This window comes from Dipodomys merriami, unplaced genomic scaffold (genome assembly GCF_024711535.1).
Source record: "Dipodomys merriami isolate MVZ:Mamm:240054 unplaced genomic scaffold, mDipMer1.0.p SCAF_3, whole genome shotgun sequence".
NCBI classification, from domain to species: Eukaryota; Metazoa; Chordata; class Mammalia; order Rodentia; family Heteromyidae; genus Dipodomys; species Dipodomys merriami.
In genome coordinates this window covers 15,027,563-15,164,786 of record NW_027204492.1, presented here as the reverse complement: position 1 = coordinate 15,164,786, position 137,224 = coordinate 15,027,563, and the positions used below count along the sequence as shown (strand labels likewise).

Genomic DNA, 137,224 nt, shown 5'->3' with positions numbered 1-137,224 from the left:
AGACATGAGTTTCATGGACTTTCTTGCCTGGGCTGGCTTGGAACCATGATCCTCAGATCTCAGCCTCCTGAGTAGCTAGGATTACAGATGTGAGCCACTAGTGCCTGGCAGGAGTTTCCTTTTTTTTTCTTTTGGTCATGGGGCTTGAACTCTGGGTCTGGGTGCTGTGCCTCAGCTTTTCAGCTCAAGGCTAGCACTCTATCACTTGAGCCACAGCACCACTTCTGGTTTTCTGAGTGGTTAATTGGAGATAAGAGTCTCACACTTTCCTGCTTTGAACTGCGATTCTCAGATCTCAGCCTCCTGAGTAGCTAGGATTACAGGCATTAGCCATTGGCACCCGGCAGGAGTTTACTTTTAAGGTGAGGCAATTGTTTGGAATTGGATAGGTGTAATAGTTGCACAAAAATTTAAATATCTAAGAGTCATGAAATTGTGTCACTCAACAGAGTGCATTTTATGTTTTATCAATTATATCTTGCTGAGTGCTGGCAGCTCATACCTGTAATCCTAGCTACTCAGAAGGCTGAGATCTGAGGATTATGGTTCAAAGCTGGTCAGGGCAGAAAAGTCTTGGTGAGACTCTTATCTCCAATAAACTACTCAAAAAAAGCTGGCTCAAGTGGTAGAGTGCTAGCTTTGAGCACAAAGAGACTCAATGACAGTGCCCAGGCCCTGAGTTCAAGCTCCACAACTGACAAAAAAAATTGTATCTCCATTTTCTTATTCCTTATTTTTTCCTGCCAGACCTGGGGCTTGAATTCAGGGCCTGGCTACATTCTACCACTTGAGCCATAGTGCTACTTCTGGTTCTTGAGTGGTTAATTGGAGATAAGAGTCTCATGGGGACTTTTCTGCCCTGGCTGGTTTCAATATTTGATCCTCAGATCTCAGCCTCCTGAGTAGCTAGGATTATAGATGTGAGCCACCAGCACTTGGCTTGTGTATGTTAACTGTATGTTACCCATTGAATTATGTAACCATGCCATCATAAAACTTTTCATCTCTTACTCTAGTGAATAAGTTGATGGAAGTTTTCTCAGTCTTTAGATAAATATTAGCAATATAATTGATGCTGACTAGTGACTCTGTCCAGCAATAAGTAATATTTTTCTATGGATCTAAAGTCTGCCATATTTCATTAAGATACAGTTAAGAAAAATTTTACATTTTGCAAGTATTTTTTTAAAAAAACGTTTTAATGTAATCAATTTGCTTTACAATTTTTATTTTATTTTAAATGATTATATATTAGTAATACAAAGTAGTTATAATTTTTTTTCAGAGCTGAGGACCAAACCCAGCACCTTGTACTTGCCAGGCAAGTGCTCTTCCACTAAGCTAAAACCCCAACCCCTTTAGTTTGTTTTGAGAAAGGGTCTTGCTATGTAGCCCAGTCTGGCCTTGAACTTGAGACTTTGCTGCCTCCAGCTCTCAAGTGCTGGAATAATGATATGCCACTACCCTTGGCTAGTAATTTTTAGTATTTAGTGTTTAATTGGTATGGGAAGTAAAAATTAAATCCAGTTTATCAGCATGGTTTTTATAGAGAAATCAAATTGGGATAACTTAGAAGTCATTTATATATAAAAACATATTGCCTTAAAGGGGAAGTGGGCTAGACACAAATAATAAGATTTAAATGTTCAAAAAGATCTGGAAGGTATATGCAGATGGTATATGCCTGATAGCCTATCTACTCAGGAGGCTGACATTTGAGGATTAGTTTGAAGCCAGTCTGAGCAAGAAAGATGGTGAGACTCCTTTTTCCAATTAACTACCAAGTGGTAGAGTTCTAGCCTTGAGAGAGAAAGCTAAGGGATAGCACCCAGGCTCTGAATTCAAGTCATAGTACCAGTACACACACACACACACACACACACACACACACACACACACAGAGAGAGAGATCTTATTCATATATTTAAAAATAAAATGATGGTAGGAAAATCACTTTCATAGTCATTGAATACATTCATAACAGTAAGGTAACATTTTTATGTTAGCTATGACTGTTTACAATTGATTGGAAACAATATCTCTGCCACCATTTAAAATCATATTGATAAAAACAAGCAATTGCTAACCTGTCCAAGGAGCAGCACTGAACATTGCCTGATGTTACTTCTTCGATATTCTTGTCAAAAATGTATTAATTCCAAAATAATCCTAAATGGAGTGTCATACTATGATGTAGCAACTGGCCTAGCATCTTAAAAAGTGATTGTCTAGCTGTGTGCCAGTGGCTCACGCCTGTAATCCTAGCTACTCGGGAGGCTGAAATCTGAGGATCATGATTCAAAGCCAGCCCCGGCAGGAAAGTCAGTGAGACATTTATCTGCAATTAAATCACAGAGAAAGGAAGAAGTGGTGCTTGGCAAAAAAAAAAAAAAAAAAAAAAAGAAGAGAAGAGAAGAGGAAGAGAAGAATCTGTTTAGAAGGGAACCAGTGGGTTAGGAAAGGGAGGAAGGGATGCTGAGGTTAGGTAAGAAGGATCAAAGGATGTTCACTCTGTGTGTGTGTGTGTGTGTGTGTGTGTGTGTGTGTGTGTGTGTGTGTGTGTGTGTGTGTGTGTGTGTGTGTGTGTTTATGACAACATAATAAAACTCAGCAAACCCTGTTTGTAAAGAAGAGGAAGAGAAAGGGGTAGAATGGGAATATGGTGGAAAGAGTAAATAGGTTCAAAATATACTGTGTGCATGTATGGAAATAACACAAAGAAATACCTTTTCTTTTTTGTCGGCCGTGGGGCTTGAACTCTGGGCGTGGGTGCTGTCCCTGAGTTCTTCAGCTCAAGGTGAGCACACTACCACTTGAGCCACAGCGCCACTTCCGTTTTTCTTGTGGTTCATTGCAAGTAAGAGTCCCACGGACTTTCCTGACCACGCTGGCTTTCAACCATGATCGATCTTAGATCTCAGCCTCCCAAGTAGCTAGGATTACAGGCGTGAGCCACCAGCGCCTGACAGGAAATACCATTTTATTATAAATGTACACTAATTAAAAAACAGGTTTAAGTGTCAATGTAATGAAAAATGAAGACAGTCTTGAAGAACTGTCACAGACTGTAGGAAACTAAGAAAATATGATAACTCATTGCCATGTAGGATCCTACCGTGGATTATGAAATTTAAAAAGGACATTAGTGCAAAAACTGGCAATGTCTGAATGAACTGTGTGGCTAAGCTGATACCATTGTACCCATGTTTACTGCCTGGTTTTGATTAGGGAACTGTGCATTGGTTAAGTCAGCAAAAAGGAAGGAAAACTCAATGAAGATACTAGGGAACCTGCTTCACTACACCTTCCCCCAATTCCCATGTACATTACTTTAAAACAAAAAGTTAAAAAGTGCTGAGTGCCAGTGGCTCACATCTGTAATCTTAGCTACTTGAAATGGTAAGAGCTGGAGGATTGCAACTTCAATCCATCCCAGACAGGAAAGTCTTTGAGACTCTTATTTCCAATTAACCAGCAAAAAGCTGGAAGTGCAGGCGGTGTGGTAGAGCACTAGCCTCCAGTAAAAAAGCTAAGGGACAGAGCCCAGGCCCTGAGTTCAAGCTCCTGTATGAATACACACACACACACACACACACACACACACACACACACACACACACACACACACACACACACACACGTATAAAGAATCTCAGGACATTCTCAAGCAAAAAAAAACCTTCAAAGATCATTGAGTTAAGGAGTCACAGTATCTAACCATAAGAATCAAAATAGCACAACTCTTCCTGGTTCCTAGATATGGCTCTCATCATCCTCCTTCAGGGAGATTTTAAGGGCACATTTTTCTGTCTGGACTAGTTGCTAAGAGGATGCTTACTTCTTTCTCAAGGTCATGTGCTCAAGGTTACAATGTAGCTCAGTGGTAGACAATTTGCCTAATTTGTTCAAGGCCCTGGCTTTCAGCACTAGCATTGCAAAAAAAAGTATTTTTCTTGATAACAGATCAATATAAACTTTTATTAGAAATTTTAGAGAACTAAGATAACTACGAAAAAGAAGAATGCCTGCAATTACATCACTGTGCCAAATATGTTGAGCTATTTCCTCCTACTCTTTTTCCATGCCTATAAATATGCAAACTGTACAGGTTTTCTTTTAATGGAAATACTAATCATACCAGGTCCTAGTGGCTCACACCCAGAGTATTGTAGTTTAGAGCTACCCAGGAAGAAACCACCAAAATGTATTTTGGAGATTCCATCTTCAAAATAACCAACAAAAAGCCAGACTGGAGATGTGACTCAATTGGTACAGTGTGAGCTTTGGGCAAACAAGCTGAGCCTGAGGTCCTAAATTGAAGCTCCAGTACTCACAAAAGAAAAAAAAAGAAATAAGAAAAAAAATAAAAGAAATACTGATCATCTTATTTTAGGTATAAATGTCTTTACAATTATATATGATATCATGTCTCTATCATTCCATATTTTTTCTCCAACACCAGTTCAAACCACAATATATTATTCTTTTCTGTGTGTGGACCCAATTAGTAATTATTACCAGACCACATGTTTAAGTTTTTCACTAGCTTGTCAGTCCTCATAGGATGGCAGGAGCCATTGTTTCTCAGGGTGTCTGCATTCCAAGTAGGAACTTAAACCAGGGAATTGACCAGAAAGATGAAGCTTCTTCCTTACAAACACATGAGCGGGCCTCAAAATATTACTGTTTGAGCCAAGTGCTCGTGGGTCACGCTTGTAAAACTAACTGCTCAGGATGCTGAGCTCTGAAGATCACAGTTCAAACCCAGCTCAGGCAGGAAAGTCATGAGAGCCTTAACTACAATTAACCACCAAAAAGCCAGAAGAGCTGTGGCATGAAGTGTTACAACACCATCTGTGAGCAAATAAACAAAGGGACAGTTCCCAGGTCCCAAGTTTAAGCTCCAGTACCTGCACACACACACACACACACACACACACACACACACACACACACACACACACACACACACGCACACATACACATACAATAAATGTGTGCATATATGTGTGGGCATGTGTGTGTATGTATATTCTGCTCATGAAGAAAGAAGTTTTTGAGTACATCCCCAAATATATATATATATATATATATACATCTACAGATATGGAATTTAATATGTTTATGATTGTATTATGCAAATATTTATATGTATTTCTAATATACTAATACTAATATAGTAACCATGGACAATATATAAGCTATACAAAAAGTCAGTAGGCGAGAGGCATGGCTCAGGTGGTAGAATACATTCCTAGCAAGTTTTGAGGTTCTGAATTCAAACCTCAAAAAAGTAAAGAAAATTATTTCTGAATTATGTGTGTATTTATGATTTGTAAACTATATACAGATATTCCAAAATCTGCTTTGTTGTACATTTTACCTCATAAAATGTATACAGAAAATAGAAATTTAAAAGTGATGAACAAGTTGGACTCTAGTGGCTCACACCTATAAGCCTAGTGGAGGCTGAGATCTGAGAATAATGGCTTGAAGCCAGCCCAGGCAGGAAAGTCAGTGAGATTCTTATCTCCAATGAACCACCAGAAAACCAGAAGTGGTAGAACAGTAGTACTGAGTGCAAAACCTCAGGGACAGTGCTCAGGCCATAAGTTCAAGCCCCATGAGACAGTCACATGGACAGACAGACACACACACACACACACACACACACACACACACACACACACTGATGAACAGACAATAGAAAATGAAAATCTTTTATTTTTTTCTTCCTTTATCCCAATGTGTATACCCTATTTGAAAAAAAAAATCACTGATTTCATCTTATGGAATGAATAATTGAAATATGAAGGACTAGTAATTGTATTTCCTGAATAAATGTATATTTATGAATCTTCTAAAAAAAAAAAAGAAAAAAAATCACTGAATGGAGAAACCTTTAATGTTAGTCAGTTAATAGATTAGAAAAAGAACCAGTACGTCACTTTCTGTAACACCTTCAAATTGTTGGTAACTGAATCCTAGAGCAGGAAGTCCATCCCAAACCAGCTTAGACCCCTCTAGACATTTCAAAGGGACTCCTGCAGGGGTCTGCTGACCTCTGTACCATGTGGCTGTTCATTACATGGTTTGTATGTTGTCTATTAACGAGATTCTTGGAGCCTGCAGGCAAGAAGCAAGCCATTCATCTGTCCAACACTTAGCACACTGTTAGCCTTCATTGTTCGAGGCCACTGTGATTTGTAGACCAAATACTGGCTCTGGAGTCAGAAAATCTGGACTTTAGTCAATCCTCTGCCCCTTACTTAATTGTGTGACCTTGAACAAGCTCATTTATCTCTATGAAGGAATCCACGGTGTACTACAGGAGGCAGTATGACCTGGTAGAAGAGACATAGGCACCAGAATCAGCCAAACCTGCCTTAAATCAAAGCCTTGCCACCGAGAGCTGGGCTATTTAGGGAAACTATTTTCTCTCGGCTCTTATATCCTTAGTTTTAATTGGGGAATAATAATACCTGCCTTTGGGACTGTGATGAGGTTATCTATGAATGCTACTAGAGTAGAACTCAATGAATGCTTGCTGCATCTGACTCATCTAGAGTCAGGCAATTACTCAATGTCACAGAGTCCTCAAAAAGCATTTGTTCCAATCTCTACACTCCATGCTGAGGTGTGGGAAAGAGATCATTCCAGGCTGCACCTGGAGTTCCATCTTTCCACTAAGTGAGTGTATCTGGAGTCTTATTAGAATGCTTCCACTCTAGGTGAATTTCTCTTAAGCAACCTCCTAGCTTAAAATAAATGTATAATAGATATTTTTCAGGTGAGTGGGAAGAAGGGAAGAGCCACGCTACAAAGCCAAGGCCCACAAACCATATGCAAATGTTTGGCCATCCAGAAAATGTTTGCTGTAGTGCTGAGGATTGTTAACTTCCATTTAAAAAATTTGTTTTAGCTGGGTGTCAGTGGCTTATGCCTATAATTCTAGCTACCAGGAGGCTGAGATCCTGAAGATCATAGCTTGAAACTAGTCCAAGCAAAAAATGTTTCTGAGACTTCATTTCCAAAATAACCATGAAAAATGTCAGTCATGAAGGCATGGCTCTAGTGGTAGAGCACTAACAGAGCAATCAAGCCAAGCAAGAACACAAGGCCCTACATTCAACTTTATTACTGACTGAAATGAATTTTAAGTAAAGCACAGATACCTTCTTAACATGTGCAGGGCATTTTGTGAACTGGCCTTAGTTTTCTTATCTCATTTCCTTGAGGAATCTCCTTATACATCCTTGTTCCATTTTCCAAATCTGTTTTCAATTTTAGAAGATATAAGAATATCCTAGAAATTTACCATGGCTTTTGTCTGGTGTTTGAATGCCACATCCTCTGCCAACACTTGACAAATTCGAGTTTCAGCTCAAACAGTAATCACTGATTCTATACGGCCAGTGTCCATACCACCTGCACCCACTCCACTCTGTAGTAAGAGGTTTCCTTGGGAATCCAGCTCTCCAGTGTCGTTTTCTATATATTAGTTCCCCCTTTAACCATGAAGTTCCTGTTTCATTCATCTTGGAATTTCCAATGACTAATACCTAACAATACCTAAGTGAATATTAAGGTTGATAGTTGAGGAAATGTCAAGAACTCAAACAACAATATTAATAGCTGCCTGGTAAAAATGCAGACTCAGAAATAACAAACTGCTTGTTGCTCTAAGCCTGTCCCATTGACACATAATTTATGACCAATCTTTGACCAGTCTTTGTCTCATTCCCACATTCCCTCCTGCCTTACCTCTACACCAATTATGGTTAGAGACATTCTGACCACACTCCTCGGGCTATTTTTCAAATCTTTCTGTCCCAGTCTCTGCTTTCCTCCAGGTTGCCATTAAGGCTGGCCCCTTTGGAGAGTCCCACATAGAACCCCTGTCTGCAAACATCACAGTATTTACACAATTGACGTTTTCAGGGGCTCCCCAATCCTCTAACATAAGGTAGCTTGGGAAGAGAGGAAAGAGCTAGAGATATCTCTTCCCAGGGCGTGTGGATTTTAGTTCTCCGAAGTTTAACTTATTAGGGGAACTTTTCTAGCCGCTTAGAAGAATGGGATAAGATCTTCTTTTGTGCCATATAAGTCTCTCATTATGTTTTTCTCTTTCTGACATAGGTCAGATAATGGATGTTGACTAGCCTTGTGATTTATGAGTTATTTGAATAGGTATTGCTCAGCTAAATCTAAGGAGCATTGAGACAAGTTTGATATTTATAACTTGCTTCTCCTAATGACTGGCCTCAAGTTTCATCAAAAGTGTTGTGGGGAAGCCAAAGTAAACAATAGGGCAAGTTATACTTTGTAAAATGTAGCTATGAGATAGGACCAAGCACCACTAGTAGGAGTACAAATAGAATGTTTCTAAACAAACAAATACTACTACTAAAGCCGCAACAACAGCAAGCCATAGGGAGGAAGAAGAAGCTGAGTGCCAGGATGGTTATAGGTAATACACAAAATGTTTAGTTTTATGGTATCTGCAAAGAAATAACCCATACATAGGATGAAAACAAATGAACAGAAACTGTCCCTGATGACTCCAAGCTTGAGTAAAGGGCCTCCTTGGGGTTCCATTCATTTGACTTATAGGTGTATTTAAATCAGATATTTCAAATACATTTTAAGAATAAAGGAAATGACATCAAAGATCTTAAGAAAAGTATGAGATTTATGTCTCAGGAAAAAAAGAGAATATAATCTGGTGTAGTAATCCATACATGTAATCTCAGCACTTGAGAGGCTAAAGCAGAAGGGTTATGAGTTTGAGTCCAGGGTGAGCTACAAAGTAAATTCCAAGGCAGTTTGGGCTACATAAAAAATGTCCTGTCTCAATAAAAAACCAAAAACGGAGAAAAGAAAGGAAGGAAGGGAGGAAGGGAGGGAGGAAGGAAGGAAGGAGAAGGAAGGAAGGAAGGAAGGAAGGAAGGAAGGAAGGGCGGGAGGGAGGGAAGGAGGGAGGGAGGGAGGGAGGGAGGGAGGATGGGAGGTGGGAAAATAGGAAAAAATAGAAAGCTTGGAGTTAAAATATAACAACTGAAATGAAACATTTAGTAGAGAAGTTCAACAGTACATTGGAATTGGCAAAAAAAGAGAACCTGGAAAACTTGGAGATAGTGACAAAGGAAGAAAATGTCCAGATGCTCAGAGACCTGTGGCATACCATCTAGCATACTGACATACATGTAATGAGTATCTCAAAGAGAGGAGAAACACAGAGAGAAGTATTAAGAGTATTTCAAGAAATAAGACTGTACAAAGCCAAGGGCAAAGAGAATCTTGTAATCAGAAATAGAAACAACTCATCACACATAAGGAACCCTAAATAAGATCAACAGTTAACTTCTCAGCAGAAACCATGGAGGCCAGAAGGCAGTGGGATGATATATTCAAATTACTGAAGGAGAGTTGCTGTTAAAAAAAAAAAATTCTATCGCTGGGAAAACTATCCTTTAACTTGAAGGGGAAATGAAGACATGGTCAGATAATCAAAAACAGAGAATCTGTTGCTAAAAGATTTGCACTGTAAAAAATGGTAAATGGAGTTCCTCAAGCTGAAATAAAAGAAATCCACATGAAGAAATAAACGACACCTATAAAAGGCAAATGTTAAAGATTTAAATGCATGTTTTGCAATTCTTTTTTCCCATCTGATTTTTAAAAAGCAATAACTGTAAATCAATGTGAGGCCCAAAATACATAAAGATGTAATTGTGATGTGTGTTTTACAGATGAGGAAACCTATGCATGAAGGGGTAGTAGTATGCCTTTCCCTAGGTCATACAAGAGAGAATAAGCAAAGAAAAAAAGTGAATATAGCTGGGTACCAGTGTCTCATGCTTGTAATCCTAGCTAGTCAGGAGGCTGAGATCTGAGGATCATGGTTCAAAGCCAGCCCTTGAAGGAAAGTCCTTGAGACTTTCATCCCCACTTAACTACTAAAAAGCCAGAAGTGGAGCTATGGCTCAAGGGGGAAACTTTTAGCCTTGAGCAGAAAAGCTCAGGGACAGCACCCAGGACCTTAGTTCAAGCCATAGTACCTGCCAAGAAGAAGGGAAGGGAAGGGAAGGGAAGGGAAGGGAAGGGAAGGGAAGGGAAGGGAAGGGAAGGGAAGGGAGAGGAGGAGGAGGAGGAGGAGGAGGAGGAGGAGGAGGAGGAGGAGGAGGAGGAGGAGGAGGAGGAGGAGGAGGAGGAGGAGGAGGAGGAGGAGGAGAAGGAGAAGAAAGAAGAAGAAGAAGAAGAAGAAGAAGAAGAAGAAGAAGAAGAAGAAGAAGAAGAAGAAGAAGAAGAAGAAGAAGAAGAAGAAGAAGAAGAAGAAAGAAGAAGAAGAATTTCCCTGATTGCAGATTTTGCACATTGAAACCACTTTCTGTGCTGTGTAAAAGATTCCTCAGCCTCCTCATATGGCTGTTGGTTAGAGATCTTGGAAGGAAGTAATCAAACATCCCACCTCACCTAAGAGGCTAAGTGAGAAGAGTTCCTATTTCATAAGTACAGTTCAATGTCCCATGTTCAAAAACTAAGCTTTGAGCCAGGTAATCCTAGCTACTCAGGAGGCTGAGATCTGAATATCACAGTTTGAAGCCAGCCTGAGCAGCATAGTCTATGAGACTCTTATCTCCAATAAATACTCCATAAAAAGCCAGAAGTGGGGTTGTGGCTCAAGTGGTAGAGCACTCACCTTGAGCTGAAGAGCTCAGGGACAGCACCCAGACCCAGAGTTCAGGCCCCACGACCTACAAAACAACAACAACAACAACTGCTTCTCCAAAGTAAGTTAAGGATTTAAGGAATCTGAATGATAAAGCAAGACTAGATACCATTCATTAAGTGCCATCCATTTGACCAAGCACTGTGCTAAAGATATATATATATATATATATATATATATATATATATATATATATGTGTGTGTATATATATATACATATATATGTATATATATATATATATTCAAGTTATCTAAATTTACCCACATGAATTAGGTATAACAACTCTCCAGTTTTACAGAGTGAGGAAACAAGAGGCACCAAACAGTTAGTAATCTATAGCATGTCCCGTAGGTAGTAAGTTACAGAACTGGAATGTGACCCCAGACAGTGGCTCTAGAGCCCATGACTACTTCTTGATCATGCTGGGGTAGCTGAAACTTTCCCAGAAGCTATAGATATTAGTTCCCAAATGGTTGGGGGTGTGATCTTCACCACTACTAGTATGCTATCAGGAGTGCTAGAGAAGTACCTTCTCTCAAATAGCTCTTTATTAGCTGGGTGTGGGTGGCTCATGCCTATAATGCTAGGTACTTAGGAGACTGAGATCTGAGGATAGAAGTTTGAAGCCAACCCAGGAAGGAAAGCTTGTGAGACTCTTATCTCCAATTAACTACCAGAAAATCAGAAGCGGAGCTATAGCTCAAGTACTAGAGTACAAGCTTTGAGCTTTTGGCACCCAGGTCCTGAGTTCAAACCTAGGACACACACACACACACACACACACACACAATCTTTTTATTAATCCACCCACCCACTGGCTGATGTCTGCTGAAATTTCACAGACTGGTTCTTTTGTTCTAGATTCCTGAAACAGAAGGCTAAGGTGCACAAAGGTCACTATGATATTCTTTCCAAAGAGATGATTTTACTGTGCATATGTAGACAATCAAAGGAAGTTGTGGTGTTACCCAGAGAGCTTCATGTTCCATGGTAGAGAATGTAGAAAATTAGAAAGCTACACTAGACAAACTTTAGCATTTTGGAGATGGTTAATGTTTGGTAGTCACCGTCCTGAAAACATCCTCACAGCCACATTTTAGTTTTTGAATAGGAACAGCTTTTTGAGTGAGGGCCTTTGGAGTAATTTTTCCAGAATCAGTAGCTGCTGAAAGTCTCTGCATTGTCTGTTTGTCTCAGTATTCACTCAGTTAGCTATGAATTACCTCTCTCCAATTCCTCGGATCGTCATCCTGTTAACAGTACTTGGGAAACAACTCCTATCTGCCTGTGAGGAGAGACAAAGGGAGCATGGAAGGAGGAAGCAGCCTCTGGGTATGGACTTGCAGCTTTGCCATGCATCTAAATGGAGCAGGAAATTGAGGAAGTTCTTTGGCCTGAACTTTGCTCTGCTCTTAACGGCAGCAACATCTTGAGCAATACTTTTCTGGCTGTTCTTCCTGCTTCACTTGCCTTCTGTGTGCTGATGGCTTTCATATCTAGCTCCTTAGCTCCTTCTATTAAACCACACCTCTGAGGTATACAGTTATTGTCAGGTAAAGACAATGTTCCCTCCAGATAACACTAATAAAAAATAACATTTAATTTTTTTGTCGGTCATGGAGGCTTGAACTCTGGGCCTGGGCGCTGTTCCTCAACTCTTCAGCTCAAGGCTAGCGCTCTACCACTTGAGCCACCGCACCACTTCCAGCTTTTTTTTTGTCGGTTGTGGGGCTTGAACTCTGGGCTTGGGTGCTATCCATGTGCTCTTCAGCTTAAGGCTAGCACTCTACCACTTGAGCTACAGCGTCACTTCTGGTTTTCTAGTGGTTAATTGGAGATAAGTGTCTCACTGACTTTTCTGCCTGGACTGGCTTTGAACCATGATCCTCAGATCTCAGCCTCCTGAGTAGCTAGGATTATGGGCCTAAACCACTGGTGCCCGGCTTAATTACGGCTTTTTCTGCTCATGTGGTACTGAGGAGTCGAACCCAGAGCTTCATGCATGTAAGGCAAGCACTCTACCACTGAGCCACCTTCCCAGGCCCTAATGTTTAATTTTATGCATATGTCTCTTAAGCAAGAATGATTCCTACAGACTGCCTTCAAAATCTATGTCCTAGGCCACACCATGTTTGAATTCTAGTGTCACTGCTTCAGAGCTCTGAAACACAGAGTCTCAGTTTGCTGGTCTCTACAATGGGAATATAACTGGATTTACCTGTGATATAAAAGCTTAGCACTGCACCTGATACATAATCAATGCTCAATATAAAATGCTAAACATGTAAAAGTGAGCAAATAAATGAGCAGTTGGTCGGATTTGATCCTCAAATTTTATGGGGTGTTTTCAGTCAATAGAATATTGAGTCCTTACTTCATTTTTGAGATATTTCAATCCAATAAAATTGAATTCAACCTGTAGAAAAGCCTTCAGGCTTCTTGTGTAGACTGTTAAGGGCATATGGGCCAGTCGGGTTGTGGGGCCTGAACTCTGGGCCTGGGCACTGTCCCTCAGCTCTTCAGCTCAAGGCTAGCACTCTACCACTTGAGCCACAGTGCCATTTCCGGCTTTTTTCCTTTTGCTTATGTGGTGCTGAGGAATTGAACCCAGGGCCTCGAGCATGCAAGGCAAGCCCTCTATCACTGAGCCACCTTCCTTCTTTAGCAAGACCATAAGTTTATCACTCTGTGAGAGCCATTGGCACCATGCAATCAGAGCTACAGGTCATCTATTTGGTAAGAGTTGTGGGGCCCTGGAAACCAATCATTCCCTCCTGGTGCCTGAAATTCTCACGGTAGCTTCTGAGGAGATGCAGTCTGAAACTATATACCCTGTGAGTTCTCATTCAAGCACTGTGGTCTCTGGTCTCCATTCATCGGGGCCTTGTGCTTCCTGGAGACTGCTGTTAACATGCACAAATGCCTGCAAGTCATACCCTGGGATCTTAACAAAAACTCCCAACTTGCACTTGAGTTCTTTAGCAAGGCTCCACAGAAAGAGTGTAGCACAGAACCAGGATTAGAGTTAAGAGAACTTAGTAACTAGACAACTGACTTCCAACGGTTAGGGGAGTGCTGCCAATGAGGTGGGGGTCTGGGAAACTGGATCCGCAGACCCTACCTCACTGCATAATGGGCCTGTATCATAATAGCTTCAGACAGAAATGAAATCCAACATCTGAGCAGCCCAGTACTGGGCCATCAAGTCATATCAATTTGGGCTAATGGACACAAAGAGGGGCCGGGGCTCTATTTTTCAAAGTGATACCGATTCACGACTGCCCAACCAGTATAGTCGCATAGAACTAATAGCAAACTAGGGCTGCCAAGTCTTAGGCTTGCCAGATCTGCTTTAATGACAAGATGAGAAACATTTATAATTAGCACATTCAGCCTGTAAATGGGCTCCATTGCACTCCTAGCCAACAGTCTCTTCCCAGGATTGGGAGGAACAAGAATGTACCATGTGTACCCTATTTTAAAGCAGGATCTCAAACAAATCTCAAGCTTTATGAAGCTGGGGCCCTAGCAGAAGCTCTTCAAATGCTGAGCTAGGGCCATTGCAAACAGTGATAAGTGTAGCTGTTGCCAGATCATCAGAAAGCATGACTGAAAGGGAGGAGAAACCATGACCTTTGTTAGAATGAAACGCCATCATCATGAGTCAGGAATGGCCTTCCTTATCTGCTAAGATTATGCACACTGTCCCCAGATATCAACTGAATACCGTATTTTTGTGGGCACCACGTAGAAGGTAGTCATAAGGCAGCAATTCCACTTTGTGGTTATCTCTCTCAAACCAAACTGTTAGAAAAGGATTCTGAGCAAGCTGGGAAGAGAGAGTTAAGGGAATCCCATGGCTGCTTCCTAATTCTGCTGTAAATAGACACACATTTCAGTTTCTTCCCAAGAAAAATCAATAAACAACGGTTCTGTGTGCATTCACTAGCTATGATGTGTGTATGCTCATACACACACACCCACACATAGACATACACAGCATACACACATCCTTTCTTGAGCTTTGAAGCAGGAGGTGGGAAATTCAAAAAAGAAGAGCCTGAGAAGCCCTTTTGGTTTATTTCATGGGAGTTTTTTACCTTCTCCCTCAAAGGAACCAGCTCCAAGTGATACACACCAGAAGCCCACTCATGGAGTCTTAGCTCTCATTCTAGATATAAAGCAGAGAACTTCTAGGACAGGGCTTACAGCAGGAAAATCTCTGTCTGTTGGGGGGTGGGATTGCTATAGTCTCAAAAGTAACCAAAGGTGGGCCTTAGGGAGGGAAATGCTATGTCTTGAATACCTAAAAGAGGTGTGTGAAAAAAGAAAAGAAAAAGCTCTCCCCGCCCCCCGCCCCTCCGCCGGTTTGTGTTAAGTCAGGAAGAAAGGCCCAACAGAGACACTTACCTTTCACCTGCAGACTTCTGCTGGTCAGGTTTTCTTGGTCCTCTGGACACTAGGGGCAGATTTAGAGTTCATGAGGATGTGCATGCAGACAGTATTTGCCCAAGAGCTTCACACAAGGCAAGAATAATGAAATAGGGGGTGCAGAGGGGAGTTATCTATGGATACCTGGTGTTATTTCTTCAGAGAACTGGCCATGTGATAGGACAGGGAAGCTTTTACTTATATCACAGGGCTAGAGGATTCCAGAAGGAGCAGACGCTTACGAGCAAACATGGACCTGGTTGGGTAGCAGCGATGAGAACCAGGCCCAATTTGAATAGAGGGCCTGCAGCTGGGAGCCATGTGCTAGAAGGTGGGGAGCAGATTGTACTTGTCAGATACTCCAGGTTATTGGCATGAGAGTGTCTGTTCAGTACCCTTCTCTTGGGAAAAAAAAATGGGTGTAGACCGATGTGATTTTCTGTGCTGTGTGCTCCAGCACAAGAGCTGTGTAGTGGCCTCACCTTTAGAGAATAAATCTCTTGTCTTCAAAAACCTGTATGAGCCCTAGGGAACCTGCTTGAGGTTCTTTTCGCAGATGAAATACAGTAAGCCAGAGCAGCTGTGCCTGACATTTCCTGAGGAAAGCAAGGAAGGCTGTGCCTGGCTCTGCCTTGTCCCGGAGGGAGAACATTCCAGAGGGAGCCCCCCCCCCAGTCCCTGTTCAGTCTCCCTGTTTCCACCCAGCTTCCTCAAACCCATAGTTTGGGAACCTTCTCAAATCTGTTGGGTTGAAGGTTGAGAAAAAATCCTCGAGATGAGGTTCTCTCCACCCCCCCCACACAACTCTATCTAGGCAGCCTTCCCACACTTAGCCTATTGTGCTCTGCCTATTGGCAATGACCTAGGCCTGACCTCCATAGCAAAGCCTCGCTGGTTTCTAGATAACTGAGTCCTGGGAAAGTGTGGGACACAGACTCTTCCCAGAGCCCAGCGAGCCCAGCACGTACTTTCTCTCCTCTTTGGGGCCTGGCAGGAGTTAAAATGCAGACCAAGTTCCCCTCATGCACACCTGCAGAGGGGACAGTAAGCTTAATCTGCCCCCAATAGCTGGCATACAGGGGGCTCATTCACAATTCACTGCCTTCCATGGGGGCCACTGCCTCTCCCCGCGCTGCTGCTCCTCCACAGCCCCCCCTTTTATTCTCTAACAAGTTAGCTACTGCTAACAGTTGAGCTGCTCTAATCTTGTAAATAGACCCCAGCCTCCCTTCCTCAGCACATTTTTTTTAAAAGGAATGGTGTGGGTTTTTTCTCCTCCTCTCTCTCTCTCTCTCCCTCTCTCTCTCTCTCTCTCTCTCTCTCTCTCTCTCTCTCTCTCTCTCTCTCTCTCTCTCTCTCTCTCTCTCTCTCTCTCTGTCTCTCTCTCTCTCTCTGTCTCTCTCTCTCTCTCTCTCTCTCTCTCTTGCGCTCTCTCTCTCTGTGTCTCTCTCTCTCTTTTATCATCATCAAAATATATTCACCAAACACCCACATCTCTGTCCACACTATAAATCAGGGTGGGGAGCCTCTGGCCCACAGCCCAGATCTGGCCCTCAGCTTGATTCATCTGGCATGTGGGGGGATACTGTACTGGCTGCCACAGCTGCAACCCAGAGAATAATGCCTCCCTCCCCACTCCCTCCCACCCCCTCTCTACACTGCTGGGGCCATCCCATTCCAAATGGAGCCTCAAAAATAGCCAGACTCCACTAGTGTATGGGGGGAGGGGGGCTCCTTCAGTTACTGTTAAACAGGAAATGAGACAACAAAGCTAAGAAGGTGATTTTCATAATGAGCAAAGTCAACATTTAGTGGCCACTTTACTCATTTCCAACACGGGGCTAAGAAAGCGTATCACTGAGATTTTCTCCTTTAATCTTTCCAGGCCTTTTGCATAAGGAACTCTTGTTTCCATCCGGAGGGTGGGCGAACAAGGGTCGCCTGGCCCCACAGCTAGCAAGCACAGCACAGCTGGGAAGCAAATTCCAGCTCAGCTCACATGAGAACCTCTGTAACCACTCTGCCCCACGGTCAGCCAGATACCTCGGAGGAGCTTCACTCTCACGGGTTTTGAGTCGCATCTCTCCCTTGTCCCTGCAGTATGTGCAATAGCCACGTACTAGTTGTGTCGTGCCTATAAATCTGACTCCAGTTACTTAATTGTGACAACCTGTGCTGTAAAGAATTGTTTTAGAAAAGAAAAAGAAAAACAGAGCCAGGCGAGGTAGCACATATAATCCCAGCACTGGGGAGGCCAATGCAAGGGGTGGTGTCGGCGGCAAATTTAAGGCCAGTAGGTCAGTCTGATACACAATAACAACAGACTACTTAGAAATCTATTTTCTTTTGTGCCGGAATAGAGATGGAATGCTGTCCCTTAGCTTGTTTACTCAAAACTTGTACTTGAGCCACAGCTCCATGTCTGGCTTTTTTTTTGGTAGTTACTTGGAGATGAGAGTCTCCTACATTTGTCTGCCTAGGATGGCCATGAACTTTGATCAGCTCTCAGCCTCCCAACTAGGTAGGATCACAGCCAGACTGCTTAGAATTCTAAAAAGACAGTGACATTCAAGTCCAGAACCTAAAGAAATAGGTTCTGTAGGGGAATTTGTCACAAAGATTCCCCTTTCCTATTGGCCTAGATAGGTCATAAGCAGTAATGGAAGAGAGAAGAGACACAGAATGTCAGAACCAAAGTCTCCGAGACAGAGAGACAGAGACTAGAGACTAGTGAAGCCCTCTAATTTTATTCACCAAGAGACCCAGGTCTTGAGCCCCTTCCTCTGAACCTCAATGCCTCAAGCCACTACTAGTACAACCTCTCTAGTCCCTAAAAGACACTGCTGGTATGGTATCTCCTCAGCAATAAAGTCCCAATAAAAATAGAATATGCCACTAGCTAAGAAAGACATGAACTCAGAATTTTCCAGCAGTTGAATGGCTAAAAACAAAAGGCATTTGAAAGGGGGTCATTTATGAGCCTCCAGTTCAGATCATCTATCTTAAAAAAAATGGTGAAGGAATATAAGCTCTGCCTGTCATGACATCTATACATACCAACGGACACACAGACACTGTTTGCTGCCACACCAAGGTAGCAGACAACTGCTGGGGTTTAGGGGGAAACAAAACCAGAAGGAACTTTAGACTGATCCAGGAAAGAAGAGGCAACTGTTTAGTGACAGAGCCCTGGAGCCCCCACTTCCCCCCCCTTCCCCTGACTCCTGCTTCTTAAGGCTGAAGCGACCAAAAGTATAGAATGAAATGAAAATTTAGCTGGGCCACTAACCCCAACAGGGGTGGTCTCTGAATTCAACAGCTGGTACTAACAGCCTGAGCCATAAGTACAATACTCCAAATGGTACATCTTGTCCAAGACCCTTAGAAATGGAAGATTTGCTATGCTCATTAGGAGAAGGCTCTGGCACTTTTCAACCATTTGTATCTCTTTATTATCTCCCTCCACATTTGTTGTCTGGCAGGCACAGCTGCAAGGCTCGTACAAGCCATGGCCTCACACCTGTGGGAAACTCCACAGAAAGGGGTCAAGTGGAGGAGTAGCTTGAAGGCCATCATGTCTGATTGCTCGAAACCAGTGGGCTCTGCACGATGGACCACAGGAAATCCCTGCCTCTGTTTTCACAAGCTGCTTGTATCTTCCTCTTGTGGCACTCCAAGGAGTTTGCTGCTACTCAGAGGGAAGTGTATTAAAAACTGCAAGTTGAAGGAAGTAAATCAAAATAGCAGTGCATCTCGCAGCCTGGTGACCTATTTCCTGAATTGGATGTTGGAATTGCCTTCCCACAGAACAGCCAATTGTGATGTGTTAGTATTTTCATGCTGCGCAGCCCTCTGGCATAGAGGCGCTGCCCCATTCCTTCCCAAGGAAATTCCACTACAGGCAATGTTATGATTAGTGGACTAATAACACTTGTCGTTGGAACACTCCAGACAAAGCTGCAGTGTGGACTGGCCTCCAAGTCCCTTAATCACCTATTTCATCATCTCCACACTGGAGCCCTGGCAATGGGGATGGGCTTGTGGATCCCAATAATTAACCAAAGGGACAGCTGCTTGCTTGCATGGGGATTTCCCTTCCTTCCATTCATAATTCCAAGCCAATCTAGGGTGTTAAATGGTGTTGCTTGCCATAGCCAATACTGGATGGCAGCTCAGAGAGAGGAGAAAGAGACAGAGAGACAGAGATGCTGCAGGCGAATTCGGAAGCAAGTCACCTGCCCAGTTACTTGTGACATTCATGCATGCCCATTTTCCTTGGGATTAGCTTGTGGCTGGAGTTTTGGATAGAGCCCAAAGGAGAGGCCAGGAAGTGTGTGTGCCTGGCCACCTGGTTGGGAGCAGCACTGACTCCCAACTACAATGGTGGGTCCCTTTCCGCTTCCCCCTTAATATTGCTTGGGAAGCTATAGAGGAAAGACGTAGGCAATGCCTTTACACACCAAAGCATATGGCAAAGCCAGTTGGGTCTATGGATAATCAAGGACTGAGGGATAGTCATGTTCTTTGCTCTGGTCCCTTTTGATTGAGTTTCCAAGCAAATTGGAATTGGTCAGCTGAACACAGACACTTTGGGTAGCAGGTCCTGGAGCTTGAACTCAGAGGTCAGGCTCTGACCCTTAACCCTCTTTGATCAAGGTTGGTACTCTACCACCGGAGTCATAGCTCCAGTTCTGGCATTTGGGTGGTTAACTGGAGATAAGAGTCTCATGGACTTTTCTTGCCTGGACTGGCTTTGAACTGTGCTCCTCAGATCTCAGCCCCCAGATTAGCTAGAATTACAGGCCTGAGCCACCAGTGTCCAACTGAAGGCAGACACTTATAAGTTCAGAATGAACTAATTTAGAAATAAGCATGGCTGTAGAAAGAATGTGGTAACACCGATAAGGTGAGCAGACACAATCAAAGGAAGAACAAGCATCCTCAGGGACATATTGATTTCTCAGAATTGCTAGTTCTCATCAGACCAGCCGACTTGACCTGCTTTATAACCCTGAGAGCCAGCAGGGCTCTTTGGCCACATCTTTGAGTGAAGAAATAAACATAGAAAGAGAACATAAACGGGGGAGGGCAAGGAGTGAGAATGGAAGGAGGGGTGAGAAAAAAAGCAAACACAAAAAAACAAGCAAAGGTCAATTATGGTTGGAAAGTGGTGTGGTAACAACAATGTGTGCATGTTCTTAGCAGAAGCACTAGCACCACTAGAACTGGCTTGAGGGAGAAGCATTTTCCCAGTGCGTGGTATTTGATGATTTAAAATCCCGTTGACAATTCCCATGAACATAAGACACAGGGCAGACCATGCTTTGTCATTTTCTTCGCAGAGATAATATGCTCCTTTTTCCAAGGTTCCTGACTTAACTATAATGTTGGTGGGACTCAAGCAGGTTCATTCCCAGCCTCTGAGGGTTCTCTGCCCCTAAGCCAATTGAAAAATATCCCAGATTTCCAACTCCCCCCCCACTCTCCAGCCCCCGCTTTTCCTGGGCCCAGGTTACCAAGAGAGAAGAATTACATCCACTCTTTTCTCCACCCTCCATGTGAAGGACAAACTGTCCAGATGACCACACAGCTCATGGAGCAAAAGCTTAAGCATTCTCTGGGAAAGTCCCACCCCAGTCCCTTTCCCACTGACCTTTCCAAAATTCATTTGGCTTTGTTTGAGGCTCCACGAGTTATGAGTGTTAGCTTCCAGGGGAGTGTGAGATGAGGCATTCCCAGTGTGGGATTTAGAGTTCTTCATTTCCACCCAAGTGCCAGAGGAGAGTTTGGGGACTGTTTCCCCCTCATAGTTAGACCATGACGCAAAACCTGTTGCTTTGTTTAGACATAATTGTCCCGCAGCAAGACAGATGGTATTGCACAGAATTGAATAATTAAGAGATTGAAAAGGCCAAAAAAAAAGTGTGAGGAAATATGGTTGGAGTCAAACACACTTCACAATCTATATGAACAATTCGGGTTCAAAATGTGTCCACATTTGGTCACTAGAGATTTGGTTGCCTTTGTTATCCTGAAGTAAAATAATACTTTATTGACAAGAGATGTTTTATGTCATGCTATTAAAGACACATATGAATTTTTTGAGGTATCGTGGGAACAGTGACATGGACTGTTCAGTTTATATTCATCTCTTCATGGGGAAACTGAAGTTCCTCAGATAACAACGAAATGAAGCAGTAGCTTCATTACACTGAATAATATTTTTATTAAAAAAAAACAGAAAGGGAGAGAACAGGGTGTGGGGGTAAGTTCTCTTGTTCAATTGTTTTCTGTTTCTCCATGGTTTTGAGCAGCTTTTACTTTTCCATAGCTCAGGCTCAAAAAGGACTCAGTTAAAAAGGACACTTCTGTAAATGAAGGCTTCCAACAGCTGACACAGTATCTTAATGATGGAGTGCTTGCCTAGCATGGGGGAGGCCCTGGGTTTCATCCCCGGCACCATATAAACAAGCAAAAAAAAAAAAAACCACACAAAGTAATGTCCCATGCCCACAAAACTGAAGATGAGAAAGCCTGCCTAAGACACTTAATCCAGAACCAGCTGACTTCTTAGAGTCTAAGTACAGGGAGGGAGCCAATGAATTCCAGCTAACACGGTGGCCACACTGTTTGCTTCTTGCCTGGCCCTATGGTCAATATCAGTAAGCACTCTTTCACTTGTGTGATTTGACAAAAGCAATACAGTAGGGCTTTGGTGTGCTGCCTTGATAGCATGCTCAAAGTAGAATGACAACCTGCCCAAGTCAAAAGGTCAACGACCATGAGAAAGAGCTGGCCTTCAATGAGTGGATTTGGGATTGAGTTTTATTTAAACAAAGAATCTGATCTTGATTTCAAAGACTTATTCTGTGCTTTAAGATTTATATTGTCATTATCTAATATGATTAGATACACATCCTAGGACTCAGTAATAGCACTTCTAGGTGTACTCAACAGAAACACATGCACATGTGCTTCAAGATGTAACTACAGAAACATCGGTAACAACGGTATTCATAATGGCCAGCATTGACAATAACCCAAGGACCTATCTAGAATCGAAATGGTATTGTAATAACATCATTTAATGGAATACTCTACAGCAATGAGAATGAATGCTAGATAGCTACAGGTAACCAGGCAAATAAATCTCACAAGGATGATACTGGACATCAAGCCAGACAAAGTTCAAATATAGGCACAGCTAATCTATGCTGCTAGAAGTCAATGGTTGCCTTTGTGCCTTTGCCAGGGGTGTGGCTAGAAAAAGGAATAAAAGACACAGGAGACTGAATGGTGGCCCCAAGACAGATGAATATGTCCACATCTCAGATGTGGATGTGGCCTTGTTTGGGAAAAGGATCTTTGTAGATGTAATTAAGGCATGGATCTCAAGATGTGGCCATCTGTGACCACCTGGGTGGTGCCTAAATCCAGTGAAATTGTCCTTTTGCAAGACAGAATAGATGAAAGCACAGAAGATGGAGAAGGAGAAAATCATATGAAGGTAGAGGTAAAGTGTTTTGAGTTTTTGGTGTGTTTGTTTTTTGGGGGTGTAGCCACAAGTCAAGGAGGGCCTAGAACCACCAAAGCTAGAAAAAGCTGAAGAAAGATTCTTCTTCAGAAGCCCTAAAAGAAGCATAGTCTTGCTGGAACCTTAATTTCAGATTTTTGCCCTCTACATTCATCAGGGAATAAATTTCTGTTGCTTCACATCATTATTTTGTTTTATGGCAGCCATAGGAGACTAATTGAGGATATTCTGTTTCTTGCTCTTATTATGGTTATATGAGTATATAAATTTGCATTAAGTCGTACACTAATGATCTCTGCGTTTTTCATGTACGTTGTACTTTAACAAAATATATTTTAAAAATTGATGATTATGCTATTTTTAATGGCTCTTAAGAACATATAAAAATTCACTCCCAATATAGCAATAAAGGTACTCATTGGAATATGTAAAATCACCAACTTGCATTCATATTCTTTTCTGTGATGTATTAAAATGGCTTTTGCACCATTTTAAACCTTTTTTTTTTTTGTCAGTCGTGGGACTTGAACTCTGGGCCTAGGTACTGTTCTTGAGCTTTTCAGCTCAAGGCTAGTATTCTACCACTTTGAGTCACAGCACCACTTCTGGTTTTCTGGTGGATAATTGGAGATAAGAGTCTCATAGACTTTCCTGTTCAGGCTGGCTTTGAACTGCAATCCTCAGATTTCAGCTTACTGAGTAGCTAGGATTACAGGTATGAGCCATTTTTTCTCTGATGTTGGTACTAGCATTGCTATAAAAGACTTCTGTTTGGGGAATTAAATATGTTGTTAGTGAAGATACAACCAAACATGAAATTACTGATAAAGTTCTGCAAATACATGTCACATTTTGTTAGGCATTATTTAAAATTCTTTTTTTTTTTGTCTGTTGTGGGGCCTGAACTCTGGGCCTGGGCACTGGCCCTCAGCTCTTCAGCTCAAGGCTAGCACTCTACCACTTGAGCCACAGCACCACTTCTGGCTTTTTCTGCTTATGTAGTGCTGAGGAATTGAACCCAGGGCCTCATGCATGCAAGGCAAGCACTCTACCACTGAGCCAACCTCCCAGCCCCTCAAAATTCTTTTATTATCAAATCATGCTATTTTTTTCCTAGAAAGAAAAATTGGTTTTTCTATTGTTACATCATATTTTGTGGAGAAATCCTTGGTTAATGCTGTAATCTTCATACTACAATCTCAAGGTTAATTTGAATGTATTGTAGTAAATACATGGTTTTCAATTCAAGGCTCCTAAGGGTTTGATTTGCTCCATTTTTTTCCCTAAAAGAAATCTTCTTGCTTGACTGCTATATACTAGGTATTGTAATTCCAGTTGTTGTTGTTGTTGTTGTTGTTGTTGTTTTGTCAGTCATAGGACTTGAACTCAGGGCCTGGGCACTGTCCCTGAGCTCTTTCATTCAAAGGCTAGTGCTCTACTACTTAGAGCCACAGCTCCACTTCCAGTTTTCTAGTGGGTAGAGATAAGAGTCTCATGGACTTTCCTGCCTTCAAACCATGATCCTCAGATCTCAGCTTCTTGAATAGCTAGGATTACAAGTATGAGCCACCAGCACGTGGCTGTAATTCCAGTTTTAACTTCAGAACAAGATGTCACATGGACCATGGTGTTGAAATACATGCATTCTATAAATAATATTATTTGTTAGACTTTCACTTATTAATATATTTTTAAAGAAAACAAAACGCCTATCAATTCCACTGAAAAGCACAGAGTGCAGTAATTTAAATATCTGGCAAATGTAGCATTCTTCCCTTATTCTATTTTACTTATACTTATTGTCTCTGTAGCCTTTTTATTTGGGGGGGGGGGTCCGGTCGTGGGGACTGAACTCTGGGCCTGGGCGCGGTCCCTCAGCTCCTCAGCTCAAGGCTAGTACTCTACCACTTGAGCCACAGCACCACTTCCAGCTTTTTTCTTTCTTTTTTTCCTTTTTTTTTCTTATGTGGTGCTGAGGAATCGAACCCAGGGCTTCATGCATGCAAAGCAAGCACTCTACCACTGAGCCACCTTCCCAGCCCTCTGTAGCCTTATTACTATGAATTTAACACTCTCATGTTTGGCAAAGAAAACGAAACTAAGAGTTTTATAAGCCATTTCTAAATTGCCAAATAATTTAATTTTCAGGAGGCGAGTCCGGAGGGAGAGGGAAAGTGTGAGAAAATGAGGGGAGGGGTAACACTGGTGGAAAAGAAATATACTCATGGTGTACTATGTAACTGTAACATCTGTTTTTATATTACTTTTAAAATAAAGTAACATTTTAAAAAAGAAAAAAATTCTTTTTCTACTATGCATGCCATTCATAAATCAATATGTTATAGACAAAGCATTAAAGGATATATAGGAAAAATAATGGAAGTGGGCTGAAAAGAGAATTTTCAAAATTGTCTTCAGGGGCTGGGAAGGTGGCTCAGTGGTAGAGTGCTTGCCTTGCATTCATGAGGCCCTGGGTTCGATTCCTCAGCACCACATAAGCAGAAAAAAGCCGGAAGTGATGCTATGGCTCAAGTGGAAGAGCTCTAGCCTTGAGCTGAAGAGCTGAGGGACAGTGCCCAGGCCCAGAGTTCAAGCCCTATGACTGACCAAATAAAACAGCAACGACAACAACAAAACTGTCTTCTATTCATTCTGTCATAACTTTGCAATTGTAGTATGTGAATCCCAGTTTATTTAGCCTACTTTCTTTTATGCTATCATTAATTTAATTAATTTAGAACCATTTGCTGTTAAAATCAACCTTTGCCATTTTCTCTATTAACCACCTTACTCTTTTTTCAAAGCTTGGCTCTATTTTTCTATGCATTCTGTCATTAATTTCACATACTTTGTAGTGAGTTATTTCAATATTCTACCGTTGGTTCAATTAACCAGTAGGTTACTACCATTGAAAATTAAAGTTTGATTTAAAACTCAGACTGTTACACCCCAAGATTTGGTTATTCTACCCAAGCATTGTGGCACATGCCTATAATCCAAACTACTGGAAGAAACAGAGGTAGGATGATCATAGTCTGAGGCTGGCCTAGGCCAAAGAATGAGACTTTAGCTGAAAAATAACTCAATCAAAGATAGGGAGAGGGAGAGGGAGAATGGGGGGGGAAGAAGAAGAGGAAGAGAGAGATAAAGAGAGAGAGACAGAAGACAGAGAGGGAAAGAGAAAGAGGGAGAGGGGAAGAGAGAGACAGAGACAGAGTCAGAGACAGAGACACATGCAGACAGATGCAAAGAGAGAGAATCACACAGATGTGTAACTCAAGTAGTAGGGTACTTGCCTAGCAAGCACAGAGCACAAAGTTTAATTCCTACCAAAATCTGGTCATTCTATGTTCTTGTTTGCAGTTACTCACCACTTTGAGTAAACAGAGGCTGTCTTTATGAAGTTTTATTGTTTGTGTTTAAGCAATGATTCACAGCAGGAGGAAGCTTTTTTTTTTTATCAAATTAAAAAACAAACAACTCCCAGGCTGGGGAAATGGCTCAGTAGTAGAACATTTGCCTAGCATACATGAGGCTTTAGCATACACACACACACACACACACACACACACACACACACACACACACACACACACACACACACGCATGCACGCATGCACGCATGCATGCATGCGCGCACGCACACCCCTAATGTAAGCATTGCTGCTTAAGTCTAATTGATACTATAATGACAGGGACTTTGGAAGACAAAAAACCCCAGAGAAACAAGTAAATATTCAATTTGCATATGTTCCTTTGTGTAAGGTAGAAAATAGAGTACGTAAGAGGTACCAAATTTCCAGGCCAAGAACTACATGGAAGTTTGGGATAATGAATAGACGTAGTTCACCCCAGAAGACTACCAGAGTGGTCGGCACCTTGGTTTTGCTCAATGTGAATCAGTCGTGACTCCATTTTGATCATCAACAGTAATAATAAGATAAATGCTAACCCTGCCTTATGTGACCATTTGGAAATGAATCAGAGAAGCTCTCCATATCATTTGTGTGTCATTAAGAATGAGATTTGAAGATGGTTTCCTGTGTCTTGGAAAAATAAGAACACACTTGGCAGCCTATAAACAATAAACCAGTGGAGTTTTCATATTATTCCAAAAGACGAAAATGCGTCCAAATGGAGCATGTTTTCCATTTTCCACTCCCTCCAACCTCAGGCAGATGATTTTGAGCATGTACTCTCCTCACACTGGCTTTGAAGGAGTCAGCACTTGCCAGAATCAGGGCGAAAGCCAAGTGCAGATGGAAGTGGCTGTGGAGAACAGGCCCAAATTCCCTCAGCAGGGATTACTGAGGAACAAAGCTGGCAGGGTGCAGATTTCAAACATCCACAGGTGCAGAGAGGCCCAGGGTGGGAGCTGGAGCAGTGGGGAAAGGCCTCTTCCTACCCTCACTCAGGAAGTTCTCATGTATGTCTGTTTAAAGGGGGCCGCTGCTGCTTACATCTAACTGCTGAGTCTACAAACCCAAGGAGACCTCATCACTAAAGACAGGCACACAGACTCCATGTAGGGTCAATCGTCAAGCACTGACCCTGCAAACACAGGACTGTGGTCACATTGTCTAGGGCACTAAGAGAGATTTTGAAGGCTAAAAGAGGAATATGTAAGGTTTGGGCTATGGCATAGCTGTTGATTTCTTTAAGAGGTCATATTCAGTTATACATGATTATGGAAATCAATTCGGACTTGTCATCCAAAGCCTCAACTGTGTGTATTTTATTCTGTTCAAATTCTCTGTCTCCCTCCTCCCTTTTTGTGCTGACCCTGGGATTTGAACTGAGGGCCTGGGCACTGTTCCTCAAGGTTTTTGCACAACTCGAACCACAGCTCCATTTCTAGATTTGTTATTTTATTTTATTTTTGGTGTTTAACTGAAGGTAAGAGTCTCATGGGATGTTCCTGCCTGGGCTGGCTTGGAACTGTGATTCTCAAATTCTAACCTCCTGATTAGCTGGAATTACAGGCGTGAGCCACTAGTGTCCAGTTCCCCCTCACCCCCCCCCCAACCTTTAAGTGTAAGAGAAAGCAGCAAAGGCTGGCTCTCCTGTTTCTGTTGTCACCTTTGAGCTGTTGTCATGTGTGTACAACTGTTAATGCAAAAAGAAAGACAAACTAAAAAGGAGAGCAAAGTGAAGACAGCAATGAATGGCACACGTTCCAAGTTAGTTCACAGTGGGATGGCCCACAAGTGTGGCTTCAGCAAGATGGAAAAATCACACTGAAGGGTTTGAAAGGGAGAAAAGATAAAAATCTGGGGGCATAAAGAAGAAAAATCCCATGCAGAAGATAGGGAAAGAAAGGCAACGTTTGTGAAACCAGATAACTAACTTGAAAAGAAATCAAAACGTTAGGTAATGCAGAATGCTCAGCTTGAAACTGTATATTGCATGGTGTTTTTTTTCCTAATTCAGTTTTGTCTGTATGATATCCCAGCCAAATGTTCTAACTGAAAACCCTTGAGGAAAGCACAAACATGAGATAATCGTTCATAATTCAATTGCAGCAGCATGCACTGAATGCCTACTCTGAGCTCCATGTTCTGTTTGGTGCTGAGGGGAGCGTGGAGGAAGCACAAACCACACTCAAAGCCTGCAAGAAGCTTGCCATTTCCAAGGAGCAAAGAACACAGAAAACAATGGAAGCAATTGCATTATGAAATAAAGGACATCTCGAAGAACTGAAAGAAGCTGGGTACCAGTGACTCACACCTGTAATCCCAGCTACTCAGGAGGCTGAGAACTGAGGATTCCAGTTCCAAGCCAGGATAGCAAAGTCCATGAGACTCTTATTTCCATAGCAAAAAGCCTGAAGTGGAGCTGTGGCTCACGTGGAAGAGTGGTAGGTGTTAGTGAAAAAGTCAAGGGACAGAGTCAAGCCCTGAGTTCAAGCCCCAGTATAGGCAGGCAGGCACGCACGCACGCATGCACGCACACACGCACACACATACAGAGGAATGAAACAAACATTTGCTATAAAGACATGGTTCAGGCATGAATGGGCAATTCAATACCACAAAATTCTGAAAACAGAATGGAGAAATATGCAGAACACAAGATAGACTCCTGAGATGGAGGGACAAAGTCATTCAACATTCAACTCTAAACCTGATTGTCCAAGTCTCCAGTTTCCACTGTTGTAAAATGGGAACACCATCAATACCTTCACCGAATGAATGGTCTGTGATGAGGAATACATGTGAAGTGCTAATACAGGGCTCACCACCTATCAGGAAATCAGCAAAACTTTGCTATGGCTTCTAAAAACAATCAAAATAATCTTTCGATTGCCACTGATGTTTAGATAAATTCACAATTTAAACTTTAGACTTCAGACTCAGAACAATCTATCTGTAGCCTCAACACTCTGTTATTTACCACCCATATGACTATGCAAAGTCAGGCTGTTCATGATTTTTTGGTGCTAGTACTGAGGCTTGAACTCAGGGCCTGGTTACTGTCCTTAGGTTTTTTGCTCATGGTTGGTGCGCTACCACTTGGGCCACAGCTCCACTTTTGGTATTTTGCTTGTTCATTGGAGATAAGAATCTCGGGCTTTCCTGCTAGGGCTGGCTGTGAACCTCAATCCTCAGATCTCAGCCTCCTGAGTAGCTAGGATTACAAGCGTGAGCCACCAGAGTCCAGTTCCAAACTATACTTTTGCTAAACAATGTGAAAGAGGTAAAATGCATGGTGAGCTATCAAACGACAATGGTCACCATCTTAAACGAAGGATATCCGTGCCTCTTAATGCTAGAGATAATGAAAAATAACCTAACTACACATAATTGGCCACTCCCCGAGAGCCAGTTGAAGTGAAGGTCTACCCCAGTGACCTCTTTGGAACTATAGTCATATCCGGAGTAACAGGAATGCTACTGCCTGGAAAAACAGGGTTCTTTTCTAAAATGGGTTTTCCCTTCTGGCTAGACTCCTTGGTCCAGAGCTGCAGTTGATAGGATCTTTGGGAGAGGTTTCCTTGGCCTTTTGTTTAAATGTTGTGCCCCCTTTATGATTCCATACATGAATAGGAAACCAGCCCTTTCCAGCTATGTCAGGACCCTGATTAATGCCACAGCAGCAGCAAGCATGTCCCAAACCAAACTGAGCTTGGTTCCTTCCTTTCCCAGAAGGAAGCTTACATGTTTTCCCTTTGTTTGAAGGTGCTGGGTTAAAACAAAAAACAAAAAATGACTAGCATCACTTTCCAAGGGAGGTAAGAAGTCTCTCAAATCTGCTAACTCTCCCAAGCCTCGATTCTTTTTGTAAAATTTAAAATCAGTCAGGAACCAGTAGCGTCTGTAATCCCAGCTACTCAGGAGGCTGAGATCTGAGGATCACAGTTTGAAGCCAGCCCAGGCAGGAAAGGCCGTGAGACTCTTAGCTCCAATTCGCTGTCAAAAAAACCAGAAGTGGAACCGTGGCTCAAGTGGTAGATTTGAGGCTGGGGGGGGGGAGCTCAGAGATAGCGTCCAGTCCCTGAGTTCAAGCCCCAGAACTGGCACTCACAAAAAATTAAAATCAATCATCTCACAAATGGAAACTATTCTGCAGACAAGACTGAGGAAAACTTACGTTGACCCAGGCAAACCTAGAGTACTTGCACAGTTCAGTGTGACACCCTGTTCTGAAATATGTCCAACCAAAGACCTGAGGCTTAGGGGTCACATTCCATCACTGGGTTCCTTCTTGATCTGTTTTCCTTTTTAAGTTTTCACAACTCCCACCCCTCTTGCAGAATAGTTTAGGTTCCTTTCCTGATCTCTGCTTGTCTCCCTGGGCAGGTTTCATTGTTCTCCCTCAGCTACCCAGGTTGGCCGGCTGCCTAGTTATCCCAAGAGACAGGAAAGCACCTTTTCCATCTCTCTGGTTTGGGACCATTTTGAGTGCCTTTCTGGAGTTAACATCAGAGACTTTAAAAACATCTTGGTAAATGCAGATGTAAAAGTTAGATAGGATTGTGGTCACCTCGGCCCTCATTTTTCTTGCTGCTTAAAGTAGGAAAATTCAATGCTGTTTTTGGACTTGACCCAACACCTTTTCTGTCCAGAAAGCCAATAACTCACTCTCCAAGTGACTTGTTTGGCTCCACTGACCATATCGTGTATCATATATTATAGATGATATATCACAGTCATTGGCAAAGCTAACCAGTGCCCCAACTCCACTCGTAGGGCCCAGTGTTGATACTGCCAGAAGTAAGCATACATCAACGTGAGTGAGACATGGTGGGCTGTTAAACCCATCTCTGTTATTTAAGGTAAAAAGGGTAGAAGCCAACAGAGTTCCAAGTTTCTTGGATTCGTATCTGTACAATTTCTTTTGGACTGTCTAAATATTTCAAAAGATTGTATTTTCTATGTTCCTTGGAATTTGTTTTTCTAATCATGTGGATATTGTACACAGAACATTTTGGCTCAAAGTTCAAGGAGCTCCAAGGGTTCTCATCCGGGACGCATGTCATAGGCTTTGGAAATAGTCAAACAATTCAAGTCAATATATGCTAAGGCAGGAGGAATGGCATGGAAGACTGGGATGTATATGTGACAGAAACAGAGGACTTTATCTAACAGCTTAAACTCATTCCCTAAGCATTGCCCTAGGACCTTTTCATTCAGGACAATGACATACTCCGAGAGAGGTGGGGTGGAACACCACTGAGCATGCAGAGTTAAACAAAACCTTTTAGTAATCTATGGCTAATGTACACTGTGAGGCTCTTATGCACTTGCTGGCTTCCTGTGGCTAAAGTTGCCCTGTCCAGTAGGCCAAATACTATAGGCCCTATGGTTTATAGTGCATCGTGCAGTCTGCTGGGGAAGGGAAGATATGCACAGGGGTGGGGACATGGGTCATCTGACTACCCCGCTGTATTTTCAATTGCCTGGTCACTGAGCTTAATGAGTTTAAAAGAAGACAATTATTTTGCTCAGGGGCCTGTAATGAAGTTTGTCCTCTGCCAAGGGAGAGAAAATAAATGTCCATAGGAGTGGGGAGATAGTAGGGCCCTCCTTGGGAAATGCTATGCTGCTCACTCAGCTTATTAATTTTTAAAAGAGACATTATGGGGTCAGGATGAGAACCTTGGCCAGAAAGTTAAGGAAACTTGCTACAGGGTGGGCTCATTAGCAGATATAGTAGAAAGAATATTGGCCTTTCTAAGGATGATCATGACACAAATGTTACATGTCATATGGCTTCATCCTTTGTAAAGCACATTCACATTGCTGACATAAAATTATAGGAAATTATCCAGTATGGAGCAGGAAATGGTGGTGCATGCCTGTAAATCTATAATCCCAGTACCTGGGAGGCTGAAGACAGGAGGATTTCAAGGACAGCCTGGATTACATAGCAAGACCTTTCCTTGAAAAACAAAAAGTCAGGTGCTGGTGGCTCACGCCTCTAATCCTAGCTACTCATGAGGCTGGGATCTGAGAATTGTGTTTCAAAGTCAACCCAGACAGGAAAGTCTGTGAGACTCTTATCTCCAATAAACCAGAAGAAAACTGAAGTGGTGATGTGGCTCCAGTGGTAGAGTGCTCGCCTTGAGCTGAAGAATTCAGGGACAGCGCCCAAGCCCAGAGTTCAAGCCCCATGACTGACAACAGAGGGGGGGAGGGGAGGAAGAGAGAGAGGGAGGAAAGTATTCAGTGTGGTCTCCTATCTGACACTCCGAGGAAAGCACCTGAGCAAGTACCATCTTCTTTATTTTCTAGAAAATGAAACTAAGGCCCTAAAGAATTTAGAGTCAAGATTCTTCAGTCAATAAGTGACAAAACTGGTCTTAGATATGTTACTCAGCTTCTTTCTGTCCCATCCGGTGAGTCTTATCTTTTGAGAGATGGGGTTTAATCACCTTTCTAACCACATTCAGAGCTGATACAGCTTTTGAGTCTCCTGTCCTCACTCTACTTCAATACCAATGCCAAGGGTTCATGGGAGATATTTGACAAATGAATGAATGCATTTTTAGTCTAAACTTTCTTAAGTTTTCCTTATGCATCCATACTCCTGTCCTATTTTCTTACTCTTATATTTATTCTCTTGGGACAGACTTGTGCTATCCTCTATGCTAGTTATTAGCCATATGCAGCTACTGAAATAGAATAAAATGGAATTAATAAACAGAAAAATTCACTTTTTTAATTGTACTCACTACATCTTAAGTTTTCAGCAGCCCTAGGTGACTAGTGGCTAGTAAATTGGATATCACAAATGTATAACATTATTATCATCACAGAAATTTCTACTAGACAGCACAGCTCAATAGTGTCATCTGATTTCTTTCTTATATGATGGGCTACTCGATCTTAGGCAGATAAATGCCTCCCCATCAACAATTGTGAAAGCAACAAATACTCTACAAGGGACTGGCCTACACATCTAGATATACTTCTAGAATAGCACTAAATTTTTAGAATTAGTACTGCATTCCTTTCTGAGTTTTCTTCCATCTATACCTTCCAAAGACTTGTATATAAATGTGTGTGTGTGTGTGTGTGTGTGTGTGTGTGTGTGTGTGTGTGTGTGTGTGTGTGTGTGTGTGTGTGTGTGTGTGTGCCAGTACTGGGGTTTGAACTCAGAGCCTGGCCCCTGTCCCATAGCTGTTTTGCTCATAGCTGGTGCTCTACCATATGAGTCACAAATGTTCTTCCAGCTTTTTGCTGGTTAATTGGAGAAAAGAGTGTCATTAACTTTCCTGCCTAGGCTGGCTTCAAACTGTGATCCTCAGGTTTCAGATTCCTGAGTAGCTAAGATTATAGGCATGAGCTACCAGCACCTGGCTTTGCCCTAGACTTTTCTTATGACTATTTTCTCTGGATTGAATATACCCCTTTTGCCTAGCAGAAATTTGGCCCATATTCTCATCCAAATGGAAATGCCTGGAAGTAGCACTGTGGCTGAAGTGGTAGAATGCTAGCCTTGAGCAAAAAGAGCCCAAGGACAGAGCCCAGGCCTTGAGTTCAAGCCCCACAACAGGCAAAACAAAAACAAATTGAAATGGCTTTTAACACAAGGCCTTTTTGTTGTTGTGTTTAATAGAATGTCCTTTTCATTTTCTTTCCTTCCTTCCTTCCTTCCTTCCTTCCTTCCTTCCTTCCTTCCTTCCTTCCTCCCTCCCTCCCTCCCTCCCTCCCTCCCTCCTTCCCTCCTTTCTTTCTTTCTTTCTTTCTTTCTTTCTTTCTTTCTTTCTTTCTTTCTTTCTTTCTTTCTTTCTTTCTTTCTTTCTTTCTTTCTTTCTTTCTTTCTTTCTGGAAGGGGGAATTTGCTAGAAACCCCTGCATTACCTTTTCGCAGTGATTACACAATAGCTGTAGACCATAATAGAAAAACTCGTCACTTTCATAAAGGCAATATCACACAATAACCCTGCAGCATGTACACTTTGGTGTTACATGAAGAAAGTTAACAGGGTGACACTTCTTTGTCAAAATGAATGTAGAATGTACACTGAATGCTTTGATAGTGTGGGGTCCTAATAACTAACAGTGAGGGAAGTCTGAACATTTTTCTACCTTAGGCTTTTTTTTTTCCAGCATATATTGCTCTGCCGATTAAAAAGCTAAGAAGAGAGACAAGTCAAAATAGCTCATTCAGCTACATAGAAATCAAACGAATACTGATAACACAGTGCAGGATATTTGATTTTGTTACACTTAATTGAAGGACACTAAGCTCTGATCAATGCCCTTGAAATGTAAAATCAACACTGAAACCCACAAGTAGCCAGATGTGGTAGGGCATTGTCTGTAATTGCAGCATTTGGGAAGTTGAAACAGGAGGCTCACAAGCTCAAGGCCAGATGTACTTACAGAGAGACTCTGTCTCAAAAAGAAGGAAAAAAAAGTAACACTAACAATGCTAGCAAAATGGGATACATTTACATTGGACATTTGGTGAGATGTCCCCAAACTATAATCTCTTCCAGCTACAAGGTCAAGATAGTTTCCCACAATGATCTGCGTGAAGTTTGCTTGTGAAAGAAAAACAAATTTTAGAGGGCATTTAGTTATGTGCAAGATAATCAAAGTAGCAACTTCTAACGTGATTATTTAGTAGGCAATTTGGCTTAAGATTACATAAAAGGACCATTGTTTGGACCAGAATAGAGCCCTTTTTTTTGTATTGAAACCGTGTAGATGAAGAAACAGTTTTAAATACATAAATAAAACCAAGAGAGAAAAAGGAAAAGAAAATGGCAAAGAAAAGCATAAAACAGGCCTCCTGCACAAGCCATCCTTTCCCACAGTCTTCTGCCAAACAGATTCTGTTGCTAGGTAAACATAAGCTACCAACAATTTACGTACCAATATATATATAGCAAATTATAGTTGAGAGGAAGCTTGTGAGCTTATGAAACAGATGGCTGATGTGTGTCATGGCCCAAGAACGAATGGTGTTTAGATATAATGAGCAAATATAAGTCTCTCTGACAGTTTCCTAGCCTAATAAATGCTCTGGTTTTTTTATGTTGAAATGTTGGATGTAAGAGCAAAAATGATGTAGAAAAGAAAGGAAAAGTCACATGCAGAGGTAAAGACGATGCTCTTTTGGAGATGAAATCATCAGTTTGTACAACTTGGTGTTCAAATAGGTGATAATAGTAAAAAGTAAACTAAATCAGCTATGGAGCCCTCAAATTTTGCCATCTGTGTCGAAGTCAAATTTAAAAAATCCTAAAGGCACCAACTCTGTGTCTTTAGTACTGTAACTAATCAAAGAAAGGCTGGCCAGTCAGGGGTAGGAACAAGAGGACATAATCTTCTATGAACTGTGTAACTAGAGAGTATATCCACGCTTATTTAAATTTTGTCAAAAGAAATTGCAGACTCTTAAGACCTCGGAAGCTCATATTTCTCATCTAAATGAAAATGGCTTTTGTTTAATAAGCAACTGGGTCACAACTTGAACTATCCTGCCATATCCTGGAACGAACTTGGTAAGTCACACTCAGATCCACACTGACCTCTGCAGGTAATTGGAGTAGGGCTTCTTTGACTTGATTTCTAGACTCGGGGTTTTCAGACCATTCATAACAGTAGGTTGCTAAACTATATAAATGTTACATCGTTTATATATCAATATATTTATCTGGAAAATACTCTCGATGTTGAAGTGTGTTCATAAGCTAGAATGTTCTATAATAGAGTCTGAGGTCAATTAGGCAGAAAGAAAACCCTACAAATACATATTATTTTCACTTTAAACACTTTTCCATGACTTTTTATATATTCTACAAAGTACATACATGATTTTTACAGGAATGAATAGAAAGATTGCTATCTGCATATTAATCCCATACTTTTAAATGTCCCATTCTATTTGTATTCATATTCTCTAAAGCCTTTTAAAATCCAGCACAACACAATTTTAGTATAATAAATAAGCATGTTTATATGATTAATCAAAACTCCAAAGATAGTAACAAAAGTTACATAGTAGATTCAATCTGCTCCAGTCTAATACATGTGAGGTTTTTTTTGATAATGCCTTTCAACTGAGCAAAATTTCAAAGTAATATTTATTGGGTCAACTTATAATTACTGTGCTAGAGAAAATAAGATCTACTACCAAGAGGCAACTTTTACAATGGCTGTCTGGGGAAAAGCCTGTTTTTCTGGGCTTATGAAATCCAGTGACTCATTCACCTTCTGAGGAAAAATTCAACATATAAAGAAGGCCTTATCATACATGATGAAAACTAGTTGTAGCAGAAAAATATATCAATGATTTCTAGAAAAACAAGGACAGCTTGGTGTAGTGGTGCATGCCTCTAATGAACTATATAATATACTCTAGGCCAGCTTTGGTGACATAGAGAAACCCTGTCTCTAAAAACAAAGGAAGAAAGGAAAGAAAGGATGGAGGAAGGGAGGGAAGGAAGAAACAGAAAGAGAGAGAGAGAGAGAGAGAGAGAGAGAGAGAGAGAGAGAGAGAGAGAGAGAGAGAGAGAGAGAGAGAGAGGAAAGAGAAGGAAGGAAGGAAGGAAGGAAAGGAAAAGGAGAGAAAAAGGAAAATAAAGAAGAAAGATCAGAAAAGAAATTGTTTAAGGAATCACTAACAAATTCCATCAACAGACAGTCATAAACATACAGTCTCTGAATTTGTAAATGTTTCAATTTCAAACATTTATTGATATATTAAGTTGTGGTGCTTAAAATATATTTACTTACAGAAACAAATATGAGAACTATAACTTAGACTTAAAAATGATAAAAAGCAGAGCAGTTGGGTCAAAACATAGCCTTTCTTGTATTAGGAAAAAATGTAGATGAAGCAACTGCTTTAAAAAAATTACATGCAATTTTTTTAAAATCTTGCTTCGAGCTCCAAGTTAATCCACAAAGTAAATATATTGTAGGTTTGCAATGAGATTTCAGGAAGCAGTTTGAGCAATAAGATAAAACATGTTGGAATGATTTTAACATTAATTATTTCTCAGTGTTCCCGTTTGGGTGCATGGAAAGATAATCATAGAAAGATAAGAAAGCAGGACATGTTCAAGCATTTTACATTCTAACATTTAATATCTCTTGAAAACCCCAAAGTTGTCTTGTTTTTTTATCAAGGCATGAATTTTATGCTTATGGGCACTACTGAAGTAAACAAATGGAGACAAAGAATTTAGGGAAAAAAGACAGGAGAGAGATTTTGCCACAGAAATTGGGCAAGAATTGAAAGGGAGAGAGGGAATTAAAAAAATATATGGATTTAGATATGATTGCTTGCCTCCATGTTTATTCATTTATTCAACTCTTAAGTGGTAAGTCTAAAGAGCGAGTAATTAGATTGCTGAACAAATATTAATTGAGCATTAATATTGTGGCCAAAGCAAGGAATATGAGTGTGGATTTAAGAATTCTTAACATATTTAGGATATTAGCCTTTTGATTAAGACACACAAATATTCTGTTTTGTTGTCCCTTGCTTTCCTTTGCTTATGTGATATTTTTGCTACGCAAAAGGTTTTTGTTTATTTTTTTAGTAGTGAAGTTTGAACTCAGGGCTTCGTGCTTGCTAGGAAGGCACTCTACCATTTGATTTTTATATAGTTGAAATTGTAATTCTTTTTGTTGCATTTGGATTTGAAGCTAGAAGTACTTGGAAAGGCTATTTCCTCATCTGAATTATAAAGAAGTTAATCTACATTTTCTCCAAGGTTTTGTCTGATTTTAATATTTACATTTGGAGTTTATTACAGAATACACTGTGAAGTATGGGACTGAATTATCTTAATTATCTTAATCCAGCTACTCCAACAGAAAAAAGTCTATTTTGCCTCAGTTGCCTGAGTATGCCATATTTATTTTATATTAAATTTCCATATATACTTGGGTCTGTACCTAGACTTTGTGCTTCATTCCATTTTTCTGTTTGCTTATGCACCACTATAATAATGGATACAAGTAAACACACTGAATAAGCTCTTTTTTGGTGGGGGGGACACTAGTACAGGGGCTTGAAGTCAGGGCCTGGGAAGTGTCCCTTCGCTTTTTCACTCAAGGCTACCACTCTACCAGTTGAACTACAGCTCTATATCTAGCTTTTTGATGGTTAATTGGAGATGAGTTCATGAACTTTACTCCCAAGTTTGGAGTGGAACTGAGATCCTCAATTCTCGGCCTCCCGAATAAATAGCTAGGACTACAGGCATGAGTTACCAGTGCCCCGCTTGAATACTCCTTTAAAAATTAAAGAGCTATGCAAAAAGAAGGTGGGGTCAGTTTTATTAATATAAAATCTTACTTAATAAATGTGAAAGTAGGGGCTGGGGGTTTAGCCCAGCGGAAGGGCGCCCGTCTGGCGTGCCCAAGGCCCTGGGTTCGGTTCTCAGCCCTAGTTTAAAAAAAAATAAATGTGAAAGTAGTGCTAAAATTAGGAAACAAAATTTTGCAGCAGTCACCTTGTTAAAAAAAAAAAATGAAGTCAGAGCCAGGTGCCAGTGATTCACACCTATAATTCTAGCTACTCAGAAAGGTGAGCTCTGATGATCACGGGTTGAAGTCAGCCTAGGCAGGAAAGTGTGAGACTCATCTCTCCAATAAACTACCAAAAAAGCCTCAAGTGAAGCTGAGGCTCAAGTAATAGTGCTAGCCTTGAGTAAAGGAATCTCAGGGACAGTGTCCAAAGCCCTGAGTTCAAGTCCTGGGACCTGAAAAAAACATAAAACCTGGATTCAGGTAGGATCAAAATGAATGGTAAAACTATTGGGTGAAAGAATGTTGTTGGGGAACACAACATTTAGATTACCACATTTACTTTTCTATATTAATTCAATATTAATTATAGAGAGGAAAGTTTATATCTGCAATGTAGAAATCCAGACAGCATTACTTTAGCCAAGTGATCAACCCTGTCATCTCTAGTGGAACAAAAGAACATCTTGAACCTTCTGATGCAATGCAATGGGAATTACCTATGTGATACTCTTGCCAAAAATGGTTAACTTGAACCTGGTCATGAAGAAATAATGTGACCAATTCCAATTATGGATGAAACACAAAACAACTGGCCTGGACACTTTGAAATTAATATTTCATGAAAGATATTAAAAGGTCTTATCTGTTCAAGAAAACTGAGATGATTGTGATAGCTCATGTCTGTAATCCTACCTACTTAAGAGACAGAGATCAGGAGAATCATGATTCGAGGTCAATTCAAAGTCAGTCAAAGAGTTCATGAGACATGCCACAGCTAATAAATATCAGGATGTGGTGGTACACGTCTGGCATTCGAACTACACAAAAAGCGTAAATAGAAGAATTGAGATCCACAGATCTGCTTTGGCAAAAAGCAACTCCATATTCAAAAAATAAGGAAATCAAAATGGGCTAGAGATATGGGACAAGTGACAAAGTATGTTCACAGCAAGCTCATGGCCTGAATTCAAACCCCTGTTCCACTAAAGAAGTGGGAAACTGTGCTGGGAAGGTGGCTCAGTGGTAAAGTACTTGCCTCGCATGCATGAGGCCCTGGGTTCAATTCCTCAGCACCACATAAGCAGAAAAAACTGGAAGTGGCACTCTGGCTCAAGTGGTACAGCACTAGCCTTGAGTTGAAGAGCTGAGGGACAGCACCCAGGCCCAGAGTTCAAGGCCCACAACCGGCAAAAAATAAAAAAAGCTAGAAACTTGAAAAGTAAGTGCATTTGAATAATGTTTGATCCTATATTTTGGATTCCCAGTTGGATAAAGGCAGTTTTAGGGATGTGAGCATAGTTTAAGTGGTAAAGCATTTGCCTAGTATTTGTGAGTACCTTGATTCAATCTCCTGTACCACAAAGGATAAAGAGCAAAGTATAAATAAAAGCTCTAGACAAAATAGTTGACACAATTTGGGAACTTTGAACATTATCTATGAGTTAATATTATTTGATCAATCTCAAAGTTTTGGGGCATGCAAATGAAATTGTGATTACATAGGCAAATGCCTTTGCTTTCAGGTGATACTGTCTTTATCTGCAACTTAATTTCAACAGGTTCATAAAATATGTGTATATAGGATATATAGATATACATACATATATATGGAGAAAACAAATGCAGCATATTAACAAGTGTTTCATGATGGTGGGATGTGTATAGGTGTTTATGTGTACTATTCTTTCAACTATGCTGTAGGGTTGACAGCTTTTCTAAGTAAAAGATTAAAACAATTTATATTACACTTAGACAAGTATGTATCTACCAAAGCTATACCTCTGACCTAATGACTTCCCTCCTGAGAATTTATCTATGATAGTCAGTGTTTCCATGTTAGTCATTATAGCATCATTACATAATATAAAAAGCTTGGGAGCAATAATAATTTCTTTCATTAATAATTTACCTGCATAACATGAAATTATAAAAAGAAGTTCTTTGTTGGTGGATATGAAACCACTTCCAAGATCTACTGTTTTTTTTTGGGGGGGGGTCGTGGGGCCTGAACTCTAGGCCTGGGCGCTGTCCCTCAGCTCTTCAGCTCAAGGCTAGCGCTCTACCACTTGAGCCACACAGCACCATTTCCGGCTTTTTTCTTTTTGCTTATGTGGTGCTGAGGAATCGAACCCAGGGCAACATACATGCAAGGCAAGTGCTCTACCACTGAGCCACCTTCCCAGCCCAAGATCTACTGTTATATAAATTTTTTTCAAAGGTAAGGTACAGAACAAGTACTGTGTTTGATGGGCAAGATGGCCCCAATTTTCCCCTCTCAACCCACAGATCTTGCAATGTGATGTGCAGCTCCTCACATTCTGTGAGTCTGGACTAGCCTAGTGACTCGCTTCAGTCAATGGGACAGGATGGTAGTTATGGTGTTGGAAGGCTGACCCCAGGCAACTAGAGACTGCATGCTTTCATTCTTGTGGAACTCTGGTGTCACAATAAGAATGTGTTCTGGCTAAGTTGCTGCAGGCGGACAGACCCTGTTAAGGTAGACCCTGGAGCTATTCCAGACCAACCAATCCCAAACTGACTTATCACCTGGCTGGCTAAAATCAGATGAGCCTGAGGAGTCAGATTCAAAGAGCTGACCAAATTTAAGCTTACACAATGATGCATAGGAAAAATGAAGCACTATAATTTTAAGTCCCTTAAGTTTTCCATGGAAAAAGGAGAGGAATAGCTTATACAATGCCATACCTTATGCCATGCAAGGTTGTGTTTTGGGAAAAATATACAGATGTATTTTTGTATGCATGCAAACTTTATAAGACTACACAAGGAAATGGAAATAAACTTGTTTTGAAAGAGGAACTACAGGGTTGGAGTTTGTCGATGAAGCTGTGAGGGAGAGCTTTTATATCTTTTGGATTTTGAAGCATGGAAATGTGTTTTCAGTGACTGAATCAATCAATAAATGAAATATGACATTTTTTCCCTACTTAAGTCTTTCTCAGAATCTTTGAATCACATCTATAGGAACATGGAAGCTCATACCATCAATGAGATTATACATTCGTATGATTTTGGTGGATTAGAGTGTTAGCTTTTAAGAAGTGCCAATAAAAATATTCAAATGTGCTGGGTACCAGTGGTTCATGCCTGTAATCCTTGCTACTCAGGAAACTGAGATCTAAAGATTGTGGTTCAAAGCCAACTCAGTCAGGAAATTCTGTGAGACTCTTACCTCTTATTAAGCATCAAAAAGCTGGAAGTGGAGCTGTACGTCAAGTGGTAGAATTCTAGTGTTCAGTAAAAAAAAAAAAAAAGGCTCGGTAGCTTTAGTGTGGTCTTGTTTGTATACATTTGGGTAAATGCCCAAAAGTGCGATTGCTGGATCATAGGGGAGATCTATGTGAAGTCTTTTGAGGAACCTCCATACTGCTTTCCAAAGTGGTTGAACAAGTTTACATTCCCACCAACAATGAAGTAAGGTTCCTTTCTGTCCACATCCCCTCCAGCATCTGTTGTTGTTAGAGTTCTTGATTTTTGCTGTTCTAACTGGAGTGAGGTGATATCTCAATGTTGTTTTGATTTGCATTTCTTTTATGGCTAGGGATGTTGAACATTTCTTCATGTGTCTAATGGCCATCCTTCTTTCTTCTTCAGAGAAGCTTCTCTTTAAGTCTTTCGCCCACTTATTTATTGGGCAGTTGTTTCTTTGAGGATTTGTTGTTGGGGGGTTTAATTTTTTGAGTTCCAAGTATATTTTAGATATGAGACCCTTGTCCGTTATATGGCTAGTAAAGATCTTCTCCCAATCGGTGGGCTTTCTATTGATCTTGCTAGCTATGTCATTTGCCCTGCAGAAGCTCTGCAACCTTATGCAATCCCATTTGTCCAACCTTTCTTTGATTTGTTGTGTTTCCGGGTCTCTATTCAGAAAATTTCGGCCTGAGCCAAGGAGACCTAGGGTTTCTCCTATTCCATCCTGTAATGTTTTCAGAGTGTCTGCTTTGAGTTCAAGGTCTTTGATCCATTTGGAGTTGATTCTGGTGCAGGGTGATATATAAGGATCTAGCTTAAGTTTTCTACATGTAGTTAACCAATTTTGCCAGCACCATTTACTGAAGAGGTTGTCTTTCTTCCATTCTATTGTTTTAGCTCCCTTATCGAAGATTAGATGGCTATAGGTCTGTAGGTTCATTTCTGGGTTTTCAATTCTATTCCATTGGTCCTGAGGTCTGTTCTTATGCCAATACCAAGCTGTTTTGATTACTATGGCTTTATAGTAGAGTTTGAAATTTGGTATTGATATTCCTCCAACAGTGTTCTTTCCGTTGAGAAGTGTTTTTGCTATTTGGGGTCTTTTATTGTTCCATATGAATTTTTGGATTGCCTCTTCTATTTCCTTGAAGAATGAGGGTGGAATTTTGATTGGTATTGCGTTGAATTTGTAGATAGCCTTGGGAAGTATTGCCATTTTCACGATGTTAATCTTGCCAATCCAGGAGCATGGGAGGTTTTGCCATTTTTTAAGTTCTGTGTTGATTTCCTTTTTCAAGATTTTAAAGTTTTCATCTATTTACCATAGCTAAGATATGGAACCAACCCAGAAGCCCCTCAGTAGATGAATGGATCAAGAAAATGTGGTATATATACACAATGGAATTCTATGCCTCCATCAGAAAGAATGACATCTCCCCATTTGTTAGGAAATGGAAAGGCTTGGAAAAAATTATATTAAGTGAAGTAAGCCAGGCCCAAAGAAACATAGGTCCCATGGTTTCCCTTATTTGCAATATCTAGTATAGGTATGAGTCAAGCGGAAAAGATCAGATAATGTGATGTTAGGAAAACGAACCCTTAAATATGTATTTTAATGTTTTCGTTTCTTTCATGCATGTGTTTCTAACGCATTTATAAGATTATTTCTTTGTTGCTTTGTATGTCCCTCCCCCACAGTGTAACCCCCGCTTTCACTTTATTTGATGTCAGTATAACATGTGGAGGAGAGGGGGACAAACAAGTCGTTTAAGGATTCAGGTGGACCTGTTGTAACAAGGAGAATTACAAAATGTCATGTCAAAGCAAGCTTTACAATGTCGGAGTGGGGGGGGAGGGGGGTATGATTGGGTGGGGGGGAGGGGGGAGGCTGGGAAGGGAGGTGAAGGGTAAACAAAGGAGGAGGCTGCAATGCTTGGTAAGAAATGTATGCATTATCCTGCCAATGTAATTGTAACCCCTCTGTACAGTATGTTCTCAAATAAAATAAAATTAAAAAAAAAAAGGCTCAAAAACAGCACCCAGGCCCTGAGTTCAAGCTCTAGGACTGTCACACACACACACATACACACACACACACACACACACACACACACACACACACACACACACACACACACACACACACACACACACACACTATTCAAATGCTGTCAGGCCCTGGTGGCTCATGCCTGTAATCTTAGTTACTCAGGTTGAAAGCCAGCCTGGGCAGGAAACTCTGTGAGACTCTTATCTCTACTTAAGTACCTCAAACCTGGAAGGAGTGGTGACTCAAGTGGTAGAGTACTAGCCTTGAACAAAGCTCAAGAACTGTGCTAAGGCCTTGAGTTTAAGCCTCAGGAATGAAACTGGCACTTGTGTGTGTGCACTCACGCATGAACACGTGCACACACACATTAAAATGTGTATGCAATGCACACACTATCCCTATAAAAACATGCCAGAAGCTAACTACATTAGTTGCTTCTAAGGAAAGATCTAATGGGACTGGACATCGAGGATAGGAGGAAGAGTAACTTTCCCCCATATTCCCTTTTTACTGGTTTTTTGTTTTTACACTGAATTTGTCTTACCTTTTTTTTTTTTTTTTTGCCAGTCATAGTGCCTGAAGTTTGGGCCTGGGCACTGTCCCTCAGCTCTTCAGCTCAAGACTAGTGCTCTACCACTTGAGCCACAGTGCCAGTTCTGGCTTTTTCTGCTTATGTGGTGCTGAGGAATTGAACCCAGGGCCTCATGCATGCAAGGCAAGCACTCTACCACTGAGCCACCTTCCCAGCCCCTTGTCTTATTTAAAGAAAAATAATGAATAAAATGCATAGTCTTTTTTTTAATTTCGAAAATACCTTACAGAGGGGTTACAATTACATGGGCAAGGTAATGAGTACATTTCTTATCAAGCATTGTTGTCTCCTCCTTTGTTAAAATGCATAGTCTTTGACCCAGCCACTTATCACTTCTGAGAATCCCTTTTAGCTGGGCATAGTCCTGGATATCTGTAATCCTAGCTACACTGACGTAGGAGTATCACAAGTTTGAGGCCACATCTTGATTGACATAGTGAGACTCATTTCACAAAAAGGTAATGTTTCTTACAGAAACAAAAGTATACATGTAAGAACATTTACTTGTATACACAAATAAATTATAAAAACCTAAATTGCAAAATGAAAATAATGTATAGATGTTAAAATCAAACTCAGAATCCTTCACTTAGTTCAATAAAGAATGTTCTAGAATTCTTTTTTTGGGCCAGTGTCAGGATTTGAATTCAGGGCCTTACCCTTGCTTGATTTTCTTGCTCACTTGGCACTCTAACACTTGAGCCACAAGTCAATTCTGGCTTTTTGTTATTTTGGAGATGGAGTTGGCCTTTTCTGTCCAGGCTAGTTTCAAATCATGTTCTTCTAGACCTCAGACTCCTGAGTAGCTAGTATTACAAGCCACCTGTACCTAGCTTAATATTCTAGAACTCTTGAAGCAGTCTCTTATGCTCATTTCTAGCTATTGACTCTTTTTAATCTTTTTTTTGTGGGGGAGGGGGTCTGTTCATGGGGCCTGAACTCAGGACCTGGGCGCTGTCCCTCAGCTCTTCAGCTCAACGCTAGCGCTCTACCACTTGAGCCACAGCGCCACTTCCGGCTTTTTTCTTTTTGCTTATGTGGTGCTGAGGAATCGAACCCAGGGCCTGAGGCATGCAAGGCAAGCGCTCTACCACTGAGCCACCTTCCCAGCTCCAATCTTTTTTTTTTTGTTATTGTAAATGTGTTGTACACAGGGATTACAGTTACATAAGTCAGGTATTGAGAACATTTCTTTTTGAACAACATCACCTCTTCTTTTGCTCTCTCCCAATTTTTCCTTATCAATGCCCCTCCCCCACAAGTTATATAGTTCATTTTCAATATAGTGTCTAATAAGTATCAGTGCTCCATTTGTTCACCCTTTGTCCCGCTATTTCTGTGCTCCTTCATACCCTTTCCCAAACAGAAAAACTTACATACATGATAAAAAGTACAGGGGAAAAAACAGCAACAAAGAAATAAAAAGGCAAACTAACAAAAAAATAAAACCACTCTTGTTTCCTTTTCTTGGAGTTCATTTCGATAAAAATCATTTTATATGATCATATTCCCATAACTATTGATACTTTGGGATCCTCTCAAGAATATTCTCCTTTGGTCTCACTGGGAATGTCTAAAGTCTCATGATTTATTATGTCCAAGTGTATTTTTTTGTCATTTACCATCCAGTGTGTTTACTTGTAGATTTACAGGCACATTCTAGTTATCTCAAGTGAGGGAAACCATGCAGCCTGTGTTGCTTTGGGTCTGGCTTATTTTACTTAATGTAATTTTTCCAACTCTCTATTTCCTTATGGATGGTACAATATTATTCTTTCTGATGGAAGCATAGAATTCCATTGTGAATATATACTCCATTTTCTTGATCCATTCATCTGCTCAGGGGCATCTGGGTTGATTCCAAGCTATTGACTCTTCATTAATGAAACAAACGGAATACAATCACTTAGCTATCACTTAAGTTACACAGAAAATCCCAGAACTCTTTAAGCGCCCCCTAATGCCCATTTGTATCATTCACCTCTCCAGGAAAGACCACAAATTGGAAAACAAAAAACAAAAAAAACAGAAAACTAATTATCACCCAGATCACAAAGAAAATTCCAGAACTCACAGAGTCATTCATTCTTTAGCAATTATCACAAATTGAATATGCCCTAATAATGGTAATCCAAATCACACAGAACATTCCATACAACATGTAATCTCTAGTACGTCAAGCTTGTTTTCCTGTGTATGTTACACTTCTAAAATGCTTTCAGCCAGGTGTGGTGGCACAGGCCTGTAACCCCAGCACTTGGAAGGATCCCTGAGTTCCAGGCCAATGAGGTCTACATAATGTTTGAGGCTAGTTAATATTACCTAGCAATACTCTGCCTCAAAAAATGTTTTAAAATGCTCATGAAGAACTCCCACAAATATGTTAGTATTTTGTATAGACAATTTAGTATACAAGTTAAACTATCACATGATGGAAGGCAAGACTGATGACATGAGGATTTTTATTTGAATACTTTCATAAGATTTGAACTTTTTATCATGAGTTGCTTTACCTTGATAATTCCAAAATAAGGAATTAGAAATTTTGGTATTGTTATTCTTTTTTTTTTTTTTTTTTTGGTCCGGTCGTGGGGCCTGAACTCTGGGCCTGGGCGCTGTCCCTCAGCTCTTCAGCTCAAGGCTAGCGCTCTACCACTTGAGCCACAGTGCCACTTCTGGCTTTTTTCTTTTTTGCTTATGTGGTGCTGAGGAATTGAACCCAGAGCCTCAGGCATGCAAGGCAAGCGCTCTACCACTGAGCCATCTTCCCAGCCCCGGAATTAGAAATTTTGAAACAGAGTCTTGCTACATAGTTCAGGCTGGCCTTGAACTCATAATCCTTCTGTCTCAGCCTCCCAAGTGCTGAGAGTAATGTATCTGGGCCATCATCTGGGGCACAAACCCTAGAATTCTTCACCCTTCATGGTCAAACCAGCTTCCTTGCCACCCTATGCTGCACAATCTAGGAAGGAGATTGTAAATGCCATTAGGACAGAGTCAAATAGATGAACACCTCACTAGGGAGGGCTCTCTCAGTTGTGTTAAACTAAAATTTTCTTTTGCCCAAAGCCACAGGCCTTAAGGACTCAGACTAGAATCTTCTTTCTTTGAGGGGTTTATTCTGAATTTAGCTGGACTTCAGGGAATTAGGCAAGCAATCCAGGCCTGACCAGCTTCTTAGGTCCCTTTTCCCTCAGCCCCATCAAAGTTCCCTCTTGGCCTTGATGATATGAGGCAGTCTTCTCAGAAGTTAAAAGAAGGGTACCACAGACTCTTACCACACATCACAGGAAGAAGAAAGTAAAATGGAAGGGGAAAAACAAGTCATTTAAATAGGGATACAGGTGGACCCATTGCAACAATGAGAAGTACAAGTCGTTATGTCGAAAACAAACTTTACAACTTTGGTTGGGCAGGGGGAGGATGGGAATGGATGGGAAGGGGAAACAAAGGAGGAGGCTACAATGCTTGATAAGAAATGTACTCATTACCTTGCCCATGTAATTGTAACCCCTCTGTACGGTATTTTCACAATAAAAAATGTTAATATAAAAAATAAAATATCTATTGAAGCTCAAAAAAAAAAAAAAGAATCCAAACACGAACCCCAAAAGAATGTTCCACACAGATTCAACAGCTTTTAACTTCTTCACAGTTCCATACACCAATGTGACCCATCCAATATTTTTCTGGTTTGAACTTCTTAGTATGTATTTTACTTTGAAGATTTTGGCCATATCTAAATATCACTCATCCTCTAGTGTCTTTCAGGTTTCTTTCAATTAATTCATTTTTTTCTTTGCTGTATTTATTTTTTCAATGTATGGATTTTAAAATATGATTTGCTGAATTTATTATAATGGAAAACTTCATCTCACCAGCACAAATGACAAAGAAACAGTATCACATGTCGCAGACAAAGTAAATATTAGATATATATGAAGAAATATTACCTAAGGGGAGAACTCCTTCACAAAGACTTCTCATGCAAGTTTTCCCAAAAAATGTTTGGAAGATGAGGCTTGATGCTCCTACTAGAAGTTAGAACAGAGGGTTTATACCTCCCAGGTTTTCTTTCAGCTTCTCCTATAGGTTAACATTTCCCTGTGATTTTTCTCTCAGCTTCTCCTATAGGTTAGAGTGATATTCTTTCAGCTCCCTCTATAGGATAGAGTATGGAGTTCTTGTCAACAATATTTTATTGAGTGACTATTCTATTTCCCATACAAGGCTAGCTGCTGGGGATCTAGAAGAAAAATTGGGGGAAAATTATCTAGTAATTGAGCAACAGTTTGGAAAGAAGATGAAAAGGAATTAGACATAAACTATATATGCTAATAGTCTACTTTTGAAAAGCCCTGTTTATCCAAGCCATTACAAGTTAACTTTTGTTTATTCCACCTCAATGAAAGTACACTTATGAAGAAGTGTCACAGAGACTTTCTAATTATCAGTTGTAAAAGGAAATGAATGCTCAGTCCCCCCAATGGACCTGTGCAATACTCCTTCCTTAGCTTCACTGGTATGACTACTTTCTGCAGTTTCTCTCTTACCTCTCTTGTCATCTTATCCCTTCTTCAGCCTGATCCCTGAATGTTGATACTTATCACAATTTCCCCCTTTGCCTTCTCCTTACAACCTCCCTGAGTAAAACCACAAGCACAACTTCCACTGACAGAAGCTAAGACTCTGATTCCCTCTCTAGCTTCATTTGTTATATTGGTGTGTGACTTGTATTTCTATAAAAGTAGTTTGGTCTCTTCTGGTACATGTCCTAGTTCCCTCTCATTGCTCCATCCACCCCAAGTTTTTATTTCAGAATCAGGCTGTGAATCTTCTGAGGAACATTCCAGGATCACAGGACTGGCTCTCCCTATGTGCTCCCAACAGCTTCTAATTACAGCTTCTTTTTGTATTTTGTGTTTTTTCCCCTTTTTTGTGGTACTTAGACTTGAGCTAAGGGCCTTAATCATACTTATTAGATAAGCACTTTATTACTTGAGCCACACCCCAGATCTTTTCTGGTATTTTAAAATAGGGTCTTCCCTGCAGCCCAGGCTGACCTCAAACCCCCAATCTTTTTGCTTCAGCCTCCTGAGTGTTGGGATTTTAGGTGTGTGCCACCATCACATCTGGCTCTAATCAGTGCTTCTAATGATCTACTATGCTTATATCCCTGAACACACAGACTTAATGTGCATGTATTGTTCCCAGCACTGGGCTCAATAAATATGTGACAAATATAGCAAATATTTAGCTAGGTATGGCAAAGCATATCATACCTGTAATCCCAGCACTTTGGAAGCAGAGGCAGTAGGACTGCAAGTCCTGGGCTTGCCTATGCTATATAGTAAGACCATATTTCAAAAAGAAAAAGAAAAACACAAAAAAGAAAATCCTGAGTTATAAACAAAACAGAAGAAAAGAGGCTTAGAAGTGGTGGGGAGGACCAGGAATAGTTAAAATATGTAATTAATACTCTCTCCCTGTTTCTCTTCTGACTAGAGAATGCCCATGCAGCAGGGCAGCAGGCTCAGACCCAAGAAGTGGTCAGGACTGAGAAGACAGTGCAGGTGGTAGCTGGAAGGATAAGAAACTGGTTATATGTGAGAAAGGAATAATTACATTAGGATGAAGGAAACAAAGCTTCTATCAGACAAAAAAATGTACCATTGAATTAGGGTTTTTTTTTGTGGTGCTTGGGTTTGAAGTCAGGACCTCATGTTTGCTGCACAGACACTTAACCACTTGTGCAACACTTCCAGTCTTTTATTTTTCATTAGTAAGACAGAGTCTTGCTATCTAGTCCAAGCTAGACTTGAATTCCCAATCTTTCACCCACAGTTTCCTAAGCTAGAATTACATGCATGTACCACTATGCCAGGCAGAACCATGATATTTAATAAACAGATATAAATTTGTATATGCATATCTATATATATGTATATACATACTTACATGGTGTATGCATTTTTTCAGGCATGCAGAAGTTTTTAAACAATGATGCCACAGTAGCAAATCAACCATACCTTGGCTGAATTTTTAAACTGTTGTTTGTTTTCAGGTACTGGCAATTTAACTCAGGGCCTCTCATTTCCTAGGCAAGCACTCTAACATATAAACAGCATGAATCTGAGATACCCTGTTAGAAAGCTTAAAAAAGAAAGAAAAAGAAAAAAACCCAAGAACTAATGAGGATATGTCAAAAGGACACTGGAGTGAGCTTAGACAACTCTCACCATAAAACTCAAATATCCAAACAATCATTGTAATCCTGGACCATGGCTTGAGTGGTAGAGTGCTTGACAGGCAACTGTAAGGCCCCGAGTTCAAGCCCCAATAATGCCCCAAATAAAATATGTGATAAAATAATAAACAAAATATATGATTTTGTTATTATAACAAAATAATTATGACAATAGGTTAAAACCCACCACTAAAACAAGGGCTGATGGTCCATGCAGATGGAAATAAATGGTAGATAAGTCTTTACAGTTGAATAACAACTAATAAATGTAGAAGGATGGAATTAATCACCATTAGGTGACCAGCAAAATACTGTAAGGCAAGAAAGATCAATGGATAGTAAAAGTTGTGAGAAAAAAAATGAGGAAAGAAGCTATTTATATAATATATAGTTCCAAAGTGGCTACACAAAATATTTTATTAATTCATATAGAAGACTAACTGAGCAGTGGAGAAATACGGTGCATACTATCTTAAATACAAGACCAAGGTTACCATCACTAATGACAGGACAAAGTGACACCATCAAATTCTTGACATGAGTCACTGAAAACATAGATTCACTTCTGTGATATTTCTACCTCAAATGCATAACCTAAACTTAATGAGTAGAAAACAATAGGCAAACCCGAGCTAATAGGATTTTACAAAATAGCTGAAATTGGAGGCATTATTCAGTCTAGCAAATGCCAAATCCCTGAGTTGTTCCCCAGTACTACTAAAAAAAGCTAATGAATTTTTTTTAAAGACAGACAATGGCTGATACTTTTTTAACAATGTGAAAATCACAAAAGGCAAGGAAAGAAAACAAGGGATTTTCAGATGGAAGATTAAATACACATAATAACTAAGTGTAAAATAGGCATCTGGAAGAAATGTTGGTCAAGAAAGCATGTTTTACTTTCTTTTGCTAAAGAATGATTGGATCTCAGGCAAAACTGGAAAGGCAGATGAAATGGCAGTTTTGTAGCAATATCAGTTTCCTAATTTTGATAGTTGTAATGTGGTTCTATAGAATGTCATTGTCTTTAGGTAATTAGACTGAAACATTTCAGGGGAATGGAGTATAACATGTGCAAGTTATTCTAAGATGGCTCAGAACTTATTCTCAGATGGCACACACACACACACACACACACACACAGGCACACAGGCACACAGAGAAAGAATAAAACAAATATACTTAAATAGTAACAATTAGGGACCCTCAGTGCAGAACACATAGGACTTCTTTGGGCTATGCTTGCAACTATTTGCAAGGATGAAATTATTTCAGAAAAAAACTATTTTAAAGAACAGTAGTCTTTTTTTAAAAAAAAAAAACAGAAAATAAAATGGAGTGTTTGTAAATTGAGCCTTTTTTTTTCTTACTCGCCCCCATCTTGTTCTAAAAATAAGTTAGAGAGGCTTTACAAATATGTAAAAAATGGCAAGATAAAATAATTTGAGGGTTGAGTGTGTGGCTCAAGTGGTAAGAAATATGCAATGACCCTGGCAAAAATCAAACTTCCATACTTGCACCAATTTTCAAGTACAAGTGTATAATATACTTAATAAGTTTTTGTCTGGAAATATTTTAGCATTGCGTCAAAGGGAATATGAAGCTGGTTTATTTAAATAAAAATAAATTAAATATACAAAATAGATAAAAATAAAAATAAATAAAATAAATAAATCTAAAGGAAGAAAAACACAGGAAGGAAAAGGCTGCAATAATTAGTACAGGAAAGCCTACAAAGAACTGATTGGTGAACCTATGTATTCCAACTCCAGGAAGATTGTGAAATTGTACAACAGACTCTAAAAAATTGGACAGATTATGTGGACAGGCAATAACAATGAGTTCTTTTGTGTGCTTGATACCCTTGTACTCAAAACTTTTTGCATTAGACAAAGAATGGAGCCAGAAAACAATCATCAATAAGAACAATAGAGACTTTCAAAAACACTAATTTTTATGTATGCATATATATTTTATTAAATTTTCACTCTACAGTAGTTACACATAAGGCTGATTATTTCACAAAACTTTCTATTATCCCAAAAGCAGTTATCATAAAACAGTGATTATATAAGTTTCAAGCAAAAACATTACCTATAGGAGCTTCATATCATTTCTTAATACTTATTTTAAATAGAAGTTTGAAGTAACACAATATTAGAATAGGAAGAGGGAAGTTTATAACCACTTTTCAAATATTAGTCTCTATATAAAAATAAAGGGATACTGTCAACAAAGCTTATATGTGGGTTAGTATATCTATGTGGACTTATTTGAAAGCAATCCCTGCACAAGCTTCACTTTCTACACCATTTAAACAATAAAAACTAAAAATGACCCTTGGGAAACAATAAAGTGAATCATCCTGCTTCTAAGTTCTCATACCACTGGAACAATTTCAATTTCCTGCCCTAGTTTTCCCTAACAGTGAATTTCGAAAACAAATTTAAAAGTCATCATGTTTCAGAGGTTATTTCTTAGCAGTCCTAAATTAGAACTCAAAAGTGTCCCTTTAAGGCAAAAAAAGACAGTAGAGTGAAGGTGGACAAATCTCTTGAAAGACAAAAACCCTCTATTATTGTTACAGAGGCAAAAACATCTGAAAATAGTTTTTTTGTTTTTTTTTTACAAATAGAATAGATATACTGGATACTACCAAAGAAGTTTGTCTTTAAAATGGCACATGAGAGGACAAGTTTCCTAATAGATACATATATGTTAGATGTGAAGGATTATGAACTTTGCACTGGGAAAACAACATGAGACCTAATGGCTGTTAGGGTGATGATTACAATATGAATAACACAACTGACTGCAACAGAACTACTGAAAGTTAAGTGCTACTCTCTAATGATTGAAAGAGAAGTTTCCATTCAAGCTGTACACAATCACTAGTCTGTGCGTGCCTTCAAAGCGCATCCTCTTCCTTTAAATCTAAGGATCTTTCCTTCAAAAAACACAAATGCAGTGGTTTTCCTTTTCTTACATTCACTTAAAAATGGAATATTATGGTCCTAGTGGGTATGTGTGCATATTAAATGCAATCCATCATGTCTGAACAGTAAGTCTATTGCAACAGATGCTTTAGAGAGTGTAATAAATAATAAATAGCATAACAACAGATCACTCGCAGATTTCTTAAATACCTTAGTCAGGAGTTTTCTCTGGGAAAATGAAAGAACACGTGGTACCTCATACTTTTAGCATATATACTACAGCTCACACAGCTTCTTAAAAACAGGATGCATAATATTATCTTTTTTGGCTCCTACAAGCTTCCTTGCAGATATTAAGCTACTCTCTATAAGGCAGAAGAATAAGAGCTGCCTCTGGCAGCAACACAATAATCAAAACACAAATTACCACATGACAAAACAAACCCAATGACAAAAAGGAATCAGAAAAAAAGTAGCAAGCAAAATAGTATGTGGCAATCATATACATAAAGCCTCCTTTTCCACACTACCTTATAACAGACATCCCTTAGAGCACAATAATGGACCACAGGCACCTAAACCACCATAACACCACCAAAGACACTGACAGCTCCATGGATGCTCACTTTTGTACACAGTGGTTTGGGGTGTAAATAACATTATTCGTTCATTTGTAGATGCTCCACACATCTGGTCAAGGCAGGAATTTCTTCTCCTTGATAACACCACCTAGAAATATCAACAATATTTTATATATTCCTTACAGCAATAGATTTGGGGAGAGAAATTGCAACTGTGGAAGCAAAGTTCTAAGAACTTTGCAAAGACTAATGCAGGCATCTTGTAAGTCCATTTACATTCTCAACACTAAAGCCAATCTTCAAGCAAAGAAGCAATAATGATAGTAATGGAAACGGTTATGTTTCTTTCCCTCTGTGAGAAATGGCAAGTAAGCAGCCCAAACAGGAAAGGGAAACAAAATAATGTACTTTAAGCTGATGCAGAAAAAACTAAAATTTAATATAATCAAAAGCAGTTTGTGTATTACCATGAAATGAAAGAGACTAGAAAGTATGTAGTCAACAAAGAACAAAAAAAAATCTCTCAAGCAAGATAATTTCTGATCAACTCTTTCATATCACTGCTGGAGAAAGAGCTATTATTATTGTCGTTATAGATAATACACATTTGTGCCTCCCTTGAATATTTAGACTAAAAAGTAGGTGCTCTTTGAGGCACAAAGTAAAAAAATCCTCTAAGCACATCAAAAGTGAATACTGACATTTAGTCATCAAATACAAAATGAGATCAGCAAAAAGTAGACATTAGTAAAGTCACTACACTTGTAAAATTAAACTTTCCAGGAAAGAGATGCCAAAATAATAATAATAAGAGCATGGCAATGGCTGACATCTGTCAAACTTCAATCCTCATTATGGATCAAAGTTCTCTGTGTTCCTCACTGTTTTAAGTGGGAAACAGCAGCTAAAACACTGAATCAGAAATCGTTAGGTCACTTGGGTGAGAGATCATCCATCAAGATGGGCGAAGAGCATGGATTGGAGCATGCTACTGAAGACTCTGCGGGAGCGCTGACTGAAGCCAGTGAGTCTGAGGATAAGCCACTGCTGCTACTACTGCCATCCAAAATATCTGAACTGAAGACAAAGTAAAAAGAATTATAAGCAAATGCATCCATTAAGGGTAAACATAACATGCAATGATATGGTTTCAAGGACTCACACATTGGTAGAGCATTTGTAAATAATAATTAAAAAAAGCATAAAAGCAATAGCAATGAACTACATAATGTACTATATTGAAATACCTGGGAAAGAATAGTCTCAGAAACCCAGAGTAAGACTCTCAAAGTCCTGCATTATTTGTGTCCCCCGGGAGACACCAGACTGTCCAACAAACAGTAAGCATTTCTCTTAATATTGCCTTATGCTAACTTTATGCTCAAGAGATTTCTATCTTATTTATCATCTTATTTTCCCATCAGGCTTGGAGTAAGAAGAATGGTTAGTTACTGAGGTACCCATTCTCTGGCTAGCTGAAACATACCACCAAGCATACTGCGTCATAATTCCTCTTCTCCAGAACAAAGTCTTTCAACTGCCCAACAGTTGACTACTTGCTCACTTCCAAGAAGCCTTCAATTCAGAGCTGCTCCTCTATTTACATACATTTTACATTCTTCTCATTTTATGAATTTCTTACACCATTAACTTTCTCACTGCTTTCAAATCCCAAAGATCTCTCTACTATCTTTGAAAGACTTCTTTTCTTAGACCCCTTCCATTTACGCACTCATTAAGTTTCTTAAATGAATGCTTTTTACCCACAGTCCCAATACCCTCACGTCAATGGCCTCTTTAATCTCAACAACTGACTTCTGTTCCCATCTTTCCACTAAAACTTACCTGGGCATAAAGTGCCTCTATAACCAAGCCCAGGAATACCTTGTCCATTGAGCTCAGACACTCAGTGCTCCCAACAATCAAGCTGGCCTGCCTCATAAATCTGGTTTCACACTTAAGGTGCGAAACTCAAGGCCTTTGCAAATTGGCATCAAGTTGCCTTTCTGGTTTTGATTCCCAGTGATCTAACATACAAGATCTATGTTCTACAGTTGGCCTGAATTTACTCATTCACTTATTCTAATATTTACTAAATGCCTGCCAAGTGCAGGAAGTCTGCTGAGACTAGAAGGACAACAGTGTGAAGGACAGACATGGTCCCTGTCCTGATTGAATTTACAGGACAGTGGAGGAGACAAAACATTGGAATAATAATGCTAATAAATAGATCATTACAATTTGTGATCTAAGTCATAAAGAAAAATAAAAGAGGCTGTGAGAGTCTAACATGTGGGTAACCAAAAGACAGGTTCCTGAGAAATGAGATTTATGCTGTGATCAGAATGAGTAGGCATTCACTAGGTTTGTGAGGAAGCAAGGGTAGTTCTAGGAATCAAAAGCAGGCAAATGTGTAGTACAGGGAGGAAAAACACAGTGAGAGACAAAGCTGGAGAAGTAGTCAAGCAGTTTAAGAATTTACACAGGCAAATTTTTCATTTTTGGAAATGGAAAAAAAAGCATAAATTGGAGAAGAACTTAGGAATCAGCAAGTATGGGTCCTAGCCTAATTTTGGTCACGAGCTCCTTTGCAGAAACCTATCCTGATCTAATATGCTCTAAATCTAAATGTTAAATCTTATGTTATTTTAGTTTCCAAGTTAATATATTTCTAATGTTAAATAACCCGTGATACATATAGAAATCTCTACACGCTAGCTACACTATCCTCATGAAATACAACTTTCCCCCCTTCTGCTTCTCTGCTCTTTTCTTTTAAAAAATAGCATTTCTTTCTTTTCCTGCAGTTCAAGGGATAGAACTCAGGGTCTCACACATGCTAGGTAAGAACTTTATCACTGAGGTACACCCCCAGCCCCCAAATGTCATTTATTTCTATTGACTGTGCATTGTTTAGGTGGAGACAGACTATAAATAGGCTTTGGAAAAGTTATATTCCACACTCCTTCTTCACTATGCTCCCTGCTGTCAAATGCATCATTAATAATACCACTGTTAAGTAAGAAGTTTGGAAAATTTATCTGGCTCTGATATTTGTTCAACCAAATGGCTAAAAAGGTCTAAAATATGAATTATTCAAACTACTGAAAGTTGCATAGATAATCCAAGACACTAGAAAATCAAAAAACCTTTCTATTTACCTTTGGAACATAGGTGCTTTTTCCTCCTGCACCTTTTGCCTAAACTAATATTAAAATGAACTTACTTTCCTAAAGCACATACTGGTTGGGCAGCAGCAAGACATTCTCTATGTTACTTGGCAAGGAAAAAGAACAGGCTTAGATTAAAATTTGGCTATCATGTAGATAATCTGAATTAAAGAATTCCTTTTTCCAACCACCAGACTTCTGGTGACCCCCTGGGTTGAAAAATTCCATTTGTAATAAGATCTGCTTGCTTGGGTGAATCCTATATTCACTCTAAAATACGATATGTGGTATAATTTTTTTCTCCTAAGACTGTTGATTGCTTGAAGAGGAAGAAAAACGGACAGGAATGCTACCAATTAGAAAAAATGAACTTGAAAATATTATATCAGAATGTCTGTTATTACATATAAATGTATATTATTTTTGTTCTAACAGAAATAGAGCATACTTACATTTAGTATCCAATTAAAATTCAGAACTTAGGAAAACTTTAAGTAGACATTTGTACTAAACTAAAATCTAGTTTCTTTTGTAATTTATCTGCCAGGTTGACACATGGTAATAAAGCAGACTACATGTCACAAATCACCCCATTATTACAACCCTATAAAGCAAGACTTATGTTCGTGTGTGTGTGTGTGTGTGTGTGTGTGTGTGTGTGTGTGTGTGTGTGTGTGTGTGTGTGTGTCTGCATGTTGGTCCTGGGGCTTTAACTCAGGGCCTAGACTGTGTCTCTGAGCTTTTGTGCCCAAGACTAGCACTCTACCAGGTCAGCCACAGCTCCATTTTTTGGCTTTTTGGTGGTTAATTAGAGATAAGAGTCTTATGGACTTTCCTTCACCAGGCTGGTTTTAAACCATGATCCTCAGATCTCAGCCTCCTGAGTAGCTAGGATTACAGGCATGAGTCACCAGCACACAACTAAAATTTATGCATATTTTTAATCCACAAAGAGATCACCATAGTTTTCACAGTGATCACTACTAAACATCTCCAAACAACAAACTATGGTCCAATTTGACTTTTTTTGTTTTGCTTAAGCTCTGACAGAGGTGCTAATGAGCCATACCAAGACCTAGACAATTCACACCAGACATGAGTACCTGAATCAAAAGTGAACTACTTCATTCAAGCCAAGGAAGCACTAATGAAACCTCACAATTAAAAGTGCTATGACTGAAAACAGTATCCTCAGTTTAGGAAAATCAAAGGTGAAAGTATAAGCTAGCATTTAAACATTCTAAGGATAAAGCAACAACAAAACTCAGACATCCAGTATGACTCATGCTACAACCGCATCTGGATGAGCCATGTTTTACCTTGTTCACTGAATAAGCTGAGTTGTATCAGATTAAGGCCAGACAGGCAAATGCACTATAAACTAGCCACAGTCCTATTAAATCCAGGGCAGATTTTAGTATCAGGTACATCTGTGGGGCATCTCCACACCCCTTGTTAAGGCCTGAACTGATACATGAGGCTCTCCATTTCTACTACCTTGCCTAAGCATTATCTTCTCAAATAACCTCTAATGTTGATTTATTTTGCAATATTTGGTATTGAACCCCAAAGCTCTGACCACAAGAGACAAGAAAACTCATGGGAGAAAATTTCCTTTTATGTAGAACAAACATCACTTAACCTTTTATTTGATGTATTATAATGCAGATATATACAATTCTATTCCCAATAGAATGAGGAACAGAGTAAGAGTTCCTTGATATGGAAAAAGAATCAAAGTACCACACAAGGTACACTTCTGAGTTATGCTCAAACTTTTGAAGTTTACAAGGACAAAATGCAAAGACATAACTCCGGTATTGTAGTTCTTCCTCAGATCTAATTGGCAATCATCTCAGATTTTTAATTTAGTAAAAGAAAATGAAAATAAGAATTATTTTCCACTGGCAAACTCCAAGTGGATCCATATTCATATTTCAAGTTTAGTTTTTTCTTCAGAGATGTCAGATTTTCAAGATTATTATCTAGTACATAAACGTTAACGGTTGTAAAACCTATCCTTTTCTTTGTGATGTGGGGCAGGGAATAAATATAAAGATTAGAATGATGAAATAACTACTACTAATGACTGGATCCTTTATCTGCTCTCTAAAAGGTAGCATAAAAATGGTTTCCTTACTTTTGTTAACAAGTACATTGCCGTCTTAGCAATAGAAGCCAAACACAGCCAGTTCCTATCTCTGTCCCATTTTGATTTTGATAAATGAAACTGCACTTGAGAAGAAAAATTTCTGCACTAAAAGCCTAACTTGTACTTCAAATCTCTTCACTATAGACATATCACCATCCTAGTATAGAAGGTACCCGAAAAGTCTTTGTATAATTTTAAGCTTTAATAACCTCAGAAGAACCGATCCTACAAACCAACTAAAAACATTATTTAAAAGTTTACTTCACTACCTGGGCACCGGTGGCTCACGCCTGTAATCCTAGCTACTCAGGAGGCTGAGATCTGAGGATCGCAGTTCAAATCCATCCCGAGCAGTAAAGTCCATGAGACTCTTTTTTTTAAAATTTTTTTATTTTTTTTATTGTGAACATACTGTACAGAGGGGTTACAATTACATGGGCAAGATAATGAGTACATTTCTTATCAAGCATTGCAGCCTCCTCCTTTGTTTACCCTTTACATCCCTTCCCAGCCTCCCCCCCCCCACCCTCCATGAGACTCTTATCTCCAATAAACCACTAGAAAACTGGAAGTGGTGCTGTGGCTCAAGTCGTAGAGTGCTCATCTTGAGCTGAAGAGCACAAAAAAGACCAACCCAAAAAAAAAGTTTATTTCACTATCTTTTTATTTTCATTTTTGAGATGGGGTCTTGTTATGTTGCCAAGGCTGAACCTGAAAGTGGGTTCTGGGAATCCTTCTGCCTCAGTCTCCCATGCGCACTACAGGTATGTACCATAGCATCTGGGAAGTACTCTTTTGAACACAAATTTTGTGAATTTTGAGAAATAAATTTCTCTATCACAGGAGACTTGGGCCATGAATAAGGCAAATGCCTTCTATGTGGGGCAATAGCTTTTCATGTTTAAAGAGTCAAAGTTTCTGTCAGGTGCCAGTGGCTCATGCGGGGCACCAGTGGCTCACATTTGTAATTCTGGCTACTCAGAAGAGTGAGATATGAGTATCACAGTTCAAAGCCACCCCAGTCAGGAACGTATGAGACTCTCATCTCCAATTCAGCAGCAAAAAAAAAAATCAAAAATTGGAGCTGTGGCTCAAGTGGCAAAGCATTACCCTTGATCAAAAAAGCTCAGGGACAGCACCCAGGCCCTGAGTTGAAGCCCCAGACAATGTTAGAATAAATCTTGGTGTGTATTATTTTTGTGGTCCTGGGAATGTAATCCAGGGCCTTATATGTATCAAGTGTATACTCCACCACAGAAAGATACCACCAGCCCCTCACCCTCAGCTTGGCAAAATGCTGTTGACATTTACTTAACTTGGTCACTTGGTCAGTAACCGGATAAGCAAACCTATTTAGAATCATGTGCCTATAATCAAACACACTTTGCCATAAAACTGATACGTAGATCGCACCAAGTATAGTGTTTCACCCACTAGTCCTCTTGATAAGCTTCAGGCATTGCTCTTTGATACCGTCTACATACCTGGAAAAGCACTATATACCAAAATTAGCACAGTTACTAAGGACCCACAGAGATGAGGGCAAAAACAGAGTTTGGGACTGAAAAATAGCTGGAGCAATCAACAAGGCATCTGCTCCAACATTCCAGCAGTACTGGTCAATGAGTGTAATAAACATAAATAAGCCTGTGACTTGTTGATCAACTAGATTGTACAGGCTATCTTACACAAAATCACCATCAAGTGATTTGAGCAGAAGGAATCGTCAACCTATATATCTTATAAAGAGGTTCATATACTTCTTCCATTTATGGGAGTGCTAAAACTTAGGTAACAAAAATGTTCTGAAAAATATTATATCAGTTTCTAGTACATGGGTACAAAGCAAGCTGACTGGAACAGACTGAAAGATTTCCCAAGTCTTCTTAGTTAGACACACACACACACACACACACACACACACACACACACACACACACACACACACACACACACACACACACACACTAGTTGACTGGAACAGACTGAAAGATTTCCCAAGTCTTCTTAGTTAGACACACACACACACACACACACACACACACACACACACACACACACACACACACACACACACACACACACACACACACACACACACACACTAGTTAACTTTCTCAGAAAATACTGAAGGCCCTTAAGTCAGAGCTCTAAACTAGGATGAGTAAGACTACCAGTTGTGTGATTAGACCATAATAATCAGGAACTGAGCCAGGCGTTGGTGGCTAGCACCAGTAATCCTAGCTACTCAGGAGGCTGAAATCTGAGGATCATGGTTGAAAGCCAGCCCAGGCAGGAAAGTCCATGAGACTCTTATCTCCAATAAACCAGTACAAAACTAGAAGTGGCTCAAGTTGTAAAGCATTTGCCTTGAGCTGAAGAGCTGAGTGATAGCACCCAGGCCCAGAGTTCAAGCTCTATGACTGACCGGAAAAAAAAAAAAGAATCAGGAACTGTTGCATATAAAAATACAAACTTTGGGCTGGGAAGGTGGCTCAGTGTTACATTGCTTGCCTAGCATGCATGAGGCCCTGGGTTCGATTCCTCAGCAACACATAAGCAGAAAAAAAAGCCAGAAGTGGTGCTGTGACTCAAGTGGTAGAGCGCTAGCCTGGAGCTGAAGAGCTAAGGGACAACGCCCAGGCCCAGAGTTCAGGCTCCACAACCAGATCCCCCCCCCCAAAAAAAAATACAAACTTAAGAAGGGGTGGGTTAGGAGGGATGGGTGACAATGTTATCAGACACTTTGTATTTATATACTGTTTTGTAGAATGGGAACTTCTTCATACAACTACTTAAACATAATAAAAAATTTAAAAATATATAAACTTAGCTGAGTGCCAGTGGCTCATGCCTGTTATCCCAGCTAATAAAGAGGCTAAGATCTGAACTTCAAAGCCAACCCAGGAAGGAAGTCTGTGAGACTTTATTTATCCAATTAAGCACCAAAAAAGCTGGAAGTAGACCTATGGTTCAAGCTAGCCTTGAATAAAAAAGCTCATGGAAAGTGCCCAGGCCCTGAGTTAAAGCCCTAGGACCTGTACCGCCCCCCCCCCAAAAAGTAACTTTAAGCCAGGAATGGTAGAGCATACACAGATGTGGCATCAACACTCAGGAGGCAAAGACAAAAGGTTCATGAGCTTGAGGGCAGCTGGGGCTACATAATGAATTTGAGGCAGACTCTATCTAAAAAAAACACAACAACAACAACAAAAAACACATTTTGTCATTTTCCTTCCCCTCCCCAAATTAGAAAAATGTATTGATATCCCTCCAGCACTGTTCTTTCTGCTAAGGATTGTTTTGCTATTCAGGATCTTTTATTATTCCATGTAAATTTTTGGATTGCTTCTATTTCCTTGAAGAATGAGGCTGGGATATTGACAGGTATCACACTGAATTTGTAGAGAGCCTTTGAAAGTATTGCCATTTTCATGATGTTAATCCTCCCAATCCAGGAGCATGGGAGGTTTTTCTACTTCCTTAGTTCTGCTTTAATTTCCTTTTTCATGATTTTAAAGTTTTCATCATAGAGGTCCTTCACTTCTTTTAAGTTAACTCCTATAGGTCCCATGGTTTCTCTTATCTGCAATAACTAGTATATGTCTAGGACAAGCAGAAGAGGTCAAAAGCTATGTACATATGACCATATAAGATGATGCTAAGCGAAATGAACCCCAAGACAGGGACACAAGAGGTTTTATCTTTGTTGCTGTTCTTTTTAATGTACTATGTGATTTCTTTTTGTTTCTTTGTATGTTCTTCCCCCATGGTACAACCCCTGTTCTCATTGTATTTGATTCTGGTGCCCTGAATCTTGTATACACATTTTTCTAATTTGGGGAGGGGAAGGGAAATAACAAAATGATGAAATAAGGATACAGGATGACCCATTGTAACAATGAGATGTACAAGACAGTATGTTGAAAACAAACTTTACAACTTTGCGGGGGGAAGGGTTAAGAGAGGGGAGGAAGAGTTGGGGAGGTGGGGAGGAAAGGGATGGTAGGGGAAAATTAAGGAAGGTGTAACAATGTTCAATAGGAAACGGACTCATTACCTTGCTCATGTAACTGTAACCCCTCTATACAGTATCTTTACAATAAAAAATATATTATGAAAAAAAGAAAAATGTATATACAAAATGCAGGGCACCAGAATCAAATACAGTGAAAACAGGGGTTATACCATGGGGGAAGAACATAGAAAAGAAACAAAAAAATGACATAGTACATTATAAGTACATTTATAAACAACAGCAAGAAAGATAAAACCTCTGTGTCCCTATCTTGGGGTTCATTTTGCTTAGCATCATCTTATATGGTCATACAACTTCAGGGGGGGAGTTAAAGAGGTGGGGAGGGAAGGAATGGTAGGGGGAAAAACAAAGGAGGAGGATGGTAGGGGAAAATTAAGGAGGGTGTAACAATGTTCGATATGAAATGTACTCATTGCCTTACTCATGTAATTGTAACCCTTCTGTACAGTACCTTTACAGTAATATACATATATATATATATATATATATATATATATATAGAGAGAGAGAGAGAGAGAGAGAGAGAGAGAGAGAGAGAGTAATAAAAAAGCCAAAGAAATGAGACTTTAACATTGTGATGGGACACCTCAAGATTCTGAAAAAAATTGTATCATCATGCCATTTATAGAATAGAAATATGCCCTAAAGGTTTATATGCTAAACACGTATTTCCCAGCTAGTGGCACTATTTGAGAAGGTGGTAGGAACTTTGGAAGTTGGGGCTTCCCCTGAGGAAGTAGGTCAGAGAGACATGCCCTTGAAGGTCAAACCTACTCCCTTCCCTTGCTCTACTTCCTGACTACCATGATACTAGCTGCTCTGCTCTGCTGTGCTATACCTTTGCTGTCAGGATAGACTGAAATCTCTGAAACTTTAAACAAAACAAATACTTTCCCCTCTTAAATTGTTTATTTCTATTATTGGGTCACAGTAATGAAAAATTCCAATTGATACAAAATATTGGTACCAGAGAAATTTCATTGCTGTTGTAACTACCTGATCATATGGATTTTAAGTATTTGGAACTGGCCTGTGAGAGGAATTTGGAAATTTGGATATATGAGCTAAAAAATGTTCTAGAATACTATAAGCAGAGTTTTAATAGTTGATTCAGGTCAGAGTTCAGAAGATTATAATGCCAATAGAACTGTGGACAATATTCATAAGGTCTCATATAGAAACAAGACTCTATTGGAAATCAGACTAGAAACCATTTATGTATGTTTTGGCAAAGAAACGTTTGTCCATGTCCTGAGACTTTGTGGAAGACTGAGTTTAAAGGCAATAAACAAATGAGTCTGGTGAAGGAAGTTTCAAGACAGTCTGGCATTCAGTTGCAGCAGTTACTAAGAGCTGTTTTGAGCCAAGTTTACAGAGAAAATTGGGAGCAAAAAGCAGAAGAAAAAGTTGTAGTTTGATCAGAAAATCCTGTGTAAAGTTGGCATTAAAGGAAGGTAAGGTTGTGGAAGAGAGCAACACCATTAAAAAGAAGTCAAGGATATTTCATTAGCATAGTAGGAATTATGCGTTGAGAGAATTTCAGAAATAAGCCAGATCCCACCCATTACAACTTTAAAAGTACAAAAGACAAAATTCATTTGCAAGACTTTTTGTTTTTTGTTTCCTTTTTTGCTGAAGATCAAACCCAAGGGCTCATGTATGCTCAACCACTGAATAATGTTGGAACTTTTAAGGTTTGGGGATGGATTAAAAGCACTTTATGAGATGGCCATGAGATTTTGGGGGGCAGGAATGAAACTATTTTTTAAATATAAAATGTCCCCCACAGGCTCATGGTCCTCTGAGAAGTCTATTCTGAGAAGTGGTGGAAGCCTAGGTGGAAGAAGTAGGTCCAAGGGGATGTGCCTCTGAAGATAATATTTAACACCAATCCCATCATCTCCTCAGCTACCTATCATAAGCTCCTACTACCAGGATGTTCTGCTTTACAATGGCCTCAGAATCAATGGAGCCAAGAACTATGGACTAAACCCTCTGAAGCCATGAGTCAAAAAAAATCCTTCCTCCTTTAACTTGTTTATGTTGGGTATCTTGTCACAGTGAAAAAAGTTCAATGCACACAATTAAGAAAATGTTGCTATTCTTTGATACATCAAAATGATGGAATAAGAAATGCAAGCTGAGCAGCAATCACCAATGTACATTACCCACAGAAACTCAGAAATTCTCGGGGGCTGGGAAGGTGGCTCAGTGGTAGGGCGCTTGCTTTGCATGCATGAGGCCCTGGGTTCGATTCCTCAGCACCACATAAGCAGAAAAATCCAGAAGTGGCGCTGTGGCTCTAGTAGTAGAGCACTAGCCTTGAGCTGAAGAGCTGAGGGACAGCACTCAGGCCCAGAGTTCAAGCCCCATGACCGACAAAAACAAAAAGAGAGAGAAACAGAAATTCTCTCATACACCAGTCAGTTGATGACACTGTACCATATCATGTCATCTATTGGGAGGAGCTGACCTAATAGGCGCTAAGTACAAAAGTAAAAGTGCTAAAATAATACATGCACTTCCAAAGGAAGTATTCATGACTTATTCAAAAATTGTCTATACCACCATGGACATTATCCCTTATGGAAGTACAGATAGGTGAATATATATTAAGCTATCCCAATATACTTTCAATATGAGACTTTTATAAATGAATCATACCCTAATATCCTTTTGATTTTTTTTTTCATTTTTTACCATGAACTGAGATCCGACAGTTGTTCACCATCTGGAGACAGTATGTTGGTGGTGCCTTGGAAGAATCTCTTGGGCTGGCTTTCTGTCTCCATTTCACCTAAATTGGAAAGAGATAATACCACTCTAAAACAGTTTTACAAATATAGGATTGGAGCCCAAATGGAATGATCCTTGTTTAATCAAGGAACAGAATACATCTTTATGTCATCATTTAAAAGCTATTTTCTGCTGGATGTAGTGGGGTAGATATGTAACACCAACAGTTGGGAGGCTGAGGCAGAAGGAAGACTTCAAAGACAGCCACATAGATAGATTCTGTGTCATGCAAACAAACTGGAATTCTATTTGCTTTAACATAGAAGAAATATGCTCCCAGTCAGCATTCTTAGCAAAAACGTATTCATTACACATAGCATGTTATAGATGCACATGAATTCATTTTTTGTGCCAGTCCCTGGGGTTTGAACTAAGGGCCTATGTCTGAGCCTTTCTGTCAAGGCTAATGTTTTACCACTTGAGACATAGCTCTACTTCTGGCTGTCTGGCAGTTAACTGGAGATAAGAGCTTTACAGACTTTCCTGCACAAGCTGGATCCTCAGATCTGAGTAGCTAGGATTACAGGCATGAGCCACCGACACCCAGCTTTATATTCTTTAACAGATGAGGAGAACACTGATTACATCAGGCAAAATGTATCAAAGGCAATCAACAGTGTAAAGTATTTCCAAACAATGAAAACTCAGTAGATGATTAGCAAATATTGTTTACACATTTTAATATCTAAATATTTCCTAAGGTGACATCAAATGGGTTGAAAAAAAATGTTGCCTGGCTGGGTTTGTTGGCATACCTACAATCCCAGCTGACTGGAGAGGCTGAGGCAGGAGGATCAAATTTCTGGGCCAACCTGGGATACCAAGAAACTTTGTCTCACATTAACACAAAGAGCCATCTGATAAATAGTACATAAATAAAAAGTTGCCTTAAACTATTTAAAATAAGAGTATAAGTTTGGGGAGGGAAAAATATCCAAAAAGAAATATACTTATTACCTGACTTATGTAATTATAATCCCTCTGCACATCACTTTATAATAACAATAAAAAATTTAAAAGTATGTTTGAAGGCACACCTTCAATTGAAACCACATATTTTATTCAATTCATTAATTTGGCATTGTACTAAGTGACTGTATCCTATAAATTTTCTCAGAACAAATAAAAGGACAATGTGGCACCAATGGGAATAATGCTTAACATCTTGTTATCAACTAGTGAGAACTGTCTAACACAACTCTAAAGTTGACAGATAAAGCCCTTTTTCAAATTCACCTTACTTGGTTTGGAGGGTATACTTTTAATCTGGTCATCAAAATGAAATGTTAAAGATAATTTAATTCAAGGGCTTATCAATATTTCAGTAGGAAGTATTTGAACTTTGAACTTAAAACTATAGAATTCTTATGGGGAAAACATCAAACAAGAGCATTTGTTTTCCATATTATCAATTAATTCATATTACATTTCTTCTGGAGTTATTCTGTCTTATTTTTTTTGTGGTGGAACTGGGATTTGAACTCAGGGCCAGGTACTGATCCTTAGATTTTTTTTTTTCTCAAGGCTTATACTCTAACACTTCTGGTTATTTGCTGGGTGAGTGGAGATAAGAGTCTCATAGACTTTCATGCCCAAGCTGGCTTTGAATTGATATGCTCAGATATCAGCCTCTTAAACAGCCAGGGTTATAGAATTGAGACATGGGTACCTGGATGAAAATTACTGAAATTCATTAAAAAAGTTACATTTATTTCCTTTTTACTATGTGCTTTAATATGCACCTTAAAAAATGTGCTGGGTTTTCAACTAAACATCACTAGCAAAAGACTTCAGCCCTTTTCAGCAAATCCCTCCATCTACTGGCATATTTTGGAATAGCTATGAAAGTAAAGATCACGCTACTTTCATTAATCTTTCTGCAATAAATTTCAAGTTAATAATAACAATTATGGTTTTATTTTTAAGTATATTTCCACTTAATAACCTTTCAGAATGTTCCCATAACTGTAAATAACATCATGCAATATCAAAGAAAAGTACTTTTATTCACTAAAAATATTGTCACCATATCAGGATCTATTTTCCAAAGCATACCACCTTTAATTTTAAGTTGCCTAATGAGCAGAGAGATTTCACCAAATCCTTAAGTCCCCATTCTCCTAATAGAGGAGATATGGTTTATTTATTGCCCCTGAAGGTGATCTGCATAAAGAAATCACTTACTGAATTGCTTCTTAGAAGTTATCATTAAGCCAGGTGCTTGTGCCTCACGCTTGTAATCCTAGCTACTCAGGAGGCTTAGATCAGAGTATCACAGTTTTAAGTCAGACCAGGTAGGAAAGTCTATGAGACTCTTATCTCCAGCCACTCACCAAAAATCTGGAAGTGGAGCAGTGGTTCAAGTACCAGAGCACTAGCCTTGAACAAAAAAGCTCAGAGACAGCACCCAGGTCCTGAGTTCAAGCCCCAAGTCTGGCACACACAAGAAAATGTTATCATTAAAACTCTTGTTTAAAAGGACATCTGAACTGGGCATGGTCATTCCATGCCTGCAATCTCAGCTTCTTGAGAGGCAGAAATGGATAGACTGCCATTTGGGGCCAACCTCAAGAAAAAGCAAAACCTCATCTGAACCAAACAAACTTCAGATGGTGATGCTAACTTGTCATCCCAGCTACTTGGAAGGCCATATGTAGGAGAATCTTGGTCTGAGGCTGACCCCAAGAAAAAAAATGAGACCCTATCTAAAAATGAGACCCTATCTAAAAAAAGTAACCTACAGTAAAAGGTTTGCAAGTATTGCTGGTCAAATGGTAGAATACTAGCCTATCACATGCAAGCTCAAACTCCAGTACCTAAAAATAAAAGTGTTCGCTTCAGAAGCACATATATGAAAATTGGAACCATACAGATAAGAGTAGCATGGCCCACATACAAGGTTGACACACAAACTCATGGGAAGTTCTGTATTTTTTTAATATATGTACAATTGTAAAACTAATAAAGTAAATGACAGCCAATACTTCTAATTATACAGTCAAATTGCCAGGAATAACAGACTAAAGCAGTGAAATATTTTTGCTCTTTAAAAAATACAGATGGGGGCTGGGAAGGTGGCTCAGTGGTAGAGCACTTGCCTTGCACGCTCGAGGCCCTGGGTTCAATTCCTCAGCACCACATAAGAAAAAGCTGGAAGTGGCACTGTGGCTCAAGTGGTAGAGTGCTAGCCTTGAGCTGAAGAGCTGAGGTACAGCGCCCAGGCCCAGAGTTTAGGCCCCACGACCGGACCCAAAAAATAAAGTAAAATAAAATAAAATAAAAAATACAGATGCCATTGTGTATATGTACCCCATTTTCTTGATCCTCATCCACTGAGGGGCATCTGGGCTGATTCCATATCTTGGCTATGGTAAAGAAAGCTGCAATAAACATGACTGTAGCGGTAGCTTTAGTGTATCCTTGTTTGTGATATACTGGACAGAAGTGGAATTGCTAGGTCACAGAATAGTTCTATGTTTAGTTTTTTGAGGACCTTACATACCACTTTCCAGAGTGGTTGTGGAAATGAATAGAATGCAGGCAGTAATGTATTATATATGATGCAAAACTGAGAAAAATAAGAGAAAGGGTAGGTAGAAGGGCAGGGGGTGGGGAATGTTCAAGGGATGACACAGTTCAAGATCCACTGTATACATAAATCACTTGGTTGAATGGCAAAAATCCAATACATAACCTAAAAACTAAGAAAAGCAAGGGAAAGAGTGGGGTGGGAGGGGTAGGTGAGCTCTGCTGAATGGCAACTCCTTTGTACAACTACCTAAATGAAGTTTAAAAATATATACAGGGGCTGGGAAGGTGGCTCAGTGGTAGAGCGCATGCCTTGCATGCCAGAGGCCCTGGGTTCGATTCCTCAGCACCACATAAGCAAAAAGAAAAAAGCTGGAAGTGGCGCTGTGGCTCAAGTGGTAGAGCGCTAGCCTTGAGCTGAAGAGTTGAGGGACAGTGTCCAGAGTTCAGGCCCCATGACCAGACCCAAAAAAACAAACAAACAAATAAAAATATATACAGATGTCATCAGTAGTCTCTTAGAAGCATCTAATACTAATGGTGACTCAAGTCATGTTACTTCTTTGTGGTTCAAAATAATGTCATGAAGAGAGCACTCAGTTTACAGAATCCAATACATGACACTTCTTGCTTTGCTGAAGAAATCTTTAGTGATGGGATTTGAATCTTACCTTAAATGTGAGCAAACCATCTTCTACAGAGATATTTGCTATGACCTCATCACAAATCAACTATGTATCTCTTTTACAATCAGATCACTGAGAGGCAATTAGTTTTTGAATATGTACTGACAACATAAAAAATAAGATGCAGATATGAGGTATAGAAAAATACAGACCATATAAGGTAGCTAATTTCTGAAATTTAGAATTGGAGTATACATGGGAAAAATATCTTTCTGTCTTGTCATTTATTTATTTATTTGTTTTTTTGTTTAGCCTCTGGAGTAGCTAGGATTACCGGCGTAAGCACTCAGCTTCAAATTTTTATATTTTATTACCTTTCAGTTGTTCTACAAAGGAGTCACCATTCAACAAATCAGTTTATAAGTATATAATGCATCTTGTCATCCCTTTCATCATTCTCCCACATCTCTCCCAACCCAACCTCTCCCCTGAGTTCATCATTTTGTAGGATATGCATTGAATATTATGACTGCATTCTCCCTGCCTCTTGTCTTCATTTGTCTGCCCCCTCTATGGTCTCCTCACACTGAAGGAAAGTAATGCTATCAATTCATTCAGACAATAATTCTAGTTTTTAATTCAAACTTGGTTAGGTGTGATTCATCTGTTATCTTCCCCAGCTTTATTGAGTTATAATTAATAATGAAAGAGTACAATATAATATGTAAAATGGGATGATTTGGTATATGTATATACTATGATCATAATCAGGTCAGCTGACACATCTATCCCCTCACTTATGAACATTTAAGATCTACTGTCTTATCACATATGAAATATATAGCATGCTACTGTCAATCAATGCCATCATGCTGCTACATACCTTTTCTTTTCAGAGGACCAAGAACATTGGGCCTAATGCACTTGACTGGACTCTGACTTGCCCTGCTTTGACAAATAAACAAACAGGATGATGTGATGTTAACTTCCAAGATACAAAATAAATAGCACTACAGCCTGCCAAATAAATAAACTTGATAGCCATATAAGCAGAAATGGAAAGTGCCTATTTTAGGCTGAGTAACTGAAATGCCAATAGATGATTTGACCAGAAGTATAGCAACCAACAATAAAATGGCCATTAAAAAATCATTCAATAAGACAAACTACCTACAACAATATAAAAAAGATATTTTATTAAAAAATTCTTGACTGATTTATAATCTTAAATTTTTATTCTTTAAAATGGGTGCATTGTCTGGTGTGTGTGAGGTATGTAAGTATGTATGCATATCTCCTCTTTAAATATAAATGAGGAAGTGGAGCTGTAGCTCAAGTGGTAGAGCACTCGCCTTGAGCTGAAGAGCTGAGGGACAGCCCCCAGGCCCAGAGTTCAAGCCCCACATCCGACAAACAAAAAATGTACTAGGTGATTCCTTACTTTGGGGAGTATGGGAAGGGATGGGAAGGGGAAACAAAGAGGAGGCAACAATGCTTGATAAGAAATGTACTCGTTATCTTGCCCATGTAATTGTAACCCCTCTGTACTGTATTCTCACAATAAAAAAATATATATAAATGAGCACTAAGTCTCAAAATCCAAATGTGGCAAAATATTAATGACAGAATATAATTGGTACGCATGTTTGTTCACTATAAAGATTCGTTCGATTTTTCTGTATGATTGAAAATTCCCATAATGAAGTATTATGGAAAATTAGACCAAAAATTGTATTTATCCTCAAGAGGATGAAGCAGAAGATTTCAAGTTCTAGGTTAGCCTGGGCTCTAGAGAGGGACGCTTTCTCAAAACAGAATCAAACAGATAAAAAAAATTCAAATTCATTTACCTTGGAAATGGTCTTGGATTAGAAATGGGATTTGGCGGCAACCCACTGCTACTCACAAACATTTGTAAGGATGGTGAAAAGCACTGCTAAAAAACATATTTAATATTAAAGCAATTCTATTGTTCCAGTTTTCAAATGACAGAAATAGCATCCTTAGAATTGCTTAGGTATATGTGTATGTGTGTCATATATATGTATATTTATATTTCTAAATTACTACCATAGATTTTTAGTGGTTTCTCAAGTCATTGGATGCTTTAAAACTGAGGTGACTTGTGTATGCATGTTTTTGAGGGTAAATAGCTTAATATATAATAGACACCTAATATCATATCAATAATCTTACCTTTCCAAATCCTCTGGTGGGCGAAGGTGCTGGAGAAACAGGAGTGAAGTCGATTCTCTTTGGAGAATACAATTTCTCTTGCTTGTCAAAACCGCTATCACCCTGTAAATATAAAGCATAATCATCTCATAACCATTCAGCACATCACAGCTCTTACACACTATTACAAAATACCTACATTTTAAATGTATAAATGAACAGATTCTGATACACTGCTGGAAAAGCAGAGATCAAAAACAATAACCAAAAAAGCCAGGCACTGGTGGCTCATGCCTAGCTACTCAGAAGGCTGAGATCTGAGGATCACGGTTCAAAGCCAGCCTGGGCAGGAAAGTCCATGAGACTCTTATCTCCAATAAACCACCAGAAAACCGGAAGTGGCACTGTGTCTCAAGCATAAGAGTGCTTGCCTTGACCTGAAGAGCTGAAGGATAGTGCCCAAACCCAGAGTTCAAGCCCCATGACTGGCCAAAAAAGCAAACAAACAAACAAACAAAAAGATTCAATTTGGAAGCAAAAAAGACAGAAGTATATAAAAGAATACAAAAAGCCCATGATTGATATAAGGATTCCTGGGAAATAAAACACAAGAAAATTTAAGAAAACTTTACCAGGCTCAAATTCTCATCCCATGACTGGCTTATCTGCATTGATGTTTGCATTTCCCTGAAAGAAAGAAAGAGAGAGAGAGACAGAGAGAGAGACAGAGGCAGACAGACAGACAGACGGGGGGGGGCGAGAGAAGGGCCATTAGTGTGTACAAATATGACATTTATTAGGTTAGGCCCTGCTTTTGTGACGCACTAACCTTTCATGTTCAATGTCTCTGTTCATCATATCCAGGCCTTCTTCCTACAAGAACAAACATATGGGCTAAAAACATAATTTTCATTCACAAGCCTTCTATATCTCATCTGACATAATCACACAAGTGAGAAGAACAAACATACTAAGATTGTCAACTGTGTCACATCAATATTTTAGCTGCACACTTGGAAGTGTAATGTCTGCAACTAACCAGAGTTGTATCCTGACTCATTTGGAGTATCTTAATCTTAAAAACCAAAATAAAAATGTAAAATTTTTTTAAGACCATCAAATCTGAGGTAGTAGGGCAATTTTTCCTCTTTTGATTTTCTGCAGTCTGCTACGGGAATATGACTAGGTAAGGATGACAGCAACTGAAGAAGAAAAGTAAACATTTACACTTTCTCAACCACAACGTAGCAATGTGGTATCAGTTCTGGTGTAATCTCTTCCTAGATAATATTTCACATTCTTCTTAGAAATTTAGCTCTTTAAATCCCTGAACATTAATGCACTAGCGGCAGTACATTCATTTTTACATTTACTCTTTAGCAAGTACACCAGGTGTCCAACCTCAAAGCACCATCTGTCACTAGATAGGCACTGACTCTGAGCACTTTTCCTAAATGAATGCAGAACTGTGTACATTTAGGCAGTAAAACACTCTGGGCACTGGAAATATTCGCTTCCTCACTTATCTAAAATTAGTAACTATATGAAAAAGGAAAGGAAAAAAAACCCGCCAATGCTAACAACTTTTAGTTGTAATAATGCCAACAGGTAAAGTCAGGCTAATAAGCCCAGCATAACATTTTGTTTATGAGTGATGTTCTTCAAAATAGCTTAAAATGACAATATAGATATTTTCTTCTCATACTCTGTATCAGCTCTAAGATTTCATCCTAATGTTATCATCACAAACCTTACAAGCAAAGGAAAAGAAATCCATGTGAGAAGGCAAGCAGTTATTAAAAACTAACTACTAGTCCCTGTATAACTAATAAAATAAAAAAAATTAAAAGTAACTGTTGTCTCCTCCCTCCCCTGATAAGATCATTCTTTTTTATACTAGTCCTGGGGTTTGAAGTCAGGGCCTAGGCTCTGTCCTTGAGCTTATTTTTGCTCAAGGCTAGTGCTCTACCCCTTGAACCATAGCTCCACTTCTGGCTTTTTGGTGCTTAATAAGAGGTAAGAGTCTCACAGACGTTCATGCCTGAGCTGGCTTCAAACCATGATCCTCAGATCTCAATCTCCTGAGTAGCCACCAGCATCTGGCTAATCCCTTTTTAATAACATGAAGCTGAAATGATTTGGTGGCTGAATGATGTTCCTTTAAAATAATGGTCTGGTTTCAAAATGTAAGCTACAATTGGTATCCACAGATCTTGCTAGGGTTTTTATAGCCATAATGTTAACTACTTGTATTTATTCCCAAAGAAATACTAATAAACTTACAATAGGACAAAACTTAATAAGACAATTATCCTATTTAAGAGGACCCGTGTTTAAAATTTTATAAATTCTAATGTAGTGGGCGGTATAACCTAGAATTTTAAGTAAAATATAATTCAGGTAAAATTTTCAAAAGTTATCTCTGGCACGATTCATATGCCTTTAATACTCAGCCTTTTCTTTTACTTTTTTTCTCTAAGTAAAATCCTTTCCATTATGAAAACAATACATATTTACTAATGAACAATTAATGAAGACATCGAAAAACACTAAGCTAGCAGGCAAAGCAAGTAAGGCAAGGGGTTGCTTTAACAGGCTGAAGAGTCCTGGGCTAAAGAGTCCTGGGCTAAAGAATGGAAGAGTGCATGTATGTGTCAGAGAACTAACAATATCCCAAAGGCAGCAAAATCATCAGGAAAGCCAAAGTGAGGATGGTCATAAACTGCCTGTGGAACATTCCAAAATTTAGATGGTATATCGATATAATACACACGTGTCAATTTTAGACAAAACTACTAGCTCACAAAGAATGATAGAGCACAGCAAACCTGCGTCTAGAACCAGAAAACCAAAGTGACCTATCATCTATGGCCATAGCACCCTGAATATGCCCAATCTCATCTGCTCTTGAAGAAGTAATATATCAGCTGAAATAATAATAATAATCTTTAATAACAATAATAATCTTTAAAAGTCAAGTAAGGGATTTAAGGAGGTACAGGCCAACAGCATTCCATAAAACAAAGAGCTCAAGTACGATAAGAAATGAACCCCTGATGATAGCAATTAAGTAAGCACTACTGACATTGCCAAGGACAGTTTTCAATGCACTTGTGGTAGAAGAACAAGATTAAAAATTGGCAAAGAATTAGAAAACAAGGTATCAGAGGCAACTAAAACTAAATTATGCTTCAGAAAAGGTTGGGAACAGGATGGGACATGGCTCAAGTGGTATCGTCCCTAGCTAGCAAGAACAAAGCTCTGAATTCAAGCCCTGGTACTGCCAATAAAAATGTTAGAAAAAGGAATAGAAGGAAAGAAAGACATAAGAAAAATAAATTAGTTCATTTTCCTCATAGTATGCTTGTGATTTGGGAGAAGATGATGGAAGGGAAAGAGGAAGAGATCGAAGGCACAAGGCAGAGAGGAGATAATAGCTGAGCAAAATGATAGGGGAGTTAGAAAATGTATGATTCACAAGGGAGAAGAGCCATATGTGAAGACAAAGACATTGGAAGGAGAAGAAAGCTGACATTATACAAAATACATATCTATTTTCTCTGTGGAGTGAGAAAGGGTCATCAGCTTGAAGTGAAAATTGGTGAAATAAGACAGGAAGCTGGTAGGCTCTAAAACAAAAAAAAAGATTTAGAAGATGATTTTGAACAGCATAGAGCCAGTGGCACTTTCGATCCCCCAAAAGAATTTATATTCTTCCTCCTCAAACAACCAATCCTCCCAATCTTTCTATTCTAATCAAGGCACTCTGGCCACCAAGAAACATAATTTTAGTCACTTGGCATTCTCCTCCCAGGTCGTATATCTAATCAGTTGGCAAATTATGAAACTCCTATTTCCAATTGTTTCTCTTTTACTGTCTCCTCCTTACCTTCCATTGGCCAATGTTTTACTTTTTACAGATTACTATGGGGCATAGATAAGCCATTAGGACTTTTCAGTATACACTTATACAATGTAATTAATATGATGGCGTAGAAGCCTGTGAAAAGGAGACATCAGGATTAAAATGGGTTACAAGGGATGAGAAAGCAAGAAAGGAGTATGGGGGTGAAGACTGCATAAGGACCAATCAAGAACAGTGAATTACTACCACCCCCTTTTAAGACAGCCAGAACACAGGATGTTTGTCAAGGAGTAATGAGAGATGAGCCTAGACCAGAGTTGATAAGAATCTTCGCATCTTATAAATGAGTTAAGTATGGCTATAGCTATTCTTATCAAGAACACAACTGCATAACACGTAAAAACATTTTTCACATATCCAACAAAAAAGTAGTTTTATTTCCAAGCATCCTCAGGGAAGGAAGTGAAGCGAATCAAACCTCTAGATTGCTAGATAGCTAACATTTTCCCTTTATAAGTATTTTTAGACACTTCAGGTGGAAATTGAAAATGTGTTGTATTTTGCCCTTTCTCAGATTATACCAAAGAGAATAGCCCTGGAAGATCTTTATTGGAACTCAGCTCTGTTACTTACTATTGTATGAACCTAGGAATCAAAGCAAGTCACTTACGACTTCTGGGTCTTAGTTGCTGCTGTTTTTAATTGGAAAAAAAATTACATTGTGCCTTGCTTCAGAGGGTTATAAGAATTAAATGAGTGAAAATACCTTGTTAACATGTAAACTGCCACACATATGTAGCTGTTACTAGAAATATGTAGCTGTTACTAGAACTCAGAGATCCTTAAGAACATGATTACCTATTGGATTTAGGGCATGCCTCAAATAGTGCAAGGCTGAGTTCAATCCCTAGTACCAAACCAAACCAAACAAACCAACAAGAACACTATATGGTTAATATATGGGTCTATACCAGTGACATCCTTAGGGAACTATCAAAAAGCTTTTAGTCTTCTTATCAAACCATGAAGTACTGTTAAAAAAAATCTATCTGCTTTTCATCTTTTCTCTCTCCATCCTTATAGCAAAAATTAGCATACCTTTAATCCAATATAACTTCAGATTTGCTGCTTAAACACTACTGGTTTGGAAGCTTATTATAATTGTGCATAAACTTTAACCCTTGTGCATGACTATGGAAATCTAGTTCTGTCAATCAGAAGTCTCTGGGCTCACATATCAGATGTCTTCTGAAGCATTAAAGCTGATGGAGGACTGAGCTCCATATGTGATGTGCTACTATATCAAAACCTCTTCCTAATTTCTCCTACTCTAACTATCTAATGAGGTGATCCTCAACAGCATTGTTTATGGAGGACAGTCACAATCAGTTACTCTCCTGAGACTACAAATGGAAGCATTTTAAAGGAGTCTATACTTTAGAAAAATCACCATTGTATGACAGATGAGTGTCAGAAACACTCTACTATCATTTAAGCATGTTTTCTATCCTAAATCAAGTAAAGACCCTCATTCTCAGCTATACATGAAAGTTAATCCTGACATTTTGCAACTGTGTTGCAAGCAGTGATAAATTAGGAACCATTTTTAAAACTGTAAAGCCTCACAGTAAAGACAACACAAATTTTTAACAAAGTTTCTTTTCTTTGTACAGAGTGGCCACCACAAAACTATTAAAGAAGACAGGTGAAATAATTTTTAAAAAAACGGGCACAGCACATGATTTCCAGAAAGAACTATATTTGGAATTATTTTCTCTAATCTAAATCACTTCAGATACTTACTTTGATACTTACCAAACTGTGATGGCTCATAATTGTTGTGCTGTTCCTCCGAGTTCTAAATGTACAAGGTTGAAAAACCTCTGAAAGGTCACTGAAAAGTAAAAATGAAATGATCACTGTCTTTCTAAAGGAAGATATATTAGCATCACTTCTGTAGTTAGAACCTTCAATGATTCCTCATTTTCTATAGAAAAGACATTCCTTACCGTCCTGGTGGCAGAGCTGGCTAACTAGTGTGCTGAGACACTGATCTCTAGTGGTTGGGGGGACAGTTCTGTGAGGTGTGGGGCGGAGCTCCAGACTGGTTCATTCCAGATGCTTCAGGTCAGAGCTACATCCCTAAACCAGTTCCCATCAGATGTAAATGGGTCATCTGTTTTACCGTAGAAGACCATGAATTCAGTTTTGGGTGTGTTACACCTGAAGAGGTCTGAGGTCTTATCAGCACATCTCCCAAAAAATGTTTCAAGCACCTGCTCTACCTCGGAATCCTGGCATTCAAATGAATAAAACACAATTGAGAGTTTTATTTATTTATTTGTTCATGTTGTCCTTTCTGCCTCAAATGCCCAACCTCCTACCATTTGTCTTGCCCTCCTTTCACACTTATCCCAAAAGCCCTTCCTCCACAAAAGCAAGGCACAAACCTCTTCTCAGTGCCCAAAATTAATGTCTTCTCTTTTGAACCCAAAGAATATATTGGGAGAAGATAAATTTCTTTAAACATCTAAAACTTAAAGAATTTTTTAAAACCACGGCCTTACTATGTTGCCCAGGCTGGTCTCAAGGTCCTGGACTCATGCATGCACCATCACACATGGCTAACACAGTCCTTTTGTTTGTATGTTTTTGTTTTGCAGAACAGGGATAGAACCTAAGGCTTTGAATATGTTAGGCAAGTGCTCTACTTCTGAGCTACCCAGAGCTTTCTGCATGCTAAGTACATATTCTACCACCAAGCTACACCTCCAGCCCCTACTTTGCCTTTCATTAAAGAAAAGTGCTGCCTAGCACTGCAACAAAGAGAAAAGAAAGAGAAAAAAAACTTTGCATGTGTCTTAAGCCTCTTAGTACAGAAGTGCTTTCTTCATCTTTGTATATCCCTGCAGTGCCTGTGCCCTTTATAAAAGCTCAAGAAGGTTTTTCAGAACTGACACAGCAATGATGGGGCACGTCTGTAATCTCAGCACTTGGGAGATTAAAAAAGGAGGATCACATGTTTGAGACCAGCCTGGGTTACAAAGAGAGATTTTTTCCCTACCCCACCCTTTAAAAATAATGTGAATTCTTGGGCTAAATGTAATTCTTGAGCTCCAAAGGACCACTGAGATTCATGACTATTCCAACTGTTTTTTTCAACTCTCAATTTTTCAGTGTGAAAACAAATTCAGGTTAAAGGAATCATTCATAAGCATAGTTAGTTGATGAAAACTGGGACTGGGCCTGGTCTCTTCACCCATTGTCTTTCACATTACCGTTCAAGGAGTTAAATAAATTGTGATTCACCCAACAGTATTTTATCTACAAGTGTCTAAATGCAGGTCAGTAGGATTGCCCAAGTCCGTAGAAATCGATTGTTTACTAGATTTTTTTAAGACAAGCAAAAACAGAGCAACTGATTATTAAAGTATCCAAAAAATGTAGAGCTAAGGACAGTATCAGTTAAGTAAAGGCACTTCATCATTCCTTCATTTTCAAAATTCAATTTAATGAAAGAAAAAGCATTTTTCCCTAAAAATATGTACATTAACAGACATTATGATCAGTTCCTCTGACAAGGATTATATCTTTCTTGGTGTTCATAATGCTTGATAAATGTTTTTGTCTAACTATATTCTCATCCACTTTTGGGGGCTCATGCCATTTCTATGGGTCTCACAGATTACCTAAGATGAATTGTCCTATAAAACTGAAATGTAATAGGCATAAGAAGAGAGCCAACTTAACCTTCACTATCGGAAGATTTACTTTAAAATAGGCCCTGTGGTTTCTGATTTACACAAGACCCTGACACTAAAATTAAAGGGTCCATTCTTTCCATTGTTTGCTCAAACCTGTACTTTCAACTAACCTAAGTAAGCTACAGACCACCTATAAGAAATTATCTCTGAACTGCATTTTGGACAGTTTTATAATCTGAATAAAACATTGTGATAAATTCAAATCACTTACTATGAAGTGAATACACTATTTAATGACAAGTTCTTAGATAAACTGATTTATTAAAGCAAACCAAGGTTAATGCCAAAGTTCCTAAACTCAGCTTAGAAATAGCTGCTCTTAGAGCCAGGTGTCAAATTGCAAGCCTAGTTCCCGGGGCTTCAGTTTGACATTCCCTGATGTAAAATAGCCAGGGCAAGCAACCTGTCAGAAGAGCCAAAAGCTTTCTGCAATATCTTTCAGAGTGGGGCAACATGGCCCCCAGGTTGGGGGTAGCTGGGCATTTCTCAGACATGGAGTTTGAGGTCAAACTTTCATGCCACCTTGGGACCCAAGTCGCTGTTAAGCAAACACGTCCCCCAATCCCTCCGTTTGGAGTCCAAAATGAACTAACACTTTAGGGAAGGAAGACTATTTTCATACGGGGTCAAGAAGCCTCTGAACCCCATACTCCATCCTTCCCAATCGTGCTCACCTGAGCTCATGGATCAGGGGAGCACTGGTGGATTTCCTCAGGGTGCCCCCATCAGATGTGTCAGGCTCAAAGTCCAGCTCCATTTGCTCCTGAGCCATGTCGGAGACTTGCATGAAGACAGGCACAGCGGGTAGTGCTCAGCTCCTGGTGCTTAAGCTATGGGTTCCCAAGACTCACTGCTGGACTGAGTTTCTAGGGACTGGAGACTGGAGGCGGGGGCTAAGGGGCGGAGACTCGGGCGGGGGCGAGGGGCGGAGACAAATAAGAGGGAAGATAGGGGATGATGTGTGGGAGGGGAAACGGACAGTTTGTATTGGAGGGTGACAGAACGAACTAGAGGGTGGCGAAAAGGAGTGGAGGGAATACAAGACTAAGAGGAGGAACAATAAAGAGCAGAAGGAGGAAAGCTGTGGGAGGAGGGAAGGAGAATAGAAGTTCTGGAAAAGAATACACAGAGGGACGGGAAAGAAGGATGGGGAGCGGGGACGAGGAAAAAGGAAGAAGGACAGAGGGAGAGGTGACACAGAGACTACGCAGTGACAGAACGCATGCTGCTGGCTTTCCCGCCGAAGACCGCAAGCCCGGGGCGGCTACAGTTGCCACAGCTGCCCAAGCACTAGCATCGTGGACGTGACTGTTGGGCAGGACCGGGCCACGAGGCACTGGCAACTCCAGCCCCCCATGTTCGGGGGCTCACACCAGCCCCCCATACTCCAGGCACCGTCCGGGAGGCTCCTCAACCCGGGGAGCGCTGCTTCTCCCGTCCCTGCCCCCCTCGCGCCTCGAGGACTGGGGGAGGTGGTTCGGCCCCTCCGCCGCCGCCAAGATGCCTGCTCCCTCTTTCTTGTGCCCTAATGGCACGAGGGGACATGTAACGGCCAAAACCAAATTCTACAATGTCTCGTTTTTTCCGCCACCCACGCGTCAGAAACGGGAGCTTCCAGCGAGCCAGTTCCGCGTCCAGGCACCCGCCGTGCTCTGCGCATGCGCCCGACGGTCGCTCCAATGGGCCAAGGAGCACAGAGCATGCGTAGTAGTGCTGTACCGCCCTCCTCTAACGGAGAGAAGCGTTTCCAGGGAGGGGGTTTCTGGTGCTTTCCTCAATAGCATTGGCCTGGAAACCCTGGCGCCCTATTTCGAAAAGAGCCAATAGTTTGCAGACTGTAGCACCAGCTTTCAGGAGTTTGGACTCATATTTAAAGGAAAAAGAGAGAATGAGGTTTCCACGTTACTTCATATCTAATTTATACAGGTCAACAACTATAATTCCTGCTTATTACTTAAATCTCTGTATTTTGCTTGTCTGGAGAGACTGAATTCTTCAGATAATCCATTTGAATGCACTAATGACAACGTGCACACACATCTACCACCGTGTAAGTGTGTGTGTGTGTGTGTGTGTGTGTGTGTATGTGTGTGTGTAATGTAATATCTATAATATGTAATGTAATATATGTAATGTATAATGTAATATATATTTGTTTTCCTTCCTAGGGATTACAGAGATCCTACCAATGATGACTCGGTGCAGGGGAGACCTGAAATTAATCATTTTACACCTGCATAGCACTTACTAGTGCTAGACAGTATTCTAACAACTGCAAAAGAATTACCTTATTTAATCCTCACCAGCTAAAAGGTCCTAGGCCGAGGTCCTAGGTCCTGAAAGGCCATTATATTTTTAAAAATTATACATACTTGGAAAATATGGGAAATACAATAATTGTAAAAGTGGTTTCAAAATGTATGAACAGTAGTTTACCTGCCTCTTCAAATCAGTTGCCCTCTATTAAACTCACCACACCAACTGTCATACTAGTCTTTAATATGTATACTTTCCTGTTGTTATAAGAGAGTTTTTAAAGCATTATGGAATAATTTTCTTAAATCTGCTAGCTACATTAGAAACAGCAACTTTAGGATTTTTAAATGATATTTTAAAATTATATTTAAGTTGTTGTACACAGGAGTTTCAATTCACCATGTCATTTTGTAAACACAATGCATCTTGATCACTGTCATCCCTTTCATCATTTCTCCTCCATCATTCCCACCCTCTCTTCCATTGTTACCCCTTTCATCATTCTCCACCATCACTTCCAACCCTACCCCAAATTGACCTGATTCCATTTTCACATATGTATATTCAAAATTATGACCCTATTTCTCTCCATTCTTTGCCCCCCTACCTCACCCTCCCACAACACAAGTTCTAACCACCTCACCCCTCAAAAAACAAAAGTTCTAGCTTTCTGGTATTTATTATGCTAAACTGTAAGTTCATTAGGGGTTTTCTTTGTTTGGTTTTCTTTTGCAGATACTGGGGGTCTTGAATTCAAGGCCTTGGCCTAGATTGCTCAACTTGCTCATGGCTCATACTCTACCACTTAAGCCACATCTCCAGCCTTCAACCTCTGGTACTGAAATTTTTTATCTCAAGATTTCAACAACATCCACTTCCTTTGCTCAAAAAAAATTGTAAGTTCACAATAGTACTAAACAACCATTTGTTGTCCATATGTACAGCTGCTAAGACTGAGAAACCAATTGAGATGAATTTATTTCAGGAGCTTAACAGTTTTGAAAAAGCTCAAGAATTTAAGGAAAGGGTATTATTTTGACCACCATTTTGGCCATTGTTTCTAGCTTTGATTCACACCATTTTTACATTCTTAAGTTTTCTTTACATTTCATGTAACTCTTTCAGTACATTTGGGTTACTTGTGATTTATAGCCTGAAATTCAACTTGTATTTCACTTGGTCTTGTGACAACTAAGGGTTGAAATGTGCCTTTAAAGTTGCTATGACATCTGGCAAACTAAAGCACTGATTATGACATACTTGTGGGACACTTTTTCAGGTTAGACTTCAGTAGACAGCAGACTGGGACAAGGCAAGAAGTAGAATAAGTTTTAAAGCTTAGGTCTAAGCAAACCACTAGTTCAAGACTATGCCCTGCTGTTATGGAATGGAAAAAACTGAACAAAACTGAAATACAGCCAGGTTGGTATAATAAGATAGAGATAGAAATAGTAGATAAGTGAAGACCATTTTTCTCCAATATGTGTACCAATGTAGTGTATAGAGTTCTTTCTGATTTTGTTATATTTGTTCCTTTCGCTATTCTAACCTATGTAAATACTCTTTTTTATTTATTTTTGTTGGTCATGGGACTTGAACTCTGAGCCTGGGTGCTATCCCTCAGCTCTTCAGCTCAAGGCTAGTGTTCTACCACTTCAGACACAGCGCCACTTCCGGTTTTCTGAGTCATTTATTGGAGATAAGAGTCTTACAGCCTTTCCTGCCTGAGTTGGCCTTGAACAGTGATCCTCAGATCTCAGCTTCTGAGTAGCTAGGATTACAGGCGTGAGCCACTAGTACCTGGCTTATGTATATACTCTTAAGTCCTGTCTTCATTTCAACAGGTTTTGGGTTCCTGATTTGTTAACTGCTCTTTAGTCAAAGTTATATTAGAAATATATTGCCATCTCATATATTTACTCAGTTCATTTTACTTAGTTACACTGTTCTTGTTTTAATTATATCCATTTTCTTAGTATCTCTATTCATATATGCACATATCTATATATAAAATATATAATCTGCATGTTTTATATTTTATATTATTTATAAATTATTTATATAATATTATATAATCTGTAATGCTTTGGCATTTTGACAGTTTGTCTATTCAAAATATATTTAATAAACCTTATTACTTTCCAAGAATATTAAACTGTGAGAAATCAAGTGAGCAGGAGAATGTAGGTAAGAGTTCCCTGTTCATTGATTACTGTTATGTCATCCAGATAGTTTGGTTTTGACTCTTTGTGTATTTAGCCACTGCCTTTTATTTACTCTTAACTTTACTCAACTTCTGGAATTATCTTTTATAAATTTTGCAGATGCCCTGGGATTTTAACAGTGATTTTCATATGGTGGCAGCAGCCTAGATTCTTCCAGTACCTAATTATTCACCATTAATCTCTGGATTTGTATGAACTGGAAAATAGTAGTAATTCATCTACTTTACAAGACAGCTATAAGGGAAAAATTATTTAAGCCTGCAATTATTCATAAAATACTTTAATAAATGTTATTGAACACTTATGATTACAAAAATCACTTACTGAAATAGTCAAGGCACCTCATGTGTTTATTAAACAGAAAGGGGAAGGAGTCTTTGCTTTGCCATTTAATGGTTATAATGTGACTAATTCCTCTGAGCTTTGGTTTACTCCTTTGAAAATGGGTATTGTGATATTTTCTATCCCATAGAATTATTGTAAGCATTAAGTGTGATCACAAATTTAAAGTCATTAGAACAGTAGCAGGCAATAAGTGCCCAATAAATGGTAGTTATCAACCTATCTTGCATCAGGATTGGAGACTCCGTATCATCCTCATGTCTGGTATTTAGGTAATCTAATTCTGCCTAATATAATCAAGCTTTCCTTATTCTGTTCCCAGAGTGACTGAAGAACCAATTATTTGGATCTTATGTGGCTTAACTTGATGAACTGTGTCAAGATGACTCCATTATTTTAAACTGACCACTGATGAGCTGAGCAGTTGGTGAGTGTGCTAATTGAGATATAGAATAACTTTGTATAAACTGAAAAGTGCTATAGCAATGGTATGACTATTATAATTTATAACTCGTATTTCACTTGGTTCATTTACCTGCACTTACCTTCACTTTTTAAAGTGTGGGCTTTTCCACTATTATTTGGGTGCAATTGCTTTCAGTACCCAATGTGGCTCATTAACTGGTGGTGAAAAATCCTAAAAGAACAGTTCTTCAATTGTTACAAGTCCCAGAAGCAATGCACAGATGTCAGTACTCTCTGAAACAGAAACATTGATTTGGGTAGATTCTGAGATATTTGTTTGAAGAAAATATGCCTGATTGCCTTAGGCCTTTCTTAAATGAACAGGCAGAGAGAGCTAGATTTTATACAATGTAAAAATATACACCTTATCCAGGTACAGGAGGTTCATGCCCGCAATCCTAGGTACTCATTAGGCTGAGATTGCACTTCAAAGCCAGCCTTGGCCAGATAAATCTGAAAGATTTTGTCCAATAAAAACTTGAAACTAGAGACTTCGTTTAAGTGGTAGAGTACTAGCATTGAGCTAGGTTTGAGGCCCTAATTCCAAGTCCAGTCCTGACATGAACAAAAAATACATACCCTGTAAGCAGCTTCATTGATTGGGGAGTAAGGGGGAGAAACTAAGCATTTATGTGATTTTCTTCCTCTTTAGACTTTATGGATGTCGGGCTTGACCTCATGGTATTGGGCTTTCAATTTCACTCTAGGTTGATCTTCTATCCCTTGAGCCATGTCTCCAATTCTGGCTTTTTTGGTGATAATTAATGATAAATCTCGTAGATTTGTCTTCCTGGCCTGGCATTGCACCATGATCCTTAGATTTCTGACTCTTGAATAGCTAGAATTGCCAGTATGAGCCACTGGCACCAGGCTGTGAGCAGTTTAACCCAGATGGCCAACATTAGTTTTTGTGTGGTTAATGGGGACTTTACTCAGAGCCTCACCCACTCTATTTCACTCTGTCAGTACTGGTGCTCTACCTCGTGAGCCACACCTCTAGTTCTTCTTCAGACTTTAGGGTTACTTCTGCTACTGCTGCTGCTGCTACAACTACGACTACTACTACTGCTTCTGCTACAAAGATGTAATGTATTGTTAGAGAATAAAATAGCTGTCCTGGAAAATTAAACAAGCTTGTTGGTCTCAGTCAAACTGGATGATAGACTAGCCAAAAAACTGAGAAAATGGAGTGTAGGGTTGAAAGGAAGGTGCTCTGTACAATTCATTCCTCCTAACTTTCTTTTCTAAATAATGGGTAGGAAAACCATGCCCTGGTTATCATAGATGTAGATGAAAAACAACAGCCAGCAACTGTACACTAGGACGAGAGAATAGATGTCAAGACACAAGGAGGGAGGGCATGCTTTGCCCCTCACAAAGCTAATGAAATCTGCAGAAAATAATGCTAATGGAAGATTTTTTAATATAATAATTGAACTTTTGCAGTATTGGGGGTCTATAGCATGTTATAAAGAACAGATCTGGAACCACTCTGGCCAACTTTGTGCCCAATAGTGTTAGGGATGCTAGGACTACAAAGGTGAACAAGCTTGCTCATCTAAGATCCTTCTCCTCCCCTTTCCTCCCTGCCTCTTCTGTTACAGTGTCTCCTCTACCAACTTCCAGTTTGGTGAATAGAGTTCGGAAAACCTTGAGAACTTCAAGTTAATTTGTGATATTGTCCTTGACATGGACATGGCCCAGGAGAAAATGGAAGAAGATTGGGAAGTTGCATCAACCTCTATCCCCACCAACGGGAGCATCTTGACAAGATCTAACCATGTCCCTATGATCAATGGATTGGGGTGAGCAGGACTAGATACTGAATATGGCAAGAGGAAAGGGGGAGGATTTATTTTGCCTGTCCTGGGGCTTGAACTCAGGGCCTGGGCACTGTCCCTGAGCCTCTTTGTGCTCAAGGCTAGCACTCTACTGCTTGAGCCACAGCACCCCTTCTGGCTCTTTCTGTGTATGTGGTACTAAGGATTCAAACCAAGGGCTTCACGCATGCTAGGTAAGCACTCTACCTTCCCAACCCCATGGGAAAGGAATTTTTTTTAATGACTTCTGCTAACATTCCCATGTATTAGAGGTGCTACTGGTAACTCCCTTGTTCCTAGTATCTAGAGAGATCACCGTTACCCTGGTGGGGGAGAGGGGATGGGCTGACCTGAGAGAGCTTGACACACACACACCCAAAAGCAGCAAGCAACTTGTATAGAACACCCCTTTTTTGAAAACATTTCAACCCCTCTTACTCCTTTGAAGAAATTGAATACTCCCCATACCCTTGCTTCCAGATCTACCATTAAAAAAATGTTTTTCATTTTCTCAGCTGATTTGTCACCTTGGTTGTGACCTTCACCTCCTACACACTGTAAATTGAAATGTTTACCAAGTTAAAAAAAAACTTGGCCTTTTATACATCAAGCTTTTGTTATTTCAACAAAGAATTTTAGGTACTAGAGTAGCGGATAGCCTTAATAACACATTACTGATCAGTAATATTCCTCCTGAATGGATAAAGGTTGCTTAGGGGGACAGATAAATGGATGGATGGATGGATGGATACATACATACATGTTACATACATACATACATACATACATACATACATACATACATACATAGATCTGTGGTGTTAAATTTTAGTGCAAGAGGAGTGATTTTGGGGAAAATTTGCCTAAAAAGTCATCTCAGAGGCACTAAATGATTGTGAACTATTTCTTGAACATCTAAAGACTTGGCTTACAATTTTGCTTTTCTAAAAGTTTTGAAGTTTACCTTTTTTGTATATTTGTTTTGTGGTACTGGAAATTCAACCCTACTAGCCAAGCATTCTGCCACTGAGATATACCCCCAACTCCTTAAAGATAGTTTAAAACATTACCTTATATTAATCTACAAAGGGTGTTCACATATGCATATGATCAACTTTGATCATATTCACCCCTCAGTGAGATTGAAAAAGATTGGAGGTCTGGAGATTTAGCTCAGGTGTCAACTTTGTCTAGCATGTGTGAAGGTCTGGGCTTGATCTTCAGAAAGTAGTGCAAAAACTAAATACTAAAGCAAGAGGAGGTAAGGAGAGGTAAGAGAGAAGAGAAAGAGGAGAGAGAAGAGAAGAGGGATGGAAGGTAAGATCATGTATCTCGAATCCTATTATCATGAGTTTTTTCTAGGTTTTATAAAAAGCGAAAAATGCATTCACTACATATGGTTTTAACTTTGCTTCTTTCTTCTGTGACATTATATTGATAGTAATAATACACATAATAGACTGTTAGAAAGATGGCAAAATAAGTTCAACCCTCCTTGTTTAACATATGAGAAGACTGAAGCTCAGAAATCTGCAAAATGATACAAAATGACTGGCAGACTAGTGCTGGGACCGGTGTCTCCTGCCTTTCAAACTTACCTTTTATCCAATACTAATCACCATTTATGAGCTGGGTGCAGTAGCACACATCTGCAATCTCAGCACTTGGGAGGCTGAAATAAGAGGGTAGAAAGTTTGAGGCCTGCCTGGGATATAAACAAATCTCAGACCAGCATAAGATATAGATAGATAGATAGATAGATAGATAGATAGATAGATAGATAGATAGATAGATAGATAGATAGATAGATAGATAGATAGATAGTTTACTAAATCGTTTTATTGTAATTTAACCATATACATTGGCTTACTTATTGTCTGTGACTACTTTTCTACCACACTGGCAATAGAAAAAATTGTGTATCCCCCAAAGCCTGAAATATGTATTGTGTGGCCATTTGCAAAATATATTTGCCCACTATCTGGGTTATTGAACTCATACTAGCCTAGAGAAAGAGTAATGATCATGAAAAATGATTGCTTTAGAAATATAATTTACATGTCTATTCACACATAGATAGTTGCTTACTGATCATTTGATGAGAGAAATATTCTGTTTACTTTTAAAAACCAAATTAGAAATAGATTTAAACTAACATCTCAATATCACTTAGGGTTTATAAATTTATTTCAATGATACCTATAGAAGTTGAAGTATGTGCTGCTTGACTTACTTCAGTTATAGTTACTAAAATTTAGGTAAGAGTACACCTTGACAATAAAATTTAAATTTAAATTTAAAAAGTTAGGTAAGAATATAATTAGCAACACTAAAACTGCTTTCCCCTGCACATATACATATAAACAAACAATAGTAGAAATATTTGATCCATTACTGTATTTTCAATTTCCTTCCTGTCATGAACACATTCCAATTGCTGTAAAGAAAATAATTGGGGAGGGAAGTAAAAGTAAACACAACCATATACCTTCTCATTCATAAAATATTGAGTTACTGCCCACTGTATGCTGATTCAAGCTAAGTTTTTTAACCAATCCATGTTTTTTTTAATTTAATTAAATGCAGCAGTGAGGCATCAGTGGTTTATGAGGATCTGGTTCAAAACCATCCTGGACAAACAATCTGAGATCCTCTTATTTCCAATTAACTAGCAAAAGGATACAAGTGAGCCTGGTGCTGGTGGCTCACGCCTGTAATCCTAGCTACTCAGGAGGCTGAGATCTGAGTATCACGGTTCAAAGCCAGCCCAGGCAGGAAAGTCCATGAGACTCTTATCTCCAATAAACCACTAGAAAACCGGAAGTGGTGTTGTAGCTCAAGTGGTAGAACACTCGCCTTGAGCTGAAGAGCTGAGGGAGAGCGCCCAGGCCCAGAGTTCAAGACCCACGACCAACTGAAAAAAAAAGATACAAGTGGAAGCATGGCTCAAGTGATACAGTACCACCTGTTGTTGGGGGAGGAAAGGGCCAGGAAAACCTCATGAGGCTCTCAGTTCAAGCCTCAGAACTGGCACAAAATAAGGGCAGTGTACTCAAATGAGTTATGTAGTTGCTAATTGCCCTTTTCTGGGCAATATTGTTAATCCTTTACATTTTTTATACCAAATGTTGTTTTACAGGTGAAATATTTGCTTGGTCAATAGTGGGATTTAAAAAATTACTATTATTTTAATTATTTTAATTGTGTATGGGGTACAAGGTGATAATTTGAAACTTGTATATACAGTGTGCAATGATCCAATCAAGGTAGTTAGCATTTCCATTTCCTTAATGTAGAAAATTAGATTAATATAATTTTATGCATTTGTCAGACTCAGTGTAATATTTCAGTATGAAAACACAGAATGTACCCATCAACTCAGGATAACTCACAGTTCCAATTCATTATCAATAGTTTGAATTTACAACTTTTGAGTTCTACTCTTCTAGTTGAGAAATATAATTGATTACTGTGGCTATAATCATCCCAGTATTTTGTATTTTGCAAGAGGTAAGGTAAAAAACTGTACGTCTGTGCATTGATTTTGTTTGCAATTTTTGCTTCCCCTTGAAATCCAGGGGACTAGAACCAAATTGTAGAGGGCTCTGAACGTCATGGTAAGGAGCTGAGTCTGCCAGACAACTAAGAATCATTGAAAGTTGTAAGCAGGGGAACAAGCTGTTCTTTAGGAAGGTAACCCTGACAGTCTTAATAGATAGCTTGAAAAGAGGGAAAGAACAGGGGTGAAAAGGCCAATGAGACTATTGTATGGTCTGTGGGAAAGGAAAAATGCTTTAGACTGCATCTTGGTGTGGAATCTGAAAAGAATAAGATAGATATAAGACAGTAGAAAGGTAATAACCTAAAAGGATATGAAAACAAAGTGTTATGGGTGCCTTCTTATTTTCTGTGGAGAAACCTGGATGCAGGACTCATAGGAGCCATCTGTATTCTTTTTTGCAACCTCTTATATAACAGTCTGTATATATCTATATATAGAAGAAAATCATAAGAAAAGAAAAGATGACTTCTTCAGGATTACGAGTTCAAATAGTATTGGGGCCATCTGAGTGGCAACAGTCAAAGCTGAGGACATAGAGTCTTTATTCATTGGGCTATCCCATTTCATTCTCTTGTTGCTACATAGGTATGTGGTCCAGTTTTTAAAATATTTCTTGCTAATTTTCAAAAGAAGCCAGAAATCTAGAGTTTCATTTTTATATGAATTCTTTTAGTATGTACAAGGAATTTGGACAACATTTTTTGTGGAGAAGGTAGATGAAGATAAATATGGTCAACATAGTTTATTTGTACATAGGAGAATAGAACAATGAAACCTATTGAAACAGTTTTAGGGGCAGAAGGATTGAGTTTGGTCAGGATACTTTGTATGCATGTATGAAAATATCATAATGAAACTCCCCTTGCACAATTAAAGTATACTCATTAAGAAATCACTTAAAAAACATTTAATACCATGTTGGCCAAACAAAGAAATCTATGATCTCAGTTCTTTTGACCCATGTTATTGGTTACCCCTCTATGAACAGTGTAAAAGTTGAAAGGGAATTTGTACTTGCACATTGTAGCTCCAATCATAAATTTAAATCAATTACAGGTTAACACTGTAATTTCCAAGGTCAAAATAAATTATTCTTATTTTCAGTAGTGCAATTAGAGGTGAAGTGGGATGTTTAAAAATGCCTTACCTTACATGGAAACTTGCTTTGGCTTAGCTGACTGGGCCTGTGTGTGTGTGTGTGTGTGTGTGTGTGTGTGTGTGTGTGTGTGTGTGTGTGTGTGTGTGAGAGAGAGAGAGAGAGAGAGAGAGAGAGAGAGAGAGAGAGAGATACACACACAGATTGATCTCCATGAAGAGGTTAGTTACATTAACAACATTGATGTTTAAGTATTAGAAATCTCATATCTTTAAAAATTTGTGACTAACTTTACATGAATGTGTTTTCTTCTTAGTGATAACTGTCCTGTGTTACAAGGGGACAACTTAAGAACTAGAAGAAACAATATGGTACTTTTGAACCAACATGGCCTGGTAAGAAAATACTTCTGGACAGCCTTTCTGTCAAAGTCTTGTGTTTATCAGTCTTAACTAGTGATTCTCAAAATTGAGTGTGCAGGTGAAGGGCTTCAAACAGGGACTTTTCTGCTGAGACTGTCTTTGAACTGCATTGCTCAGATCTCAGCCTCCCAAGCAGTTAGGATTACAACAGTGAGCCACCAGTGTCTGGCTGGGAAGTTACATTTCTAACAAGCTTTCACTGTGTGAAATACTGCTCTAAATATTACTAAGAAAAAATAAACCCATGCAAAACAATTGTTATTTTTCTGAAATGGTTTCAAAATTGACTTTTAAATCCAATGTGGATTTAAAATATTGAGATTTGTTTTTAACATGTAAGACCGTCAATGTTGCAACTTTATTTTTTTGCCAGTCCTGGGCTTGAACAGGACCTGGGCACTGTCCTTGAGCCTCTTTTGCTCAAGGCTAGCACTCTACCATTTGAGTCACAGCACCACTTCCAGCCTTTTCTGTTTATGTGGTACTGAGGAATCAAACCCAGGATTTCATGCATGCTAGGTAAGCACTCTACCACTAAGCCACATTCCCTGCCCAAGGTTGTAACTTTTTAAAGAACATTCTTTTATTTATTTTTTGGTTGGTCATGGGACTTGAACTCTGGGCTTGGGCACTGTCCCTCAGCTCTTCAGCTCAAGGCAAGCACGCTGCCTCTTGAGCCACAGTGCCACTTCTGGTTATCTAGTGGTTTATTGGAGTTAAAGAGTCTCATGGACTTTCCTGCCCAGGCTGGCTTTGAACTGCGATCTTCAGATCTCAGCCTCCTGAATAACTAGGATTATAGGCGTGAGCCACCGGCGCCTGGCTAAAGAACATTCTTTGAGAGCAAAACTCACCGGCTTCCCTAGAAGTAGTTGTCAAGTTTATAGTTCAACATTTATTTTATATTTATCTTGAGTTGTAAATTAAAAAAAAACTTGCTATTTGTGATGTTATAATAAAAGCTTTAAATTATAGCTAGTTTTCTGCCAAATTAGAGAATATACTTGTAGATCAATAAGCCAAAGTGATTCATGATTCATTATATGAATGGGTTTTAATTGAGGTGAAATTCACAGAACATTCAACTATTTTAAAGCATACAACTAATAGCATTCAGTACATTTGCTATGCTTTTCAACTATAACCTCTCTGTAGTTGAAAAAAACATAATCCTTGTCTTAATCCTAATCTTACAAAGAAAACTTTCAGCCTTTCCTTTCTAGACCTATGTGCTGAGCTTTTTTTTTTTTTTTTTTTTTGAGTATCATAAAAGGTCGTTGGATTTGTTGCAACTGCTTTTGCTGTGTGTTTTTAGATGATTATGTATTTTACCTGCTTTGTTCTGTTAATCTATTTTACATTGATTTCCTTATGATGAACCACCCTTACATTCCTGGGAGAAATCTTTTTGTGCCTTATTTATAGGTTATATTAATCTGTAGTTTTCTTGTAGCGTCTTTGCTCACTTTGCTATCTGGGCAATGCTGGGCTCATAGAATGTATGAGAAATACTCCTGTTTTCGTTTTTACTTTTTTTAATGCTATTTTCTATTTTTTAAAATTTCTTTGTTCTTGGAATTGACCCAAGGAACTCATACAGATTAAATATTTTTTCTTGGAATTGACCCCAGGAACTCATACAGATTAAATAAGCATGTGTTCTATCACCAACTACACCTGGAACCCCTGCTCTTCTATTTTGAAGGAGTTTGAATAGGACTGATGTTAATTTTATATATATATGATATATATCAAATACATATCATATGTATATATGATGTGTGTGTATGTGTGCTGTAGTCAGGGTTGAACTCAGGATCTTCCACTCTTTCTTAACTTTTCCTGCTCAAGGCTGGCAATCTACAATTCATCTCCAGTTCTACCTGATTCTTCCTTTACATGTGATAAAATTCACCAATGAAGCCATCTGGTCCTACATATTTCCTTGTTAGGAATTTTTTATTACAGATTTTAATCTCATTATAGGTCTGTGAGATTTTCTATTTCTTCTTGAATCAGTTTGGTTATTTGTGTGTATGAATTTTCCCATTTCATATCAGTCATCTCATTTGTTTTCATGTACTGATTCATATCATTTGTTTTCATATACTGATTCTTTATCCTGTATATTTCCAGATTAGTGTAAATTTCTTGTTAATCTATAGAACGTATTTTAATGAACCATCATAGTTTAAAACTATTACCTCCTAATCTTAAACTGGATATATACCCCATCATAAAATGATATTTAACATTATTTCCAGAAGTACATTAATATTACGGTGGGAAAATCCCAATTGTTTATTGCACAAGTCTTTCTGCTTTATACTCATGGATGCATTTATTTACCAACATATATTGAACACTACCTGTCCGTACTGCCACCATATAGCTAAACCTCTTTTCTACTCACCTAAGTCAACCAATTTTAGGACTTACTATGTATTAGTAGTTGATCTAAAGCCATCTAGCCGGTTTGGGAACTTCAGAAAGGAATATCTTAGTTGAAATCTTCCTGATGTGTAGGAGTTTATTTTAGGTATTGGCAGCAGCAAGACAATATTCCTGATTTAAAAAAAAAAACAAAAAGCAACAAGAAGCCAGGCACCAGTGACTCATGATTCAAAGCCAGCCCAAGCAGTAAAGTCCATGAAATTCCTATCTCCAACCAATTACCAAAAGAGTGGAAGTGGAACTGCGGCTCATGTGGTAGAGTTCAGAGACAGTGCCCAGGCCCTGAATTCAAGCCTTAGGACTAGCACACACACACACACACACACACACACACACACACACACACACACACACACACACACACACACACACACACACACACAAACCAGCATGTTTCAAGGGCTGGTAGTGGAAAGAGGGTATGTATAGAGAGAACAGGGTTTGTGCGGAATTGAAAGAAGCAAAGTATAGTTAGAAGCACATTATAGTTAGTGAAAAAGTGGAGGGTGAGAGATTTGGTTGGAGTAATAGACTAGTATATGATTTTATGGCCTTCAAATTATGCTAAAGATTTTACACTTTACCTTGCACTCAATAAGAAGCCAGTGATGAGGTCAAAGTCAGTGATTGGCATGAATAAATTTGCATTTTTAAAGATTACCCTAGTGGGAAAGTAGACTGGAATAGGGCAAAAGTGAACACAAGAAGATTAGATAGGAGGCTACTACAATGATCCTGGGAAAGAATTGATGGTAACTTGAACTATTGCAGCATTAGTGCCAAGGGAGAAAAGTAGCAGGTTTCTGAGATAGCAGCAGTAGAATTAATGATAGATTGGATGAAGGATGGGAAACAATGGGGGCAAAAATGACTTCTATCTTTGGCTAGCTTGAGCAACTGATCCAGTGGTGGTTTATAGAATAAGAAGGCAACACTGGATAAAATAGAGTAAGAAAGGAAGCCGAGTTTAGCTTGGATCTATTACACTAGATTGTTGGAAATCTCTAGGTGGAGGTGTTTTGTATACTAATTTGAAACTCAGGATATAGGACTAAGCTAGAGATACACATTTAGGAATTCTGGGTAAATCATTATTTAAAGCAAGGAGAATGAATAATATGACCCAGGGAGAGAATAAATGGAGAGAAAAGACTGCAGGACAAAATTTCATTTGAAAGCAATTTAAGTGGAGAAAGGGGTAGGTGGAATGAAGCCAGATTGGATTGTGTTAAAGAATAATGGTGGACTAAAAATCTATAAATGGCATTGTATATGCAAGCTCTGTTAGTTGAGAACAAATTACCCTTTCTATGTTTTAATTTCCTCATTTATAACATGTAATAGTGTAGACCTTTAGAGAGTTGTTTTGGTGACTACATTAATCAGCATAAAAGCACTTGGCACAGCACTGGCACATGCTAAATGGCCAATAGATATTATTTATTTTTATTACTAATATTATATACAAACAGCAACAATGTACATCTCATCTTTCAGCGCATACTATTCCTTAAGAACTTTAGGCTTTTAATTTTCAGCTTAATATAATATATATTTTAAATTAACCATCCTATATAACAGGCTATGTTTGGCAAAATTGAAGTCATTTTAACTTATTTGATCAAGGCTTATTGGTTTAGCTTGCTTTAACAGTACTAGGAATATTGCTATTATTGTGTCAAAAATAACATTTTATTATTGTTGTTGTTGTAAGACATATAAGTATGTACTTGCCTTTAGTACAGAATACCAAATTACATAATTCCTAGATAAGAGTATGACATGATGGATTAGAAAACTGTAGGATACAGCAACAAAATCCAATTAGATGAGACTTAAACAAATAAGATCTTAGATAATAAGATGTCTTGAGGAGAGGAGGCTCAGAGTTGGTTAATTCAGTGGTTCAGTGATGTCATCAGAGATACAGGTTCCTTCTTTCTCTTCACTTTTCTATCCTCAGCAACCTCAAACCTATGTTCCCAGTAACTAGCCTCGTAGTTCAGTATCTGTAGATACCATGAGAAGAAAAAATATATATATCATCACATATATAGATGTTAGATGTTAGGAAGGATCTGTATCAACCTATTATTCATAGCTATTTCAGGAATAGCTTCTCCTTCAGGAATTTCTATACTATTGAGATGTTTTTCACAGCCACTTGACCGATTAATTTAAGTTAGTAACTTTTCTAAAAGTAGTTTTTGGAGTTGGGGATTTAGCTCAGTGGAAGAGCACTTGCCTGGCAAGTGCAAGACCCTGAGTTTGGTCCTCAGCTCTGAAAAAGAAAAGAAAAAGATTATTCACAGCCAGGCATCAGTGGCTTATGCCTGTAATTGAAGCAACTCAGGAGACTGAGATCTGAGGATCAAGGTTCAAAGCCAGTCCTGGCAGGAGAGGCTATCAGACTCTTATCTCCTGTTAACCACCAAAAAGCCAGAAATAGTCGCTGTGCCCCAAGTAGTAGAGTGCTAGCCTTCAGCTAAAAAACTCAGAGAAAGTGTGTAGACCCTGAGTTCAGGCCCAGGACAGAAACAAAAAAAATATTTTTTTCACAGACATGAAGAATAATGGCATTGCCATTTCTAGGTAACATATATCATATTATAATTGGAAACAATTAGAAACATCCTTCCTGAGCCAGGCAGTTGTGGCTCACGCCTGTAATCCTAGCTACTCAGGAGGCTGAGATCTAAGGATTGCAGTTCAAAGCCAGCCCGGGCACAAATGTCCATGCGACTCTGCAATTAGCCACCAAAAAAACAGAAGTGGCACTGTGGCTCAAGTGGTAGAGCACTCACCTTGAGCTGAAGAGCTGAGTGACAGCGCCCAGGCCCAGAGTTCAAGCCCTACAACCAACAAAAAAAAAACATTTTTCCTGAAAAAATACAAGCATTGTTGAGTGATAGCATAAACTATATTTTTAAGAGTTTTCTCCCACAACGGACTTTTCTTAAAATTGGCACTACAGGTACCTAGAGTAGTCAAATTCATAGTGATAGTAGAACAGTAGTTTCTAGGGACTGGGAAGAAAGGGTAATAGAAAGGAAGTGTTGTTTAATGAGTACATAGTTTCAGTTTTGAAAGAAGGTTTTAAAGATTCCTTTGCACTGCATTGTAAATGTACTTAACATTATTGAATGATACACTTAAAATAATGACAATGGAAAGTTTTATGTTATGCATATTTTACCACAATTTAAAAAGTTCAGTGGCTGTGCATGGTGGGCATCCCTGTAATCCCACCTACTTGGGAAGCAGAAATCAGAAGGATTGTAGTTCAAGGCCAGCTTCGGCAAAATATTAGATTCCCATCTCAACAAAGCTAGATGAGTAATACATGCCTATAATGTCAGCTACCTGTGGGCATGGGTATAAAGATCATGATCTGCCCCAGGCAAAAATTACAAGACTATTTTTTTAAAAAGCAGTTTTTATTCAAGTTGTAGAGTGCCTGCCTGCCTTTCAAGTGCAGAACACTGACTTTTAATCCCAGTACCACCAAGAGTTTTTTTAGAGGATTGGCATATGGTGTATACTGTAATTCCACCACTCAGGAGACCAAGGCAGGAAGATCTCATGTTTGACCCCAATGTGGTTCACATGGTAGTTAATGCCTATAATCCTGAATTCCTAGTGGGCTGAGAGATGAGTATTGGAGAGCCATATGTTTTTTTATTAACACACAAATTACTATACATATGTCAAAAATATTATAGCAAACATTATCTCACAACTATTTTAAAAAGTACAGATATTTTCTTCATCACTCTGAGGAAATCTTTTTTTATTTTAGCAGCCCTCTGCTATACACTCAGGTAGTCATGCTTACAAGACTTGTGTTCTACCACTTGAACCACACTTCCAACCCTAACCAATACTGCTTTTCAAAGATGAGTGCGCGTGTGTGTGCGCGTGCACACACACACACACACACACACACATTTGATCATTTTTAAGAAACTCCACAGTTTTCAGACCCAGTTCAGATCATTGTACAACTTCTAAATGATCAGCACTAGTGAAAGAGTACAATGGCAAAGAAAATTCAAAACTGTATAGTATTTAATGCCTGTTGAGCGATCATAATCTTATGTCTTAATACTGGGCATACAAATTTAATTTATTTTGTTCTGATCCTGGGGCTTGAACTTAGCTTTGTCACTCAAGCCTGTTGCTCAACCACTTGAGCCACAGCTTGCCTTCTGGCTTTTTTTTTTTTTCTGGCTAAATAGAGATAAGAATCCTATGGACTTTCTTGCCCATACTAGTTTTAAACCACAATCTTCAGATTTCGGCCTCCTAAATAGCTAGGATTACAAACATAAGCCACTAGAACCTGGCTTAATTTTTTTTAATTGCCAGTATTTAACATTGAAAACATACAAAGAAATTGATATTATCATACCGTTCTGGAAAGTAAATCTGTGTGAACTTTCTGGGCAATAATTTGGTAGTTTGAATTTATGTGAACAAATTAAGGATGTACACAAAGGTTAGCTTAAAAAGACACTATCACAATATTACTTATTAAAAGCCCACCCCAAAATGGCACTAGTCTGAATATCTAACAATAAGTAAGAGACTCAGTGGAAGAGCTTTTGTTCCCAGCTTTTGAGTCCCAAGTCTGCCATGATCAATTGTGGGACCTCGGACCAGTTGGTAATCTCTCCAGACCTCAGTCTTCCAATGTTCAAAACAGGAATAAATGGGAACAATGCTTACATAATTGGGGACATGGTAAGAATTGAGTGATATAAAATCTATCTGTTACACATACGTTGCTTGTTATTATAGTATGATAGTCAAAACAAAAAGGAAAAACCACAAGTATTATAGAACATCAATCTAGTATAATATTTGGATTTTAAAAACATGCTTAAGAGCCAGGCACCAGTGGCTCACACCTGTAATCCTAGCTACTCAGGAGGCTGAAATCTGAGGATCACAGTTCAAAGCCAGCCCAGACAGGAAAGTCTATGAGACTCTTATCTCCAGTGAACCACCAGAAAACTGGAAATAGTGCTGTGGCTCAAGTGGTAGAGTACTCGCCTTGAGCGGAAGAACTGAGGGACAGCGCCCATGCCTAGAGTTCAAATCCATGACCAAAAAAAAAGTATTTTGGATAAATTTGAACATAGAAAGATGTCCAGAATAGATTAAGTTATATGTGCAAATCTAAACTACAAAACTGTAATTCACACTACTTTCCAGATCTGAAAAAAAACCCTGAATTATTTAAATACCACAGATATGACCATGGCCATTTCTGGACTTCACTCTACCACTGAACTACAGCCCGAGTCTCAAGATGAATTTGTTTTTAAATCTTAACACTCACATACATGAGTCACTCAATATTTTATATAATTCAGCATAAATTTAGTATTTAGAAATTATTAATGATTCTGGGCACTGATGGCTCACGACTATAACCCTAGCTACTCAAGTGACTGAGATCTGTGGAACAAGGTTTGAAGACAACCTGGGAAGAAAATTCCATGTGCTTTTTAACTCCAATTAACCAAGAAAAAGCCAGAAGTAGAGTTGATACTCAAGTGGTAGAGCTCCAGCTTTGAATATAAAAGCTAAATAAGAGTTTGAGACCCTGAGCTCACACCCCAGTAATAGCACACACAAGAAAGGAAGTAAGGAATGGAAAGTGGTCAAGGAAAGAAGGGAGAGAGCTAGAAGGTTGGTTTGACTTTTCTGTTTTTAATTTCAGTTGTATACACCTCCTACTCGTACATCTCCTTGCCGTCTTTATCAAATCAAACAGGTAAGACTTTCAAAATTAATTGTTCCTTTTTATAAATATAAGGTGCTATTTTAAAGAAAGCAATGGCTTCAGTTCACATCTAGCTTAAGTTTTTTAAAGGTTTCTTAACACAAAACCATTTCAAGTATGTTGTTATTGCTGTACTGGGTTTGATCTCAGTGTCTCATGCTTGTTTTCAAGCGCTTTATCACTTGAGCCATGCTCCTACCCCCTTTTTACTTTAGGTTTTCTTTTTATAGGAACTGCATGCTTTTAAGCCAGGGCCAGTCTTAAACTTGGTAGTGCCTATCTCTGACTCCTGTGTAGCTGGGTTTGCAGGTAGACAGTGTGTGTACTGGTTTTATGGCCTGAACTCAGGGCCTGGGCGCTGTCCCTGAGCTCTTTTGGTCAAGGCTAGTGCTCTACCACTTGAGCCACAGCTGCACCTCTGGTTTTTTTGGGAAGCTTATTGGATATGAGACTCTCATGAACTTCCTGCCGGAGCTGACTTCCAACCACAATCCTCAGATCTCAGCCTCCTGAATAGCTAGGGTTACAGGAGTGAAACACGACAGCCCAGCTTATTTTAGTGATTCTTAAAGAATGAAAGAATTTCAAACCAATAGCTTAAGTGGCCTCTGTTATTTGTACTGTTTCTTTGCTTCCCCTAAATTAAACTAAATATTTGAAAATTGATTACCTGGTGTTATTTGATCCTAAAGGTTGAAATAAATACTAATGTAATTTATAATAATATAAATTGTATAGCAACTTGTTTCTATCATGTCAGAATATATATTATATACATTTAAAGTGAAAAATAGAAAGTAAATGAGATAAGTAGAAATAACATTAATTTTCAATCTAGGTTCTGATTAAATTTAAAAAATTAAGACTTACTCTCAATAATTGAATGGCCTAACAGATATCTTAAATTGAGTATTCTTTTTTTCTTTTGAGATAGTGTCTCACTATGTAAAACAGGCTGGCTTGGAACTTGTGATCCTACTGCCACAGCTTCCCTAGTGCTAGGATTACAGCACTGTGCCACCATGCTTGACCTCAACCCTCTTCAATAATAGTGGCTGATATTAATTATTGGTCCTATATTGAATGAGAATGACAATAAGCAAATTCCTGTGTCGGTTTGAAGTAAGGAGACTGGGTCTAAGCAAACAGCCTTAATAATAGAAGATATTCTTTAGTTTACAAATGTGTTGTCAGTTCTAGAAAAGTCTCCTTAGATGATTAGTTCTTGATTTCCCTTGATTGTGTCCCCATTTGATTTGTTTTGGCTTATATTTAACATCTTTGTTAGATTTGTGTGTCCACTGGCTTTTGATTTACTTTGTGTTCACATCTGGTTTGCTTTCTACTTTGTTAAGATCAATTCCATGCTCCTTTTGTGGTTGTTGGACCTTATTAGCTGTGTGTTAGTTGTATTCTGGACGGTAAGGTTTTGTGACTGGAGTCCCCCTGTGGCCTGCTAGGGCTCCAATAAAGACCCCCAAATTCAGCCTTTTAAGTGGGGCTTCTCTAGTCTCACAACTGGGTCTACCATACAACAAGTTCCAGGAAACATTGCTCTATGCCTGTTTATTGAGTGAATTGCAAAATAGACTAGGCTTTTCACTAAAGGTAAACGGGTACAGAAATGTGAAATAGAAGAACTATAGTAATATGTTTTTCTGAGATAGGGTTTCAATAGGTAGTTCAGTCTCTTATATCTAATTTATCACCCAAAGCTAGAAATGGAGCTGTGGCTAAGTGGTAGAATGCTAGCTGTGAGTGGAAAAGATCTGGGGCAATTACCAGGCCCAGAGTTCAAGTCCCAAAACCACCACACATATCCAAAAAAAATCCCATTGTATGGAAGTGCCTTATTCATGCACCTGTTGAGAGACACCCAGTTGTTTTCAAACAATTATGCTTAGAGTACTTGGTATATAAGTACCTATTTGAGATCTTGTTTTCACATCTTTGGAGAATCTATGTTGACATAAAATTACCAAATAGTTTGGTGATTCTCTAATTATGGAGAATATATTAAATTTTCTAGAGCTTGAACCATTTTTCTTTACCCACCAGCAATATCCAAGAGTTACAATTCCTCCAGATTTTCACCAATACTTGTCATCTTTTTGATAAGCAGCATTCTGAGACAAATTCACATAACATAATCCATTTTTACCACTTAGCATTGAATCCAAGTTTTTTATGTCATTGACTAGAATTAAACCATGCTTATCCTTCCATTTACTCAGGCAAATACATACTGGTAGACATTTATTTAACTTCAGACTATTCATAAAAAGATCATCATATCAATGGTAGGGAAAGCATATAATTTTGCATCTTTGGTGTTTTGACTTTGAAGTGAAGAAAGGTACACATTTTTTCATCTAATCAGTTTCCAGTATATCTGATGTACTGTAATGTGTAAGTAATAGATTGTTGCTGTGGTCATGTCAGTGTAAACAAGTTTAGAGATGTGTTTATAGTGATGAATAATAAAGGTACAAGTCGGCACCAGTGGCTCATGCTTTTAATCCTAGCTACTCAAGAGGCTGAGATCTGAGAATGAAGGTTCATAGCCAGCCCAAACAGAAAAGCCCATGAGACTCTTATTTACAATTAACCACCAAAAAGCCAGAAGTGGAGCTGTGGCTCAAGTAGTAGAACCCTGAGCTTAAGCAAAGAAAAACTTCAGAGATAGTGCCCACGCTCTGAGTTCAAGCTCCATTATTAATAATAATAATGGTACATTCCAATGAAATTTTGAAACTTTCAACATGAATAAAACTTTTAAACCCATATGAGCTGAGCGTTCTGTTTTTTCTTATTTTTTTTTCTTTCTAGGAAGAACGTATGGATTTATCAAGCAGAGAGATGATGCATGAAAGGTAAGTAATGTACTTGGAATTACTATTTTTTTTCTTCTTTTTTTCTGCCAGTTCTGGGGCTTTTCTTTTTTTTATTTTCCAGTCCTTGGGCTTTAACTCAGGGTCTGGGCACTGTCCCTGAGCTCTTTTGCTCAAGGCTAACACTCTACTATTTTGAGCCACAGCACCACTTCCGGCTTTCTCTGTGATTAATTGGAGATAAGAATCTCACAGACTTTCCTGTTAGCTGGCTTTGAACCACAATTCTCAGATCTCAACCTCCTGAGTAGCGAGGATTACAGGCGTGAGCCACTAGCACCCAGCTATTTTTTTCTTGAAACCTTAATCTCAACAGTTCTTCTGTTGTTTTTCCTTTACTGCCGGTGAATATATTCAGGGGGAAAAAGTAAAGGACTCAATACTAAATTAATCTCCCCTCAGACTGAATGTAAGCAGAAGCCCTCAGAATTTTTGAAAAAGAAACAAAGGTCTTTCAGAACAAAGGCTTGATTTTTCTAAGTAACTAGTACTGTACTCAAATCTGTAGGCAGAAAATGTTGCCAAACCTTCAAAATGTATCTTTCATGTTTGTAAGCCATTCCCTATGGCCAAAAAGGATTATTTTCCACATTCCTGTAACTTCTGAGATTTGACTAATCTACTTTCAGAGAATGGAAGTATAACAAGTAGAGCACCTACTTTGAGCAAAAGGCCAAGCAAGAGTGTAAAGCTGCACCTAGGTGTCAGTGATTTATGCCTGTAATCCTAGCTACTCAGAAGGCTGAGATCTGAGGATCGTAGTTCCAAGCCAGCCCAGGCAGGAAAGTCCATGAGACTCTTATCTCCAATAAACCACCACAGAACCAGAAGTGGCACTATGGCTCAAGTGGTAGAGCGCTAACCTTGAGCTGAAGAGCTGAGGAACAGCACCCAGGTCCAGAGTTCAGGCCCCAAAACTGACAAAAAAGACAAAAAATCTGAAAGCAGAGCTGTGCCTCAAGTGGGCGAGTGCCAGCCTTGAGCATAAAAGCTAAGGGAGATTGCCCAGATGCTTAGTTCAAGCTCCAGTATCACCATCATCATCATCATCATCATCATCATCATCATCATCATCATCATCTCTCTCTCTCTCTCTCTCTCTCTCTCTCTCTCTCTCTCACACACACACACACACACACACACACACACACACACACAAACACAACTGGAGATAAAGTTTTAACTGGGGCAAACATACACATGCACTCATCTGCCTTTACTTGCCTTTTGTTTCACTTTTGCTTTAATTTTTCTACTTTCTTCTCTTTCTATTATATAGCATAGTTGTCAGGAACATTGGTGTCAATTCTTCTTTGAAAGTCTTGTGAATGAATTGCTACTTCTCTCTCTCTCTCTCTCTCTCTCTCTCTCTCTCTCTCTCTCTCTCTCTCTCTCTCTCTCTGTGTGTGTGTGTGTGTGTGTGTGTGTGTGTGTGTGTGTGTGTGTGTGTGTGCCAGTACTGGGGCTTAAACTCAGGACCTGAGTGTCGTCCCTTGGCTTTTTCACTCAAGGCTATCACTCTACCACTTGAGCCACAGCTCCTCTTGTTTTTGAGGTTTATAGAGTTGAACTCAAGGCATTGTGCTTGCTAGGCAAGCACCCTATTACTTGAGCTTTATTTTTAATTTTTATAGAGGGTTAAGATTGTGCCCAGGGCTGGCCTGAACCAAGATCCTCCCTCCTAAGGCCTCCCACCTTAGTTAGAACTCAGGCATGTGCCTGATCACCTGGCTTATTAGTTGAGATACAGTCTCAAACTTGGGCTGTCCTTGAACTACCATTTCTCCTATGTTGTTAGGACTATAGAGGTGAGCTACTGAAACTGACACTATTTCTCTTTTGTAGTATTGGGGATAGAACCAAGAGCCTTGCACATGGTAGGCAAACACTCTGCCATTGAGTTACATCTCTGGCCTTAATTTTTTTGGCAACAAAGTCTCACTATGTAGTTCAGGCTGTCCTTGAATTCATAATTCTAGTACTTCAGCATTCCAAGTAGTGGTGGGCTTATGTGTGCTATATCATATCCAGCTTGAATTAGGTTTGTGTGTGTGTGCAAGTACTGGGAATTAAACTCAAAGCCACCCCCCTTCCTCTCTCTCTGCTTTTTTCTCCCCTCATAGGTGGTATTCTACCATTTGACCATACCTCCACCTCTGGCTTTTTGCTGTTAATTGGAGATAAAAGTCTCTCTGGTTTGTCTGCCTGGGCTGTTTTTAAAGTTTGATGCTCAGATCTCAGCCTCATGGGTAGCTAAGATTATAGATATATGTGAGCCACTGACACTTGACTTTGAATAGTCATTTGTATATTCTGTAGTATCTTTTCATTCTGATGGGCATACTACAATATTAATTTTTTTTTCTTATAGGGAGTTACACACTTCAATGCAGCTGTGTCATGCTTTGGAAACGAGTCTGAAAATGGTAACATTTCAATTTTGTATAAAATTTCAAATTTGCACTGACAGAGTACCATGTCACATAGTTTCACTAGAATCCTTAGAAATCCTAGCTCTGCTTTGATACTAAAGTTTTATTTTTTGTTTGTTTTTGGGTTTTTTATGTTTATTTTTAAATTTTTATTTATTTTTTATTGTGAAAATACTGTACAGAGGGGTTACAATTACATGGGCAAGATAATGAGTACATTTCTTTTTTTGTGTGGGGGGGGTCCGGTCGTGGGGCTTGAACTCTGGGCCTGGGCGCTGTCCCTCAGCTCTTCAGCTCAAGGCTAGCGCTCTACCGCCTGAGCCACAGTGCCACTTCCCACTTTTTCTTTTTGCTTATATGGTGCTAAGGAATCGAACCCAGGGCCTCAGGCATGCAAGGCAAACGCTCTACCACTGAGTCACCTTCCCAGCCCCATGAGTACATTTCTTATCAAGCATTGTAGCCTCCTCCTTTGTTTCCCCTTCCCATCCCTTCCCATCCTCTCCCTGCCTCCCCACCCAATCCTCCCCGCCCCCCCCCCCCAACAAAGTTGTAAAGTTTGTTTTCGACATAATGACTTGAACTTCTCATTGTTGCAATGGGTCCACCTGTTGATACTGAAGTTTTATATGTTATATACATTTTTGTGACAGGTTATCTTGTTATGTAGCACAGACTAGCCTAGAACTCTCTGTGTAGCCAATCTGGCTTCAAGCTTGTGATCCTACTGCTTTACCCTCCTAAGCACTGGGATTACAGGCATGCACCACTACTGTTGGTATAATTTTTTATTTATCTGAAGAAACAAACTTTGGTTCTGGCCATGAAAATATTTATTCATTGTTTTGAAGTGGTGTTCAAGTTGTAGGCATGGTTGTGTATCTGTTAGTCCTAACACTCAGTAGTTTGAGGCTGAAGTACCCTTACAACCCAGAAGTTCCAAGCCAGTTTGGGCAATAGAGTAAAACCCTGGTCAAAAAAAAGAGAGATAAAACTACAGCTGCTATGGATCAGTTTCCTTTTTGACTTAGTGAGCCTAAAACTAAAAAAGATTCCATTGTGCTACAATACAAGATAATAAAATGAATTCAGGACTGGGAAGGTGGTTCAGTGGTAGAGCGCTTGCCTTGCATGCCTGAGGCCCTGGGTTTGATTCCTCAGCACCACATAAGCAAAAAGAAAAAAGCTGGAAATGGCGCTGTGGCTCAAGTGGTAGAGCGCTAGCCTTGAGCTGAAGAGCTTAGGGACAGTACCCAGGCCCAGAGTTCAGGGCCCACAACCGGACCCAAAATAAAATAAAATAAAATAAAATGAATTCACTCACCTGTATACAACTCATTAGCTATATCTTAGAGTGTTAAGCTACAGACAAATGATTTACTGGAAAAATATTACATTTTCTGTATCATATTTCCACTAACTCATAACCTTTCATTTGAACATATTTGGAATATAGTTACATCTCCCATTCATGTTATTTAATTGAATTTTTTTTCTTTTTTGGTACTGGGGTTCCAATCCAGGACATTGCACTTGCTAGGCAAGCACTTTGCCACTGAGTTACATCCCAGCCCTCCCATTCTTGTTTTTAAATGTCTCTTCAGGGACTGGGTAGGTGGCTTTGTGATAGTGTGCTTACCTAGCTTGCATGAAGCCCCGGGTTCAATTCCTCAGCACCACATAAACAGAAAAAGCTGGAAGTAGTGCTGTGGCTCAAGTGGTAGAGTGCTAGCCTTGAGCAAAAGAAACTCAGGTACAGTGCCAGGCCCTGAGTTCAGGCCCTAGGACTGGCAAAAAAAAAAAACTATCTCTTCATATACTATGTTTACTTCATTGTAGTAGTTGAATGCTATTTGCTTTAGCATGCACATCTCGGACGTTGAAAAAATAAGAGCTGACTTGAAATTTGAGTAAGAGAGATCTTCTTAATGTCTGTTTCCAAATGTGGATGTTATTAGATAAGGAAATTGGTCATTAACAGAAGATATATTATTTTCCTTTGAAAGGTTCGTCAGGTTGACACCTGATTTTGGTGTGGGTCGGAAAGAATGATCATATAACTTCTAGATCCCTGCCACTTTTCCAATGTTGGTACAACACAATTTATAGCTGCTGTCAGAGTCCCCTAACTGGGCCCCTTTCTAATTATTGTAGATGTTGGCATGAGTGAGTAGGTAAGATGATCTCAGTGTGTTAGGAGGAGAAGAGAATCAGATTTAACAGACTTGGCTTATGTTTTGGAGAAGATAATGTATTTTAAAATCCCAAATCATGAAAGTAATGACATATAAGCTTTTAAAAAATAATTGTAGTGGGCTGAGAATGTGGCATGAAGCCCTGGGCTCTATTCCTCAGTACCACATAATCAGAAAAGGCCAAAAGTGGTGCTATGGCTCAAGTGGTAGAGTGCTGGCCTTGAGCAAATAAGCTCAGGGACAGTGCCCAGGCCCCAAGTTAAAGCCCCAGGACTGGCAAAAAAATTGTAGTGATTCCTTTTGTGTCACTTTTCTCTTAGTGCTAGCTAAATCTTTTTTGGTCCTTTCCTGCATATAGTATTATATTCATTAGGAAATCCCAGATCAAAAAGAAAAGCTTAGATTTACATCGTATGTATTGCTCAATATTCAGAATATTCACATTGTAAGCTTTTCTGGGATTCTAGGAAAGCCCCTCAATCACCATGTACTTATCTCCTGCACAAAAGCCAAGAATTCCTTTGCTTATTGAGGTGAATCTGGGGTTCTCTGCTTTCTTCATCATGACGAGAGCTCCTTATTGTCATACAGCCAATGACTCAGTAGTAACTCCCTTTCCCCGTGGCAACTTCTGTTTCCCCAAGTATTTCATTAATAAGCAATTGGTGCTACAATTATGAACTGACTTCTACTTACACAGAATGACAACAATTGGGAGAAACCATCCGTTGTAAGAGGCATTGATCTAATTTCAGAATCTCCAGCATCTTCTCTCACCATGAAGAGCCAGAAGGTAAGAAAGAGTACTTAAAATTATCTTGAAATAGTGATGCACATTAATGGTTACCCTCTCAACTCTTTGGGAGAATATGATAGATCTGATTGTAAGTGACAGTTTTTTCTCTAGACCTGGTGGTTCAGGCCTGTAATTCTAGCACTCTGGAGGCTAAAGCAGGAAGATCAGGAGTTTGAGGCTAGCCAGGGTAGGTTAGAAAAACTGCAAACAACAAAAGTGGTAGCTTTCCCTCAATTTCATCTCTAACAGTACTATTTACATATAATAAAATTCATCCAATTTTAATTATATGGTTAGATTAATTTTGATAATTGTGTGCAGTTCTGTAACCACAATCATAATCAAAACATAGAATAGTTCTCACACTCTAAAAAATTCTCTTGTGGCCTTTTTTCCCTACTACATCTTCACCTCTCAATCCTTGTCTCATCTAGAATCTATTGTCTGAGGAAAGTGATGGTTTACAAACCATCTGCTCTAATTTGGTTTTAGCATGGTCTTTCTCCATCATTATATGTAAATTGCACAGTTTTGCCTCCAAATCCTATTCCCAGTCCTATGTGACCATTTTCAGAATAAGTATGTTGCCTCAAAATACTAAATTGCTATAAAATAAGGATTTTAGAAGCTTAAGAGAAATTTAGTTCTAGCTTCTATAGTGGCCATGTAAGGTTTTTAGTAAAATTTTTTAAAAATCATGTAAACTGGATCCATAGGCTTACTCCTATAATCCTAGCTACTCAGGAGGCTAGGATCTGAGGATTGCAGTTCTAAGCCAGTCTGGGCAGGAAAGTCCGTGAGACTCTTATTTCTAATTAATCACTAAAATGTCACAAGTAGAGCTGTGACTCAAGGAGAAGAGCACTAACCTTGAGCAAAAAATGTTCAAGGACAGTGTTTAGACCCTTGATACAAGCCCCAGGAACAGCACATGAGCATGTATGCACACACACACACACACACACACACACACACACACACACACACACACACACACACTCATTTAACGAAGTGCTACTGGCTCCTGCCTATAATCCTAACTACTCAGGATGCTGGGTGGGACCTGAGGACTGCAGTTTGAAGCCAGGAGAGTCTGTGAAATGCTTATCTCCAACTAACCTGCAGAAGTCGAAGTGTGTGGCTCAAGTGGATGAGCACCAGCCTTGAACAGAAAAGCCAAGTGAGAATGTGAGACCCTGAGTTCAAGCCTCAGTACAGGCACACACACACAAAGTAGATCATTTGTTTGGATTTATCATTTTGTATACTGAAAAACTGCCTAAGAATATATGAATAATCTAGTAGTTAACTATCCTGACCATAATCTTCCTTTGATCAAGCTTGAACTTGTTCATAAGCATCTAACTCTCTCTTAACACGTTAAAGAACTTCTCACCTTGGTTCAAAGCATATCCCAGCCAAGAGTGCAGGTCCTTCTAGACTCTAGGTTTCAAAATTCTGACAGTTTGCTTCAGTGGCATACCTATGTTTATCCATATTTAGAAAAGCAATAAAATGATGTGATATCATGTAGTTTATCATTTATAATGAAATAACTATTGAGATTGTTTAGACTTTTTTCTTGTCATGATCATGATGATTTTGTTTTAAAATTCATAGGCCTACAAACACCATTAGACCAAGTCTCTCTGGACCATTAATAAGATAAGGTACCTTTCTAAAATTCTATATAAATGTGAGTTGAGATGTTTAATTCCAGTTTAATTATTATGATTTTATTATATGTAATATTATATATTATATAAGTATAATTCACAAAGCTTTCTGACTTCTGAAATAAGGTGTGGAATGAATGGATATATGAACAAATGAATAGACTGAGTCAATCAGATATTTTGGTGAATCCTAACCTCTACCCCATTGCTGCACATACACAGTGATTAAGTTGATACAGATTAGATCTAGTAACACAATAACATTTACATGAAGGTACATGGGATTTTTTAATTCAATATATGGAAAATGATCTACTAAGTAGAAAAGAAAAAAAAGTGGAAAGAACAGAAGTATCGTCTTTAAAACTCCACAGTACTACCTGGGCATAGTGGTAGAATCCTATAATGCTGTATTTGGGAGGCTGAGACAGAAGGATCTCTGGAGTCCAGAAGTTCAAGTTCAACCTGAAGAGTGTAACAAGATCCCATCTCAATAAACAAACAACTAGATAGATCGATCGATCGCGATCGATCGATCAATAGATAGATAGATAGATAGATAGATAGATAGATAGATAGATAGATAGATATAGATACATACATACATACATACATACATACATACATACATAACATAGGTTAGCAAACCTAGCTACTCAAGAGGATAAAATCCAGATGATAGTGATTTGAAGCTAGGCAAACAAAAATGTCCTTGAGACTCCACCTCCGTAAGTAACTAGCAAAATTCTAGGATACCAAAAATTAAAAAAGCAAAAACCTGTGTTGGCCAGGCACTGGTGGCTCACACCTGTAATCCTAGCTCCTCAGGAAGCTGAGATCTGAGGAACATGGTTCAAAGCCAACCCGGGCAGGAAAGTCTTATCTCCAATAAACCACTAGAAAACTGGAAGTGGCACTGTGGCTCAAGTGGTAGAGTGCTAGCCTTGATCTGAAATGCTGAGGTACAGTACCCAAGACCCACGACTGACAAAAAAAGCTATGTTGAAGGTATGGCTCAAATGGTAAAGCACTAATCAAGTAAGCATAAGGCTCTGAGTTCAAATCCTGCTACTGTCAAAAAGATACATATATCTCCACAGTTCTTATACCCTACTTCTCTTGTACCCTACCTGGAGGCTATAGCTAGGGCCAAATTAAGTAGTTAATATGCTTAAAGATAGTGCTTTACCAAAATAAAATAGTTGCTTTACTAAATTTATTCATAAAACATTTTATTACAGTGACAATGGAATTTCCTTAGAAAATATGAGTTTAAAAATTGGGAAGCTAGAGGCATGGCTCAAGTGGTAGAGAACCACTTAGGAGTGAAAAAGCAAGCAAGAGTATGAGACCCTGAGTTCAAGCTCTACTACTGGCATACACACACACACACACACACACACACACACACACACACACACACACACATACACACACACACACACACACACACACACACACACACACACACACACACACTAAAATTTTGAAGGCTGGGTGTCAGTGGTTCGCACCAATAGCCCTAAGCAACTCACTAGGCTGAGACCTGAGGATTAAGGTTAGGAGTTAGGCCCAAGGAAAACAAAACTGGGTGACTCTTATCTCCAGTTAACTAGTGAAAAAACCTGAGAGTGGTGGTGTAGCTCAAGTGGTAAAGCACCAGCCTTGAGCAGAAAAACAAACAAGTGAGAGCATGAGGTCCTGAGTTCAAGCCTCAGTACCAACAAACACATGAAATAGATGGTTTATATTTATCATTTTGTATAGAGTGCCCAGGACCTAACCTCAATCCTCAGTGCCAACACTAAAAAAGAAAATCTGAACGAGTCTGGGAAAACATTTGCCTTCATCTTTGCTAACATAACAGCATATGTCATAAAATTTCAGAACCCTTTAAGAAAATATTTAGGAAATTAGACAGCTTCATGCCTAATATTTTTATTCTTCCTGGCAACAAGAAACTCATTTTGTTCAGCCTCATCCATTGTTTCCTCTCTTCTCTGAATTATGCATGATTTATGATGAAATATAGAAAACCAATTTCCCCTGGTTTCTTGTTTTGTGTGAATAAATGATCCTCGCAAAATTTCCATATTAATAACAAGTTCCCATGGACAGGCCACTCACCATGAAATTTTTTCTTTGTACTGTAACTATGGCTTACGACAAAACACAATAAAGATATGCTTGATAAGTTTGTTTCAGAGAAGCAAGAGAAGCGCAGCCCAAAGCTATCTTAAAAAAAAAAAAAAGCTATAAAACACTGCCCAATATGCACTAGGATGTATTCACTAGCACTAAAACACAAACTACTGGTGAAAGAGCTCTTTCTTTTTCCCTCAATAATTCTTGTATGGTTAGAAGAAATACCCCCTAACATCAGTTTCATTTATTTCTTGGCATGGCTCTTGTGCTTGGTAACTGTCCATGGAACACAAACAAAAAAGGGACACTTGTAAGTTACAAACAGCTGGCTTGTGCTTTTGTGCTGAGAAGGAAACACAAATTTCATTATCCAGCAGAGGAGCCTAATTATAATTTTCATTTGTACTCTTACTTTTCTGAGAGGAAGGCTTTCATTTACTTCCTTAACCAGACTCATGATAAACCCTTCAGAGGTTTACAGGAAGACCTAGCCTTGGGAAGGGCGTCTTGAGAAAGAATTAGGTCTGGAAAAGCTAAAATTCCCTTCAGTTTCATTTGAAATACATTCTCATGCCATGTGGATTAGCAGTGAATTTGTTTAAATGTTTGTAAAATTCAAGGTTGTTAAGAAGATGAGGGAAATAGCCTTCAAGTTCACTGTGGTGAATTCGTGATATCCTTTCTGATACAAGTTTGGTGTTATATATCAGAATCCTTTCAAAGGAGCACATTTTTAATATAGTGCTTCTCCTCTTCTTCTTCTCTATTCCTTCTCCCTTTTTTTTGCAATGCTGAGAATCACATCCAGGGCCACTTACCTGCTAGACAAATATTGTAAACACAGAACCACTTTCTCAGTCCCCAATCCAGCAATTCTGGGAGGTTTTTCTGCAGGAAAAAATATAAGATAGCAGCACCTAGGCCAGAATTCAAGTCCCAGGACTGATGCGATGTGCTCTCTCTCTCTCTCTCTCTCTCTATATATATATATATATATATATATATAGAGAGAGAGAGAGAGAGAGAGATAGATAGATAGATATAGATATAGATATAGATAGATAGATAGATAGATAGATAGATAGATAGATAGATAGATATACAGATAGATATAGATATATACATACATACATATATATGTATCTATATACATATATGCCAAGTTGAAAATAATGTTCATGGTAATTCTATTTGCAAATGGTAAATATATTTTTAAATGTGAAAAAATAATTATGAATAGCTTACTGTCTTGGACAAATGGTGCTGAGGTGGCTGTTTATCTACATTCAAAATAGTGTAGGTAAGCTATGAGAAGGAATGAAGTCCTAAAACAGGGTACAAGGTGAATGAATCTTGAAACATGCTAAGTAAAATAAGTTATAACCACAAGTGACAAACACTGTATTTCACTTATATGAAATATTTAGAATAGACATTCATAAAACAGCAAATAGATTCCTAGTTACCAAGTGCTGAGCTAAAACAGGAATGGGGAGTTCTTTTTGGTAAGTCCAAATTTTCTGTTTGAGGATGACTTGAAAATGTTTTTGGAAATAGTAGTGATGTTTTTACAATGCTGTGAATGTAATTATACACTTTTATATAAGCAAAACAAGCCAGGTGTGATGGTGTTCACCTATAGTTCAAGTACTTGGGAGGCTGAGGCAAAAGTATTACAGTGAGTGGTCAGCAGCCAAGGCTACATACTGAATTTTTGTCTGAACAAAATCACCCAAAGGAATGTAAGTCAGGAAACAATAAATGCACTTGCACTCTCACAATCATTGCAGCACCATTCACAATAGTCAAGTTATGGAAACCATGCAGATACCCCTCACTGTTAAATAGATAAGGAAAATGTTGTACATATACACAATAGAATATGATCCTGCCATAAAAAAGAATGGAATTACGTGTTTTGTAGGGAAGTGGATGGATCTGGAGACCATCATACTAATTAAAGTAAACCAGGTTCAAGACAAAGGTCGCATGTTTTCACGTATATATAGATAATAGACCTAAAAGATGAACATATATGTTAACATATAGAGAATCATGATCAGTTGATTCAAGAACACTAAAATGCAGGTGTGAAATATCATGTTAAACCCCTTTTGAACAATAAACCACATGCACTTCAACAAAAATGAGCATTAGAAAAGTGAGAAACAGCCTGTCTGGGGTAGAGATACTAGAGAGAAGGGGAAAGGATGAAGAGAGTGAATATGGTCAAAATAATTTATTTACACATGTAAAAGTAGCTCAGTGAAGCTTGTTGAGATTGGTTTGGGCAGAGTGATGGAGAAGATGAGTCCGATGAAGGCACAGTTGTATGTATATTTGGACATATCAAAATGAAATGCCAATTAGAAAAAAATGCAGTTTAGAAAAGAAACTGCCACTTTTGTCTTAGAGACTCCAGTTATTCTAGAGAATAGTTTCATATGATTTCCCACTTCTTTTAGTTAACTTAGAAATTCAAGATGAATCATATTTAGTTAAGGAGACAATATGACTTGGTAAAGCCTCAGTTACATATTGGATGTGTTTGTGGCCTCCTGAACTCCCTTACAGACTGGCAGGAAAAGAATCTGATTTCATAGATACATGCCAGCATCCTATCAGGGACTGTGGATATTTGGAAAGCTACCAATCACAGACAGTATCACCCTTTGGATCTTGGTGACAAGGAAGGAATTAAAACACAAAGCTAAATAAAACAGTTGATGCACTTGCTCTAGTTTACCATACCAAAGATCTAAGGGCTTATAGAGCACACGTTACCAAGCAACAAGCTTTTTCTAATCCCACTTTACAAATAGAAACTCTAGCAAAGTGCCAGGGTTGTCTGAGTCTAGTGTGGGACTTCCCAAATGTTGGATAGGAGTAGGAAGCCATTTATGTACTGGGTAATGAAGTCCCACATTTCAACAAGCTATCACTAAAGAGATTCGATGTATCTTACATGGTGAAATTAGAGACAGTGTGTTTGTCTAGGGGGATTTCTATCATAGTTTTTTCCTGCTGTTACAGAGGGTGAAGACAACACACTGTACCTGCAGATCTTTGGGGTCATTAAAGAATGCCTCCTTTGCACTAGAGATTAACCCCTTCTTTTATTTTTTTTTGTTTCCATGAGATTTCTTTAGTCTCCAATTTCCTCTAAGCCATGTAAAAATATTTATGCAAACCAAAGAATCTCTCAACTTTAGAAATTGAATATTGAACAACTCCACTGATACTCACATTCCAAGTTGACTACATTTTGTTAAGCCTTTTCTTGGTTAGAAGCCTTTTGTGGCTTACAACCTTGTGATTTACATGTGACTTTTACAACTATGTGACTTTATGAAATTCTCATTATTCAATGATATATGAAAACAGAAGAAGACTGTGCTTTCCTTATTCACATTCTGAATATCAGAATAACTCAAATCCTTGGAGCAATTCTGATATTAATTCCTGTGAATGAAAACAACTTTCTTTTTGGAGCTATAAGGCTGACTTAGGAAGCTGAATAGCTGTAGTATACCTGCTCAGCATGTTGACATGACCTTAGCATTGCCCCTCGGCTGATTTGTTCTTTCTTGTTAGCTATATGTTGCTTCTTTCCCAAAAGTACTCAAATTAGATACAACTCAAGTTGACCAGAGTTTCTCTTTTAATTTCTTCCTACCTTGCTCTTTGCCACTTTCCCTCTAGCTGCTCCCCACCCACCAGGTCTGCCTCCAGTAGTAGATTTCCTGGTCTGCCTCTTTCCAAAAGGGGCCAGTGTTTCAACAGCATACCATCTTCTCTTCTAATCAAAACCTCATCCTGGGTCTGAGTATAGCGGTGCATGCATATGGTTTCAGCTATTCAGATGGTAGATGGTAGAAGCATTGCAGTCTAAGACCAGTCTGGGCAAAAGCACGATACTCTCTGAAAAAAAAAAACAAACTGATGAAGGAGAAGAATAGAAGCTGTAAATATAGTTTAGCTACATTGTATGCATGTGTGTATGTCATGGAAGCCTTCTATACAAATTAATTCAGATGCTAATAAAAAAGGGACTGGGACTGGGAGCATGGCTCAACTTGCCTAGCAAGCATGAGGCTGAATTTAAACCCCAGAACCATTAAAAACCAAAAAAAAAAAAAAAAAAAAAAAAACTAACAAGATTGAAATCAATTTGACCATTCCAATTAAAGTTCTTCATAGGAAAATTAAAATGAACAATAAATTCAACTGTGAAGAGGGAGGTATTTGTAGTTTAAAGAAGTAATTTAATTCTATTCGCTAGCATTTGGCATATCACAGACTGATAGAGCTGGGAGTCTCTGTCCTCTTCCTATCTCCTCTTCAACACTCTCCTCCACATGACCTGGATCACGCAGAAACCAGGGTGTTCTTTCCTGTGTCCATCCTAATTTTCTTTCTCCTTTTTTAGTGTGTATTAAATTGTACAAAATAAGAGACTTTATCATGCTACTTCCATAGGAATATATTTTTATCATGTTTACCCCTCTGTTACTCTTTCTTATCCCCTTTTCCCTCTCCCTTCTACCTTCCTAGTAATCTCCTTTTTACTTTCATGGCCTTTACTGTTTTGTTTTCCCTTAACTCCCATAACCATATCCCACTATTGTTCTGAGGAGGAAACTGAGGCTTGGGATGGTAAACATTTTATTCAGGCTCCTCTCTAAAATAAATGAGGACAATGTAGGTAAGGTACCTACTTTATAGGTACTGATGGAAACATAAATTAGCTGCTGCCTGTGAAATATGAAGCTTCCTGGAAGATCATTCCTTAATTTAGAAAGTGTGTCTTATTTTTCTTTCTCCCTTCCTAGACCTTCCTAGTATATGATGCTGGCTTTTCATTTATGGTAGTGTTAGTTTCCTTTAAAAGTCAATCTAAGTGGAGAAGTTGGCTGAAGGAGAAGCATTAGGCATCAAAGTTCCATGTGGATGTGTGAAAGATGATGGTGGAGATAGTGAGGACTTAGTTCACTGTTTCTCCTTGTACAGTAAGTGAAAAATGGGACTCTAGCTCTGTCCTATAGTGCTTACAAGCATGTGCAAGCCCCTGGGCTTGAGCCTTAGGGGCATAAAATATGGAGGAAGTTCAAAGCCCATAATGAGAAAGGCTCCTGCCAGTCCATACTCCACCACTTCTTTTCCATTTTGGACTGCTCTGTATTTGACTTGTTACTTCTTAACACACTAATAGTTATATAGTTTTTTCATTACGTTCACTGCCTCTCTGCTATAATGTAAACTCCCTCTGGGTGAGAATCTTCTATTTTTGTCCATTTCTTGGAGTTCATTTCGATAAATATTATTTTTATATGATCAGAGGCACATAGGCATTGAGCCTTTGTGTTCCTTTTGAATGGATTTTTTTTTGCCAGTCCTGGGGCCTGAACTCTGGGCCTGGACACTGTTCCTCAGCTCTTCAGCTCAAGGCTAGTGCTCTACCACTTGAGCCACAGCGCCACTTCCAGCTTTTTCTGCTTATGTGGTGCTGAGGAATCGAACTCACAGCCTCATGCATGCAAGGCAAGCACTCTACCACTGAGCCACCTTCCCAGCCCTATTTTTGTCCAATAAGTGGACAAAATACCTCAAACAGATGGTGAACGATATGGCAACTGTCAGTGACTATGATTCCACTCTGTTTTCCAACCTTACTGCTTACCATTCTTCCCTCTGTGTGTCACCAACTCTAGCAATTTCTCAGTTGCATTACCAGCCCTGGGTGTTTACTCCTACTCTTCTCTCTAACCTAGATAACTAATCATGGATCTGTGCAAAGATTTAGTTTTTAAGAGTCAGGTGCTGGTAGCTCACAACTCTAATCCTAGCTACTCGAGAAGCTGAGATCTGAGGATCATGGTTCAAAGCCATTCCAGACAGGAAAATCCATAAGACTTATCTCTAATTAACCACTAAAAAGCCAGAAATGGAGATGTGGCTCAAGTGGTAGAGCATTAGCCTTGAGTTAAAAAAAAAAAAGCCAAGCAAGAATTCAAGCCCTCGTACTGGCACCAAGATATTTTAATTCTAAAAATATTCTTCACAATTTAGGCTTGTATCAATGAAAAGTGGGAAACAACCTTATTATATATCAGTAATTTATAATTTCAAGAAATCACAGTAACTTTTACTCAGTGGTTGACAACTTGGCAGTATCTATCAAAATTTACAAACACACATTGCTTTGACCCAGATGTTCTGCTTCTAGTTTACCCCACATATACAATTGCTCACTTGCCAAATGGAGATGTGTTGGTGAATTGCTGCAGTGTTTCTATCACCCCAGACATGGCAGTGGCAGAACTCATGTGTATTTGTTGAGATGGGGAAGATCACATTGCTTACATTAATTTTGCTTGCTATGTGTGAGGCACTGTGACGTGTGTGTGTGTGTGTGTGTGTGTGTGTGTGTGTGTGTGTGTGTGTGTGTGTGCATGCGTGCATGCGTGTGTGTGTGTGATAGAGTCTTGAGTTATTTGCCCAGGTCTGGCTTTGGAACTTAATATTATTTTATTATATACACACACAGAGTCTCATTTAATCCTCATAACAATCCTGTAAGGAAGTTACTATAATAGTCCACATTTTATATGAGAGGAAATAGATTCAGTAAAAAAAAGTTAGTTTATGGGGCTGGGTAGGTGGCTCAATGGTAGAGTGCTTGCCTCACATGCATGAGGCTCTGGGTTCAATTCCTCAGTACCACATAAATAGAAAAAGCCGGAAGTGGTGCTGTAGCTCAAGTGGTAGAGTGCTAGCCTTGAGCTGAAGAACTGAGGGACAGCACCCAGGCCCAGAGTTCAAGCCTCACAACCGACAAAAAAAAAAAAGAGAGAAAAAAAGAAAAGTTAGTTTACTTAACCATGGCCAGACAAATAACTAGAAGCAGAGCTGCAATGTTTGAAATATTTTGCAAAAAATACTATAAATCAATAAATATAAGTATATGCATATAAGAAGGTTGGACAGAAGGTTCAGGAGTGGTAGTTCATGCCTATAATCCCAACTATTCAGGAGGTAGAGATCAGGAGGATCTCAGTTTGAGGCCAGCCCAGAGCAAAGTTGGAGAGATCACCTGTACCCAGTGGGAGACATATATAAGAAGATTAAGTTCCAAAGCCAGAACTGGGCAAAAAAATTCAAGACTCTAAGCCAAAATATTACTGAAACAAAGAAAAAGGGTTAGATGTGGTTCAAGTGGTAGAGTGCCTGCCCATCAAGCATGTAAATTAAAAGATTGGAGAGATTGAAATAAAGAGATTGGAAAGATTGAAAATGCAGCAAAATGTTACCAGTTGAGTGATGGTGGAATTGTCAGTGGTTCTTATTTTCTTTTTCTTTTTGACCTAGCAATGTTTTCTGATTTTTTCTGTTAAAGTTTGGAGTGAATAGAGGAGAAGGAAATGAATCCAAGAAGTACTTGAATTACTTCCATCATTCTTGTGTATGTGTATTGTTCCTGGGGCTTGAACTCAGGGCCTGGGCACTGTCCTTGAGCTTTTGTGCCCAAGACTAGCAGTCTACCACTTGAGCCACAGCTCCACTTCTGGCTTTTTTTTTGGTAGCTAATTGAAGATAAGAGTCTCATGGGCTTTCCTGCTCAGGCTGGCTTCAAACGGTGATCCACTGTGATCCTCAGATCTCAGCCTCCTGAGTAGCTAGGATACTAGGCATAAACCACCAGCATCCAGATAGTTTCATCATTTTGAGAGATCACTAAGTTTGACACATGTGATGGCAAGGTGGAACAATAATACAAACATAAGGAAAGTGATTTGAGGTGAGAGGAGAAGCCTAGTGTGGCAAGAGAGCTTGTCCAAAGGGAAGGAAGACGGATCATGGAGCCAAGGGAGAAAGCAAAAAATCCAATGCTGAGGACACAAGTGGAAGGGGTAACCTTGTCCAAGAAGCAACTCTTTCCCACGAGACTGGGGGCAGGGAAGTGAAAGGCATGGGCAAGTATAAGAGTCAGGTGTAGAGGTGCAAAAGGAGGAAGTTCCTGCTAGATCACTTATGCCTGAAATCCAAAGGTAGGCCCTGGACTAAGGGGGTCCGGACAAAGAGTTGGCTAGGGGATAAGACAAGAGGGAGAGGATTTGGAACAATCACTGAGAGAAATTGGATACAGATATATAAAAGGACTGCCTCGTAGCCCTTGGGGCCCAGCTGAGGCTGGCTGGCTGGGCTTTGTAGTGGAGCCAACTTCCTGACCTTCTCCAGCAATTGCTAGCAGCCTAGGAGTGAGTGATGGAGAGAATGCACAGTGGTGTTTTCACAGAGCTGGGGATTGGCAGAGCAGGTGCCACCCGAAGGTCATGGAGAGAGGGAGTCCAGGGGATCAACACTAGCAGAGCTGAAGTAGCTGGTCATGGGGCCCACTTGGAAGGAGGAAAGGAAGCCAGGTTACTGCTGGCCTCTGGGAAAGGAGAGAGGAGAAAGGAGAGATTGGTGGTTGTGGGAGACAAAAAGTGCAGTAGAAGGAAGCCAATAGAAAGTTGAGGTCAGCGGGGTGTTTCTGAGTTTGAGATGTTGAAGCTGTGATAAGACCCTGCGTGGAAGTGGGGAGAGCAGCCAAGAAACTTGTGTGATGAAAGAATGCTGAGATTCAGACAGCTCTTACCTGAGGGGAGACAATTTAGCAACATCTACCAGAATTACAAATGCAAATTCCTTGCCATTCAGCGGCTACGCTCTAAGGAATTTGTTTTACTAACATACTTACTTGCTTTTGTGCAACAAGATTATGAAACTTGAGACATTATGGCATTGTGTGCAATGGCAGCTGATCATAAGCAGCCTGAAAATCCATCAGTAGTAACTTGATTGGTTAAATAAGTTAAACCTCATAAAATGAAATGTTAAGTGGTTGTAAAAAAAAAAAAAAAAAACCTTAAAAAAGTATATATGGTGGGAGTGGGGTGCAGTACTAGGACTTGAACTCGGGGCCTTGTGCTGTCTCTTAGATTTTTTTTTTTTTTGCTTGAGGCTGACACTCCAACACTTGAGCCACACCTCCACTTCTGGATTTTCTGTCGTTAGTTAAGAGATCAAAGTCTCAAAGACTTTCCTACCTGGGCTGGCTTCTAATTAAAATCCTCAGATCTCAACCTCCTGAGCCATAGGTACCCAGTAAGAGTATACAATTTAGGTGCTGCTATAGAATGATTTCTACTAGTGCTGATTAAACAGACAAAGCTGGATGCAGAACAGTGGTAATATTTTGCAATCTAGATACTGACCTGCAGAAAACAGCTCTAGAAACAGACGTAAAGAACTGCTCATACTGTGGGTAGAGGATGTAGCTCAGTGGTACAGTGTTGGCCTGCCAGGCATGTGGAAAGACCTGGATTCCATTCCCAACACTACAAAAAAAGAAAAGAAAAACTGTTAACATTGGTTACCTCCAGAAAGAGAGCTGTTGGAGAAAGAAAGTGTTGGGAGCTATCAGCTAGGGAACAAGGATGGAAATAGACTTTTCATTTGTTCCTTTCTTTTTGTACCTTTTGAATTTTGAGCTGTGTGAGTATAGTACTTTCTGGGGAAATAAAATAAATATATATATATTCCATTTGAATTTTATATACATATTAAACATATTTTGAAATTCTTTAATAGGTATAAACCATCCAAGCAAAAGCACAACCAAAACTCCCACTAGAAATTTGCTTCAGGGAAGTCAAATTTAAGGCCAGGCACCAGTGGCTTATGCCTGTAATCCTAGCTATTCAGGAGGCTGAGATCTGAGGACCACTGTTTGAAGCCATCCTGGGGAGGAAAGCCCATGAGACTCTTATCTCCAATTAACTACTCAAAAAAGCCAGAAGTGGAGCTGTGGCTCAAGTGGTAAATAGAGCACTAGCCTTGAACACAAAAGCTCAAAGGTAGCTCCCAAGCCCCTAGTTCAGTCCCCAAGACCAGCACAAAAAGTGGCCTAAAAATTACAAGATATAGTGAGTGGTACATGCCCATAATCCCAGGCCTCAGGTAGCCGGAGCACTGGGGTTGATAGTTTGAAGCCAGCCTAGGCTACATAGCAAGTTCAAGGCCAGCCTAAACACAGGTCAATATTTGGAAGTTTCACGTAGTTTAAATGAATGTTTTTTCTATTGATTTTAAGTAATGAAAAACATTTTAAAAGAAAAAATAAACATCTCCTTCTAGGCCCTTGCTAAGAACATTTGTGTGTGTATTTCCTTATCCTGGATCTTGTATCTCATAATTGAGTGGAAATTCTCACTCCCCCATTGACTTATCACTGATTTGCCTTTATTCTGGGACCCAGTACAGGTCTGAGGATTTTTCCTATTAACAACTATCTTTCTCTGTGTTAATTGCCTATTGCCATATCCTTATTGCTGGCAAAGCTCAGCCTGTTCTTGAAAAAAAAAAATCACTTCTCTAATTTTGTTGTGATCACTCGACATTCTCTTCTTGCCTCAAAGTTTATTATTAGCAACCCTAACTATTTGGGGTCATGCCCTTAACCACATTACCTATATTTATTAATCTGGGGGCTGATGCCTCTTGGACATTCAGTGTACATCACTGCAAAGGTCATTGGTAAGCACACTTATGTTCAGCCTTGCAACCTCAACTTGTTTTGCTTACATCTGCTCTTCTTGTGTTACCCCAGAAGCTATGGCGGCCGCAGGCTGGCCCCTGCCTGACACCTGCTAATCTCTGCCTTGTTGTCTGTCCTCAAGAGCCAGGTGGCTTCTTCTTGTTGCCCAGGCATCTCCCCTATATCTCACTGACTGTTTGTATGCTTCACCAGCACCCTAAAACATTACAAGGTTCCCTAACTTAAGGCTTCCCCTTTACCTCCTTTGTAAATAGTTTCTCTGGCTCCTTTCCCCTGAAGCCTGGGGTTAACATTCCTCTTTCAATTCTCAGAGCAGCTTTTATCATATGAAATCATGCTCGCCTCTTTATTTGTCTCTCTTGCCACAGACTGCATAGATGGGTGCCAATGGCTCATGTCTGTAATCCTAGCTACTCTGAAGGCTGAGATCTGAGGACTGAAGTTTGAAGCCAGCCTGGGCAGGAAGGCTCACAAGACTCTTATTAACCACCAAAGACCAGAAGTGAAGCTGTAGCTCAAGTAGCAGAGCACTAGCCTTAAGCAAATAAAGCTAAGGAACAGCACCTAGGCTCTGACTTCATGCCCCAGCTGCAGCACCAACACACACACACACACACACACACAACACATACACACACACACACACACACACACACACACACACACACACACACACACACATACACACATACACATACACATACCTATCAATAACTATTGCTTGTTGCCAGAATCAGTGATTATTTTGGTTAACCAAAGTATATCTTCTTTATGTCAAATAGATGACTTCATTTAATCAGTAAATGTGTATTATTTTGAAAATTCCTATTTGGCCACCACTGAAGAGTCTAATGGGTAGAGAACATCCCATTCACAAGCCTTATAATGCCCATTAAATTTATTTGGTACAGGACAGGTCAAACACATAATGCTTCTTGTCAACTTCCCAGGCCCATCTATCTATATTGATAATTTTATATGGATCATAATGCTGGCAAGAAAAAGAGGTTCCTTACCCCTGGAGGACAAAACAAAGTGGTATCCTTTCTCTAAAGCACATGACTTTTTAAATTTTGCTTTTGTTGTTTTTTTATAGATAAGGTCTCACTATGTATCCCAGGATGGCATGGAATCTGTAATCTTCCTCCATCAGCCTCCTGAGTGCTAGAATTATAGGTTTCTCCTGAGTAACACATGATTCTTTGTTTCTTGGGTTGGTACTGAGGATTGAACTTTGGGCCTTGTGATTGCTAGGTAGATACTCTGTCATGCATTGAGCCCCTTTTTTTGCCAGTATTTTTTGCCAGTCATGGGGCTTGAACTCAGGGCCTGGGCACTGTCCCTGAGCTTCTTTTGCTCGAGGCTAGTGCTATATTACTTGAGCCACAGTGCCACTTCCAGCTTTTTCTGTTTATGTGGTACTGAGGAATGAAACCCAGGGCTTCATGAATGCTAGGTAAAGCACTCTACCACTGAGCCACCTTCCCAGCCTCATGTATTGGTATTTTTGAGGCAGGGTTTTGCTTTATGTTATGGCTAGCCTAGGCTGTGATCCTACTACTTGTACATCCCTATATCCCTGATATTGACAGGCCCAAGTCACTGTGCCCAACCATTGTGCTTCCCCTATAACTGGGATAACAGGCACATGTTTATACTCAGCCATTGGTTGAGATGGAGTCTTTCAAACTTTTATGCCTGAGTTGGCCTTGAACCACAATCCCCCAGTCTCTGTTTCCCATATAGCTAGGATTACAGACTTGAGTCACCATACTTGCCTTTACACAGGATTCTTTATAGAATTTGGAAACTATAGATAAGGGTGGGGCTCATGAAAGCCCAGAATGGACTCTATTGCTTTCCCAATATAGTCCTATGCAATAGTCTAGTACCACCAGCTATTTGTGCTATAGGCCACATGCCTGCATGCTTACTATTTACCCCTCAAGAAGAGAGGAGGGAAGAGGGTACTCTTGTCTTCCTTTTTGATGTATTTCAAAAAATGAGCTGGGTGTGGTGGTGTATGCCTGTCATCCCAGCATTCTGGAGGTAGAGGCAAGAGGCCTGGAGGCTATATAGCAAGACAGTGATTACCCACCTAACATGTGCAAGGTCCACAATTTGATCCCTATTCCCATTTTAAGAAATGGAACTCAGTGTTCCATATAATCCTTTCTGCCATTCTGATGTCCCCCATTTGAGGAGCTTAGAGTGAGGTACCATTTTCATGTGATTCACATACAGAGGAGAAAGGAAGCTAGGCGTTGAAACCAAGGTATGGATGGGGCCATTCATAGGCTGAAACTTATCAGGGGGAGGACCCCTCATTGCCTCTTCCAGCTCTGGGTAGCTCCAGCTATTCCTTGACTGGCAGTTGTACCATTCTAGCCTGTGGCTCCATCTTCACATGACCTTTGTTCTCTGTGTCTTCACATGGTATTTGCCTTTCTGTGTGTCACTGTCCAAATTTCCTTATTCATGTGTGGGTACCAGTCTTATTAGATTAGGACCCTCCCCCATAATGATCTTTTTTCTTCTCTTTATAATGGAAAGACTTTACTTGCAAGGAACGTGTTTTCCAAATAAGGTCACATTCTCAGGACTTCAACATACCTTTTTCAAATATGATTTAAACCATAACAGTCACCAGCTCTGAAATCTCAGCATGTGTTGCACATACAAAGTAGAACACTCTTCTTGAAAACACGTAGCCCAATGTAATAGAATTCACTCTCCCTCTCTCTTTCCCTCTCTCTCTCCTTCCCTCCTTCTCTTCATCCCTCCTTCCCTCTCCCCTGCTCACTCTAGCTTTGGTTGCTTGCCACCATGTAAGGAAGGAAAGGGAGATAGAACATGATCAGCCCCCTTGAAATAGACTTAGTACATAATTTTCAAATGATCACCAGCTATTCGTGTAGCTATTACATAGAGGACAAGAATAGAGAACAATCATAGTCTGCAGGGCTCTTGCTCTTGCATTCCCTCATATAATGCTAATAATTGCTTTAGGATATAAATATATGTGTCACCATTTGACAGATGGGGAGTGTTAGGTCTGCCAGGGGAGCATGAGACCCAGAGAGGCCAAGTGACTTCTTGTAGGTCACATAACTATTGACTTATTGGTAAATTCCATGCAAGGCATGGTTATGTTTGAAGATGATCAAATATAACATCGTTATTTGCTTATTCAACCAACAAGTTACTTACTGAGCATCATTCTGCCATGATTGAAAGAATGAATGAATGACTAAGTCTGGACTGCAGCTCCACTCTTCATTTCCTGGCCCATTATACTTTCCACTGTACCTCACCAATAACTACCTACTGAGGTGTGATCTCAAGACATTGATTGGGGTAAAGGTATAATTGGGTCAATTTCAGATTCTCTTGCTCTATTGGATGACTCTGTCTGAATTCTGTGACAAGCATAACAGTCTATAATTGATTCTTGTTCCTGCTCTGTACCTGATAAACTTGATCAAAAAGCCGTTTTGTCAAGATATTTAAAATCATTGGCTTCTAAATTTGAGGAAATAAAGACATTTAAGATGTTAAAGATACTTAGAACAGAAAAAAGGGATACTTAGAACAGGTCTCTAGGCATTCACATACAATCAGACTAAAGGAGGATACTCTTAGGGGAGGCATTCAAAGGCATAACTGCTCTAAACATTTAAAATACTGTTTATCAAAACAAATTCCAGGAAACAGAAACATGGGTTTTGTTGTTGGTAGTGGTGGTGGTAGTGATATCGTCGTTTGTTTTTGCTTTGGGTTTTTTTTGGGGGGAAGGGGGAGCAAGGGAGGAACAGAAATAGAGTCAGGAAGGCTAAACAAATGCAATCATGCTAATCAGTGTACACTGTAGAAAATGAATTATGCAACTTGTGGGCAGGGACAGGAGAGGGAAACAGGGAAAGTGAAGGAAGCGGTGACATTGTCCAAAAATGAAATGTACTCATTGCTTGACTTATGAACTGGTAAACCCTCTGTAGCACACCTTAATAATAACAGTAAAGGAAGTGGCACTGTGGCTCAAATGGTAGAGTGGTAGCCTTGAGCTGAGGAGTGCAGGGACAGCGCCCAGGTGCAGAGTTTAAGCCCCACAACTGACAAAATAATAATAATAATAATAATAAAAGTAAAATTATATAGTTTAAAAATATACTTAGATATTTACAATACTAAAGATAAGCAGACATGTACATCAAGATATTTTAAGCCATTGAGTTATCAACGTTGAGTTATATAACTTTTATCTAAAATGATATTTAAGCATGGCTCAAGTGGTAGAGTCCCTGACTAAGCAAAAACAAGGCCCTGATTTCAGACTCCAGTATCACCAAAACAGAAGTGGTATCTCCTTAAAATGTTGTTTGTGCTAAAGCAAGTTTTACCACATCAAACAATCGCTATCATGTGCCAAGGTAGTAAAGAATCCAGCAGGTTGCCTGGGGGTATAGCAGCATGCTGGATACTTGCCTAACATGCATTGAGGCACCACCAAAACTGAACACAAACATCAGTATGCTCCCTTTCTTCATATCTTTGAAGTGGGATTGTTGGCATTCCCTTGTGCTCCCTTTGGGTCTCCTTCAGCATCACTGAAGCCGACGGTGCTATGTGTCCTTACCAACAAGGATTCATGGACAAGCTACTGTGTCTGAGCTGAATCCTAAGCCAGGTACTGGAGAAAAAGGAAAGATTTCCAATCTATTGAACAATGCAGCAGAGCGAGGAGGACATTAGAACGTATTGATCACCTATGAGGTGGCAGATAGATGACCAATGCTATAAGATGGCTGCTGCCCCTGTTCAACACGTTGCAGATAGGACAGGATTTGACAGCTTTCCCAAGATACTTGATGGTAGAACTTAACTGAAAATAAGACAGTGATTGGAATGAGACAGTTTACATCATCTGCCAGTCTGCGTGGGCTACATGAAAGGTACTGAGTTTCAGGGGGATCTGTGGAATGTATGGAGGCGAAGACAGGGCTTTGGAGTAGGACGTTTCTGGAATCCGACATCCTGCAGCAGGTGTTCTCATCCCAAATTCCTTTATAACATGCCTGTGACAAAGCACCTGTTGCCATAGAATGGCTCCTCTTCTGATGTACTTGGGGAGATACCAAGGGAAACCTTGTTCATATGTCCACATTCAATTCCATTACATGGTGGCCTTGGTGCCTCATATTTCAGAACCATAAGAATTCACTGCCACTTGTCTTGTCCTCCCCTTCCTTTCTTCCTTATGCCGCCTTCTGTCCACATCAGAGGGGTGAAAGGAATTTTAACATGTTTCTGTTTTTATTTCCATTGGCAGGATGAAGAACTGTCTCAGTAAGAAATAAAATCTTCAACAATATCATCAATGGATAGCTTCCACTGAAACTTAGAACTCATCAATTAAAATAAGAAAACAGGCACAATAATTTTTTTTCCTATTTTTTTTCCTCAGTGGAGAAATTAAGATGGAGAGGGGAAAAAAAATCTGTCCTAAATCTGTGTTTCTAGTTTTCAAGAGTCCAAGAGGAATGCAGTATGGGACAGAGGTGTGGTGGGGATCTCACAAAAGGAAAATTGGAAAACCAACAGGGCACTGAGAAGTAATGCAGAGGACTGGGGATGTAACTCATGTGGTAGAGTACCTGTCTGACAAGCATGAAACCCTAAGTTCAATGCCCCCACCCAAGAAAAAAGAAAAAAAGAAATGCAGGATTATACTTGATGATTACTTTGCGGGGAAGGGTTTTTGTGTGTATGTGTACACACTTTCTCATTTGGCTTCTTTTTTTTTTTTTTTGTCGATCATAACTCTGGGCCTGAACACTGTCCCTAGGGCTCGAACTCTGGGCCTGAACACTGTCTCTGAGCTCTTCACTCAAGGCTAGTGCTCTACCACTTGAGCCACAGCACCACTTCCAGCTTTTTCTGCTTATGTGGTGCTGAGGAATCGAACCCAGGGCCTCATGCATGCAAGACACTGAGCCACCTTCCCAGCCCCAGTTGGCTTTTTTTTTTTTTTTTTTAGAAATCAAGGCCTGTGCTCCACAAACCTGAGTCTACTTCCAGCTTTTTGTTGGCTTATTGGAGAAAAGAGTCTCATAAACTTCTGGCTTTGAACCAGGATCATTACATCTCAGCCTCCTTAGTAGCAAGGATTACTAACATGTAATGCACCTGGCTTTTTTTTTTCTTTTTGGTGGTACTGGAGTTTCAACTCAGGGCCTCACACTTCCCTGGCAAGTGCTCTGCCACTTGAGCCATACTTCCACACATAAACATTTTTTATTTTGGTTTTGGTACTGGTCCTGGGGCTTGAAGTTAGGGTTTGGGCACTGACCCTGAGCTTTTGTGCTCAAGACTAGAATTCTGCCACTTGAGCCAGAGCTTCACTTCTGGCTTTTTGGTGGTTAATTGGAGATAAGAGTTTCACAGACTTTTCTACCTGGGTTGGTTTCAAACCACGATCCTCAGATCTCAGCCTCCTAAGTAACTTGTATTACAGGTACGAGCCTCTGGTGCCTGGCTCACACCTAAACTTTTTATCTTGAAATAAATTATAGATTCAAAGGAAGATGCCCTTCACTCAGTCTCCCAATGAGCATATCTCACACGTGATAGCACAACAGAAAGGCTAGAAATTTTGACATTGTAATGTATGCCTAGTTCTTTGCCATCTTATGACACATACAGATTTATGGACTTACCAGCACAATCAAGGTACAAAGCTATTCGTCACCACAAACTTCTTCCTTTCTCCCTCATGAACCCCTTTATTCTCACACCCACCCACCTCCTTTCCAGATCTTGAGGCGTAGCTCAGTGATAGGCACCTGCCTAACTAATTTGAGGCCCTGACTTCCAAGTCCAGTATTAGCCATGATGACACTTGCCTGTACTGTAATCCTAGAGCTCTCAGGAGGCTGAGGCAAGATGATTTCAAATTCCAGTCCAACCTGGACTGAATAGCAAGACCCTGTTTCAAAGGCAAACAAAATCTTCCCCCTCCCCAAAGAAAACAATAAAAACTACAGCATTAAGTGGTAAGCCAAACCCAAAGAAACATAGGTCCCATGGTTTCCCTTATTTGTAATAAATAGTATATGTCTAGGATAATCTTAGCAGATGAGCAGAACAGCTCAATAGCTATGTACATATGACCATATTAGATGATGCCAAGAGAAATGAATTCCAAGACATAAACACAAGAGGTTTTTCTTTGTTGATGTTTTTAATGTACTACATCATTTCTTTTTTCTTTTGTGTTTTTCCCCCTATGGTTTATCCCCTTCGTCACTATATTTGATTTTGGTATCCTGGGTATTGTATATATGTTTACCTGAATTAGAGAAAGGAAGAGGAACAACAAAATGATGAGACAAAGGGCAAAGTGGGAACCTGTGCAACAGTGATACTCACAAGACAATATGTTGGAAATGATCTGCACAACTTGCCAGGGAGGAGGGGGTTGGGGGAAAGGGAAAGTGGGAGAAAATGAGGAAGGGGGTAACAAGTTCAACAAGAAATGTACTCACTACCTTACTTATGTAAATGTAACCCCTGTGTACATCACCTTGACAATAAAATTAAAATTTCAATGATAAAAAAAAGGAAAATGGGACTGGCAACTCTACCTTTCAGAGATTCTCAGGTTTGAGGTTATGGCTTCTCTAGCCCAGACTCAAATTTCCTCTACAGTGTTCCAGCTCAACATGCATTCAGCCCCGTACCACATAAACCAAACCTTTTCTGGTATTTTTAGAGTTTTGAAGACTTCGGTTTAAACATTTCAAGTAAGGCCATTGTTTCCTTCCATAAACATACTCAATCATGAGTAAAACTCTTACCTTTACTGCTACAAAAATCCCCTCTTATGTGCGGATGCCTCCATCACACAGTGCCCTGTCCCAAACAAGCATCTTCTTTTTCTATTCCTCATAGCTAGTGTAAAGAACAAGATACAGGAAGCCTGGAAAACTCACAGAAAATTCCAGAAAGCTCTGCAAGTACCGATTGAACAATCTGCCCTCCAGCCATTGGGGCCCTTCAAATGAAAGTGAGTCCTCGGAGGAATGTAATTCCCTGGCTGACTTTTGAGTAACTTAGATGTTCCTGGTTATCTCTAAGGGATCCCCCAAAGCTACTTCCCTGACATCATTTGAATTCAGCTCAATCCCTCAGGACTCCTACTCACATAAACAGGAGAGCTTTACAGGGTATTCTGTAACAGCCCATTGCAGTAATATCAGAAAATGAGTCAGTCCTACAGGAAGGAGACTAGATTCCATGGTTAGGATGGGTTTGAAACCCCTCTTCCCTCTCTTCTGCATTAGTTTGACTTGTTTCCATATGGTATGAACTTAACCTTGTTCTTCACATGGAGCATCAAGCTTTCCTAGCCTTAACAGCAGTGCATACAAGAAATGACTTCAAACCAGCAGCTCCTTCCACGGGCAGTCCCAGAGACAGAGGGAAAGGTTTGCATTTGCTTCTCAGTCAGCAGACCCGGAAGTGGTGGCAACTAGCCCCAGTTCCCTCCTTTCTGAGTAGGAGCCCTTTGCCTTCTAGAACACTCTTTACTTCCCCTTAAGGTGAAGCGGTAATGGAGAGAAAAAGAGAATTCGCTTTGTTCTGTGCCCCACACCAAGTACCCAAGGCCTTCAGTACGCATAATTAGTGCACTGCTTTTATGCTTTTTTTTCCCCCCTTCATCAGATAACCCAATGTGAAATTGTATCTGTAACTAATTTACTAATAGTGACTTAGCTTTGTTAGGGGTAATTTTTGGTGACTACCCTTATGTTATCTTTTGCCTTCATTTTGTAAAGGCAAGCAAGAAAGAACACAGGGCCAGTGCCTGGTCTGGATGCCATTGCTGGCTCTGCCTCTTACTTGCTGGGAGGCCCTCTAGTGGAGGGCAGGTAACATTGTCTCTCATAGTGTGTTCTCATTTACAAAAGAGGAAGAAATGACAACTCTCCTTCCAAACTTATAGAGATGCTCCTTTGTCAATGGGTTTTTAGCCCCCAGGCCTCATTAGATCTAGCCACTCACCCCCATATGCCAAATAAAGAGACATGGTAGAAGGCAGAGAAAAGAGATGGATTATATGACATCCATGGAAATGCAGCCACTTCCATACATCCTCATCTGTGTTCAGGGCTAGAGACATTGGCCTTAGCTTAAATAAGGAGAAATAAGGGGGGCTGGGAAGGTGGCTCAGTGGTAGAGCGCTTGCCTTGCATACCTGAGGCCCTGGGTTCGATTCCTCAGCACCACATAAGCAAAAAGAAAAAAGTAGAAGTGGTGCTGTGGCTCAAGTGGTAGAGTGCTAGCCTTGAGCTGAAGAGCTGAGGGACAGCGCCCAGGCCCAGAGTTCAGGCCCCACGACTGGACCCCCCCCCAAAAAAAATAAGGAGAAATAAGAGCAAAGAGTGAGGCAGGGATACATCATTAAAAGAGTCTCAAGTCACAGATTGGCCTGGTTGACCATTAGCTCAGGTTTTGTTTTTTGTTTTGATTTTTTTTTTTTGTACTCCAGAAGCCTGCTGGGTGGTCTATAGCTTTTGGCTGTTCTCCTCAAGATCATAAGAAGGCATTGCCTGTCTGGGGGCCAGTTTGCCTTTTGTCACAAGATGCTTATCGGTTAATTCTGTTCTTCCTGGAGCTCAAGGTGATTGTAAAGTGACTGAAGCAGGGAATGGCTCAGATCAAAGAGCACAGATTCAAAGGGTTGGGGGAGGCTGAGTGCCCAGCATTTAGTTAATTCTTAATTCACAAGGAAGGCCCCGCAAAAGCATTCTTAAGTTGCCTCTTATACATTGAGATAAAAAAGGGAGGGGGGGAGCTTAGGAAAGTCTTTGTGAAGGTTTTGAAGGGGAAAACACAATGATGAATCCATGATTAAAATGCAGTATCAAAATACTGCTTTAAAATGTGTTCCTTGATGGTTAGAAAAACTATTCTTAAAATAACTGGTTAAAGTCTTCATTTGTTTTATCTTAGGTGGCTTTTGCTTCTTTGGACTCGATTCTTAGTATTGTTCACTACAGTTTTTAGTATGAGGGCAACATTGGCCCTAACATATTATCAAATTCATTAGGATGTGTGGTGAAATGATCTAAATCATTATTTGAATGGTGTGTTGAGAATTTAGTATCATGTATAAAGACAACTAGCTGTGTAACCCAAACCTTGATTACTTCTGAGTAGGATTAATGTTTCATAACAGCAAGTTGCACACAGGTCATTTGGTTGGAGAAAGTCAATCAGAAGCTCCGTGGTGGCCTATCAGCCGGTCACTTGTCAGTGTTTTTCACCTGGCCTTTCCTGTGCTGAACGTGTGCATGTGTGTGAGGGCAGATTGCCCCATACTTGGAGCAATGCTGAAAACTTCATCAGGTTCCTACTAGAGGCTAATTAATCATCACATCAGACCATTGCAAAACCAAGTAGCCATGCTGATCCATTAATTCAGGTCTCTGGAGTCATTAGGGAAGTGAAAAAGAAGGAAATAGCCTAATCTCCAAGGATTAAAGGAGAGAAGTTGCTGAGACCTAATGAGCTCTTGCAAAACGCGGGATGTGCTCCCAGCATTACACTTTTTAAACTTTTCCAGTAATATTCCTTTGACAAAAGTTACCCAGAAAACAAAATTTAAGGCTATTGTATTACACTTGCTTCTGTACACATCTACTCCTGTACACAATTCAGCAAAGGCCATGGAACTGGTGAAAAAGTCAAATAACACCTGCCCCTCCTGCCTCAATGATGTCAAACTGGCCTGACAGTTTTTGAAAATGCATTTACCAAGTTGTTTGAGTCTACAAGAAAAACTTCTCTTTTTGTCTGAGAGAACCTGTTGTTTGCAGCTTGAGTCATATTTGGGTCAACAGTCACTCTCAAGAGGGAATAACAGGGCTGGGAAGGTGGCTCAGTGGTAGAGCACTTGCCTTGCATGCATGAGGCCCTGAGTTCGACCCTTAAGCACCACATAAGCAGAAACAGTTGGAAGTGGCACTGTAGCTCAAGTGGTAGAGCGTTAGCCTTGAGCTGAAGAGCTGAGGGACAGCGCCCAGGCCCAGAGTTCAGGCCCCACGACTGACAAAAAAAAAGAGGGAATAACATTGATAATTGCTCCAGGATTTCTTTCCCTGACAATTCAGAAATATTTAGCTGACTGCATTATACCATGTAGTCAGTTATTATGATACCATAATAATAGGGCAATGATTAGTAGCACAACAGTATACAGTTTGGTTTTTCTGCCGTTGTGGTGGCTGGAATGACTGGTTGCTTTGTGTTATTTGTACACATATCATCATTTCTTTTTGATGGAGATGCCACATAAGTGAATTCTTTAACTGAAAGGAAGAAAGCTATAAATCATAGACTATTAAGCCAGTCAGACCTAAATTTATTTGCTGTGGAGTCTTAGAAATGGCAAATTACCTCTCTCAGCTTTAGGCATTGCATCTGTAAATGTGGGCATAACATTATCTGCCTTGGACTACTGTTTGCAAGTTTGTTAGAAGGAGCTGGGCACCATTGGCACATGCCTGTAATCCTAGCTACTCAGGAGGCTGGGATCTGAGGATCATGGTTAAAAGCCAGCCCGGGCAAGGAAAGTCCGTGAGGTTCTTATCTCCAATTAACCACCAGAAAATCAGAAGTGGCGCTGTGGCTCAAGTGGTAGAATGTTTACCTTGAGCTAAAGAGCTGAGGGACAGCACCCAGGTCCAGAGTTCAAGCCCCACAACCGACAAAAGGAAAGGAAAGGGAAGGGAAGGGAAGGGAAGGGAAGGGAAGGGAAGGGAAGGGAAAGAAAGGAAAGGGAAGGAAAGGGAAGGGAAGAGAAAAGAGATTTCTAGAAGGCCCTTCAGTATCTGTGCTCAGCAGACAGTGTTTCTCAAGTTTTCATACATACCTAAACTCCCTGGGGATCTTGTGAAGATGCTGGGCTGCACACCACTCCTAGTAAGCTTGTTACAGCACCACACACCAGCAAACATCAAGACTTATTAAAATGGTTTATAATGAAGTTTATTCCTGGCAATCCAAATCAGACTAGTGCGAGAAAGAAGTTCAGATGCCAAGGGAGGGGAAATCCTGGGTTTTATACAGGCTGTTTGCATACAAAATAGGCACTTATCAGATATATAAAAGGTCAGACAACTGGCATCAACTTCTGGCCATGTGCGTGATTCCTTTCCAGTTGTTTAGAAATCATCACATCTAGAAGTGGCTCTGTGGCTCAAGTGGTAGAACTCTCACCTTGAGCTGAAGAGCTGAGGGACAGTGCCCAGGCCCAGAGTTCAAGCCCCACGACTGACCAAAAAAGAAATCATGACATGCTGTTACTACCCCTTCTGTATTGTTATTTTTTTTTAAATGGGGGCTGGGAATGTGGCTTAGTGGTAGAAAGCTTGCCTAGCATGCATGAAGCCTTGGGTCCAATTCCTCAGTACCACATACGCAGAAAAAGCCAGAAGAGGTGCTGTGGCTCAAGTGGTAGAGTGCTAGCTTTGAGCAAAAGAAGCTCAGGGACAGTGCCCAGGCCCTGGGCTCAAGCCCCAGGACTGGCCAAAAAATAATAATGCCTTGCGGGCTTCCCACTACCGATTCAGCTAGCCTCACCTAGCCTGCCCCAGCTCACATTCCAGCAACAGCCCAATGAGGCCACTTTCCGGCAACTGGATGCTGAAGTCCCTTTGCCCGGAGGAGTAACTTTGTCTACTTCAAGCTCACAAGTAATGCCTGTGCTTCTGAGACCACACTTGGAGTAGGCAAGGGTCTTAATATCATTTGCCAAGTGCCTAGCACAATTGGAGCTTAATACATGGTCACCCATGGAATAATTCATTCACTTAAAAATGACTGAGCCAGCTATGTGCATAGGCTCATATAAAATGATGAACTCCAAGAAATGGAAACAAGAGCTCTTGTATTTTACTTTTTGTATTTTTTCTTCTGTTTTTCCCCTTTTGTTGCTGTTTTTATTTCTGTACCCTTTGTCTCATATGGAAGTTTATCTGGTTTGGGGAGGGTAAGGGGAGCACAGATATGGTGGGACAAAGGGTGAAGTAATTCAGCAGTGATACTCACTAGACACTATTTTGAAAATGAGCTCTACAACTTGTGGGGGAAGAGGACCAGGAGGGAAAAACGCTGGGAGAAAATGAGGGAAGAGGTGGCACTGTTCAAAAACAAACATACTCATTACCTGACTTACCTCTCTGTACATCACCTTTCCAATAAAAATTAAAAAATAGATAAAACAGTTATATCCACTTCTGCATTTTTGCTGGTGCATTGGAGATAAGAGTCTCTCAGATTTTTCTGCTTGAGCTGGCTTTGAACTACGATACTCAGATCTCAGCTTCCTGAGTTAGCTAGGATGACAGGTGTGAGCCACCGCCCCTCTCCCTCCAGCCCAACTGAGGGTTTTTAGGGTAGTGAAATTGCTATGTATGAGGCAGGAAGAAATAGCATTAGACACTTGTCCAAACTCCATAGAGCATTGCTACACCAATAGGGAAAGTCTCCTATGCACTGGACTTAGGAGATCACGATGTGTCTTTGTAGCTCCTTGGATGGTAACAGTTGTATCACAGTGGAACAAGATGCTGATAGTGGGAAAGGCTGGCTGTGTGAGTGATGGGAACTCTCTGTACTTTC

The 137,224-nt window shown here is 39.5% G+C and overlaps 2 protein-coding genes and 1 non-coding gene across 19 annotated transcripts; 2 read left to right on the top strand and 1 right to left on the bottom strand.

The window, feature by feature from the left end:
- Positions 1-52,714: 52,714 nt before the first annotated feature.
- On the bottom strand, positions 52,715-81,996 carry Pabir2 (PABIR family member 2). Of its 15 annotated transcripts, none has more exons than XM_070039687.1 (9): positions 81,045-81,996; positions 78,410-78,500; positions 73,571-73,614; positions 73,374-73,428; positions 72,763-72,864; positions 72,417-72,502; positions 71,450-71,514; positions 66,317-66,413; positions 52,715-55,332 (listed from the first exon to the last, which is right to left on the bottom strand). In XM_070039687.1, exons 1-9 carry the CDS (start codon positions 81,155-81,157, stop codon positions 55,188-55,190), a joined length of 798 nt encoding a protein of 265 aa, XP_069895788.1. In that variant the 5' UTR covers positions 81,158-81,996; the 3' UTR covers positions 52,715-55,187. The 15 variants fall into 15 exon arrangements, with proteins under 15 accessions (XP_069895788.1, XP_069895797.1, XP_069895789.1 ...); XM_070039696.1 differs by having other exon boundaries at positions 52,715-54,403; XM_070039688.1 differs by having other exon boundaries at positions 71,450-71,511.
- On the top strand, positions 69,241-69,347 carry LOC138840522 (U6 spliceosomal RNA). The gene has a single exon (XR_011376098.1). It is a non-coding gene; the product is annotated as a U6 spliceosomal RNA (small nuclear RNA).
- A 1,393-nt stretch (positions 81,997-83,389) lies between the features above and the next one.
- On the top strand, positions 83,390-129,346 carry LOC138840048 (P2R1A-PPP2R2A-interacting phosphatase regulator 1-like). Of its 3 annotated transcripts, none has more exons than XM_070039686.1 (10): positions 83,390-83,522; positions 85,516-85,620; positions 87,263-87,463; positions 92,453-92,531; positions 100,741-100,794; positions 103,633-103,676; positions 106,066-106,120; positions 109,022-109,114; positions 110,738-110,787; positions 128,868-129,346. In XM_070039686.1, exons 3-9 carry the CDS (start codon positions 87,348-87,350, stop codon positions 110,753-110,755), a joined length of 459 nt encoding a protein of 152 aa, XP_069895787.1. In that variant the 5' UTR covers positions 83,390-83,522; positions 85,516-85,620; positions 87,263-87,347; the 3' UTR covers positions 110,756-110,787; positions 128,868-129,346. The 3 variants fall into 3 exon arrangements, 2 of the variants coding, with proteins under 2 accessions (XP_069895787.1, XP_069895785.1); XR_011376034.1 differs by lacking the exon at positions 83,390-83,522 and adding an exon at positions 83,918-84,048 and having other exon boundaries at positions 110,738-110,813; XM_070039684.1 differs by lacking the exon at positions 83,390-83,522 and adding an exon at positions 83,918-84,048.
- The last annotated feature ends 7,878 nt before the right edge of the window (positions 129,347-137,224 follow it).

Coding starts and splice junctions, on each gene's coding strand:
- Pabir2 (XM_070039687.1), bottom strand. CDS start 81,157: ATGCAAGTCTCCGACATGGCTCAGGAGCAAATGGAGCTGGACTTTGAG. Junction 73,615..78,409: donor ACAGTTTGGTAAGTATCAAA/GTAAGTATCTGA, acceptor TTGTTCTTGTAG/GAAGAAGGCCTGGATATGAT. Junction 73,429..73,570: donor AGAGACATTGAACATGAAAG/GTTAGTGCGTCA, acceptor TCTTTCTTTCAG/GGAAATGCAAACATCAATGC.
- LOC138840048 (XM_070039686.1), top strand. CDS start 87,348: ATGGACATGGCCCAGGAGAAAATGGAAGAAGATTGGGAAGTTGCATCA. Junction 87,464..92,452: donor CCTATGATCAATGGATTGGG/GTGAGCAGGACT, acceptor TTTTCTTCTTAG/TGATAACTGTCCTGTGTTAC. Junction 100,795..103,632: donor GTCTTTATCAAATCAAACAG/GTAAGACTTTCA, acceptor TTTTCTTTCTAG/GAAGAACGTATGGATTTATC.